General features: G+C 37.2%; 7 protein-coding genes and 2 long non-coding RNA genes across 15 annotated transcripts in view; 4 read left to right on the forward strand and 5 right to left on the reverse strand.

Annotated features, from left to right (window-relative positions):
• Nucleotides 1–22,437: 22,437 nt before the first annotated feature.
• On the reverse strand, nucleotides 22,438–24,659 carry LOC121050472. Its single transcript, XR_005803090.1, has 3 exons — nucleotides 24,516–24,659; nucleotides 24,119–24,415; nucleotides 22,438–22,762 (listed from the first exon to the last, which is right to left on the reverse strand). It is a non-coding gene; the product is annotated as an uncharacterized LOC121050472 (long non-coding RNA).
• Nucleotides 24,660–25,344: 685 nt separating this feature from the next.
• LOC112177379 (glutathione S-transferase zeta class) lies at nucleotides 25,345–66,203 on the forward strand. 2 transcript variants are annotated; one of them, XM_024315675.2, is made up of 10 exons: nucleotides 25,345–25,530; nucleotides 62,414–62,501; nucleotides 62,612–62,668; nucleotides 62,758–62,843; nucleotides 62,932–63,003; nucleotides 63,742–63,795; nucleotides 63,923–63,998; nucleotides 64,266–64,327; nucleotides 65,051–65,110; nucleotides 66,083–66,203. In XM_024315675.2, exons 1-10 carry the CDS (start codon nucleotides 25,528–25,530, stop codon nucleotides 66,179–66,181), a joined length of 657 nt encoding a protein of 218 aa, XP_024171443.1. In that variant the 5' UTR covers nucleotides 25,345–25,527; the 3' UTR covers nucleotides 66,182–66,203. The 2 variants fall into 2 exon arrangements, with proteins under 2 accessions (XP_024171443.1, XP_024171442.1); XM_024315674.2 differs by lacking the exon at nucleotides 25,345–25,530 and adding an exon at nucleotides 62,161–62,311.
• On the forward strand, nucleotides 31,509–106,506 carry LOC112177374 (leucine-rich repeat receptor protein kinase HPCA1). Of its 2 annotated transcripts, XM_024315667.2 has the most exons (19): nucleotides 99,788–100,057; nucleotides 100,636–100,756; nucleotides 100,853–100,924; nucleotides 101,209–101,283; nucleotides 101,379–101,450; nucleotides 101,622–101,783; nucleotides 101,882–101,956; nucleotides 102,196–102,267; nucleotides 102,377–102,448; nucleotides 102,556–102,624; nucleotides 102,749–102,823; nucleotides 102,918–102,989; nucleotides 103,118–103,249; nucleotides 103,517–104,001; nucleotides 104,109–104,273; nucleotides 104,371–104,510; nucleotides 104,714–104,933; nucleotides 105,370–105,605; nucleotides 105,767–106,506. In XM_024315667.2, exons 1-19 carry the CDS (start codon nucleotides 99,973–99,975, stop codon nucleotides 106,229–106,231), a joined length of 2,865 nt encoding a protein of 954 aa, XP_024171435.1. In that variant the 5' UTR covers nucleotides 99,788–99,972; the 3' UTR covers nucleotides 106,232–106,506. The 2 variants fall into 2 exon arrangements, with proteins under 2 accessions (XP_024171436.1, XP_024171435.1); XM_024315668.2 differs by lacking the exons at nucleotides 99,788–100,057; nucleotides 100,636–100,756 and adding an exon at nucleotides 31,509–31,602.
• On the forward strand, nucleotides 36,519–40,306 carry LOC121050581 (thioredoxin-like 3-1, chloroplastic). Of its 5 annotated transcripts, XR_005803550.1 has the most exons (7): nucleotides 36,519–36,894; nucleotides 37,028–37,130; nucleotides 38,054–38,128; nucleotides 38,879–38,963; nucleotides 39,419–39,458; nucleotides 39,963–40,020; nucleotides 40,187–40,219. XR_005803550.1 is itself a non-coding variant. In XM_040511231.1 (6 exons), exons 1-5 carry the CDS (start codon nucleotides 36,891–36,893, stop codon nucleotides 39,425–39,427), a joined length of 276 nt encoding a protein of 91 aa, XP_040367165.1. In that variant the 5' UTR covers nucleotides 36,519–36,890; the 3' UTR covers nucleotides 39,428–39,458; nucleotides 40,187–40,306. The 5 variants fall into 5 exon arrangements, 4 of the variants coding, with proteins under 4 accessions (XP_040367165.1, XP_040367164.1, XP_040367162.1 ...); XM_040511231.1 differs by lacking the exon at nucleotides 39,963–40,020 and having other exon boundaries at nucleotides 40,187–40,306; XM_040511230.1 differs by lacking the exon at nucleotides 39,419–39,458 and having other exon boundaries at nucleotides 40,187–40,255.
• Nucleotides 56,272–57,855, reverse strand: LOC121050582. Its single transcript, XR_005803551.1, has 2 exons — nucleotides 57,644–57,855; nucleotides 56,272–56,790 (listed from the first exon to the last, which is right to left on the reverse strand). It is a non-coding gene; the product is annotated as an uncharacterized LOC121050582 (long non-coding RNA).
• Nucleotides 84,703–88,890, forward strand: LOC112177378 (glutathione S-transferase zeta class). Its single transcript, XM_024315672.2, has 10 exons — nucleotides 84,703–84,856; nucleotides 84,963–85,062; nucleotides 85,155–85,211; nucleotides 85,322–85,407; nucleotides 85,496–85,567; nucleotides 86,334–86,387; nucleotides 86,515–86,590; nucleotides 86,869–86,930; nucleotides 87,669–87,728; nucleotides 88,770–88,890. The coding sequence occupies exons 1-10, from the start codon at nucleotides 84,854–84,856 to the stop codon at nucleotides 88,866–88,868; spliced, it is 669 nt and encodes a 222-aa protein (XP_024171440.1). The 5' UTR covers nucleotides 84,703–84,853; the 3' UTR covers nucleotides 88,869–88,890.
• A 1,583-nt stretch (nucleotides 106,507–108,089) lies between the features above and the next one.
• Nucleotides 108,090–110,507, reverse strand: LOC112177377 (START domain-containing protein 10). The gene is made up of 5 exons (XM_024315671.2): nucleotides 109,941–110,507; nucleotides 109,577–109,847; nucleotides 109,314–109,472; nucleotides 108,805–108,951; nucleotides 108,090–108,629 (listed from the first exon to the last, which is right to left on the reverse strand). Exons 1-5 carry the CDS (start codon nucleotides 109,970–109,972, stop codon nucleotides 108,510–108,512), a joined length of 729 nt encoding a protein of 242 aa, XP_024171439.1. The 5' UTR covers nucleotides 109,973–110,507; the 3' UTR covers nucleotides 108,090–108,509.
• Nucleotides 110,508–110,853: 346 nt separating this feature from the next.
• On the reverse strand, nucleotides 110,854–114,874 carry LOC112177376 (cinnamoyl-CoA reductase 1). The gene is made up of 3 exons (XM_024315669.2): nucleotides 114,253–114,874; nucleotides 113,179–113,528; nucleotides 110,854–111,211 (listed from the first exon to the last, which is right to left on the reverse strand). Exons 1-3 carry the CDS (start codon nucleotides 114,727–114,729, stop codon nucleotides 111,043–111,045), a joined length of 996 nt encoding a protein of 331 aa, XP_024171437.1. The 5' UTR covers nucleotides 114,730–114,874; the 3' UTR covers nucleotides 110,854–111,042.
• A 28,300-nt stretch (nucleotides 114,875–143,174) lies between these two features.
• Nucleotides 143,175–144,179, reverse strand: part of LOC112175325 (calcium and calcium/calmodulin-dependent serine/threonine-protein kinase) — a 4,212-nt gene continuing 3,207 nt past the window's right edge. The window contains exons 5-7 of the mRNA XM_024312998.2: nucleotides 143,961–144,168; nucleotides 143,682–143,741; nucleotides 143,175–143,587 (exon numbers count right to left, since the gene is read on the reverse strand). Of these exons, the coding sequence (XP_024168766.1) occupies nucleotides 143,411–143,587; nucleotides 143,682–143,741; nucleotides 143,961–144,168 (445 nt within the window). The 3' untranslated portion in view covers nucleotides 143,175–143,410. The remainder of the gene's footprint in view (nucleotides 143,588–143,681; nucleotides 143,742–143,960; nucleotides 144,169–144,179) is intronic.

Consider the following 144,179-nt stretch of genomic DNA (forward strand, 5'->3'; position numbering starts at 1 on the left):
GAAGTCTCATATTCAATACAATAAGCAACAAGCTTGTGTTTCAATGAGTATTGGCATGTTCATTAAGAGAGCTCCCCTTGATTGCATCTGATACATATTGTCAGTGATAAAACATGACTGGTTTGAAGTGAGCATGGTAAATTTCTGGAGAAAAATGCTGCTGTTAAGGAAGCTGAGGTGGAAACACAGCCTAGTCCCCAGTGAAGTAGCCAAAAATGTAGGGGGGCACTTTGATCGGAGTTGTACGGCAGTGGATATTCATGGGTAAGGACCCAAAACTTTGCCCCTTTGTCTGAGTTAGCGAAGGCTAGGCCCAGCAAACTTCGAAGGGCCTGAGAATCCTAGGAAGCTTGCTGTTGTGTTCTTCCCGGCAGCTCCTTGTATATGCAGGCAGTGAATTGAACATTCCAAGAGAGGCTTGGCAAGATGCATGTGGCGTGGTAGCTAGAAAAGCATGAGTTTGAGAAGAAGAGGTTCAAGCAGTGTTGAGATAAGGAGGTTTGGACAGAAGATGAGTTTGAAAGGATGGAAAACTATGGATGGATATGGGAGAGAGGAAGCATGGGAGAAGAAGAGTGCTAGAGAGCTTGCTAGCACACCCCGTTCTGCCTCTGCTTAGTTAGTAACATAGCTATTTATATGCAATTCCAGCAGCCAAAGGAATCTCGGTGGAAGGTCTTTACTGCTGGGTAAAGAGATGGTTTGGGTTAAATGCATGTACTGGAGTTTGCAATGTGTTTTGGTTTGTCAAGTTGTGTCTAGGGCTATGAGATTTTGGGCAGATTTTCTGCCATAATTTAGGCAGGATTTGCTACTAGGATTGCAATCCCAAGATTTCTGCTGTGTAGCTGGGATTATGTGCTGCTAGGATTATGAGATTATGTTATGGGGCTAGGATCAAGAATCCTATGTTTAGCATTTACTATTTTGTTTGTTTCTAAAGGATTTGGGCTCTCTCTCTTCTTCACTTACCCGTATTAAGAGTTAGGCCGTTGGGCATGAATTTTGGTCCCAAGTCCAAAATTACCAACGAGCCTAAAACTAATAACCGGCCTCATGCAATTCCGTTACCTTCCATACCACACCCATTCTTGTAAGCCCCAAGTGCGTGAATGTGGCTTGGGTCCACGTGCGTGGCGTGATGTTCGCGGGTGTAATTTGCCTCGAAATATGAATTGGGCTTAAAGCATAAATTGGGCTTGTTAGCTGGATTTTTGGGTGTCAACACCGAGTAACAAAAACCCAATGGGACAAAAATAACCTCGGTCGAAGGGGAAAAATCGCACAACACACTCTTCACATTTCGAGTCCATACATGTAGACAGCCCCCCCTAATGTCTGCATCTCCTCCTGATGACAACTGTCATGGGAGTTCGGATATCTTCCTCAAACGATGGTACCAACATGTTTCTCAAAAGTGGAATTTAGGCAATGACTTAGTAAGCAGGTCTGCCATACTGTCCTCAGATCGAACCTAGTTCGCTTTGATCTTGAGGAGAGTCTGCTGTTGTTGATTATGCTTAGTGCTGTCGCTTTTGATGTAGCTCTGCTTCATTTGTTCAAAACAAGTAGCATTATCCTAAATGCTTGTAGGCTCATCTGTAGTAGACTTCAAACCACAATTGTTCGAATATGCGTAATTATGGATCCAATCCATAAACATTTACGAAACCACCTCGTGAAGAGCAATAATCTCTGCATGGTTCGAAGATATAGCGACTAAGGTCTGTTCTATAGACCTCCAATATATCACGGTCTTTTTCTATGGTGAACACTTAACCAGTTTTGGAATGACCTTTGTATGGGTCAGAGAGATACCCAACATCAGCAAAACCTTCCAAAACACATGTCGTTTTGGGATAGGGATAGTGGATGCAGGCCAGTGTTGGCGGCGATCCTGGTGTGTGATGGGTCCGAATCCATCGTCTCTCTGTATAGATAGAACAAGCCCATATCAATCGTACATCTCAAGTACTGAAAGATATCTTTTTCCACCAATCCAATTGCGTCGCGTTGGCACACAACTATACGTAGCTAACAAGTTCATAACATATGAGATGTCCGGTATTGTGCATTGAGCTAAGTACAACAATGCGCCTATTGTACTCAAGTAAGGCACTCCTGCCTCTAGCACATCTTTGTCATCATCTTTTGGACGAAGAGGATCATTTTTAGGATCAAGACTACGAACGATCATGGGGGTGCTTGAAGGCTTGACCTTGTCAAAATGCCCAAGCATCTATCAATACGATGCTCAAGTTCCAAATTGAGATATAATCGTGTTCTCCCAAAAATCCTTCATCTCAAACTCGAATTTCAAGTGTTCAGCGGTTTCCCTTAACTCTTTAAGGGCTTCCAATCAATATCATGTCCAACATGGACCGCAATAGAATCTGAAACTTGTTATGGAAACGCGGGGGCATCCCTTCCTAATCAAGTAGTCACTTTAGTGAGCGTTTCAACCTCTTTGTAAACGCGCTCTATGGTCTAGAGCCACTTGACTTGGGTAAATGAAGTTCACCATGAACCTTCATGTATATTCCGTATCTAGATCCCTATAGAGATACGTAATGACCACATTTGTAAGCTGCATAATCAGTTATTTGGAAACTACCAAACTGACAGGGTAGTGGAGTGTAATGACATCCATTACGAGAGAATATGTCTCATCGTAGTCGATTCCAGGGCATTTTGTGAGAAGCCTTGCGCCATAAGGCGAGATTGCCATCTCTTTTTCTCACCACGCTTTTTAATGAAGAGCCATTAGTCAACAATTTTTATATTAGGAGGTGTTGGCATCACTGGCTCAAAAACCTTCCTCTTCGTTAGAGAATCCAATTTAACCTGGATAGCATCTTTCCATTTAGACCAAATTTCTCTACGTTGGCATTCATTCATCAACGGAGTGTGGTTCGATATCATTAAACTCAACAAACTCATGCGCAACGAAATGCGTGACTACATCATCAATTATGATGGAGTTTCTATCCCACGTCTCATGTACACTAGTGTAATTTTCATAGAGCTCTATATTCTCAGGAATAGGTTCTGATGTTGAGGCGTCCCCCAACGATAACCATAACCAAGAAGATACTCATGAGACGGATTTTGAGTATTGATGATTAAAGGATTGGAATGTGCCAAAGTATCATTCGAACCCACGGGCCTCCCACGCATCCTAGCTGGGGCCATGGCCTATAACACCAGAGTGCCACTCTCTTTGGCATTGGCGCCATGCCTACCTCAGTGTAGGGTGGCGCTACATCCTCTCGTAGGGACGTACTTCCTTGCAAGCATATTTGCAGCATATGTGTGATCTCGTCACTTTAGTAGGGATCGAGATGAGACATAGTTGGGATAGACCATGACAATTTCTGTCATTCCTACTGAACATCCGTGTTCTTATCTCCCCCTAAAGACTGGAAGATTGTCTCATCAAAGTGACATCCGCTAATTTAGTGGTAAGGAGATCGCCATGCAAGGGCATTAAGTGGCGGATGATTGTTGGAATCTCAAATCCAACGTAGTTGCTCATTCGTCTGTAAGGACCCATCATAGGGAGCTGTGGCAGCGCAATTGGCACATAAATGGCATACTCAAAAATGCGTAAGTATGATACTTGTACCCAGTTACTAGCTGTAACGCAAAGATTGATCGAGTGGCGGTGGGTCGTAGACGAATTAGCATAGCTGCATGTGATATTGCATCACCCCAAGAGGGTATAAGGAAATTGGTGCGCATTACCAATGTCCGGACTGCCATCGTAGTCGTTTCCGCGAGACCGTTTTGGTGTGTTTATGGGAATATAATGTCCAACATTAGTCCTAATGCAATAACCATCGAAAGTCTTCGATGTAAACTCTCTAGCATCGTTAAGTCCAATTGATGGAATAGGATGATCCAGGGAGTGAGCCCGTTGTTATATTTGCTAGGAGTGTAGCATAAGCAGCATTAAAAGTGGACAATGACACAACACGTGACCAGCGTGTTTTCCAGTCAACCAACATCATGAGATATTTAAACGTCCGCAAGTTGGTTGAATCAGTCCAGAGAATCCCCATGGATTCTTTGTGTAAGAACAGAATGAGTATTTTCATATCCTTTGCATAAGACGGTCTCAGTCCTAATTTCCCTAAGGAGCCGGCTTTGTAAAATGAGCAAGAGGCTTTAGAAGCAACCAATGAGAATTTTGGTTAGGCCTAAGCGTCTGAAACGCTATTTTGAAGCAAGTTGGTGATGACAGCATCACCTGGGGCGCCATCACCATGATGGATGCCATCCATGACTTCATGGATAGGGACTACGCCAACCCTAGGCTGGTGGTGGACGGAGGCGGTGCCCTAGGCAGCAGAGTCGGTCACACTTAGTCCAGGAATCAACTTTTGAGTCATACTTCATTTCGCTCGAGAGAAAAGATGTCCATGTGAAGTCTTTAGTAGACAGATCATCATATCATGACCAGGATGACCGATCATGTCGTGACCAAGCCAATATGTGTCTAAATCAAAGAGATCTTCTCTCATAACTTTATTGGATTTAATAGCTCGAATAATGACATAGAGTCCACTAGAGAGACATATAAACTTATCTAAGATGCGCATTTGTTCGCAATCATTAGAGGTATTGCAAGAGAACTCATTTTTGTTCTCTACATGCGTTTTCGCATGGAATCCGTTGGCTATTCATAGGTGCGATTTGCCCTAGGAGCGTAGAGAGTTTTTGCGACAGTAATCAAGGTGCCTTTTGGAAAGGGGAACTTGGGTTATTCCATGTCCTTGAATTAATATTGATGACCCAGCCATCGTAGTCACAAAGTAATATGCTCAGAATCAAAATTAAGTCATAATGAAAAGAACTCGAAATTTTATTCATAAGCCAACGGAAGACATCATCATCTCTTAACCATTAGGAGAATCTAATCCAAATGCTAGCTAATACAAAACAAAGGTAGTCGTTTGAATTCTTTCGGTAACTGCAAAATAAATATGACCAGGTGAGTAGAGAGATGTCGGTGGAGTAAAGCTCGCTTAAGTACCACTTATCTCAAAACCTTCCTAGACATCACACTCATTTTGAATGAGCCTATGTGAAGAAAAACTAAACCAATGGCATTTACTACAAAGTATATGGCAATTTTCCTATTACATCTCTTGGAAAAATAAAGACTTAAACAGAATTGGCGATTTGTTGATCCCAGCTAGATTTGTAGTCTTCAGCCCTTCACTCTAGATTATCTTCTTGTTCCACATAGTGAGCTTCTCTTGCTTCACAATATGCTTTGTAGGAGGTGACAATTTCTTCACGAGCTCTACAAATGTGTGCCCAATGACCGGATACTCCACATCGAGAACATACATCTCTTTGCTCAGACTCCATTGATTGAGGCACTTTGAAAGCGTCATTTAGATGGCTCTTAGTGTTGGTGGCACCACCAACATAGCCAGAGGCGTTGCCTCCCTCTCTCTTTCCACGTTTACCTCTTCGGTTCTGTGTTCGCCTTTTTAGGTGGTTACCTTCCCAAGTAGAGCGATTATATGGACCAAAACGTCCAGAAGTATCCCTAAGATTAGGGTTTTGCTCTTGGCGCCCTCTCTTAGGGGTCTTAGGGGCGCGACTATAATTGGATTCCGGAATATGCTTATTTCAATGGATTTAGAATTATAATTCTTCACAAGGATGTTGTCATGCTTTTCAGCGACATTCATAGCTCCAATGAGCTCATGAAACCTTGTGATCCGTCCTGCAGTAACATCGATTCGATAGTTCTTAGCAACCATTAATGCAGAGACGGGGAAGGTAGAGAGAGTCTTCTCAATCAACATCACATATATGATCTATTTACCATAGAATTCCATTAAGGATTTAATACAAAGTGCTTCCGAGTTGTAGTCAAGAACTGACTTGAAATCACAGAAGCGGAGGCTATGTCATCTCACTTATAGGTCAGGAAGCAGGGAGTCACGAACGTTTGCCAAATCTTTCTTCGAGTGAAACCCACAGCTTTCTGGGGGTCTTCTTTATTCATACACTTGTACTGGAGCGAATCATCCATATGACGAGTCATTAGGATGATGGCTTTCGCCTTATTTGCCTCTAAGGCTGCTCTATTTGATTCCAAAGCTTGAGCTTACTCAACAGTTAGCACATCCTGGCTAGGCTCGAGAATCATATCCAAAATTCCATCAGCCTTGAGATGCTGGCGGACATCACGAACCCATCTGTGATATCTAGAGCCAGTTGTTCCCAATGGAGCAAACTCCAATTTGTTCAGGTTACTCATCCTGAAAGAGAACAAGAAATTAGGGTTAGTTTCGGAGCGTAAAAGGCTACCACGAAAACATATAAAATTTTTTAGCGTAGTCGCTCCCAAGAAATTATGAATTTCTGACCATAATCGATTTCAAGAAATTAGGAATTTCCGAGCGTAGTTGCTTCTAAGAAATTCGATTCCAAGAAGGGTTGGATTAGATTGAAACAATGATGTGTTTGTGGTCGATCATAACTTCTCAACAAACTCTAAGTTTGGAGGACTCTACAAACTCCAAGCTTGGAGTGAGCACGCCCCCACAGTTTGGCTTAGTTTGGTCTCCCCTATGATGAAGAAAGGGGGGGGGGTAGAAGAAGGGAGGTTGCAAGTCTTCGAGAAAAAGAAGCGAAAAAGAATAAAAAAACTTCAAAAGCGGGAACTTTTAGTAAACCATACATCTTAGGATTGCAGAGCGTATTTGATCCTCGTTGTAGGATTGCAGACCAACTTCAGTCCTAGGTGAATCAAACTTGTTGAAATTCGGAGCAGATTTGCTTCTGAATAGTTCCCACTCTGATTGGTGTACAGGTCTCAAAATGACTCCAATATGGCTGAAATTTGGAGATCAGATAGAAGCGACAGAGACAAACAACTTTGATGAAGGAAGAATTTTTATCTGAAGTTCTAAACTAGATGTTTCGGGGCTTTCAAACTGACTGATATGCACATGAACGAGAGGAGAAACTAGGAGGAGATGGATGCAATGGGCATGCAGTGGTGCTGCAGGGGCAGCGGACGTGCGGCAGTGCTTCAGGGGTAGCAGACATGCAGCAAGGCTGCAGGAGAGCAGCAGCGGCTAGTCTCAACGGTGGTGAGGCGGCTAGCGTGGGCTAGGTGCTTGCGGTAGCGACAAAGATTTTCAGGTTTTTGGTTTTTTTTGTTAGGGCTCATGCTGATAACGTGTTTTAGAGAAACGGGAATTGAGAGAAAATTGTTGTGTATTCTCATTGATAATAGGGGTCTCTTTATATAGAGGATTATAATGCATATAATCCGAATCATACAAGGAAATGTAATCATACATTGAATAGGAATATCTAGATCCTTCTAATTTAACCCTATTACCACTAGGTCAAGTAACTTAGGGTTTGGGCCAGACACACAAATAAGGATTTACTTGAATATCAAGATAATTATAATAAATAATATGGCATTTAAATCTATGTAAACATATCATGTACCTACATGAAAGGTCAATAAATTCTTAAACAATGTAGTGTATCTAGATAAGAGTCAAAAAAGAAAAACTAAAACAAACTAAATAGCGTTATTGACACAACAACACCTAAATATATAGTAATAGACTAGTCCATGATTGAGTTCTAATATTATTCCTAGGATTAAATTCAGTTTAGTCCCTTGAACTTTAGGGCTAAAATCAGTTTGGTCCTTTTTTCTGAAAATAGATCTCGATGGTCCCTATACTCTCAAATGACATCACCCGAGTCCAAAATTTGAGTTTGACTCTAAAAGTGATGTCAGCTGCTGACTTGGAGCAGACATAGGGCCCCACTTTTCAGTATTTAACCCTTCAAGAAGGGTAAAACGAACATTCTGCCTTTGAACCTTCTTCTTCAACTTCAATTCTATCAAAACTAGGATTGAATGTGCTAGGCTCCTCCTACTTTTTCAATTCAATCCCCACACCCGATCGTTCACCTAATCTAGATCCTCCCCTACACCTTCCTCCGACCACCTCGTCGACGTTTTTCTTCTAATCACACTCCTCTCTTTTCTCTACACCTGCAATTCCAACCGACCACCCCAATACAGAGCACGACCGCCACCTCCCCACTCCAAACCCTCCTCGACCTCATCAACTTCCAACAAAACCCCATACCCATGATATCAAACTGAGCTCAACCTAGACAAAATCCAATTTTCCAAACTGCTCCCAATCACATACACAGATTTGGGATTCAATCCAAAACCCTAAAACAAGAATTGAAGAAAATAGGAATGAGGGAGGGAGGAGAACACCTATTTGCAGAGAGCGGGGGCCATCTTATTTGTGAGAGTACATAATTCATAGACATAATCACCAGTCACTCACTTACCCCCATTCTCCAATTTCTTGATCAATAGCCTTGTTCGCAGCCTTGAGAACTTCATCAAATAACATATCCCATTTCCCATCCCACTTGATAAAGAACTCAGTATCTTCATTGAATGACCCGAAATTATATCAATCGGATTCAAATTCTGATTCTTCACCAAACAGCAGATGGAACAAGAGCTCTCCTTCAAATCAAAATCAGCTCCAATTTCCGGCCAAGGTTTCAACTTCGACGCAGGACAGGGCACTTTGAAGGGAGTGTTAAGCCACGTGTCAATGATCTCGATGGCGGATTCTGGCGATGTGGACATGCAGGAGACAGGAGGACGTTGGAGTTGGGCGTTGAGGGTGTCGGACAGGGAGAGACACGTGGCCGTGAAGACTTCAGGGAACTTGTTGGCTAAGGTCGCGACGCCGGCACCGGTGCTGCAGGCGATAAGTCCTCGAGTTTTGGTGTTGGCGATGAGGAGGAGACGCAACGGCGATGAAGTAGTAAGAGGAAGTGCCGAGGTCCTCAACGTCGATGTTGAGCGATCCACTGTTGGGATTTGATTTTGATTTTTAATTTCTGGGATGTGAATTTTGGTTGAGTTCATGGTGGAGGTGAAGAGAGAGAGAGAGATGAGCTCTTAAGTTTTGGGGCTTTGATTAGGGTTTGGGATTGGGATTTGAAGATGGAAATTGGGTCGGAGAGATGGATTGAGAAGAAGAAGAAGAAGAAGAGGAAGAGAGATGAGGAAAAGAGTATAGGGTCAAAGGCTAAGTCAAAGGTAATAAGGGGTAGTTTGGACATTTTGTCCAAATTAGGGTTAAATACTGAAAAGTGGGGCCCTATGTCTGCTCCAAGTCAGCAGCTGACGTCACTTTTGGAGTCAAACTCAAATTTTGGACTCGGGTGATGTCATTTGAGAGTATAGGGACCATTGAGATCAATTTTCAGAAAGATGGACCAAACTGATTTTAGCCCTAAAGTTCAAGGGACTAAACTGAATTTAATCCTTATTCCTATTTAATAGGTAGAGAAAAAGAAACCAACACTCTACCTTTGTAATAGATATGAAAAGTGTAAATTTTTATGCACAAGGTAATGAAAAAAGACTAAGGTAGTTTAAACATATGGTTCCTAATAAAAAGGTTAAAAAAACAAAAAACAAAAAAGAAGAAGAAGAAGAAGAATCATTGCAGCTTGCCTTTCCCCTTAAGAAATTACCTTTGTACTAGGTATCAAAATTGCAAACATATCTATGCACAAGGTAATGAAAAAAGAGCAACTTAGTTTTTGATATTGTTCCTAATCTAAAGGTACGGAAAAAAAGAACCATAGCAACTTGCTTTTCCCTTAAGATATGAAAAATGTATTTCCCTTTCTAGAATCCCTTTCCTATGTACGATTTATCCTAAGGTGCAAAGGTAGAGATACAATGTAGAATATTACCTCTTTAGATGGATCAAAACCTTCTTATGAATACCCATCTAGAATATCTATTTGATTGTATAATGAAGTTGAACAACATGACAATTCTATAATACAGGTGCAGAAATAAGAAGAAAGTGATCAGAATAAAGGAGAAGAAAAGAGACAAGATATAGGGTGTAGAAGAATGATGGTAAGGTATGATCATTTTATATAAGTTATAATTTTTTTTAATGACAATGCATCAATTAAGGGTTTTGCTGTGCTGATGACATATTATAATGGGTTAATGCTTATACACCCCAAATTCCTGAAAATACTTCTCATACACCCCAGTGTCTTATTTTTATTCCTCTTTACACAATTTTTTCTCCCTTTACTTCCTACCTACCCATCTTGTCAAAACCCCTACCAGTAGTGCCCTTCTTGGTTGTCCTTGTCAGTTTTTTTTTTTCTGTCTACTTCATTATTTACGTAACAAAATTTTGTTGAAACGTAGTGGGCCCATCAGAGTTTTATTTGTTTAGATATATATGCAGATGTTAACAGTCATCCTCTACTTTTCAAAGGTAAACAGTCAAATTACTATTCATAATTTCGATCGTTGACAAACTTGAGTTGATTGCTATCTGTAAAAATACTAGCAAAGAATTGCAAAAGGAGAGAGAAAAATTGAGAAAATTGAAAGATTATAAAGAAAGTCTTAATAGAGAAACTCCCAACTACTGGGATATCATCTATAGACTTCAAACCAGAATCTATAAAATAGAACAAGATATTGATAATCTCTTATATATTCTGGAAGAGGAACAAAAACCTCTTGATTATTTGAGCATTGGTTAGATCCGCAAATCACTGGTATCAGATCTTGTAAAGAGCTCAGCAGGGGAATCCCCAATGGGGACAATATCTGATTTAATAATAGAGAGACTGAATTCTCTATTAAAATCTTCTGATGAAAAATATCAGAACCTGCAGCAAGAATTGACTAGATGTCAAAATCATCTAGAAAAAATACCTGCTATAATCCTCCAATTAGAAAAATTGGAAAACAAACTTGATTATATCAAGGAACTTCCAAAAACGGAAAAAGAAAAGCTAACAAGTGTTGGTAGAAAAATCAATGAATAGCAAAAAAAGCTGGATTCTATGAAAAATATACTAAGGGACAAGAAAGTGCCTACAGTAAAAACAAAGAAAGCTAATGGATTCAAACCATTAGAAAGACCAGAAAAGAATCATGTTCCAAACATGATTTTTCTAGATCCATCAACTAGTTCTACTAGTATTCGGTATGAAAAACCGAAAGAAACTCGAGATGTTAAAATGATGAGCATCTTCGGGAAAAAGAAAGGAGTACAACTCCTAAATGCTGAAGAATTCGAATACAAGGAAATTGAGCATGAGGTAAAAAGCACCTCAATTCCAAAGCTAGATTTCAAACAAATCTACAAAAGGGGAACATTTGACCTGATGGACAGCCATCATTTCAAATTATTGGAATTTACAACCCCTTCCACAACAGGAGAAACAGATCTCTTGATGATCACTCCTGCTGAAGTTGCCAGAGCAAGAGCAAAAAATTATCAATTTATGCATATTGGAGCAGTCCAAGTAGGCATAAAACTTCTTGCCCGAGAAGGCATAAACTATTCAGTTCTATGTGTCCTACAAGACGATAGACTAACAGATTTTCAAGCTAGTCTGCTGGGAACACTCGAAACATCTTTGTGCAACCAAGTGGCTTATTTCAAATGTTTCCCAAACTTCTCAACCAGCTTGAAGGATGCAGCCCACTATTTACGACTGAGAGTCAAGACAGATGACATATCTATGAAAAATGATATGCAAGAATTGGCAATAGTATACAGGATATACTACAAACTGATGAGCACCACAGTAGAGCCAAAGACACGGATATCAAACATCCCTGGTCTCACTACTGGATTCCTCACCAGTCAGAAGAACCATATCTTCACAACAGATTCACAAGGTTACTTGGAATGAAGTAACTTTTCCTATTGAATGGAAATTATTTGGTCCTAAGCTACCAGCAGAGAGTGTAAAAAAGCTAAAATTTATGAAAATAGAAAGATTGGAGAAATCAGTCTAAATTTTGACAATCACAGGAAAAGTGATGTCTGTCAACCTGAAAATATCAGGATAAACAAAAATCTTCTCAGAAGAAGTTACAGCACTAGAGAAGAAGCTAGTGTCAGTGATACAAAAAACTCTGTAGAACCCTCAAAGTCTATTACCGAAGAAGAATTAGAAGCTGATCTAAACATACCAGTAAACATGCTTAGAGCACAAAAGCTATATGATCTGTATGAAGAAGCTGAGAATTGTAAAAATCCTGAACGATTAGAAAAACTAATCGAAGAAATGAAAAAATTCAATCCAGGAAAGGAAAGAAAACTCCTTCCCTACCAGGATATTGAAATGGAAGAAGGAGAAAGCTCCAAAACTTCCATCATTAGAGAAAAGGGAAAGCTTAAACTCCCTGTACAGAAGGCCCCTACGGGCAAAAATGGAGAAAGAAATTCTCAAAGATTTGTCCCAGAGGACAAGATACCCAGAGTACCAATTTCCAACTATGGAATTTGGCTAGATCTGGACAAAGCTTTAGATAAGAGAAAAACTCTTGACCAATGGGTAGACAGCCTGATGATGGCTTCTGCTCTTACCCTTGGAAAATTTGAAGCTCCTGATCTTCAGATGTACTTTGAAACTACTCTCACTGGGGTAGCGAAGAAGTACTACTTCTCTTTCAAAGAGACAGCCAGAGGAAAAGAACGGCTGGAGGAGATCAAAACTTCGAAATCTCCGTATGATTTTGCAGTACCCCTGTACGATCAGTTCTGTGGAGATCTTTCAAATCTGAGTGAAAAGGCTAAAGAAACGGCCAAATCAAATATCTATGCTCTCAAAATCGGTGACATGAGATATTTTGAAGAATACTTGAATGAATTTCAAGAATATTACTGTATGATTGGTGAACTAGAGAACACTGATCTAGTCAACCTGTTGCACAGGAAACTCCCTGAACCATGGAGAACAACTGTGAGAGAAACCATAGCTGAAAAACCAATTGAAAGATTTTCAGTTGGAGGAATTGCCGACAGAATTAGGCAATTACTGAAAGAGCAATGCAAAGCCAATCTTAGAGCTAAGATGGCCAAGAAACAACTCAAAGGAGTTGAAAATTTCTGTTATGGAATACTAGATATTCCCACCAACTGGGGATGTCATGAATCCAAATTCCATAAGAAAAGAAAAGAAAAATATTACTAGAAAAAATTCAAAAAGAGTAATCAAAGGAAAAATTGGAAATTCAAGAAATGTTCCAATTACAAAGAACAACAGGATGAAAATCCTAAAAAGAAATTCTTCAAGAAAAAGAAGAATACTCATCAACATAAACAACCATGCAAGAAAGCTTGCAGATCTTGGTTATGTAAAGCTGAAGGGCACTATGCCAACGAATGCCCGGAAAAGGGTAAAAGATCTACTAAAACTCTCTTCGAAGAATATGAGCCGATAGTAGAAACAGCGAATATGAAAGGTTACGAAATAGCATATTCTGATGATGAAGAAGACGACAGGTCAGTATATTCTGCCTGGTCTGAAGAAGAAGATTCATCTGAATCTAAGTCAGATTCTGAAGTAGAGTACTTCGAATCAAGACAGATAAATGTCCTAAGAATCAAAAACTGGGAAGAAAGTAAGACAAAATCTTTAATGTCTTCTTATCAGGTGAACCCTGGTACATTTGTTTGTGACTACTGCCTATGTCACGAAAAGGATGGTCTCCCTATGTTTTGTGAAGAGTCAAAAAAGACTTACCACAAAGAATGCTTCATAGTTGAAGCAAGAAGAAAAACCAAAAATGGCCTTGTCAGCCAATTGGTAGAACAAGAATATGAAGAATATTTCTCTGAACAAAAAGAGAAAGAAGTAGAAACCTTGTTCCAAGAAATTATGGAACCATCTTCCTCAAAAATAAAGGAAGAAATCATCGATGAAGAAAAAATCGATGAAAATGAAAATTTTGAACTAGTTGAACCACCAGAAATTGTTCCAAAAGAATGTAAACCGTTCATTCCAAAGGAACAAGCTCAAGAAAATGAGCTTCAACATTCGAAAGTCGTCTGTACCAGTAGATACAGCAACTACATAGAGATTGAACTGAAATTCCCTGATCACAAAAAATATCATCTACATGCCTTTGTAGATAATGGATCAGGATTTACAGTTGCAAAGAGATTTGCAATTCCAGATGAACTCTGGAAAGAAGATAAGAAAAGAACTGCTACTGGTGTCACATTTGATGGAAGTCACCTCACCATGAATAAGGTAGCAAAAAATGTTCATATCACCATTGGTGGAAGAACATTTATCATCCACAATGTTTGGCAATCTGAAGGCCAAGAATCAGATTTCTTGTTGGGAAATGATTTTATCCTCCAACAGAGATTCATCCAGGATGAAGAAGCGATAGGCTTCAGAAAAGGAGAATGGGTGTTCTGGGCAGACCGACTTACACAAGCGAAAAGTGTAGTAGGTCTCGGTTTTACTACTCAATATCAGAGATCGCAACAGAATAGTGGTGATCTTACCCCCTACAAACCCAAATTTGAACCCATACTCCAGATCAAACAACAACAAGAATTACTTGTTGAATTATCTTCTGAAGAAGAAGAAGAAACTAATGAAGAAGAAGAAGCTAGTTTCATCCATGAGCATAACCTCAAGCACTTTCAGAACAAGCTTGAGTCTCAGAAAATTCCCACTCTTGAAAAAATCAAGAAACTACGCGAACAGAATATCGATGTAGATCCTCAGAAGTTTTGGGAAAAAGACCCAGTGGTCTGTGAATTGAGATTGCATGACATGAATGCTATCTGTCATGTCAAAGCCATTCCTCAGTACAAAGAGGAAGATCAAAAGGAATTCAGAAAAGATATTGAAGATCTCCTGAACAAGAGATTAATTCAACCTTCCACTAGCCCTCATCATGCTCCAGCATTCTACGTGAGAAATCATGCAGAAACTCTAAGAGGAAAAGCTAGAATGGTGATTGACTACCGAGATGTCAATAAAAAGACTGTCAAAGATGGTTATCAAATTGCTCAAGTATGAGTACTGATCAACCAGCTCAGAGGAGCTAAAGTTTTTTCGAAATTCGATGCAAAGTCGGGTTTCTGGCAAGTCAAGATGCATCCTGAGAGTGTGCCTCTCACTGCATTCACCACAAGGTCATTACGAATGGTTAGTAATGCCTTTTGGTCTAAAGCAAGCTCCCTCAGTATTCCAAAGAAAAATGGACAACATCTTCAAACATGTTGCGGAGTTCTGCGTTGTCTACATTGATGACATCCTTGTCTTCTCCAAAACCAGAGAAGAACACATGAAGCACCTCCACGAGATTGTAAAGCTGATAGTTCAGCATGGAATTATCCTAGGAGAAAAGAAAATCTTCTTTATCCTCGATGAAGTTGATTTCCTAGGAATAAACATCAAGAATGGAGTAATAAAACTCCAACCACATATCCTTGAGAAGATCTGGAAATTCCCAGATAAAATTCCTGATGCTAAGAGTCTAGAGAGATTCCTTGGTGTCATAAACTATGGGAGAGATTTCATACCCAAAATCTCAAGGTTAACAGCAATGTTATCTCCTAAAACGAGTTCCAAGAGGAAATGGAACTTCACAGAAGATGATGAAAAAATTGTGAAGCAGATAAAAAATCTCTGCAAAAACCTCCCTCCTCTACAACAACTAGAGGAAAATGATGAAATTATCCTCCAGACAAATGCGAGTGATAATTATTGGTCCGGTGTTGTTCTGGCAAAAACGCCTGGAACTAACATTGAAAAGATCTGTAAATTTTGTGGGGGCAAGTTTAGCCCTACAGAACTGAATTATCCCACAGGGGAAAAAGAAATTTTGGCTGTCAAAAAAACAATTTTAAATTCTCCAGCTTTTCTTGGAAAACCCTTTACTGTCCGCACCTATTGTGCTAGAGTAAAGAATTTCAAAAATTTTAAACTTGATAAAGCTGCTGACAGAGGAAGATTAGCAAACTGGCAATTATTTCTTAACCAATATGATTATGTTGTTGAATTAATTGCAGGAAACAAGAATTATCTTCCAAACGCCTTAACTAGAGAATTAGCAATGTTTAACCGAAGAGATGACGATGAAGGTCGCAATCCCAGAAGCAGAAGAACTGGGAAAGAACCTGAAGTTACTGAGGATCCCAAGAAAAAATCCTCAAAAGGTTCTTGCTAGGTCCAAAAGGACCAGCCACAACTGATCAATCCCAGGGTAAAGGATTGGCTAGCCCGTCTCAAACGGCAGACGGTAAAGACTCATCAAGACCGTTGACGGCTGTTGCTTTGCCGAAAAGCAAACCTACTCCAACTGGAGTAATAAATGCTTTTAATTATGAACTTTGAACTTTTGATACTCCTGTATTCAGAACTGGCATGAGACTAGCCTACCACCAGAAAGCAATTCTGGATAATCTCCTATTTGCTTTTCAGGAAAGAAGCAGTGGTTTAATGTTTCCATCACTCTTTGCACTTGCTGAGGAACTCTATGAAAATGGTAGACCACAGTTTGAAGAACTTCATACACAGCAAAGTGCTGTAAGAAAAGAAAAAATTAACTTCCTTGAAAGTCCAGAAAGTGCTAGAGTCCCTATCATGGCACTTAATGAATCAGACTAGCATGAATTCCACAGTCTGATAGGAAGTCATAATTCTGAAGACCGTATTCCTCCAACTCTCTTCATTATTGCAGGATCATACGTTGGAAGATACTTGGTCAATGTTCAGAGTGAACATCCTCAAGAACACAAGCTTTGGCTTGTTGAAAATGGTTTTGTCCATAATCTGTGGACTAAAACAAATGATGATCTGAAAGGTTTGCCCCCCATCATCGTCAATACAGTCAAAAATATTAGAAAAAATGACTGCATGCTTCGACTGAAGTTCAGATCCACTCCTCCAGAATGGATCCAGAAGGCAAACAGTGCGGTTGAGTATATTTCTCCATATCATTATGTGAGAATTATCCAAAGGAAATATCTTCAGCCTGCCTGTGTTGGGTACAATGGCCAGCCAAACTCAAGCATCCCATGGATGAAGACCATGGCCCTGGAATACATCAAGAAGATCATCTCTGAAGACATCAACAATACCTTCTTGGCAGCAGGAGAAAAAACTATTATCACTGCTTACGATCATCCTGACGTAGTCAGCAGTGACCTGTTCCTATCTCTTACCAAAAAAGAGATAGATTCGACACTGGCATGCTTACAGTGGGTGGAAAGACTTGAAACTAACAACCACTACAAAATGTATGTTGATACAGATGTTGAAGATAATGCAACAACTGCTCGTATGGCCCAGGCAGACAACGACTCGTTTGTCCTTGGTCACAATTCAGAAATAGACGAGAACATGTGAAGCAGCAGGTGTAGAAAGCACCGAAAAGAACTTTGGATTTTTCCCAAAAGTTGCTTTTGCTTTTCAAAAAGACAGGTGAAAAACATTTCACCTAAAGAATCTGCTTTTCCCCGTCCGACCTCCACCAGCAGGAGCACTCAGGAAAGCAGGAGATCACGGAGTCGTCGTGTACATTTTTGTGTTTTGAATTCTAGTTTGAGTTTCGCTCCCTATAGAAGGAGCTTTAAGTTCAGTTGTAAGGCATTCGAAAATTTCCATATCAGTTCTAGATTAAAAAAAACAGAATCAGAAAATTAAGCAGAAGAGTCTTCTCTCAAAGAGTAAGAAAGCCATAGTAGCAGTGTGCTTCGCTTCCTGTATAGAGTGAAGTAGTACTGTGCTTTCATTACAAGTAAGTATCTGTTCTCATTCTTATGGATAGCTAAACAGCCTTTCCTGTTTACCTGAGAATGAGGCTCTGAATGTTTAACATGTATGTATATTTGAATAAATAAATTCAGGTGGTTGCTCACCCACTTCTTCAACAAATATAGTTGTCATTACATTTCCTTAATTATAGTTGTCATTATGTTTCATTGTGTTTCGCCATTTAGATGCTTGCATCCTGTAGAAATCCAAAGTTCTAAATATACTATTCACCTGAAAAAAATCAGTTTTAAACCAAAAATTAGGACAAACAGCAGTGATTCCGCCTGTTAAAGTAACCGTTAGGTGAAAAACTTAGGCATGTTGAAGGCTAGTCTTGTTTTTGTTTTTGTCGTTCAAAGAAAAGTTTTTTTTGGTTGAATAATATTGCTAAAACCACGGGTCAACATAGGATACAAAAGGCATTATTCTAAAAAGACCTATCCCTATTAGTCTTTTCCTAAAGTAATAGTGTAATACAAGAGTGTTGGGCAGTTGGGCAAAATACAGAAGCTTTTTGGGTATACGGGAAGAGACCCTTATAATTGATATGGTTTTTATGAATACCAAATTGATTGAAAAACAACATTATCTCTCAATTTATTGATGATGCATAAATTATTGATTGTTTTGAATAATATTGTTATGGGTAAATTTCGTATGTGAAAAAGTAGAAGTTGACTCATCATGCTAATATAGAAAAGTAAGCTGATGTGGATGCTTAGTCACTGGACCGCAATTAACAAAACTTTTTGTCCAGATTACAATAAAAACAAGTCATGGTTTTTGGACGTCTAACTAATTAACTCATTTTTAAAATACCTAATACTACCCTTATGGCTTCAGAGTAATTACAACCCATTTTGAATTCAAGTACGCCAAAAGGTATAACTCGACAAGAGGATAAAGATGAGTATCCTTTTCATCGCCGAAAAACATAGAAGAACTCACTGAACCTACCAAAATTTTCAGAATTCATTTATGAATTACTGCTTGTTGTTTGGACAAAGGAAGACTAGAGGAAAGTTGGAGACATCGAGATGAAGCCTTAAACACTCATGCGATGCTGTGAAATGATCGGAATTGAGAAACTTTTCTAAAACCTAAAAAGCATTCGGGCTTCGTCCAGCCGCTATCACTGCTAGTTCAAAAAATAAAGAATCCCTCTTTGCACCATCGAGAGGAAGCCCAAGGCAGTAGTGCAATGTCGGGAGGTGGCCGAAAAGTTGAGAAAAAGTCGAGTCGCCCATTGCTACAAAATAGGTCAATGAATCGGGTCTTAATCTGATCATTCTCGAGTTGATCCACCTTATATATGACCCAATCCAATGGTTCAAATCTAGCCACCTTGAAAAAACTATTTTTAAATAATTTTGGATAATACCCACTTTCAAGAATTATTAAAAATAGCACGGGTATGAAAATTTCTACCAACTCGTAACTACCTCTAGTTTAATCCTACGGCCTCGAAAGACAAAAAGCTGACAAATTAATACTTTAAATAATTCTTGAAAGTTATAAAGACTATAAAAATAGAATAAATTCAAATTAAAATGGCTTGAAATCATTTTTCCTTTTTAAAACAAAAAACCAAAATTCTGAGATCTCACAAAAAGGGATTGAAGTTATTGTCAGTTTCACATAGCCTAATTAGGTTAAAAATATAATAATTGTGAAAAATTGTCTAATATTAATCATATGATCACTATAGCAAGAGCATTTGAACTACATTATATTACCAAACAATTAATTATATAAGGCAAAAAAAAATTTCATGTCCAAAGAGCGAAATCACACTTAGCGAAGTGATAGGAACATTATATGCGATGTTTTAAATGTTTATCTCCCTACATTTTACTTAGTTATTCTCTTAACATTATCATTTCTACCTTAATTTTGTATTTATAGGAAGAAATGAGCTTACAACACAGGAAATGAGCTCTAGAGAGCTAGAAATGAAGGCAAGAAGGAAATAAAGCACATAAATGATAAAGAAACGGAGAAATGACAGAATTGATAAATGATAGAATCATAGTTGGACAAGGAAACCTAATCTGGCCAGGAAAAGGAAACCTAATGCGACTAAGAGTCCCTATTGAACCAGGAGAGCTTCGGAAGGTTCCAAAACATCTCGGAAATAAAGAGTCTTTATTGGACTAGGAAAACCTGTTGGCATAAGGAGTCCTGATGACTCTAGGATACCTGTGAAGGTTAGGAGATCACATGGCTTCAAGATGACTCAAGAATGTGCATGAATATTCTAGAATATTGTGGAGACGTCACAAAGTTAGTTTTAATTGAATTCCTCTATTTCGTGAATATTAAAGAGATTTCTAGAAGATTTTGACATCTACATGGAGTTTGGAATGTAATCTACTTTGTGTGCAATTAGGAAAAGAAAATAAAAGAAAATATTTATCAATTGAGGTTTCCTGATTACATACAAGTTGCATGGCGACCGAATTAAGGGTAGATACATAGAGGATTTCGACAACAATATTCATTGGAAGATTCAAGGTTGATTACTACTTCCTTTGAAAAATTTCTATTGGTCAGATGATGCAGAAGAAGTAGAAGAAACCCTAAGTACCTAGCTTTTCCGTTCACTATAAATAAAGGGGAGCTATCGACGTTTTACAAATCTCTCAAAACCCTAAATCAAAATTGTAAAAACCTCCCTTCTCTCTGTCAAGTTTCAGCAATCATCCATTGTTCAACTCAAGAAGCCATGAAGCAAGCTCCATCTCCAATCAACACAACCTTGCCATGAGCCACATCAAGCATCCACCACTTTGAAGCTTCTTGTTGCATTCTTAAAGACCTTAAAAGTGTAACCATGTCCATCTCTAGTTCCTTTTTGGTTTTCTTTTCTTGTAATCTAAAACAGATTTGTGTTTAGGTTAATTGGATGTTTCAAATTCTTATTAGATTAAAGTTTGAATGGTGATTGTTAATTTTCAAATACTATGAAGCATGTGCCGTTTTAGGTTTTCAAAATATAAATTGCTATTTCATCTTGTCATGGTTTGTTTGTTGATTTGGTGCTTCAATCCCACCTTTTATATGTTTTATGTTCTTTGGTTGCAAACGTAGAATTAAAAGCATGTAATTGATTTTAGATTTTGAATGCTAGAGTTCTAGGTTTTTAATCACAAGTAGAAAACTTATAGTTCCTTAAATAAATCAATAATGAGCTTTGCATGATAAGATTAGCGTTCTAACTTATTATCCTTACTTAAATTGATTAAACTTCCTTATGTTCTTAATGTGTTGATATTGTTTTTGATAGTGATTAGCTAAAACTAGTAATTGCATGTTTAATAGAGTTAACTATGATATGTTCATCTAGTTAATTTAATTAAGGGATCATAAGTAATAAGAACTTTATATGAGTTCATCGTGTTAGTTCAAGAGTTGAATGCATATGCTTAGACTTTACCACTTTGAGTATGTGTGTTCGCTATGTCATGATATAATGTTTAGAGATTGGTAACCTTTGAATGTTAAAGCATGAAAGCACACTAGGTGTGCATGTAGGGGTTGTGAATTACAATCACTTAGAGATAAACTTGGTTGGTTTGCATGATTTCTTTATCTCCAAACTTTATGCACTCAGGGTAATGCACTAAATACCTAACCGGATTGAAATCCATGACTTAAATAGTTAAGTACTACACCCGAGAGAGGTTGCTTGATATCACAAAAGGAACATGTCCCTTGTTATACCCAAGAGGGATGCAAGTAGAGAAATTGGTTAATTAATTTAGCATCACTCATATTGAAATGCATCAATACTTGCAAAGGAGGTTAGTGGTAGACAATCTAAATCCTAATTTTTATCCATTTGATCAATAGTTTAGTTTAGAGTAATTTAGTTTACATTTGAGCATCTAGTTGTTTTCAATTCAAAACTATCTTCAAAAAAATCAAAATCAAATCACTACTCCATCTTGCACATACTCACCATGATCCTAGATTTCCTTGTGATTCTAGGTCGTGATTGTACATTTGAATATTCTAGCTCTCTTTAGGTTCACACCCTAGCTAGCGAAAGGAATCCAATCCTCGTAAGTTCGACAACATTCCTTTAAATCTTTGTACCATTACTTGTACCATTTATACTTGGGTTAATTACATATAAGTGCATTTTTGAATGTTTTTTTAGCCATAAGGCCACCAACTAATTTTTTCCCTCATAAGGCCATTAGATTAAAAATGGTGTCATATTTTGAATATAAAAACCAATATATTTACATAAGTGCCACTAGAGTAAAAAGTCAACAACCATTCTCTCTCTCCTCTCCGGCGAGGTCTTCGGTCAACTCCGGCGGGTCTTCGGCCGACCTCCGGCCAACTTCCGGTGGGACTCCGGCAAACTCGGCGACCACAAAAGCTACTGTCACTAACACCAAAAGCTACTGTGACTAGCTAGCAATAAAAACTACTCTGATGAGATTTCCGACAACCTCCGGCGAGGTCACAAAAGCTACTATCACTAGCAATAAAAGTTACTGTCGCTAGAAACAAAAGCTACATTGGTGAGATTTCCGACAACCTCCGGCGAGGTCACAAAACCTACTGCCACCAGCAACAAAAGTTACTGTCGCCAACAAAAATTACGCTCTCCAAAACTAAAAGCTACTATCCATAACAATAAAGCTACAGTCACTAATACTAAAAGCTACTCTCACTAGCAACAAATGTTACTGTCACTAATACCAGAAATGTACTCTCATGCTATGGAAATGTAAAAGATAGAACCAAAATAAAAGTGCTATTACAATCGAGAAAAGATATCATATTCAATAATACAAAACGTATGCAGGGTTCAACAATGATATAACAATGTAAAAAGCTGCTCCCATAGTTGTGAAAATCTATTACAATAGTTGTATAAAGCTATTGTCAATGTTGTAATGCTACTATCATTTTTCAATATATAGTGACGCCCTAATCCCATAGGCATAATTTTGTCACCTTCAGCACGAGACTTCATTTCCACATTTCTTGGTTAGCTGAATGATCTTTTGGTCAATGGAGGCTTCAATATCCAAATTCAAATGATTTTCAAAGTCTATTACTACAAGTGCAAAAGGGAAGAATTCTGCAAGAACAAAGATACAACAAAATATTAGTATTTGAAATAAAAACTAAAAATAACAATGTATTGCTATGCCGCAAACATGACACTTTTTATCAACTAGATAATAAAAAATAACCAATCTAAAAAGCTACTAAAATATGTACATAAAACTACTATCACACACGTACAAAGCTACTGAAGCAGTAATAAAAAGTGACTGACATCGGTACAGAAAGCACCATAAAACATTTACAAAGCTACTGGACTAGTAATAAAAAGCTACTGATATGGGTACAAAAAACTACTATAACACATGTACAAAGCTACTAGACTAGTAATAAAAAATTACTGACATAGATACTGATTGCACGAAACTAGCTGATTATACATGTCGATAGTGTAACACAAATTTCAAACAAGAAATGATAGAGATACTAAATCACAACAAGAATAAAATTGAATTTCATTCAAAATTATGCCTTTTCAATTTGATAGATTATTAGCTTCTAGTTTTGACATGAACGAAAACACATAGAGTAACTGTCAAAAATGCATAGTAGGTTTGTTCAGCATCGGTAGTAGCTTTTCAGAAATATGCTAGTAGCATTTTCAAATAGTATTAGTAGATTTTTTTTTTCTTTTACAATATATCAGTTATCTTGAAAAAACAAAAAAACAAACAATAGCAATAGGTTTGTTTGACAGTAATAGTAGCCTTTTAAAACTGTTCAAGTAGCATTTTCAGAGAGTATCAGTATCTCAAATTCAATATACAAATTAAACTCAATAACCAATCATATAATTTCCTATCAAATCATTTCCATCTGTTAGTTTTGTAACGCCACCTCTCTCGCAGCCAAAAAATAAATGTTCCAAATGAGAAAGTAGACAATTGCCTATCATTATACAATATTGACATTAATTTGGTTACTCAGAAACCGTATAACTCTTGGTAACCTAGTAGATGGTCTTATATTGGTCCCTTCAGGTCCAGGACTACAATAGCAATAATGCTCCACACAAAGCATATCAACTCTTGATAATTTAAATCATAAAATCCCAACTCAGATTTCTCTACATTTACATTTCCAGAAGCCAAAGTTCACAGACCATTTCACTAAAAACAGAAGAGACAAACTTGGATTGTAAAACCAAATCAAATCAACTAATTCAGATCTATTCAATCACCCACCAAAACAGTTTCATTTATACCGTCACATCAAAGAGATCAGAGTCAAACATAAAAGAGACTACATAATTCGCAAAATTCTCCCACATGACCCCAACATTCAAAAAAAAAAACTGCATAAATTTCAAGATTCAATTCAATTCTTATCCAAACCAAAGGGAAACGCAGAATTTCAAGGCGAGAGTTACCGGATTAGAGTAAGTGGATTCAAAATATCAATAGTCTCATTGACAAGTGCACCGGTGACAAGCCCAAGGCTAAAGTCTTGAGAGCCTGATCTAGCAGCGAGCTTGAACCACGATAACCTGTTGAATCTCTCAGAGCTCGTCGACTCGCCCACTACATGAAGATCACGATCGTCTGACTGTAACTCGAGCTTGAAGATCTCGATATTCATGGAGGAGCTGAATCACAGATCCACCGCTCCCACCATCGTCCCGACCTCCATGTACGACGTGTCCTGCAAGACCGCCATCGACGCCGATCTGTTTACACAAACCTCAACTATCAGAGAAATCGAGAAATATAGTTGGATGGATCTGGTGGAATTGGGAATCTGGCTTTTTCTAGGGTTTGGTTTTGAACCTGGTCTCCCAAAGCATATTCCACGGTGTGCCGGTGAAGACGCGCAATTGAACAATTGGAAGCCGGCGGAGACAAGATGGTGCGTCGCCAGAGACGCATGGGCTTTCCAGCAAAATGTTGAGAGAGAGAGAGAGAGAGAGATCCGTTTTTGAAAAAATCAGGTCTATCGAAGAAAATAGAGAAAGAGAGTTGAGGGTAAAATAGGTATAACATAAATAATAGCTGATGGTTTTGACTCTAAAGTGACCTTATGTGTATAAAAAAATTTAAGTGGCTTTATGACTAATATAAGTTTCAGAATGACACTTGTATGTAATTTTCTATTTATACTTGAGGGTGACTATTTGGCTAACAGATGTTCGGATTCCGACGAAGTCTCAAATTACTTTTTAATTATTTGGAGGGCAGACTTTTTTAATATATATTTAAATGAGATAAGTGGGCACACAAATCTTTTAGTGGAGTAAGTGAGCATTTGTTGGGCCCAAATTGGATAAATGGTCAAGAGCACATTTTTTTTTATTGCTTGAAAAAAGAAATCACAGGGAGAAGTTTTTGCTACAACCGATCTGTAGTCGATCAAGGTTGTAGGCAGAGAAAGCCCTAGGAGGGATCATACCGAACTCATGTCCTAAGTTAGCCAAGGCATTAGCCACAGTGCCACACTTACATGGGTTGAAGGAAACAACAGCAAAGCTTGCAACAAATGATTAAGTTTGACTTGATTCTCTAGGGAGGGGGGGATGTGTTGTTAATGCAGTCAATTGGAGTCACCTTCAATGAGAAGTTGCTTTTGGCCTTCTTGAACGGCAGCTCTTAACAAAACAAAGAAAAACTAAAAAAAAAAACAAAGAAACAAAAAACCAAAAAAACCAAAATTCTCAGGTTGCTGCCAAAACGGACCACGTCAGTGATGCTGGCGGATACTAATTTACTGTAAATACGGCAGCAACCTCTTGAGTCCCCACATTTGCGATTTTGCTGCAACCTGTGTGTCATCGGATAATCCTTCATGGTGAGTCAAGTTCAACTTTGTCATTCTTATCTTCCTAGTTTGGATTAATAATTCTGGGTTTGAGTACAAATTGAAACTGAGACTGAAAGTTTGCGTCTTTAGGCGACTGCTGGTGATCAACAACTGAAACTGTATTCCTACTACAGGAGCTCTTGCTCTTTCCGTGTCCGAATTGCCCTCAACCTCAAAGGTGTTTCCTTTCCTCCAATTTTTGAACATTCAATTCATTATTGGCATCTGAATTTGAATTTGAATTTGAACTTATGGTTTATATATATGTATAGGGCTCAAATACGAGTACAGAGCTGTAAACTTGTTGAAGAAAGAACAGTATAGTCCTGGTTAGTTCCATTCCTTTAACTCACCACTTTGAAATTATGTCTATATCTGAGATTGTTGTATCCACATTGAATTGATTCTGTACTGGTGGGTTTTTTGTCTGGCAGAGTTTAGAAAGCTCAATCCAATCGGCTATGTGCCGGTGCTAGTGGATGGGGAAATGGCTGTTTCCGATTCATTTGCCATTTTATTGGTCAGTCTGTATGTTCTTTTTTCTCCATTAGCTTAATCTACATGGGATATGCATTCAGTTTTCATTAGCTTCTTCTCATGTTCCGCAGTATTTGGAAGAAAAGTATCCACAACATCCGTTGTTGCCTAAAGACCTTCAGCGAAAGGCCCTTAACTTCCAGGTCAGTCTCGTGTCAAGGATATTGGGTCCCTTTTGTTAAGATTTTGTCAACTATTGTGGATGGATTTGCATATTTCATAATGAGAAGTCTAAGTTATGATCGTGATCATGGTGATGTCAAAGTTTTACATGCATTTATGCATGCCGCAGGATCTTTTTAGTTCTAATGCTGCTTCTTGGCTTATTTGATAACCCATGTTTTATGGGCTCTATTTTCTGAATCTTTCTGGCTTGAATCTCCTGGTAAACTAAAATGTTTCTTTTTCTTAAAATTCTTTTGCTTGTTTGCGTGGATAAGTCAATTGAACTGCTTCTTACAAAGTGACCAGATTTTCATGTCTCGTGGCTGTAACAACCCTGTTATCATACGATGAATTCAAAATAAAATTATGGTTTCTGTCTTTGTGCTATTGACTTGGCAACACTTGTATGCATAGCTTACCAAGAACTGCATCATCTTAAATCCTTAACTAACATAGTATAATATTAAACAGGGTGTAAATGACATTGGTGGTAGTTTATATTGTGTATTGGTGCTTAATGCAATATACATAATAAATGCAGCTGATTGATGCCAAATCTGTTTAGACTGCTCTACTTTTATGTACTATGAGTCTCATATGAGTTTGCTAATGCTTTGGATGATTCATTATGCTTTGCTCCAAATCCTTATTTGTATACACATAGTTTGTAACTTTTTGAAGGTATTTTCTTAATTAATGCTATTTTCACGTCCTTCTCTTGTTGTGCAGGCTGCAAATATTGTTTGCTCAAGCATACAGCCCCTTCAGAATCTGGCAGTACTGGTAACTAGCTGGATGCTTTTGCTTGTTTATACTTTATAACACTTTCATTGTTATAAGAGTTCACTTCTTGTTGCATTATCATCTAATCAATAACATTAATCTCGCTTGTTGCTTTTCCAATGTACAGAATTATATAGAAGAAAGGGTTAGTCCAGATGCGAAAATTGAATGGGCTAAAGTTCATATTGAGAAAGGTTTTGCAGGTAATCTTTGGAAAAACTATTGATCCATATGGTCCCACATTCCCCTCCCAAAGAGATAAGAAAAGAAAAAGAAAAGAGGAAATGTTCAGTAAGCCATAACTTTTGAATTTAATATTTAATATTTTATTTTCTAGCCCATGAATGAAAAAGGAATTATGGTAATATTATCTCCTCAGTCTTGCTTCTCAAGCACAAGTGTTGGGGTCTTACTATATGTTCATTCCTATTCTCATGAATAATTTAGGTCTAATTTCTACTATTTGTATTTCTTTCAGCACTTGAAGATCTACTGAGAAACTATGCAGGAAGATATGCAACTGGAGATGAAGTTTCTTTTGTATGTTTGATCAATTTTGTCTTCTTTTTTCTTCTTCTCCTTATGAAAAAAAGAGTGATCAACTTTGTCAGTGCAAAATAAAAGAACTGTTTTGACCACATTTAACCCCAAACCAGAAAATCTTTTATGTGGCAGGTGTAAGTAACTAGGTTACTGGTTCTCTAAGCCTAGTTTTCATTCATGGGCTTTGGTCTTTTGCTTTTCCGAGGTTTTGAATTCACCCAAAAAGTACACAACATTTGCATATATTTCACACAGCTGTTGCCCAGTTATTTGCATATATTTAGGCTGGAGATAAACATTAGGCCTCCTACATTTGCATAAATCATAACATCTAGTTCACATCATATCTTCCTAACCGAAGAAGAAATTCATGCAAATCCAATGTTCTCAAAGTAATTAGACTTGTGGTTTCACTACTTTTAGAAGCATGCAAACTAAATTTAACAATTAATATTACCAAGGACCCTTGCCTAGCAATATAATCACAGAATTGAAATGTCCATTTCATGCAATTTTTTTTTCTCTCAAGAAACAGAAGACTGCAGTACCAGTAGACCATCTAGAACTTTATCTATCTTTAACAACCGATGTGGTTATGAGGTTCTGGATTACAGTACTTGAGTTGCATGCTGCACTATGGAATGGTCACTTTGTAATTGGTGTGAAATTACTTTGTTTGGAGAAACATCAAATATATGTGACATTTTGATAAATATTTGCAGGCAGATTTGTTTTTGGCACCCCAGATTCATGCAGCTTTTACAAGGTTCAATCTAGACATGGTACTGCTCATTTCTTGCGCCAGTTAAAGTTATAACCATAGGAAATGTACATAAATGTATTTTATTCAACTGATAGTGTAAAATAATACTTATCTCTGTGGCATAGCATGTTTCTTTTCTTGTTCTTTTGAGTGAGAATTGAATGGGTCCATATTTACTAAAGTGATATTTCAATCACCTTATGGAATTTCTATATTCTGCATTTGCTTTCTATAGCACTCGAAAAATTGAGACGTCAAACAACCTCTTCGTGCATTTGCACTTCTTCTCGCTGTAATTCTATATTTCCTTATGATCTATAGGCAACTGCATCTTTTATACATTGAGTTGGAATCTATTCTGGCCTGTCAGTTTGGTATAATACTGTGGTAGGTTTAGCATAAGAAAAGGTATTTGTAGAGATTTGGTCCTAAAAGTTAACATAGAATGACAGTCCACACACAAAAAAAAGAAGTATTTAACTAGTTATAGAGCGCCGACCAAACAGGCATTCTTCAAGAAGTTGATTGTACGGTAGCTAATTCAATGATAAATGTATGCTTCAGGACTATACAATGATATTTTTTTACCACTTCTTTTTCTTTATTACTGAATTGTGTACTTGTATAACCATAATTTTCCTCCTATCAGACTTCAGCTAATAACATTTTGTGGAACCAAAGATTCAAAGTTACTGAAAAGATAGTGTAATTGATGCATTGAGTGGGGTGAACCTCATACCTTATTTGACTGGGCTTGTGGGAGCCAAGTGGGTCTTTTTCATCATTTTTAGTCAACAATAATGAAAGGAACGACTGAAATTGTCTTGGTCCCTTTCAGTATGACTTTAATTAATACTGCTCTTGGATGTTCCTATAGTTTTATCCACTAGCTGCTCTTTTTTTCCTTTTCTTTTTACAGCTCCTTCTATTGCTCATACTGATAGTATCAATCAACTATTTCTCTGGTTCTTTTGGACTTTATGTTATAAATGAGAAGTGCATTTGCCATCTGCATCTTAGATGAGTTTCTTTCCTCAATTGTTTGTACAGACCCAGTTCCCCCTTTTGTCCAGGCTGCATGAGGCATACAATGAAATACCAGCATTCGTAGATGCTAGGCCAGATAAGCAGCCGGATGCTCCTTCATAATAGTTACCGACAAGTTCAAGAGGTATGAAGTAATATCTCCTGTCTAATTATAAGTTTTCTGCTTACATCTGGCATTGATGAAATATTTGTGGCAGCACACGAACACACTGTATTTACTGTAGTTACTTTCTTGTTGGTTGGTGCTTCAGAGATTTTCCATCCTCCTGAAAATATCTCTTTTGTTCTAATCAACCTTTCCTATCCCCAAATGCAGAAAAATTTCCACCAAGGTTTTCGTTGAAGCATTCGGAACGTTGCAACATAGTAATACTCAGATGTATAAATAAAGGGTTGTCTGATAATGGAACAGGTTGAAACTGTAGTGCTGTAATGTATATGTAAAATGATGTAATTGTCTGGATTGTATGTCAAAACTCTTCAGCGTCTCTTGTACACATTGTGTACTTGGATCTTACAGCTTCTAGCCTTCTATGTCCAATAAACCGTATTTTAAACAGAAGAACATCTAAATTTTCTTTACTGTTTCAGATTTTCATTGATGCTTCTTCTGGTGTGTTCAACCTGTCTAGCAAATTAGGTACGTATATTTGCTGAATGGTATGCTGTGCATGCATGTGCGTGTCTCCTCCAATCCCATCATGAACTTTCTACATTAACAACAAAATCCCTAGTCAAATCAATGTCTCCTCATCTCCATGTTAAAACATTGAAGCAGTAAGAAGTGGGGGGTCTTAGAATTGGCATTTCATCTGACTAGAACTTCACCATTGGAGACGTTCTTTGAATCCCTAGTCGAATCAATGGCTCCTCGGCCTCATTTTAAACCATTGAAGCAGTAAGAAGTGGGGTCTTTGATCTGTCATCTCATCTCAATAGCACTTCACCATTAGAGACGTTCTTTGAAAATATTGTGGCTCAAATACTCCAGTAAAAAGGATAGCAACAATTCACGAACCTTGTTAATGCAGAAATTTCCCAACCAAACTCTGTCAAATGATTGAGTTTCATATTTGCTTTTAACTCCTAGTGTGGCTATATCCAAACTAAAAAAAGCGTTTGAATGGTTCTGCTTCTGCCCCATGTGACTTGATATTTTGTAGCTACTATATTGACCGGTGTGTTATTTTGAAGTATATTATAGATATTGACCTTGTGTATAGCATAAACTACTTGCTTGCTGTCATTCTCTTCAAAATTACGTGCAACCACTATGCGTCTGTGCTGCATTGATATTCAGTAAGCATCTAGGGGATACCTACCACTGAGTTAACCACTGTGTTACATGAGATCATTACTAAACGTTTGTATGAGTTCCAGCTGAAGCTTTTTTTTGAAGTATTGAAGTTTTGGATAGAACGATGGATCATAGAACTCAGGTGTTTCTGCTGCTTATATTCACGCCTTTTCTCGTTTTAGCAAACCATCAGACAAGTACTCCGGATGTTAAGCTCAATATAGTTACTATTTGCTTTGCTTACTCCATTTATTTGTTAATATCTGAATTTGCAGGATTGTTGTACCTGCTTTTTAGCTTTCCAGATATTATGTCTCTAGTATTTGTCAAAATCTTTCCCAAAGCTGAATAGCATAGAAGTACTCAACCAACAGTGCCAGTAACTGTATGTGGTAATCCGGATTTCAGAGAAAGTAGTATATGATAATTAATTTTTTTCAAATTCATTGAGGAACCATTTTAAGGAAGTATTAATTCTGATGTCAGATTTGACAGCAGAACTTCTTAACTCATCTAGTTACAAATAAAGTTTTGATTCTTTAGTCTCTGAGTAGTTTAAGATTACTTTGTACTTTATTAGGAAATACTTAGTCAGCCTTGAGAACAGGCAATTAATTCTTAAGAGCTGCTGGATTGCTATAGCTGCAGTTGGTGCAATAGTGTCCTTTAAGTTGCATTCATAAACTCGTAAATTTGTAATCCTTTCTAACTTTGCAATTTCTCCCTGTTTCAATTGATTGGAAAATTCTTCTTTGAGAATTCAGCTTTTGCAATATTGGATTGTGATAATATGTGATTGATGCAGTTACTGGTTTAAAGTCTCTAATGACACTACGGACTAACACGCCTCCAAGTTGGGGACTCTGGATCCTTGTGAAGATGGTTGGGATGGCATTGGGTGTCACAACATGCGTGTGGTCTCTTTGTATGATTTTAGCACTTATCATAATTCAAGAATAGTGCACTATTTATGCCTGTATATTCCAGTGTTTGATATTCCGAAGCGTCTTGTATATTTCAGAACATTATCGAGTATGAATTTGACTGGCGCACTCTCTGGGACAGTTATCTGAACTACAAATTTTGTAGGTCTTTGAATACCCTTTTCTCTTCTTCTATTTTTATTTCACATGAACTTGATGCATTTCAACAACCAGTCAATCTATACTATTTGTTAGTCGGCATAATCCAGATGCCATAAGATTTGCTGCACACTTTCAAGGCTTGATGAACTTGCAATGTTACTTGTATCATCATAAATAATTGATCAGAAACAATTTTCTACCAAATTTTATAACTAGATAGAGCAAAACCTTGAGTAATTTCCATTTTCCAATAAGTATTCTAATTCTTCTTTCATGAGTCTCTTCATCTAGGGATCTATCTTACAACAAGGGCCTGACAGGACTCCCAGCAGAAATTGGCAGTTTGAAGAAGCTATCTAACATGTAAGGAGAAGCTATCTAACATGTAAGGAAATACTATTTTACGTGGAGAATGGTGAATATTCTTATGGAGGTTATCTTGGATGCTGTAAATGACACGATTTGCTATATCTGCTCATCTATCTTAAATTTTCAAATACTTGGTGCTCATTGTGCTCTTTTCATTTATGAAACCACAGGTCTCTGAATTCTAACAGATTTAGTGGGAGCATCCCATCTTCCATTGGTAATCTGTCTAAACTATATTGGCTGGATCTAGCTGACAACAGCCTTGAAGGACCAATGGACACCTATTTCAAATCAGTATTAAACTAGAAAAACAATGTCTTTAAAAAGATATGATACATCATTTTCGAAACAAAAATCAATGTCTCGTTATTCAGTGGATATCGAGTTATTAAGTTAGAAACGATGGAAAAAAACCAATGGACATCGAGTTATTATATGGACAACGATGTCTCGTATCAGTATGGACATCGGTGCAAACCTAAAAAACTGATGTTTTATAAAGGAATGGACATCATTTCATAAAAGGAAACGATGTTTTATATAATAATAGACATCGTTCATGCAATACTAAAGAATGTAGATTGAATATTAAATAGTGAGATATTTGGAAAATAGCCTTGAAACTCATAAACAATAGGCAAAAGTTCAACTACACCAATGTGTAACACAGTATAAAACATGGTTTCTAGAATGAGTAACGATGTTAAAATGCATACTTGTGATGTTGAACCTATACTTTTTTTTTTTTTGAAAATTAATAAAACTTTATTAACTAGAATCAAAATTATAATTCGGGAATGACCCGGTGTAGCCTCAGTATCACCCAACACACTAGGGATACAAACACTACTCATTTCCCTCTCTAATACCTCGGTTAAAGGCCTCTCACTCTTGGTGATGGACATGAGCCAAGAAGGCCCATCCTCTAACCATAATATTCCCCCTTCCTCTCAGGCTACAAAGCTTGCAATTGCATGGGCTGCCTTATTATTGTCCTGCGACGTATGCTTAACCACAGAGATCTGGAGATCTCTTAACAGAGTCTGGATCTCTTCCACAATAATACCTTCCGCCGCAAAACATTTTTCCTGTTTGTTAATAAGCTGCACAGCTCCCAGGCAATCAGTCGCCACTTCCACATCACGTAAACCTCTTTCCTTCACCATCTCCAATCCTCCTTTAATAGCTAGCAACTCCGAAACCAAAGCTGAAACTGGATACACAATCCTTTGAACCTATACTTCATTAAGCATTAAATGCTAAAATATGAAAGTTTAATAATATCTAAACACACCGATTTGTGATCATAATAATGATTTAACATCGATTTTGGATACTTATCCGATGTCTGTTTTTGTAGGGGACATCGGTTAATAACCGATGTCTTTCTTTTTTAATAACATCAGCTAGGAACTGATGTATATGAGCATAATTCTAGTAGTGAATTTCCTGATTACATATGAGTTGAATGAAGACCAAATTGAGGGAAGATTCATTATAGGATTTCGACAAGGAGATACACATTGAAGATTCAAGATTGTTTTCTTCTTTCTTGAAATATTTTGATTGGTAAGATGATTTAGAAGAAATAGAAGGTAATCAAGATACCATGCTATGTCGTCCCCTATATATAGAGGCATTGTGAAGATGTTATAGACACCACAAAATCTAGAATCAAAATCACAATCTCTCAACTTTACTCTCTCAAAGTTTCAGCCTTCATCCTCATTCCAAGTTCAAGACACCGTGAAGAATCTCGACCTCCATTCAAGCATCAATCCTTGCCATGAGCCACCTTCAACGTCCACCACCTTTGAAGCTTCTTCTTGCATTTTGAAAGACTTTTAAAGTGTAACCATGTCCTCCTCTATATTGCTTTTGGTTTATGAACTTTGTAATACAAATCAGATTTTAGTTTTTATTAATTGGATGTTTCGAATCTTTGTGAAGTTAAAGTTTGTGTTTTGATCTTTAGTTTTCAAATACCATGAAGCATGTTTAGAATTTTAGGTTTTGTTAAACAGTGAATTGCGATTTCATCTTGTGCTTGATTGTTTGTTGATTTCGTGCTTCAATCCCATCGTTTATGTGTTAATTAATCTTAGGTTATATGCATACTTAGATTAATGAGCATGTAATTGAATTCATATTAAGATTTGATAGCGTTCTGGGTCTTAATAATTAAAGTGGAAAACCTAAAGTTCCTTAAGTATATCAACAATGAGCTTTGCATGATAAGATTAGTGTTCTAACTTGTTATCTTTACTTAAATCAATCACACTTCTATATGTGCTTAATGCATTGATTGTGCTCTTGTTAGTGATTAGCTACCACTAATAATTGCATGCTTAATAGGGTTAACTATGGTGCGTTCATCTAGTTAATTTAATTGCATGCTTAATAAGGACTTTGTAAGCGTCTATCTCTGTTCTTGATTGATTTCTTTCAAAGTACATGCTTGATTCGTAATTTCTGTTTGCTATCCTTGCTAACGTGTTAATGGTGGTCAACTAAGTCTCTACATTCTCCATTCACCTATAACTACTTGATTTTGCATTTTTGATGTGTCACTTGTATAATATTTAGTTCAATTAGATTAGAAAACAAACTAACAAGTTTAGATAAGATTGAAAAAGAGATATGAAAATACCTAGAGGGATTGCTCTGCTAGGGTTGGGAGAGCACCGTCCTCAGCATCTCCATATCTTTCTCCACCCTCGATAGAGAACTATTCTGGTATCATCTTCGGTGTCGGCTATTTCGCGCCCGACGTCTGTTGTGCCATGTATCAAGTCGGGGTTTGCATCTTGACCTATGGTAACTTCTTATCCGATCAATTCTGACCCTCCCTCTGTTCAATGGGGACATGCAGAGGCTACACTGCTTTCCAGGATGGGGTTGGCATCGAGAGTCCGACATTTTAGGCCAATCCAGGCGCCTCTGAAATCGGCAGTGTGCTGTTTTGGTTTGGTGGCGGGGTGGATGAGTGAGCTATGTTTTAACCCAGTTCCCCGGTGAGCTAGAGTAGCGGCTGTTGCTTGTCTTTGCTGTATCCCAGATCGAGGTGGTGATCTTGCAGCAAACGGTGAGCGAAGTAGTGCCTGGGGTCTGGGTGGGCTCTGCGTTCTAGTTGGTGACATTGGCGGTGGCAGGTGGTGTCGTCTTGGTGGGACCAGGATGATCATTCTTCGGCTAAGGGCTGCGGAGCAGCAGACGGGATCAACGTCAAGGATGGTCGGGATGCCCAGAGAGATTTTGGGTGCCCAAAGGAGAATCATGTGGGCCTGGGCCTATTCTTTGTTGGATTGCTCATGTAGGGTTTTTGGTTGGGCCTTCCTTATTGGGAATTTGCAATTGGTGTATGAGCCTAATGCTGTTAGGGTTCGCATTTGGGATCCAGAATATTGTTTATGGGCCCAATATTTTTTGGCATTTTGGAATGGGTTTTTTGGCTACTCATATAGAAAATTGCTCTCTATTTGACGTATTATTTTGCGTGGAGTAGGCAAGGTTGGTCACACTATCACCAGTTACCTTGATAGAAAGTTACCCTCTATTTGACATATATCTTTGTATGGAAGTATGGTCGACCTTACTATTTGGTACTGTTTTACAAAGCCCCATATTTTGTCCCGTGCAATCATCAAATGCTTAAGTGCATCCCTTAATTTTCTTACTAGGTTTTATCTTCGATGCTTTGGTGCATCTAATATTATCATTGTTATTTCATATTTCGATGTAGTTTCTACATCTATAAGTTGTAATATTTCTTATTATTATTATTATTATCAATAAAGTGGTTAACTATTACTCTAATAATAATAATAATTAGAAAGCAAATTCTTCACACTATGGCAAAAACTGCATAAGACTACACTTCTTAGACAACGATTTATTTTTTACTATTGTGTGTTGATTGAAAATGCTTCATACAACAGATTTAGTGAGATTCGGTTGTATAAGGGCATTATAAATCAGAATTCTGTTGGTGCAAGATTAATGTACAACACTTATAAGGATTTGTCTGTTTGTCTGAATGAAAAAAAAATATTCCCTCCCACCTTGCTCAAATTTGGGTTGAAATATTGGCTCACCTTGTACAAACAGTATAGTTGTATATGTTATATGAGAGTAAGTTGCAAAATATCATACAACACATTTTTTGTTTGTGTTGTGCAAGTTTGAAAGAAAATTAGATGTATACCCCAAAATTGGCACTATTTAGCCCTAAAACGCTAATTTTTGGGTGAAATGCTAGTATATGATTGTAAGCTCCTACAACAGAATGCCTATTTTTGTTGTGTGAATGTGCGATGGTAATCCTAGGCGGGAGAAATGAGTTTGTGATTTGCACTAGGCAGGAGAATAGTTAAAAGTCCTTGCGCATTTTTTTATCAAATAACAAAGAGAAAACTCTTTCAGTTCTTTTCTTCCCGACCCCTTCTCTCCTCTCTCCTCTTTCTTCTCTCGGTTCCAATCTCAGATCTCTTCATTTATCAGTGGCATCTCAGTTAGCCCTAGATGTCGATCTGGCCCTCTCCCTTCCTCAGTGTCTACATCTCTCTCTCTCTATCTCAAACCTAGGCCCACGACACAACGAACAGCCAAATCGAAAACCCACATCGCCTTTTTTACTTCTCTGACTCATCCTTAACATATGCCCAGAAACCCTAATCCCAAAACTTGCCCTATTCACTATAGCAAATTGAGAATTCATTTCAATACATAAGGAGACAAATGGGTAAGTTGCTCTCCCAAAATGGGTAAGTCGCTCTCCGAATCGATGTTTTAATTTCTTCCTTGGAGATGGCCATTTGGGTTATCTCTCCATTAATCTCTGGGCAAAAAATTATGATATTTTCTTCTTTTTTATTCTTCTTATTTTCTTTTGGGTAGCAAATTGGAAAGTGAAAAGTGAAATCAGAAACAATGAGAGTAAGAACATAGGGAAGCTTGTTACCATGTTGATTTATGTCGGGCCACTTTCATCCACTTCTAGGTATGGTCTCTATGGAACTGGTAATTCCTTCTTTTCAATTTGTTCTGTTATCATGGTGATACATTTGTAATTTTTACACTTATACATTAGTCATGAAATTCTTGTACCATTTTATTAGAGTGAGCATCTGAAAAGAAGTGAAGCATTGGAGAAGATTATGGTAACCTTGTTGATCATGTTTCTTGTTTCATTCACTTGGTTATTGTCCTAAGCTGATGTTTTTATACTTCTTTTCAATCTATCCCAACTTCCCATCTACAAAGGGTGCTGAAATTTGTTTTGTTTCTAGCTGTTTAGATAAAAGTCTGATGCAAAATCTGGAAAACGTTATTGTTATCAAAAATGCTTTGGTACTTGGGTATATTGTGAAATACTTGTTAAATTGACTATGATGTTGTAGTCTGAGCTGGTTGGAAATGTGTTTCTTTTATTTCAAATTGCAAGTGTATGATATAGTGGCGTAGCTATGTAGATTTAATGAATGGGGGTCTTGGGTTTTGTGGGCTTTACACATTAAGAGGGTCTTTGAAGTCTATATCTTATGCATGTTATTAGGCTAATGCTGTTGAAACTACCTTTGCCTAGAGAGAAGGATGTGTACCCATGATAGTAGCTTTGGGTTAAAAGGATGAGTAGCTTATGAGAGTTAATACTGGTTATCCCCAATGAGTTATTAGGAATTCATGTTGTTTATTAGCTCTAGCAGTCGTTCGTCATCGTTTGGTGTGTTTTTGGGTCTTAATGGGTTTTTCAATTTAGTTTTGGGTTTTTCATTTGTGATTAGAAATGATGTTCTTCATTGCAATTCTGTGTGGAATTAGAATGGTTAAGTGATTCTGGTAGTTTGATTTTATGGAAATTTGTAAAGAACCCGTATTTGACATGAAACTTGTGTTATTGAAATGGGTTTTATGTATGTGTAGGATGGCAAGCTGGTGCAGAAAATGCATATATTTGAAATTGAAATTGGAGAAGTTGGCAACCGAGTACTATCCAAGGTAGTTTTGACACTTGATAGTTACTGAACTTCTATTAATGTTATAACCAATGTCATATGGGAACTGCAGAACATTGATATTTCGCTCTATCGAAGTTGTTCTACTTTGTGAGTTACTATCTTTGTATGCATTAAAAGTAGGTTTTCATTAACTTAAAACTTCATTATTTTAGTTTGTAAAAACATGAAACGATTGTTGGGGAGCTTAGGATAAAGTTTGAAAAAGATGCATGTCCTAATGATATCCAGCCTTGTTGTTTCCAAAATGACCAGGGCCATCATTTTTAGTACTCTCTTGGTGATGATCTCCCGGTCTAGTTTCCATGTGCAATTTACAAAAGTGATTTGGGATTTCACTGTACTTGGTACAACTAGATATATCTCGTTAATACCAGAATAGAAAAGCACAAATGGAATAAGCTTTCCTTTCTATACTTTTCTATGTTGGATCCCCCTTCATCTTCCTTATCTTCCATAGTTTTGTGCACGTGCATGTTAGTTATTTATACATGTATAAATGTATTAATGTATGTATGCACTGTGATAATTCAAAAGCATGATATTGTAAAAGTAATAATTGGTGTTGATGGAAATACTATCGATTCATTGTTGTGTATGAAAGTTTTAATTTTTATTGCTCTCTGAATATGTTTTTATATGTTTGTATTTTCTGGTTCTGAGTAGAAGTGAAACTGTCAAAGTCCTAAGTTTAGTTTTGTTCTTCATTGTCCTGCCATATTTGTCAAGATAGATGTAGATGTGCTGATGAAAAGGAGGCAAATTGTGGGGCTTGGTTCCCATTCCCACATCGAGTTTTGGTGCTTGATGGTGTTCAGGTGATTCTTAATGACTGAAATTATGTCCTATCCACTTTGTAAAGCATTTTAATAGTACACATTTACTTTGAAGGATGGCTCCTGGATCCTTCTAACTGTATGATCACTTGCATTGCCAAAAAGTTGGTCATATGGCTAGTTTAGTGTTATGTTTGGTTAAGCTTTCCTAGTACCAACGTAACACTCAAAAAATTATGGATTTTTGTGAGATTTTTCCCTGCTTTGAAACATAATAGTTCATTATATTGAAAAGGATTTAAGAGTGGGTTTTCCCTACTTTGGTCTTGTGTCGAAGTCCTAAGTGATTTGCATCTTCAGTAATTTCTTTTATGTTATTGTATAATGAAAACCCAGCATATATCATGTTTATATTTGGCTTTGTTATGAAATCCAAGCATTTTGCAAGTCATTCTAGTCTCTGTAAATTTAATCCACATCTCTTTTCATGTCTTTAGGTACTCTAATCAGTTTTGCCAGGTTTCATACTTTCTGCAGGTTTGGTTGTTAACCTCATTCTTTTAGAAGAGCACCATGTTTGTATGCTGAATGAACTGAAATGTTTTAGATAACTCTAAAAGGCATGTTTTTGTTTTGCTATACCCTTTTACACTTTAGGAACTAGGAGTTTATTTATTGTTACGTTTGTTTGTTTTGGTAGTCATTTGCATCTGGAAAAAAAAAATTTGATCTTATCCTCTGGACACAAGTGCTTAGTTTTTAATAAATTCAAAGCATGTAAGATGAAAACTTATTTATCTCATCAAAATTAACTTGAGTTGCTTTGCTTTGGAGTACACTATGCAGTAAGTGCTATCTCAATGACCCTTTTATGCTCTATGCTTCTTAGTGTCCTACATATTGGATAAGTCGCATAGTTTTGGAGGCAAAGATTTTCCAAATCAACTTTTTGTCAAGTCATTTGTGATTTTAATTACAAGACATAACTAATTCAGAAGGATAGGGATATGAAAAGTGTTCCACCATGTTGTTATATCACAGGATGTCAAGTTAAAGTTTGAGCTTATCTAACAGCAGATATATCAAAGAGATTCTGCAAGTGAGTTTTTGTTTGGAACTCTTTTTCGTATGTTCTGAAGTAAAAGTGACATGACATTGTATTTCGATAGTGATGCGATGCAATCTTATTGGTAATGGTTGGTTTTTGTTTACTCAAGGATAAATTGATTTGTCACTAAAAACAACTCTTCCTATCTATTTTGCAGACAACATTAGAAGGCAGAATGCTTTGGAACAATATGTGTATCGGCCTTTGATGTTTAAGTAGATCGGGCATATATGTACTGGAATGCTTTTCTTGTTTTACTGTTGAATGATTGGAAAATGCTCCATTTTAACATTTTAGGAATATGGAATGGATTTGATTACTCATTTGATGACTTGCAGCGTGTTTTCTTTCCAATTGATCACTATTCATTAAAACAGTGAGCTATATCGTGTTTTATAGTGGGTAGGCACGAGCACGGCCCGTTTATTGGAAAGCCTTGGGTACGGCTTCTACCATCTTTAATAAATTGTGTGTACGTAAATCAAATTAGCATCTAGAGCATTGAATTAGGGTTATGATTCATCCCTAGCTACCAATTCCCTATTTATATTCATTTTTTACTTGTCTTTCCTTTATTTAATTTAGTTGTTAATTAAAGTCTCAATTTAAATTCTTGCACTTTAGTTATTAGAAATTCAAATTACTATTTTGCGGTGACAATTTCTATCTCATTGTAAATAGTCATCACTAGGTCTTAGTTTTAATTAGGCTTCAGTGCAAACCAAAGCCGAGCATTGCTAAGACTCGGTGCCTTAGAGTAGCATTTTTATTTATTTTCTTTTTCTTTTTCTGTTGTTTGCTAAGTGTCTTTATTTCAGATTACCCAAGGATTGTGGGTTAGCCACTAATCCCCATGGTACGATAACTTTGGGCATAATACTTCCCTATCTTGACAATGATACGTACGCTTGCGTAAATGTGCATCTAAGTCAAGTATTCATTGATGATTTGATACTAGGATTTGGTTTGGTATGATCCCTTATAGGGCTTCCTCTGCCTACAACCTTGATTGACTTCAAATCGGTTGTAGCATAAGCTATCTCCTCCTTGTGATTCTTTTTACAAGCAATAAAAAAAAATATATCTCTTTTTGGCGATCCCATGTGTTTCTCTCTAGATATGCTTCATGATTAAAGCCTCAAATAAATGACCGTGGACTAAGAAAATGGTATGGTGGTAATAGCTGCATCGTATTTTTAATAGAGGTTCGATATTGGCATTCCACAAGTCTTAACCTTTGTAAGACCTTTGTAAAACTACGGATAAATGTATTCCCTATTACCCAATTGTGAGCTCCGATCTGGGCGATTTGCGGCGCCACTGCCTATCTTTCCAGCCTTGTAGCGCTGTGCACGAGCTAATCCATGGCGTGAAACTTCCCAGACTTGGAGATGGGACTGAGGCAAAGAGAATGGAAGAAACGATTCGTCGATTGGTGGCCGGAGGAGGGAGAACGAAGCCAGTGAAGTCGGCTGGGCCAAACTAGGCTTGGGACCGAAGAGAGAGAAAAGTTTCCCATTTTGAAAACTTAATATTTTCTGATTTTTTTTCCGTATTTTTCCTATATATCCCAAAATGGAAACTTTTTCTGATAGCCATAACTTCTTTGTACTAACTCCGATTCTCGCATTCCGCATATCCACGAACTCGTATCGACGCGCTCTACGACTTTCATGAAGAAAGTTTTCACAAAATCAAAACATACAAAAAGTCAACTCTTGAGATCTTGCCAAGATCATTCTCATGTGTTCATTTCATTTTGGCAAAGACTTGTGGAATACCAATACTGAACCTCAATTAAAAAAAGGGTAAGACTTGTCGAATGTCAATACAGAACCTCTATTAAAAATACAACACAGCTATTGCCACCCTACCATTTTCTTAGTCCACGGTCATTTATTTGTGGCTTTAATCATGAAGCATATCTAAAGAGAAACACATGGGATCGCCAAAAAGAGATATATTTTTTTTTTATTGCTTGAAAAAAGAATCACAAGGAGGAGATAGCTTCTGCTACAACCGTTTTGAAGTCGATCAAGGTTGTAGGCAGAGGAAGCACTATAAGGGATCATACCAAACCAAACCCTAGTATCAAATCATCAATGAATACTTGACTTAGATACACATTTACGCAAGCGTACGTATCATTGTCAAGATAGGGAAGTATTATGCCCAAAGTTATCGTACCATGGGGATTAGTGGCTAACCCACAATCCTTGGGTAATTGGAAATAAAGACACTTAGCAAACAAAAGAAAAAGAAAAAGAAAATAAATAAAAATGCTACTCTAAGGCACCAAGCCTTAGCACTGCTTGGCTTTGGTTTGCACCGAAGCCTAATCAAAACTAATACCTAGTGATGACTATTTACAATGAGATAGAAATTGTCACCGAAAATAGTAATTTGCATTTCTAATAACTAAAGTGCAAGAATTTAAATTGAGACTTTAATTAACAACTAAATTAAATAAAGGAAAGACAAGTAAAAAATGAATATAAATAGGGGATTGGTAGCTAGGGATGAATCATAACCCTAATTCAATGCTCTAGATGCTAATTTGATTTACATACACACAATATTAAAGATGGTAGAAGCTGTATCCAAGGCTTTTCAAGGCTCAGGAGTCGAAATTCCCTTTCATGGTATTCCTACTCCGGTTCAAGGGCCGTAGGAACTCACTTGACATGAATTAGAGCCGGTTCAAGGGAAACTAATTCACATCAAGGAATTAGGCAACCAAGCTCACCATAATTGCGATCAAGCTAATCATGTAGTGAACCATGCTTGTACTTCCTACAAATATTAAATCGGGGTTCTAGCTCTAAAATCTAAGGATGTCATCCCCTAAATTTTAATCTAAACTTATTAAAAAACATACCCAAGAGTCAACAATTCCTAAACATGCCTTCTAATCGATTATCACAAAACACAAGAATCCAATAATCAAGAAATTCCATTTATAAATTAAAATTAAATTAAGCATCTATTACATCAAATTTGGGCTAGCGCACACAACCTTAACCCCCAACAAAAAAATTACTCACAACCCATAATCATAGACATCAAAATTACAAAATTCGAAGATAAAAGAGTAGAGAAGTGTAGGAGAAAACAAAGATAGTCACAATTAGCTAGGAAGCTAGTATGACTACCTTTAAATTACAACTCCCACAAATACCTAAATCTTGAATCTAGTAGAGGTTGAAGCCAATGATAAATCCTTGAAGTCTTTTGTGAGTTATCATTTAAATCTCTAAAAGAAAATATAAAGAGAAGAGAAAAAATAGTGGAGAATGGGAGGAAAGAAAGTAGCCCAATGGGCCGCCTCTGTTTTTAGTGGTGCGGCTGTGTTCAAGGGAGGAAGAGGAATGGGCCAATGGGGGTAATATGTGTGTGTGTGTGTTGTGGGGGGGTCCATCTGGTGGGAGAAAAAAGAGGAATGGGATTAATTGGTGTGTGTGGTTGTGAGAGAAAAGACGAAGATAGATAAGGGACATGTGTCAAAATTGAGAGGAAGAGAGGGAAAAGAAAAAGAAAAGGAAAAGAAAAGAAAGGAATGGCTGCACGCGGTGAAAGGAAGGAAGAAAGGATCAGCCATGCTGACGTCACTATGACGTCAGCAAACTTAATTTTTTTTTTCTTTCTTTTTCTTTCTTTTCCTCAATTTTTTTCTTTCTTCTTTCTTCTCTCTTCTCAATGCACTTCCACAACATATTATCGAAGGTGATTGAATTTCGCTCCCTTGATGGCTTTGACTATGGGTTGACCCGCATTGGCTATTTTGTCTTTTTGTCAGAAACTCCAAATTGCTCCATTTTTGCACAACTTTCTCTCGTTTCCGCAATTCCACTTATTTTCTACAAAGTAAATAAAAATTGATTAACTACATATTAATTGACATGAGAATTTGCTTATTTATAGTGTTTTAGATATAATTTCACACATATAAATGCGTATAATTACACCCCCACAGTTGAACTTTGTTAGTCCCCAAGCAAACTAAATGTAAATTAATTGCCAAAAATCTGTTAACTCAAACACAAATGCTCAAACATAGAGAAAGCGCGGTATTAGCCCTTTCCAACCATAACCCTCGGAGAACTAATTATATATATGAACATAAAGTTGATAAAGCACAACATAGGATTTATGAATTTCTAGGGCAATTAAGAAGCACATATGAAAAATGCTCAAGTATATGCATGTGTTGACCACGTGTCAAATCAATCCACCATAATCAAATAGGCATATAAAAGACCCGATATAACCCACTAAACTCACAAATGTACACTAAATATTACCACTCAAGTGTTTAGGGGTTACATGTATTTCACTCAAAAGCAATTTCACAACATGCGCCGCCATATGCTTGCTCTTCGATCTCATCTCTGCTAGGTGGCTCACAACATTCAAGATCAAGAGGTATTTTATTTGGTTGTAATGGGGCTAAGGGCAAGTTGTTAAGAGAAATGAAGGATAAGGAAATACAAAGTCCATAGAAGCACGTGAAGCGACTCTCTCTTCTAGAAATTTAAGACTTTTGTTTTCGAATGCTAAGTCACTCACTCTAATCCCAATGTACAACCCACACTATACTACGTAATACTTTTTTTTTTCTATTCTTTTTTTTTTCCTTGAACTTTCTTTTTATTTTCACAATTTCTTCTTCCCTTTTTCTTCTATTTTTTTGTCTACGTAATACTTTTTTTTTTTTTGAGAACTTTCTTTTTTCTAAACAAATCACTCACCCCCAGACTTATTCTTTTGTAACCTCACACTTTTGACTTTTCTTTTCTTTTGAAACACTCAGACATAAAGTCATTCTCTCGAATCGCTTCACCAACTACCATCGAAGGGTAGGATAAAAGTGTATAAGCTAGGTATAGGAAATTGTGGTGAAAATGAACAAAAAGGTTAAATATATAGGCTCAAAGTGCCAATCTATTGGGGTAAATATTTTAGGCACATGCTTCTTTGGCCATGGTGGTAAATTGTCATAATGCCTCAATCCTTTCCATCATGTCGTAAGCTAACAAGTAGCCTCAAGAGGTCTCAAGCAAGTTCTAGATACGCAATGTCATGAAATTGTACACACATGAAGAAAAAGTGAATGAACAATGTATACACTATGAATATTAGGCTCAAAAGCTCACAAATAAGGCATGCAAGTTAATCGAATAATCTATATGCTTCTCTAACTATGATGAACGAACCTAACATAGGCTATGTGCACACATATAATCAAGCATAGATCACATATACACTCAATCACAAAACAAATTCAAAGTCCTAGATCAGGATTAATCTATCCACAATCATAACAAGTTAAGTCCATGGCTCATCATTGGGGTTGGAAAAAGCATTAACCACTAAAATATAATTACAAAAAGCTATCTTTTAAATTTGTTTTTAATAAGGCACCCAAACCCTCACCCCCACACTTAAAACCAACATTGTCCTCAATGTTGTAAAGTGAGCTCGAAAGCTAAATCCACGTTGGATTTAGGCATGAGAGTGAAGTCCGGGTAAAGGCCCATGAAAAACCTACACAAAAATATACTGAACTAAATGCGGAGAAAAGATACGGAAAACTCCCTTTATAGAACCTCTATTGCTCACGACCTTCGGAGAAGACCAATATGAGACACCAACCTCAAGGCACAAGGCCTTGACTTCCTTTACGTATGCTCCATAATAGCTCAAGATGCTCAAGTAAAGATCAACTCCATTGAGAAAGATATAATGTCCAAAGAGCAATGCGTCACAAATAACCCATCAAAGAATAAGAACAAAGGTCCTCCATTAAGATCATAGAATTTGCCACCTCGAATACACCAAAAACTGCCCTATAATAGCCTTGACAGGAGCATTTTTATGCGACGTTTTAATAATTATTTCCTCATATTTTACTTAGTTATTTCCTTAAATAAATAAATTTTAATTTAGTTTTTATTTTCTAGGTACATTGGAATAAATGGAGAAGAAATGAGCTGAAATGAAGAAATGGATTTTTCCTGGTCCAACTAAGAATCCTAGTCAACGCAAGAATCCTGATGAGGCTAGGAAACCTGAAGGCATTAGGAAACCACATGGCTTGAAGATGACGTGGGAGATATTATGGGAGATTAAATATGATTTTTGCATGGGAAATGATGGAGATAATGTGAAAATCAAGGAGATTACGTTGAGAAAATCTTGGGAGAGTTTCAAGGGATTGTGCAACAAGAAAAAGCTCAAAACATGTCCAGATTCGTTCCTTAATTCCCTCAAGATATGTTGGCTGAAATTAGAGAATAAAATCTGCAATTTTAATGTGAAAATCAAGAGAAAATCAAGGGGAGGATGTTAAGGATAAAGCCATGGAGAGATTTAAGGGAGAAAAGGTTCAAAACAAGTCCAGATTCATTCTTATTTTCACTCAAGATTATTTTGGCCGAAAATTAAGAGAAAAATTAGATAAAATCTTGGGAAATCAGCAATAATATATTTGAAAAGATTATGGAATTATTTTGGAGCTTTTTGATTGGTTGAGTGACATGGCAGAGCTAACGTGGCATTAATTCATTGGTCGAAGCTATGTGGTGCAACTAAAAAATACTTTGGAAATTAAATTCATGAAGCCTTGCCTGCCCCTATATAAACCCCCCTATGCTACACCACAAAACAACACCACAACACACCTCTTCATTAAGAAAATAATTCCAAACATAAAAGCTCTCTCTCCCTCTCCATTCTCTAGTCTTCAGAAGCTCTGCGTCTCAACCAAGGAGAAGAAGAAGTCATGCAATACATCAAGATCTTATCCGCCATCCTCCCTTGTGTCGTCCCTAGAAGATTGCTTGCTTTCAAGGATCTTCGAGTTCTTCATCTCAAGGCCATGTCATCCATCTTTCACTGTGTATTTCATACTTTCTTTTATTTTCCTTTGTTTGATTCGTAGAGTTATGAATTCTAGTTAACATGACGTTAAGGGCAAAGTTTAAAGCCCGTTTATATGTTTTGAAATAAAATTGTGATTTTTATATGTTGATTTATATGTTGCTTATGTGAGATTGCTTGCTTGATTTTGTTTTACAGAAAACTTTTATATGTATGTGTTCTTTGGTGGCCAACTTAGGATATATGCATGTAATTGGAGTTAGATTTAAGTAGTAAAGGCTTTGGACAAAAGTCGAAATCAATTAAGAATGATTGCAAATAGGTGAACTTATTCATAACTAGGTTGTGCACTTTGGTTGACATCCTTTCTTTGTTCTTAATGCGTTGAATGTGTTCTTGATTAGCTAGCTTTCTAGACTATGATTGCATGTTCAATAGGATTGATTTAGGTGCTTTCACTTAGATTAATTATTCAAGGAAAGTAAAAAATGGGAAATCGTTTGCTTTCTAACGTTTCACATGGTCAACTTCTTTCTCATGACATAGAAGATCAACTATAGGAATTGTGATTGGATTTCATTCATATGATTGTGGATTTGATCTTTGTTCCTTGCGTTCCACCCTTGTATATGTGTTTTTATATTTTCTTTCTTTTATTTATTTTAATTTTCAAAACTCCAATTCTTAAACCCCCTTTTTATTTTGTTATTTGTATATATTCTTTTTGTAAATATTATACTTTATACTTATTTTAATTCTTTATTTGTTTTACAATGACATGTGTACCCTCAATCCTCGGTTAGGACGATCCCTATTTACCATATACTAACGATGACATTTTCAGGGTTAAATTGCGCGCTCACTTTTAGCGTATCACCATTCAAGAATTGAAGTGCAAGAAATCCAACCACCAAAGTGAACAAAAACTAGTGAGTGCAGCGAAATTCCAGCAATGACCTTTCTGTCTTCAAATGCTCATATCTCAGACACAGAAAGTGATAGATAATTGAGACTATTTGGAATGGAAAGTAGACTTGGAAAGCTTTCTATCCATATAAACTGAGGCACCTATATCTAACTGAGATGAAAAATAAAGCTGGTCGACATTGCTGATCTGTCATGAAGTCTTTTGCTGACCCTCAATCACCAAAACAGAAATATCTGAAGCTCCATTGGTGTAAAGAGAGTGAGATCAGCCGGATATGAAACTAGACTCAACGAGATACCTGATGGTAAAATTTCACTGGAAAATTAATCACTAGTCGAAAATCGTCGGCCTCCAAACTCACTGATCTGTTCTGCAGTTTCTGCTGTGCCCTGTTTTTGATCTCTGTCACTTGGAACATTAATCTGAAGTTAGGAAAGTTCAAATAAAAAAATGTTTCTCCTGTATACAGAGGGCATATGAAGACACATCTCTGAAAAATTTTAGCTCCAAATTTCTTAGGATGTAGAAGGTGTAGCTTCCCAAAGTCACTCTACAGTAACCATCTCTGTTTTGACCTTCACTAATTGACCACTAAATAACTGAAGTTCCAGAAACTCATAATGGCTCAAATTTTGGCACAAGATAGCAGACACCAATAGAATATCTTCAGAAAATTTCAGCCCAAAATAGCATGTAAAGCGGAAGATATAGTCACCCAAATTCAACTGAAATTTCTGGACAGAAACTGCTCACTGCCAAATTTGTTCTCCTTCACATTTCCAATTTCGGGCACCTCCTATCCACCCAAAAATTACTAGAAAGCTTTATTCACTACTACAAAACAAAACTACTAAAGGAAGAAATACTACCGATGATGTGCTAGGGCTGCCTCCCTAGCGAGCGCTTTGTTTAAGGACTTCATTGCCGGTCCATAAAACATGAACTTTGTCAAGGTGGATACTTCTCAAGTGCGACCACCCTATTATTAGGGCCTAAGGGACTCCTTGACATGTCATAGAGGCAAGACCAAGATCTATCCATGAAGATTCCAATGGATGACCAAAAGTGTAGCTTCTTAATCTTCCTCCTCTTCTCTATTTTGCCTCTAGAAGCCAACCTTGCATTCTCCTTCTCAAGTGAAGTAGAAATAATGCTCTTAGGAATAATAGGTGGTAGAAACTCTTGAGAGTGATGGGAAATAGTGAGTGCAAGTGCTCCACTTCCTTTCCAATCCATCACCTCATTGTAGAAACATTGACCACTTAATGGTGGATTGAGAGGTAAAAGTACTTTAATCTCAATTTTCTCATTAAGAACATAAGTGCTCAATGTTCTACTCTCTACCTTGGCAAGCTCATGATGGATCTCCTTGGATGTGGGAGGAGAGAAAACCCTTGTCTCTTCAACTTCTTTATCATTACAATGCATTAAAGGACTCTCTTCCCCCTTGGGAATATTTGCCTTAAGGATTAAGGATCATGGTGTAGCACTTCAAGCTCCGTCTCCTCCTCACTAAACAAGCTATTCTCTTCTTCGGAATCAACTTCATATACCTCCTCTTCATTGTGAAAATTAGAGTTCCAATATTGCACCGATTACTCCGAAATGTAGTCTCTCACCCTACAAAAGGAAAATAAATATTTTCCTGAAGGAAGGGAAAATATGAGACAAAGTGGTTCCTTCCAAACACAAAAGGAATCACTTTCCCTCATTCGTTTCTTGCATTTATTACTTAGAACACATTATTTTATTTAATTAATTACAAACTTTTTAATAACTTTCCTAATGTTACCATACACCGGAATATAAAGTTCTTGAGAAATTTCATTTTTCTTCCCATGGGAACGACAAAGGAATCATTTTCCCTTCCCATAGGAACGACAAAGGAATCATTTTCCAATCCGTGAACCAAGGGAGGCCTGTGAATCTAAATTTAAATGAATAAACGCCATATCCTCATAGTCATACTATGTATGGCATGCCCTTAAAAATACACTGGCTGATAGGAGAACAAAGTGTGACATTTTTAATATGTATTTTTTCTCATTTGGCTAAGTTATTATCTTAAAATTAATAATTATAATATAGTTTATGTTTTTAGCTACTTCATGGTCGAAAATGGTGAAAATAGGTAAAAAAGGGCATAAATGAGCATAAATTAAGGACAAGTCATTTTAGAAACTTTCCTCTTTCATTTTAGGAAATATTTCCTATTTTGTTTTAGGAAACTTTCTTCATTTGAACTTTTCTATTTCTTATTTTCCTATTTTAATGAGAGTCCATCCCATTAGAAACTCTTGAGTGATGAAATCAAGAAAAAATTGAAGGATTAATCAGGAAGAATTCGAGGAGTTAAATGGATTGTTGTTAATCAATATTTATTCCTAATTATCTGATTTCTTATTGATTATAAACTCTAATTAAATTCTGATTTTTCTTGATTGTAGGAGTTTATTGTGTGCACAATTTTTGGAAGAAATTAGTGCAATTCAAAGGAGAGGAATAAGGGATGTATCTGGTCACTATTCAAGGCATATACAATGAGCCATTAAGGGGAAAGGGATCAGAAAATTCATGACTTTGTCAAGAGAAAATCAAGGAAATTTGGAGGAGAAATCACCTCTTGATGAATGGCCATGATTACATCACAAGATAGGAGAATTCCACTATAAATAGCAGCCATTCTCAACACCAAGAGCATCACTTCCTGACCAAGATCACTTCCTGACCAAGATCAGTTCCTAGCTAAAAATTATTCCATAGCTCTGCCCAATTCACTTCTCAAACCTCCATCACATACAAGACCGTGACCATCATCCTTCCATCAATCTACGAGTTCTCAGGCGCTGAGTCAAGGACGCTCCACCACCATAGCAGAGACAAGTTCATCACCTTGTTGCTAAGCCGCTGAGGAAAGCTTCAAAAGTGTAACTATCACTCTACTTATAATTATTGTTTCGGTTTTGTGTGTTTGGATTTGTGAGTTGTGTAATTGGAGACATGAGATTTTCAAAATATTTTTATTAATATTTTTGAGATTTTCAGTTTATTATTGAGTTAATTTCGAGAATTCTTTGATGATGCATGTTATAATCTTGTGCCCTTTTAGGTGTTTAGGTAATTTTCAGAGTTAGGTTAATAAGTTTGCATGCTAGAATCACGCTGAGGATTCATGTGTGTTTGCTTAATTTTCCAAGACTAATTATTATTTGTTAGGACGCTGAGTTAAACAAGTAGTAATTAGTTCTAAAGAGTGGTAAAAATCATGCTTTAATGATTAAACGATTCTGGAAATTACGTGTTAATTGTTATGAGTAATGGTTAATTTGCACGTGTGAGCTGATTCAAAGAACGGATCAGATAAATGGATTGGACCGTGACAGCTTTTCATTTGGGCTCTTATCTAGCATTTAAGATGGGCACGTTTTAGTAGCATGTTGAAATGAATTTTCTGTTTTTATACTTAATAATTTTCAGAGTGGTAGTGGTCTAGGTTAGGGAAGTCGATCATTGTAAATATTTTATTTGTTTGTTTTTATTTTAAGTAGATTAGAACCAAATTTCAAAACCCCCCTTTTTTATTCTTTTATTTGTTAATTGACCTTTTAGTGTAGGTGTACCCTACAATCCCTGGACTGAACGATCCCTACTTATCCTATACTGACAACTACATTTTGCAGGGTTAAATTGTGAGGCTATTTTAGCCGCATCAATTTTTGGCGCCGTTGCCGGGGATTGTTAAAATCTCTAACGCTTAACGTGTCACTAATTTTGTTGTTTATATAGAATACATGCTAAATTTTTGTACTACACTTGTGGAATGGTGACAGATTGCGATTTATGCTAGGCCAAGGCATAATTGTGATTTAGTTTAAGTTTTATGAGTGTTGCCAAAATTAAGCATGTCTTTTGTAATTGTTGTGCAATTTGTTGAAGGTTTTTTTTAGCATGTTGTAAATTGTATTTGTTTCACTTAGATTAAGCATGTTGTAAATTGTATTTATTTCACTTAGATTAATATACTTAGGTTGTTTTAAATTTCGTAAAATACTTAATTGTTGTAAGTGTGTAAAATAAATAAATAAACTCAAAAAAAAAAAAAAAACAAAAAACAAAAAATTATTGTGTGAGCAAGGAGAAGGGTCCAGGCTGAAGGACTATAAATATTAAGTGCTGCATGGGAGGCAACCCATTTCAACCGAAGCTGTGGAGGAGCCATCAACGAGAGTTTGACATTTCTATCCCTTCACTTATTTAGGTTGAATTGTACTTGTGTCTTTTATTTTCGTTTTTGCTCTTTTGTTTTCGTATTTATTTTCATAAATTCCATTCCTATATGCTTAATTGTTCCATTGCATGCTTATGATTGATTACATTGAGGACAATGCAATATTTAAGTGTGGGGGAAGGGATTTATACTTTTTTCTTGAGTCATATATATTGAAAATAAAAAAAAATAAAAAAATGTCAAAAATTAAAAAAAAATTGTTGCTTTTATTTATTGAGTTAAAATGATTTTTGGGTGAAATATCTTCTTCATCGTAGGCGCATCTGATGGGATGTGATGTCTAAGGTCTAGTTTGGATCCGAGAAGTGCTGACAAAGGGTCTCGTCCCCTGTCAATCAAGTGAGCTGAGCTCCGCCAAAATCGGTCCCCTCTTCACCTGGTCATGTTCCAAAGGAGTTACCGAAAGGAGAAAGGAAATAACCCTAGTCCAAAACCTTTTTGGTGTTAGTTTTAGAGTCTTTTGTTTTAACTTTGAGTCTTAGGATGCCCTTAACTGTCTAGGATCATTCAATATCTTTGAAATTATGGCTAAAATAGGATCACAATATTGAGATGATTTTAAATGTTATTCTTTTGTTAATTAAGATATATGAAAAGCATATGCATGAGTAGTGGATATGGATTTCATAACCTTGGTACAGAATATGAGCATGTTAAGATGAGTTTTGATTCATAAAAGCCCATGTGAGATATTTGAGCCATGTCCCTTTTTCTTGGAGTGATAAATGAAAAATATATTCTTAATTTCTTGGCGATGTTTTGATGATCTCATTATCTTTCATTTGATTGATTGCTTGCCATAGATTAAGTTTGATGGACTAGAGAATGCTAGAATTCACTCTTGTGCTTGTTGAGACTTTTATCAATACATGTCCCTGATTCTGGAAAGGATAGAGGCACCATAGGAATCACCACCATAGCCAAATTAACCTGTGTCCATATTTGTGCCCGTCGTGGGACCCTCCTAGTTTAACCACTTTGAGTCTACATTAAGCATTTTCTTTCATCACCCTTAAAATCCTTAACCCTTAACCTTAGTATAGTTACAATCCTACCCTTTATTCTAAGAACTTAGTGGAGCTATCTTTTGAGACTTACTACATGGATTTGGTGGCAAGGATGAAGATTGAGAAGAGGTGAAAGTTCAAGTGTGGGGGTAGACTTGTCCATAAGGAAAAAAAATGTGAAAGCCATGAAAAAGAAAGAAAAAATGTGTACGGCTAGAAAAATAAAAAATAAAAAATAAAAATATGTCTATGGATTTTAGTCCCCCATACTTGGTGAATTTGAAGTTTGCTTTGAATTGAAGGCCCACTATTGAAAGGTTTGGTCTTTGTCCAATTCACGAGAGTTCAAAGGAAGTTTAGAATGACGACATTAGGCCTTTTATTTTGCCTCAATGGGTGTGACGTTTTGTATGCCCTTGTGGATTTGTAGAAGTCTCTCTACATCTACATGAGCTCTACTAGGTTTTTAGGATACTTTGACATTCCTTCACCTTTGTTTCTTAAAACCTTGAACCTTAGCCCCATTTCAACCCTTTAAAGTCCTTTTTTATCCTTAAGATGTGACAGTCTTTGATCTGTGGAGATGAGTTATAAGAGTTGAACCTATGGCTTGGGTTCATTCGTGCAAGTAGTTGATATCTTTCATGAGATCTTGAAAAATTATATTCACAAAGTGCTTTTCATTTCTTATATATGTGAGCTATTTGATTGCCTCAAAATATTTTCTCTCACATATAATTTGAGTGATTATAAGCTTTTAAGCATTGCCCTGTTCTGAGAGAAGAAAGAGTGGATATACATTGTGAGAATATGAATCATACTTGTCTGAAACATGCTGAGCTCCACCCATCACCATTGTTACAACCAAGTCCTACATATTTATATGTGGATTATATGCTTCAATTAACTCTCAAATATCTAAATATTGATTCTTGATTAAGTGCTAATTTTGATGCCATGAGAGTAAGGATTTATGAGACAAATGTTAAGGGTAATATAGTGTTTGTGTGTCATTTGTGTAGAGTCTAGCAGTGACGTGTTTGTTTTGGTTGAGTCTTTTGTTTTGATTTTGCTAAGGGACTAGCAAAAGCTAAGTGTGGGGGAATTTGATAGGAGAACAAAGTGTGACATTTTTATTATGTATTTTTCCTCATTTGGCTAAGTTATTCTCTTAAAATTAATAATTATAATATAGTTTATGTTTTTAGCTACTTCATGGTCGAAAATGGTGAAAATAGGTAAAAAAGGGCATAAATGAGCATAAATTAAGGACAAGTCATTTTAGAAACTTTCCTCTTTCATTTTAGGAAATATTTCCTATTTTGTTTTAGGAAACTTTCTTCATTTGAACTTTTCTATTTCTGATTTTCCTATTTTAATGAGAGTCCATCCCATTAGAAACTCTTGAGTGATGAAATCAAGAAAAAATTGAAGGATTAATCAGGAAGAATTTGAGGAGTTAAATGGATTGTTGTTAATCAATATTTATTCCTAATTATCTGATTTCTTATTGATTATAAACTCTAATTAAATTCTGATTTTTCTTGATTGTAGGAGTTTATTGTGTGCACAATTTTTGGAAGAAATTAGTGCAATTCAAAGGAGAGGAATAAGGGATATATCTGGTCACTATTCAAGGCATATACAATGAGCCATTAAGGGGAAAAGAGATCAGAAAATTCATGACTTTGTCAAGAGAAAATCAAGGAAATTTGGAGGAGAAATCACCTCTTGATGAATGGCCATGATTACATCACAAGATAGGAGAATTCCACTATAAATAGCAACCATTCTCAACACCAAGAGCATCACTTCCTGACCAAGATCACTTCCTGACCAAGATCAGTTCCTAGCTAAAAATTATTTCATAGCTCTGCCCAATTCACTTCTCAAACCTCCATCACATACAAGACCGTGACCATCATCCTTCCATCAATCTACGAGTTCTCAGGCGCTGAGTCAAGGATGCTCCACCACCATAGCAGAGACGAGTTCATCACCTTGTTGCTAAGCCGCTGAGGAAAGCTTCAAAAGTGTAACTATCACTCTACTTATAATTATTGTTTCGGTTTTGTGTGTTTGGATTTGTGAGTTGTGTAATTGGAGACATGAGATTTTCAGAATATTTTTATTAATATTTTTGAGATTTTCAGTTTATTATTGAGTTAATTTCGAGAATTCTTTGATGATGCATGTTATAATCTTGTGCACTTTTAGGTGTTTAGGTAATTTTCAGAGTTAGGTTAATAAGTTTGCATGCTAGAATCACGCTGAGTATTCATGTGTGTTTGCTTAATTTACCAAGAGTAATTATTATTTGTTAGGACGCTGAGTTAAACAAGTAGTAATTAGTTCTAAAGAGTGGTAAAAATCATGCTTTAATGATTAAACGATTCTGGAAATTACGTGTTAATTGTTATGAGTAATGGTTAATTTGCACGTGTGAGCTGATTCAAAGAACGGATCAGATAAATGGATTGGACCTTGACAGCTTTTCATTTGGGCTCTTATCTAGCATTTAAGATGGGCACGTTTTAGTAGCATGTTGAAATGAATTTTCTGTTTTTATACTTAATAATTTTCAGAGTGGTAGTGGTCTAGGTTAGGGAAGTCGATCATTGTAAATAGTTTTATTTGTTTGTTTTTATTTTAAGTAGATTAGAACCAAATTTCAAAACCCCCCTTTTTTATTCTTTTATTTGTTAATTGACCTTTTAGTGTAGGTGTACCCTACAATCCCCGGACTGAACGATCCCTGCTTATCCTATACTGACAACTACATTTTGCAGGGTTAAATTGTGAGGCTATTTTAGCCGCATCATTGGCTCAAGTAAAACACAAATTTAATGGTGAAAAGTACTTGAATAAGTGCAGTATCAGCATGTACAAAATTGGTTAAAAATGTCAAATAATTTTTTTTCTTTTCAACCATATTTCAAAGTGTAATCTGGAAAATGCAAATTCAATAACGATGTGAGTGAAAATACTTGAATCAACAATGTAAATGCCCACATTCGATCTATCAACGATGCCATGGAGTTCGTCAGGCATTCGCATGCCTCCCCTTTGTCGGACTTCCTCTGTTGATTACACTCTCCTTACATAAACATCTATGCATTTCATGTTTTTCAGCTTCTAGCTTCTCAACCATGAATATTTAGTATTTTCTGTTTTATTTTATTTTTAATCAAATGCAATATTTAATCTCTTTCATCAAAACGCTTGGTCCATAGGTTGCCACGTGTCATGGACCCACATTGTACATCATCGGTGCATTTTGGCCCCGTACATTCCAGCCAAGACCAACAAAGAAAAACTAATTTATTGAATAAATTAAAAAAAGGGACCTTTATCCCAAAAAAAACAAAAAGGACCATGTCAGTGATGCCGACAGATACTAAATTACTATAAATATGGCAACCTCTGTGTCCCCTCAAAGAACCAAAGAACAAAAGCCCACATTTATGATTTTGCTCCAACCTCTATGTCACCGGGACCGGTGATCGGAGTCTAGCATCTAGTTTTATTGCCTCCCAATAATATCTAATAAATTTTTATTGCCTGATACGCTAAAAGCAAGCGCGCAATTTAACCATGTAAAATGTCATCGTTAGTATATTGTAAATAGGGATCGTTCTAACCGGGGATTGAGGGTACACCTGTAATTGCATAAACAAATAAATAATTAATATAAGTATAAAATATTATTTACAAGTATAAAATATTATTTACAAAAATAAAACAAAGAATGAAGATATATACAAGTTAACATAAAGAGGGGGGATTTTAGGATTTTGTAATTAAAAATTAAAAGAAACAAAAATAAAAATGTAAAATACATATACAAGATAAAGATGGACATTAGGTACAAAGGATAAAACCAAACTCATATGATTGAAACCAATTACAATTCCTATAGTTGATTATCTAAGTCATGTGAAAGAAGTTGACCATGTGAAACGTTAGACGCAAACGGTTTCCCATTTTTTACTTTTCTTGATTAATTAATCTAAGTGAAAACACCTAAATTAATCCTATCAAACATGCCATCATAGTCTAAAACGTTAGTTAATCAAAACATGTTCAATGCATGAAGAATAAAGAAAGGATGTCAACCAAAATGCACAAATGAAAAAGTTCATCTATTTGCAATCCTCCTTAATCAGTTTCGACTTTTGTCCAAAGTTTTTACTACTTATGATTTAGGTTTACAAAACTATTAGGTAAATTGTTTACTTAAATCAAGCTCCAATTACATGCAAATCCTATAAGTATCAACCCAAATAAAATAAACATGTAAAAGTTTTCTGTAAAGCAAAACCAATCAAGCAATCTCACATAAGCAACATAGATATCACAACTATAGAAATCACAACTTTTATTCAAACATAGAGATGGGCTTTAAACTTTTCCCCTAATGTTATATGTTAACTAGAATTCATAGAATTCATAGTTCTACGAATTCAAAACAAAGAAAACCAAAAGAGGTTACAAGGAAAAAGATTGAATTACACCGTGAAGAGAGTGGATGATGAAGAGCTATTGAGAGGTTGATCTTGAATCTTGAAAGCAAGGCTTCAATATCATGACACAAGGTGGAAGGTTGGCGGCTAGGGAGGCTCATGGCTTCTTCTTCTCCTCCTCTTTGCTTGAAGACGCAGAACCTTGAAGACTAGAGAATGGAGAAAATTTTGGCGTTGAGAAAAGAATGAAAGAATCAATCCCTCAATGAGGCTTGCAGGGTGCATCTATATATAGGAGATGTCTAGGGTTTTTGGATCTTTCTTTTAATTTCTAGGAATTATCTAATTGGTCCACACAGCTCCAACCAATCAGATAAATCCACGTCAGCATTCTTGTGTCATTCAACCAATGAGAAGCCTTCACAATTACTCCTTGATTCTAGGGATATAATATTTTCTTAATTTAAATCAATATTTTCTGATTTTGTCTCCTAAAATTCGTCCAAAAAGAGATGTGAGCAACAAGCAACGTATTTGGACTTGTTTTCATCCTTTCTGCATGTTGTAATCCCTTAAAACTCTCCAAGGATGATGCCAAACTCTTTTGGAAGCCTCTAGGACGTCCCAATGTGTAATATTATTTGAAATATGAAGCATAAATTTGGTCATGGGCTTCCCGATGTCATGTGGGCCTCTAAACAGAAATTCCTGTCAAAAGTCCAATTTTCGCGCAGCTTGACTTTCCTGTACTAAATCGGCCATAACTTCTTTTAAAAAAATGATATTGATAAGCCGTAAAAATATATAGAAACTAGACATTCGAGGCTTTCTAAAAATGTAAAGATCATCATGTAGTTAGTCCTGAGCTGCTCTCAATGCTCTGTCGAAGTTGACTGACTTGCACAGGCAGATTTCCTGATTTGGACTTTCATGCGTTTTTTTCTCCGAGTGCTCTCAGGTTTCCTCGCCCTATCAGGACTCATCATGTCTTCAGAACTCCTAGTCAAATAAGGATTCTTCATATAAAATGTTCTTGATCTTTCTAGAATCTTCTTTTGCTCTCCTAGTTCAACTAGGACTCCTTGTGTCATTAGGATTCCCTTTCTTGGCAGGAATAGGCTTCCTAGTCCAACTAGGACTCTGCATTTTTCACCATTTTTGTTCATTTCTCCGATCATGTTTCCTCGTTGACCGAGGATTCCTGCTTTGACTGGGTTTCCTAGTCGGACCAGGATTTCATGGTTGGATCAGGAAAACTTCATTTCTTCGTTTCAGCTTATTTCTGTAGCCCTCGTGCCTTTCCTCTATCATTTCCAACGTTCCCTTGCTTCTCATGTGCCTTTAAGCTCATTTCTTCTCCATTTGCTCCTAGGTACCTAAAAATAGAAACTTTATTAAAATTGATTTATTTAAGGAAATAACTAAGTAAAATATGAGGAAATAAGATTTAAAACATCGCATTAAAATGCTCCTATCATTGCCCCCAAATAAAAGTCTCCGGCAACCTCCAGCCAGTAACCTGATTCTGGTGACCAAACCTTCAGCCAGTGACCAAATTCCGGCGATCAGTAATAGGATTCCAGCGACTGGTGTTGTTGGATCATATTTTATATACATATTTGTGCCCTAAAACATGAAAATTACTTGTTCTAAAGTCCAATTTAAGGTTGACTAATCCAATTCCATTATTCCCATAATCTTGTACTTTTGCTTAACCTTTGTGTTTATTTATATATATTTATTATGGTTTCTTTATCATGCTAGGAAATGATGGAGAAGCATGGAAATACACTAAAAGTCAACCTTAGCACATTTTCCTACTCCGGCTAGGAGAAAGCGAGCTAGACAAGGAAGGAGAGACGGCAGCCTAATCAAACGAACTCTAAATGAGTTGAAAATTTCCAGATCAATTCTAGACATCCTAAGAATAATTTCTTATGAAGAGTGGAAGAGCTAGTTCGAAGTTTGAGGCCTTCAAAAGATCGGTCCAAGTTTCTGACTAAAAGATGAAAAATGGCAAAAAGGGACATGTATCTATTCTGGCAGCATTTCCGGCCAAACCATGGTGAACTAAGTTATGAAATTTTACCAGGATGATCTACACTTATTGAGGAACATTTGGTATGAAGAAGTTGAAGGCCAATTATTCCGAAGTCTCGGTGGAGATTCAATTGAAGGAAGCTTCAAAGAAAGAAAACGTATCCTAATCAAAACATGACAGTTTGGCCTAGAACCTTCTTTGGGCGGATTTCTTCTGCATTTTTGGAAGGTCTATGATGCTGAAATTATCAAGGAGAGCCCTACAAGAATCCTACATGATTATGGCAAGATTAGTCCATCATATTATTCTTAATTTGGATAATAGGCATCCATAGGCACCTTCTCTCCTTTGGTTGCCATATTGACTTTGGTGACCCAAAACCACCTCAACACTCTTCATTTTCATGTTTCCCATGCATAATAAAGAAAGTAGCTGCTCCTCTCTTCTACTCTACACTCTCATAGCTCATCATTACTTCCCTTTTTTTACTCCATCTCTTCCATACCATTTTTCCCTTGTTTTTAGGATCTATATTACCACTCTCATACTCCACCTCCATGCTTCTTACAATACTTGAGCTGCTCCATTTTGCTTCCATTCATCATTTTACTCCTCTCTCTCTTCTCTATATAAGCATCCCTTCATTACACTCTTAAACCATCACCCATACCACCCCATTACATCTTCTTTCTCTATCTCCACCACAAAACCTCTATCTCCACCTCCTAAAATCCACTCTCTCTTCTCTATATAAGCATCCCTTCATTACACTCTTAAACCATCACCCATACCACCCCATTACATCTTCTTTCTCTCTATCTCCACCACAAAATCTCTATCTCCACCTCCTAAAATCCAAACCCATAATATACATACTCCTCAACCTCCATCACCACCACCACAACTACCATCTTCCACCACCACAAACTCCTTCACGACCACCACAAACTCCTTCACTGGCCACCACCACTACTCTATACCTACCACTTAAAGGTAGCCAAAGAAGCATCATATCTTCATCACCATTTTATTAATCATCTTCAAGTTCATCATCCATCCATTCCACCATCAAGGAGGATTCAAAGAGTATTAAAGGAGGAAAACAAGGGAGGAGCTAGCCATTGATTTGTCAAGTTTCAACTAGTTCATTCTTTCATTTAACTCTTTAATTTACCCTAATGTATTTTATAGATTTGATGCTAATTTGTATGATTATGAGTGAATAGTTACTTTATTGGGGATAGGGTTAAAAGCCCGAGCCAATCTTGTATGAATTGATGCTATAATTTGATTTGATACAACTTTGATTAATATGCCTACATGCTAATTCAAGAGTTGAATGCATATGCTTAGACTTTACCACTTTGAGTATGTGTGTTTGCTATGTCATAATATAATGTTTAGATATTGGTAATCTTTGAATGTTAAAGCATGAAAGCACACTAGGTGTGCATGTAGGGATTGTGAATTACAATCACTTAGAGATAAGCTTGGTTGGTTTGCATGATTTCTGCATCTCCAAACTTTATGCACTTAGGGTAATGCACTAGATACTTAACCGGATTGAAATGCATGACTTAAGTAGTTAAGTACTACACCTGAGAGGGGTTGCTTGATATCACAAAAGAAGCATGTCTCTTGTTGTACCTGAGAGGGATGTAAGGAGAGAAATTTAGCATCATTCATATTGAAATGCATCAATACTTGCAAGGGAGGTTTGTGGTAGACAATCTAAATCCTAACTTTCATCCATTTGATCAATAGTTTTGTTTAGAGTAATTTAGTTTACATTTGAGCATCTAGTTGTTCTCAATTCAAAACTATCTTCAAAAAAATCAAAATCAAATCACTGCTCCATCTTGCACATACTCACCATGAGCCTAGATTTTCTTGTGATTCTAGGTTCGTGATTATATATTTGCATATTCTAGCTCTCTTTAGGTTCACACCCTAGCTAGCGAAAGGAATCTAATCTTTGTGGGTTCGACAACCTTTCTTAAATCCGTGACTATTTGGCTAATAAATATCCGGATTCTGACGAAGTCTCCAATTACTTTTTAATTATTTGGAGGGCAGATTTGTTTTTTTATATTTAAATGAGATAAGTGGGCACACAAAAATTTTAGTGGAATAAGTGGGCATTTGTTGGATCCAAATTGAATAAATGATCAAGAGCCCACTTTTTTTTATTGCTTGAAAAAAGAAATCACAAGGAGAAGCTTCTGCTACAACCGATCTGTAGTCGTCTAGTCGATCAAGGTTGTATGCAGAAGAAGCCCTAAGAGGGATCATACCAAACCAAATCCTCGCATCCAGTTATCAATGAACTCATGTCCTAAGTCAGCTAAGGCATTAGCCACACTTACATGGTTTGAAGAAAACAACAGCAAAGCTGGCAACAAGTGATTAAGTTTGACTTGATTCTCTCGGGAGGGGGTGATGTGTTGTTAACGCAGTCAATTGAAGTCACGTTCAATGTGAAGTTGCTTTTAGCCTTCTTGAACGGCGGCTCTTAACAAAAAAAAAACAAAGAAAAACTATAAAAAAACAAAGAAACAAAAAACCAAAATTCTCCTCGAATAGGTTGCTGCCAACTTACTAATTTACTGTAAGTATGGCAACACCTCACATTTGCGATTTTGCTGCAACCTGTGTGTCATCGGATAATCCTTTATGGTGAGTCAAGTTCAACTTTGTCATTCTTATCTTCCTAGTTTGGATTAATAATTCTGGGTTTGAGTACAAATTGAAACTGAGACTGAAAGTTTGCGTCTTTAGGCGACTGCTAGTGATCAACAACTGAAATTGTATTCCTGCTACATGAGCTCTTGTGCTTACCGTGTCCGAATTGCCCTCAACCTCAAAGGTGTTTCCTTTCCTCCAGTTTTTGTACATTCAATTCATTATTGGTATCTGAATTTGAATTTGAATTTGAACTTGAACTTGAACTTGAACTTATGGTTTGTATATGTATAGGGCTCAAATACGAGTACAAAGCTGTAAACTTGTTGAAGGGAGAACAGTTTAGTCCTGGTTAGTCCCATTCCTTTAACTCACCACTTTGAAATTATGTCTATATCTGAGACTGTTGTATCCCCATTGAATTGATTCTGTACTGGCAGAGTTTAGAAAGCTCAATCCGATCGGCCATGTGCCGGTGCTTGTGGATGGGGACTTAGTTGTTTCCGATTCATTTGCCATTTTATTGGTCAGTCTGTATGTTCTTCTTTCTTCTTTAGCTTAATCTGCATAGGATATGCATTCAGTTTTCATTAGCTTCTTCTCATATTTCGCAGTATTTGGAAGAAAAGTACCCACAACATCCGTTGTTGCCTAAAGACCTTCAGCGAAAGGCCATTAACTTCCAGGTCAGTCTCGTGTCAAAGATGTTGGGTCCCTTTTGTTAAGATTTTGTCAACTATTGTGGATGGATTTGCATTTTTCATAATGGGAAGTCTAAGTTATGATCGTGATCATGGTGATGTCAAAGTTTTACATGCATTTATGCATGCCGCTGGATCTTTTTATTTCTAATGCTGCTTCTTGGCTTATTTGCTAACCCATGTTTTGTGAGCTCTATTTTCTGAGTTTTTCTGGCTTGAATCTCCTGGTAAACTAAAATGTTTCTTTTTCTTAAAATTCTTTTGCTTGTTTGCGTGGATAAGTCAATTGAACTGCTTCTTACAAAGTGACCAGATTTTCATGTCTCGTGGCTGTAACAACCCTGTTATCATATGATGAATTCAAAATAAAATTATGGTTTCTGTCTTTGTGCTATTGACTTGGCAACACTTGTATGCATAGCTTACCAAGAACTGCATCATCTTAAATCCTTAACTAACATAGTATAATGTTAAACAGGGTGTAAATGACATTGATGGTAGTTTATATTGTGTATTGGTGCTTAATGCAATATACATAATAAATGCAGCTGATTGATGCCAAATCTGTTTAGACTGCTCTACTTTTATGTACTATGAGTCTCATATGAGTTTGCTAATGCTTTGGACGATTCATTATGCTTTGCTCCAAATCCTTTTGTATACACATAGTTGAAGGTATTTTCTTAATTAATGCTATTTTCATGTCCTTCTCTTGTTGTGCAGGCTGCAAATATTGTTTGCTCAAGCATACAGCCCCTTCAGAATCTGGCAGTACTGGTAACTAGCTGGATGCTTTTGCTTGTTTATACTTTAAAACACTTTCATTGTTATAAGAGTTCACTTCTTGTTGCATTATCATCTAATCAATAACATTAATGTCGCTTGTTGCTTTTCCAATTTACAGAATTATATAGAAGAAAGGGTTAGTCCAGATGCGAAAATTGAATTGGCTAAAGTTCATATTGAGAAAGGTTTTGCAGGTAATCTTTGGAAAAACTATTGATCCATATGGTCCCTCATTCCCCTCCCAAAGAGATAAGAAAAAAAAAAAGAATAGAGAAAATGTTCAGTAAGCCATAACTTTTGAATTTAATTTTTTTTTTTTTTCTAGCGCATGAATGAAAAAGGAATTATGGTAATATTTTCTCCTCAGTCTTGCTTCTCAAGCACAAGTGTTGTTACTATATGTTTATTCCTATTCTCATGAATAATTTAGATCTAATATCTACTATTTGTGTTTCTTTCAGCACTTGAAGATCTACTGAAAAACTATGCAGGAAGATATGCAACTGGAGATGAAGTTTCTTTTGTATGTTTGATCAATTTTGTCTTCTTTCTTCTTCTTCTCCTTTTTATGAAAAAAGAGTGATCGACTTTGTCAGTGCAAAATAAAAGAACTGTTTTGACCACATTTAACCCCAAACCAGAAAATCTTTTATGTCGCAGGTCTAAGGAACTAGATTACTGGTTCTCTAAGCCTAGTTTTCATTCATGGGCTTTGGTCTTTTGCTTTTCCGGATTTTGAATTCACCCAAAAAGTACACGACATTTGCATATATTTCAGAAAGCTGTTGCCCACTTATTTGTATATATTTAGGCTGGAGATAAACATTAGTCACATTTGCATAAATCATAACATCTAGCTCACTTCATATCTTACTAACCATAGAAGAAAATCATGCAAATCCAATGTTCTCAAAGTAATTAGACTTGTGGTTTCACTACTTTTAGAAGCATGGAAACTAAATTTAACAATTAATATTACCAAGGACCCTTGCCTAGCAATATAATCACAAAATTCAAATGTCCATTTCATGCAATTTTTTTTGTTCTCTCAGGAAACAGAAGACTGCAGTACCAGTAGACCATCTAGAACTTTATCTATCTTTAACAACTGATGTGGTTATGAGGTTCTCGATTACATTACTTGAGTTGCATGCTGCACTATGGAATGGTCACTTTGCAATTGGTGTGAAATTACTTTGTTTGGAGAAACTTCCAATATATGTGACATTTGGATAAATATTTGCAGGCAGATTTGTTTTTGGCGCCCCAGATTCATGCAGCTTTTAAATGGTTCAATCTAGACATGGTACTGCTCATTTCTTGCGCCAGTTAAAGTTATAACCATAGGAAATGTACATAAAGGGATTTTATTCAACTGACAGTGTAAAATAATACTTATCTCTGTGGCATAGCACGATTCTTTTCGTGTTCTTTTGAGTGAGAATTGAATTGGTCCATATTGACTAAAGTGATATTTCAATCCCCTTATGGAATTTCTTTAATCTTCATTGGCTTTCTATAGCACTCGAAAAATTGAGGCGTCAAACAACTTCTTCATGCATTTGCACTTCTTCTCGCTATAATTCTATATTTCCTTATGATCTATAGGCAACTGCATCTTTTATACATTGAGTTGGAGTCTATTCTGGCCTGTCAGTTTGGTATAATACTGTGGTAGGTTCAGCATAAGAAAAGGTATGTGTAGACATTTGGTCCTAAAAAAGTTAGTATAGAATGACAGTCCACACACACAAAAAAAAATATATTTAACTAGTTATAGAGTGCTGACCAAACAGGCTTGCTTCAAGAAGTTGATTGTACGGTAGCTAATTCAATGATAAATGTATGCTTCAGGACTATACAATGATATTTTTTTACCATTTCTTTTTCTTTATAACTGAATTATGTACTTGTATAACCATAATTTTCCTCCTATCGGACTTCAGCTAATAACATTTTGTGGAACCAAAGATTCAAAGTTACTGAAAAGATAGTGTAATTGATGCGTTGAGTGGGGCGAACCTCATACCTTATTTGACTGGGCTAGTGGCAGCCAAGTGGGTCTTTTTATTATCCTTGCTTCTGGTCTTGGATGTTCCTATATTTTTAATCCACTAGCTGCTCTTTTTTTCCTTTTCTTCTTACAGCACCTTCTATTGCTCATGCTGATAGTATCAATCAACTATTTCTCTGGCTTTTTTGGACTTTACGTTATAAATGAGAAGTGCATTTGGCATCTGCATCTTTGATGAGTTTCTTTCCTGAATTGTTTGTACAGACCCAGTTCCCCCTTTTGTCCAGGTTGCATGAGGCATACAATGAGATACCAGCATTCGTAGATGCTAGGCCAGATAAGCAGCCGGATGCTCCTTCATAATAGTTACCGACAAGTTCAAGAGGTATGAAGTAATATCTCCTGTCTAATTATAAGTTTTCTGCTTACATCCGGCATTGATGAAATATTTGTGGCACCACATGAACACACTGTATTTAGTGTAGTTACTTTCTTGTTGGTTGGTGCTTCAGAGATTTTCCATCCGCCTGAAAGTATCTCTTTTATTCTAATCAACCTTTCCTATCCCCAAATGCAGAAAAATTGCCACCAACTAAGGTTTTCGTTGAAACATTCGGAACATTGCAACATAGTAATACTAAGATGTATAAATAAGGGTTGTCCGATAATGGAACAGATTGAAACTGCATTGCTGTAATGTATATGTAAAATGATGTAATTGTCTGGATTGTATGTCAAAACTCTTCAGCGTCTCTTGTGCACATTGTGTACTTGGATCTTACAGCTTCTAGCCTTCTATGTCCAATAAACCGTATTTTACAGAGAAGAACATCTAAATTTTCTTTACTGTTTCAGATTTTCATTGATGCTTCTTCTGGTGTGTTCCACTTGTCTAGCAAATTTTCTTTGCTGAATGGTATGCTGTGCATGCGTGTCTCGTCCAATCCCATCATGAAATTTCTACATTAACAACAAAATCCCTAGTCAAATCAATGTCTCCTCATCTCCATGTTAAAACATTGAAGCAGTAAGATGTGTGGTCTGAGAATTGGCATTTCATCTGAGTAGAACATCACCATTTTTTTTTTTTTTTGATTTGTCAATCACACGGTGTCCTCAAAGGCTTCCTAGGCCCAGAGACTAATCCGTGCTCGGGGAATCTTGTCAGAACGCTTCCTCCCCCCTGGCCAACAAGAATATATTGGGATTTAACTCCAATAAGCATCGGCGGGATTCGAACCCGGGTGTGGGGGTTCCACACCTGGAGGCTCTTACCAATTCGACCACCTGTGGTGGTTAGAACATCACCATTTGAGGCGTCCTTTGAAAATCCCACTGTGAAATTTCTACATTAAGCAGCAAAATCCCTAGTCGAATCAATGGCTCGTCGGCCTCATAAAGTTAAAAGTTAAAGTTGAAAGTGTTAAACCATTGAAGCAGTAGGAAGTCGGGTCTTGGAATTGTCATCTCATAAAGACGTTCTTTGAAAATCCCATCATGAAATTTCTGCATTAACAACAAAATCCCTGGTAGAATTAATGGCTCCTCAGCCTCATTTAAAACCATTGAAGCAGTAAGAAGTGGGGTCTTTGATCTGTCATCTCATCTCAATAGCACTTCACCATTAGAGACGTTCTTTGAAAATATTGTGGCTCAAATACTCCAGTAAAAAGGATAGCAACAATTCACGAACCTTGTTAATGCAGAAATTACAAGAAAAGTGTAGCTATGAAGAAAATCATTCCTCCGGCAATTTTGGGTTAAGGAATTTCATTCCATTTTTTTTTCTTGTCACATGGGGGAGACGGTGGTTGTTGACATGGAGAAATGGAAGGGGTACATTGACCTTGACTTGGTGGGTTAACTCCCTTCATCACTTACACTTTGACAGCTGAGCATGAAAGAGAATCCATCTAATCAACTATGAGCCCTTTTATCAAGTTGTAGATGATAAGAGAGATTTTCTCCGTCTTCCTATAATAAATTTCCCAACCAAGCTCTGTCAAATGATTTTGAGTTTCATATTTGTTTTTTTTTTTTTTTTTTTTTTTTTTTTTTTTTTTGAGGAAAAGGGATAACTTCATTCATTTAACCATGGCCAGAAGGCATGTACATCAAATGCTGTCTTACACTAAAATCATAAATGGTATAAGCTACCGAGCAAAGAACAGGTGACCCTCACTGCTAACACATTCGCTCATTTATAAGCCTAATCATATGAACACAAACCCAAACTATCTAAATCCTTGTAATAGCAACCCTAGCCGCCTAGAGACCTCAATTGGTGTACAATGGATCATAGAACTCAGGTGTTTCTGCTTCTTATATTCACGCCTTTTCTCGTTTTAGCAAACCATCAGACAAGTACTCCGGATGTTAAGCTCAATATAGCTACTATTTTATTTTCTTACTCCATTTATTTGTTAATATCTGAATTTGCAGAATTGTTGTACCTGCTTTTTAGCTTTCCAGATATTATGTCTCTAGTTTTTGTCAAAATCTTTCCCAAAGCTGAATAGCATAGAAGTACTTAGGGGTCATCAATGGGCAGCCCTGCCCAAAATTAATGGGCCCGGGCCGGGCCAAAATATATATTTTTTATTTTTTGGGCCGGGCAGGGCCGGGCTTCTCTTAAAAATCAAGGCCCAGGGCCGCCCATGGGCCCAGGGCCTTACGGGCTTTTTAGGGCCGGGCCGGGCTTTTTTGGGTGGGCAGGGCCGAGCCCATTATATTTATATGTCATATTATTTTGTTAAAAAAATACAAAAACCTATGAAAAAATAATGATATGTTAATTATTGAACACAATAAAATACAAAATTAAAAAAACATATGGCCTAATGCAATAATTAGTTCAATATAACTACATAAAAATATATTAATACAAAAATTGAATGGGCTTTCGGGGGGGCTTATAAGGCCGGGCCGGGCGGGCTTTAATGGGCATATAACGGGCCGGGCCGCGGGCCGGGCCTGGGCTTTGAACCCTCCGCCCTAGCCCTGCCTCGTGCCCAATGGGCAGGGCCGGGCGGGCGCCCATGGGCTTTTAGGCCCGCGGGCCAAATGATGACCCCTAGAAGTACTCAACCAACAGTGCCAGTAACTGTATGTGGTAATCCGGATTTCAGAGAAAGTAGTATATGATAATTAATTTTTTCAAATTCATTGAGGAACCATTTTAAGGAAGTATTAATTCTGATGTTAGATTTGACAGCAGAACTTCTTAACTCATCTTGTTACAAATAAAGTTTTGATTCTTTAGTCTCTGAGTTGTTTAAGATTACTTTGTACTTTACTAGGAAATACTTAGTCAGCCTTGAGAACAGGCAATTAATTCTTAAGAGCTGCTTGGATTGCTATAGCTACAGTTGGTGCAATAGTGTCCTTTAAGTTGCTTTCATAATCTCTTAAATTTGTAATCCTTTCTAACTCTGCAATTTCTCCCTGTTTCAATTGATTGGGAAAATTCTTCTTTGAGAATTCAACACAGACGCATAGTGGTTGCATGTCTTTCTCCACCCTCGATGGAGAACTATTCTGGTATCATCTTCGGTGTCGGCTATTTGGCGCACGACGTCGATCGTGCCCTGTATCAAGTCGGGGTTTGCATCTCGGCCTGTGGTAACTTCTTGTCGGATCCATTATGACCATGCCTTTGTTCAATGGGGACACGCAGAGGCTACACTGCTTTCCAGGATAGGCTTGGCACCGAAAATCATGCGTCTTCGGCCAATCCGGGCCCATCTGAAATCAACGGCGTGCGGTTTTGGTGGCGAGGTGGATGAGTGAGCTATGTTTTAACCCAGTTCCCCGGTGCACTGGAGAGGCGGCTGTCGCTTTTCTTTGCTGCATCCCAGATCGAGGTGGTGATCCAGCAGCAAACGATGAGTGAAGTAGTGCCTGGGGTCTAGGCGGGCTTTGCATTCTGGTCGGTGACATTGGCGGTGGCAGACGGTGTTGTCTTGGTAGGACTGGGATGATCTTTCTCCTGCCAAGGGCGGCGGAGTAGCAGACGGGATCAACGTCCGGGATGGTCGGGGTGCCCAGAGAGATTTTGGGTGCCCAAAGGAGAATCATGTGGGCCTAGGCCTCTTCTTTGTTGGATTGCTCAAGTAGGGTTTTTGGTTGGGCCTTCCTTCTTGGGAATTTGCAATTGGTGTATGAGCCAAATGCTGTTAGGGTTTGTAGGGTTCACATTTGGGATCCAGGAGATTGTTTAGGGGCCCAATATTTTTTGGCATTTTGGAATGGGTTTTTTGGCTACCTAGATTGAAAATTGCTCTCTATTCAATGTATTATTTTGTGTGGAGTAGGCAAGGTCGGTCACACTACCACCAGTTACCTTGATAGAAAGTTACACTCTATTCGACGTATATCTTTGCGTGGAAGTATGGTCAACCATACTATTGGTACCATTTTACATAGCCTGGATTTTGTCCTGTGCTTTCATCAAATGCTTAAGTGCATCCGTTAATCTTCTTACTAGGTTTTATTTCTGATGCTTTGGTGCATCTAATATTGTTATTGTTATTTCATATTTCGATGTAGTTTCTACATCTATAAGTTGTAATGTTTCTTATTATTGTTATTATTATCAATAAAGTGGTTGACTATTATTCTACAAAAAAAAAATAATTAGAAAACAAATTCTTCAATCTCCCTTATCTTTGTAATTTTTGTAAATACTATGTAAATATATTCTTTAATTTGTTTTGATCCTAACATCTTATGCATGAATATATAACTCCCCTTAATCCCCGGCTAGAATGATACCCTACTTATCTTTAGTGCATTGATGTGGTTTTAAATTGTACATCTAATTTGGTGTAGTCAAGTTGTCTTCTACTGTAACATAGATGTCATTTTGGAACAGACTTGTACCATTATCTGGTTTCTAAGTTCCAATTCAGTAGATAGAGAAAAAAAAAAAACCAAGTCCAGTACGTGAAAAGATTATATTACCATAAAGCATAAAAGGGTGCGGCTATTGTCACCCTACTAACTACTTTGTTCACCCTACATTCTTTTCTCACCCTACTTATATTTTTTTAATTTCAAGTTTACTTTGTTCACCCATTTGCAGTACCCAAAATACCCTTTTACAATATAGGGTTTAACTCGAATTCTTTTTCTATTTAGCTTCCTTTGCGTCTTTCTCAGTTCTTGAGAAGGAAATTCCTCCTTGTGTCTCTTAGTCAATCAGTCTCATGAAATTTCAATCTTTTGAGTATTAAATTTTGAGCATTATTAATACAAGAAATAACAATTTGTTTAAGAATATAAGTTGTAACCTTTGATTATCAATCTTTTACACCCTTAATTTGAGTTTTAACTACTGGAAATGAGTAACCCTTGTCTTCATATATATTGTTGGGACTTTTGGGACTACATTTACATATTCTAGTGAAGTTGGATTTTAATTGGTTAAAAAATTGAGACAAGAAAATTAGCCAATACTATTGCAACTATATATGTGAATTAATTAATTGGTAATTGCTAATCATAGTAGACATGAGTTGATCTGATGTAGTTGGGGGAGTCGTATTTAAGGCCTTATAAAATGAAGTTTAGAGTTTAACGATGAATGAAAATATTACGAACAAAATTTAGGGTCCTTGAGCCAAAGCACTAAAATTGGCCAAAATTATCTCACTTACCCTAGCAACAGATTTTTATTCACTGTTACCCAATTTAACATAGAAAGACAATTTTACCCAAAGCCAAATTAATAAACTACCCCATATGCCATCTCTCTCTCTCTCTCTCTCTCTCTCTCTCTCTCTCCACCTCCGGTCGGCGTCGATCCACTCCCCAATCTCCATTCTCCACCTCCGGCAGGCGTTGATCCACTTCCCGATCTCCAACTCCGTCACAGGTCGAGTTCTTGCCTAGATTCCGTTGCAGCTCATTGGTGAGCTTGCACAGGTTCTGCCCCGTCAACCCAATCGCCATCGCACTGACAACGACGACCAAATGACGTGTCACCAATGGCCTCCTGGACCCCTATGCCGTCTCCTTAGCCTTACCGAGCAACATCATCAACGTTACGTATCCTCTGGTGCTCGACGCAGGCTGTGGCGTAGGAGAAAGATGATTGGGTGCCCAAATCAATTTCTCTCTTCCTTTTTTTTTTTTTTCCCTTTCCTTCTAGGCCTTCTACCCCCATTTTGAATTGATGTAATAGAATTGGGGCAATAGAAGTTTGTTAAAGGTCTATTGGGGGGCAATAGACGTTTTGAATTGATGTAATCTTCTCGTTTCTTTTTTCTTTAATCAAAGTTTTATTTGTCTAAACTTAGGGAGATTAGTTTCCATTCCGGAGACTGAAAGTTCTTTTTTTTTTGGGGGGGGGCAATAGATGTCTATTGGGGGACAATAGACATTTTGAATTGAGATCGTTTTGTTTTCTTTAATCAAAGTTTTATTTGTCTACATTTAGGAAGATTAGTTCCCATTCCGGCGACTGAAAGTTCTATTGGAGAGCAATAGAAGTCTATTAGGGGGAAATAGAGGGTTATTGCCCCTCTATTGGGGGGCAATAGAGGTCTATTAGGGGGTAATAAACCTTTCCAGCGACCTATGAGATCCGATGACCTCTTTGGGGACATCCAACGAGTTTTTAGAGAAGTCCAGTGGTGGTGGCTGGTGACTGGATTCCGGCTGTCGATGTTCGGATTTCTGCGATATTTCGCCAGATTTCTGCGACCGGTGACCGAACTGCGGCGAAGTCTCATATGGTTTCTCTCTCTTCCATCCTCTCTCTCTCTCTCTCTCTCTCTCTCTCTCTCTCCTTATCTCTCTCTCTTTGTAACAAAGAGGTGATGGTAAAATAGTCTTAAAAACAAAAAAATAAAAAACAAAAAAAATATATAATTGGGTATTACGGAATACCTTATTAGAGTCTTCATGGATAAGAGGGAATTAAAAAAACTTAATGGGGTAAGTGGGAAAAAAATCCCTAGGATTAGGGTAAATGGACAAAAACCCTAAAATTTAAGTACGTATTCGGTAAGGTGTAATAAGAAAAATAATTGTAAATTTTAATAAGATATTATCTTTTATTGTAATTTTGTATTAGGGTATTTTAGTCATTTAATAAATTAGAAACTTGTAGGGTGAACAAATCAGTTAGTAGGGTGGCAATAGCCGAACCCAACATAAAACCTTGGTTTCAATAAACAAAGGGCAACCCTAACTCCAGAACCAATTGTAAATTCTTAAGTGGATTTCAATGAACAAAACCCCTAAACCCAATTTCTTTATTAAAAATCCTAAATCCAATGTCAATAATCAAACTCTAAACCCAATTTTTTAATTACGAAACCTTAAATCAAATGTCAATAACAAACCTAGATCCAATTCTTGAACCATGCACTCCTGTACTTAATCCATTAATGGTCAGAAAACTCATTATGCACAATGCCTACATACAAGGGACCCTGTTTAGATATTCTTACCATTATTTGGTTCTATCTCTCCATCGATTATGAAATAGCTCCAATAGTTCACCATCACTAACTCATACCATGTTTAGAGATTCGCAATCTAACCTCTCCCTTTCTACGATTCTAAAGCTAGTAGCTTTTGTCTTTGTCTTTTCAAAAGGATGAGATATTTTTTAAGATGTTGAAGAGACGTGAGACTTTTGGTTTGAAAATAGGTTGAAATTTTTTGAAACAATGAAGGATGAGAATAAACCTAAAAAAATGGCATTTGTGGTGTCATGTGACTTTTTTATATCGGAAAAATACATCGGCGGACTAAAGTGATAATTAGAGTTAAACTTGAGTGACTAAAATGAAATTTTATAAACATGAGTGAATAAAGTTTCGATCAAGTGAAAATTGAGTCACTAAAACTATATTCTTTACTAAATAAAAACAACTATGTTCACAAACTATGATACAAAAATATCCACAAGGAAATTTGAGAGGCCAGGGAACTAGAAATTCTTTTGCAATATGGAGTGTTAATGGAAATGAGACATCTAAATATAAAAGAGATTTTGATGGATTGTATGAAATAGAGGTTTACCTATTTTTGCAACATTTTTACCTTTTATATATATGTATATATATATATATATATATATATATATTTTTTTTTAAATAGTTTCGCAAAGATAAACAACATTTTTATAGAATAAACATCTTAAAATAAAACTTGTTTAAACAATGTATTTCGTATAGGGATCTCAAATTGATTCTAAAACAAAAACTATGTTATGTTTAATAGCTAAATTAAAGAATGGAGTCACAACTCAGGTAGTGGCCAGGGTCATCGATCGGCCAATGAGTGTTGTTGGTCGAGAGGCGGTCGTCAGGCAATTTGCTGGTCAATAATGATTATTGGTGGGATAATGACATTGCCGATGGAAAGATTCTTAAGTTGTTGTTTGGACAATAATGGAGTCCACAATTGAGAGATGGTGGAGTTCGTTGGTTTAGGTTTTAGGGTTTGTGTGGTCGATTGTCTGTCGATTGGTGAGAATTTGCAAGTCTGGTGATTGTGTAGTTGTTGGTGAGGTGGTGGTGGAATTTGTCAATGGGACGGTGAAATCGACAATTAGTTGGTGCGCAGTTGGTCGGTTAGTCAGGTAGTGGGTAAGTTGTTGAGATTTTTGGTTGGTCAGTGAGATAACTGAATGGTTGGGGAGGTTGCCGACTAGGAAGTTGTAGGGTTAATAGTGATGTGGTGTTGTGATTTTTCAAACCGGTTGACTTTTTTGTCCTCTCACTTAAATTGACTTTTTGCTTGAAATTAATTGCCATCTTTTCTACACTTTTCCTCTCTTGATCAATGCAGAAAGCAAAGTTGTACTGCGAAGTCATGCTTGAGGATTCCTTAATTTTAATGTGATTTAGATTTTTTCATCTGCAACTTTGCTTCTAAGGCTTAGAAAAGCATCATTAGATGTTTTATACATATGAGATCTTACCAAGATCATTCTCACGTGTTCATTTCATTTTGGCAAAGACTTGTGAAATACCAATATTGAACCTCAATTAAAAAAAGGGTAAGACTTGTGGAATGTCAATACCAAACCTCTATTAAAAATAGGGTGTGGCTATTGCCACACTACCATTTTCTTAGTCCACAGTCATCTATTTCAGGCTTTAATCATGAAGCATATCTAGAGAGAAATAGATGGGATCGCCAAAAAGAGATATATGTTTTTTTATTGTTTGAAAAAAGAAATCACAAGGAGGATCTAGCTTCTGCTACAATTGATTTGAAGTCGATCAAGGTTGTAGGCAAAGGAAGCCCTATAGGGGATCATACCAAACCAAATCCTCGTATCAAATCATCAATGAATACTCATGACCTAAGTTAGCCAAGGCATTAGCCACATGTACTATTGGCTTCTCTAAATACATGCTTTGAAAGAAACCAGCTTGCAACAAGTGATTAAGTTTGACTTGATTCTCTAGGAAGAGGGTGATGTGTTGTTAATGTGGTCAATTGGAGTCACCTTTGAGGTTGATTAAACACTTTACTGCAGTCAATTAGAGTCACCTTCAATGAGAAGTTACTTGTAGCCTTCTAGAATGGCAACTCTTAAGAAAAAAAAAAAAACAAAGAAAAGCTACTTGTAATCTAATTCAGTTCATTTTCCTAGATTGCTCTGATCACCTATTGGGATAATTGTTATAATTTGGGAATTATGTTTATGTCAATGGGATTATGTAAATTTCAGATTTTCAGTGAACTGTGGAAGTGTTGGATTGAGTTTTACTTGGTTTTGGAGTTGTTGTGTTTTGGGGAGCACGGTAGCTCCAGAAGATTAGGGGTGATTTTTGTTTAGAAGTGTTTGTTGTGCTTTCTACAGGTTTGAGTTGTCCACTTTTAGGAAAAGTATTGCAAATTTTCGGTAGAATGTTCTTGAAAAGTGGGCCCCATATGCCATCTCGGATTTCAGGGTGAATTTCGAGGCGGGTCTTGTCAAAATTTAATATTGAAATTATGATTAAATATTGTTTAGTCATTGAGCTTTTGCCCTAAAAACACTTTAGTCCCTGACCTTCTAATTTTACACGTTTAGTCTTTCTACTCCAAAATTTCAGACTAATAGGTCATTTCCGTTACTTTCCGTCCAAAAACGTTGTTCAATTACTGATGTGGCAATCCTTCCGCGTCAAAAAGTCTATTATACCCTCACTTTCTCTTGTTTTTTCCTAATTTATTTTTTAATTTAAAATTTTTCTCTATTTTTTAGTTTCTATTTACCCTCTCTCCAAAACCCCCAACCTCTTCTCTCTCCGAACAACCACCTCCCAGCCATCAAAACCCAGAAATTTTACATGTTCTTGAACCAAATCCAAATAAAAAAGGGACAAAAAAACTGCAACAATGGGAGATACCCAGATCGATTAGACAAAGAGAAAAGAAAACCAAAACGATTTCATCAAGAACCCATGAGCTCCATCCAAACCTTGCTCAAAACCTTCTTTAAAAACCCCAGTACCATCAAATCCCCATCCCAAGCCAAACAACTCTATTCCCTAATCCCCACCGCCAACGCCACTACACCGCCGCCCAAAACCTTAATTCCCCACTTCTCCAATGGCCATCTCTCAAATCTCATTTCCTTCATTTGAATCAAACTTTCTGCAAATCCATCCAATCCAATTCTCATACGCATTTGTCTGCTCCTCCATGAAAATACTGTCCCAAATCGACTTGATACCCTCGCTGACCTGATTGCCTTCGAATTCATCGTTATCCAAATCCGAATCGAACTCCAACCTAACAACCCAAAGCCCTTGCGGAGCTAGAAAGTCACTAAATTCATAGCCGAAGCCCTGAGAATTTGACTCGGCCCCAATCCCTAGCCCCAAATTGGAATTTGACCCGAGATCATCGCCGTCGTCACCTTCGATCTCCAGTTCGGTGACAAACGGACCCCAGATGAGGACGCAGTCACTAGGGAGATGATTGGAGGAGGCACGACGGTTGCAGAGATCGGTGATGAAGCAACTGATGTCATGGTCAGAATCGGAGGCAGCGTTGGAGAAGAAGTCGCCTTCGGAGCTGCAGGAATCGATGAGATTAGCGAAGGGGTTGAAGTAGTGATGTGATATCATTAAGTCATTTTGAGAGTCCTGTTGAGTGTTTGGAGTGAAATAGGTGGAAAAAGTAAAATTCATAAAAAAATCATAGCTGGATCAGGATTCCTCACTATCGACTGTTTTTGCGGTCTTTACATTTTAATTCCCTTTATTTTCTCTAGAAAATTCTGATATTCTCCTGCTTGTTGTAGGAAACATTGCCTGGTGGAACTCTTGGAAACAGCAATGATGGAGTCATAAAATAAAGCATTAAGACATTTGACCAAGCAATGAAGAAAGGAAATAAAGGAGAAAGACGTTTTCAGTTGGGGAATAAAAGAGAAAGATGTTTCAACTGGAAAATAAATAAGAGAAAGATGTTTCAGCTTGGAAATTAAAGGAATTGCCCCATTATGAGAGGAGTTAAGGCCTTAAAGGAGATGTTTCAGTTAGAAAATTAAAGGAATTATGATGCAATTTCATCCGTCCAATGATGAAGGGTATGATCGACAAAAGCCAACTAATTAATGCTCCCCTACAAATAGGCAACGTCCAGAATAGAATTAGCATCACTTCCTGGCCAAAAACCATTCCAAGACTGCCCAATTCACTTCTCAAACCTCCATATCCTACAAGACCGTGACACCATCCATCCATCAATCTACAAAGCTCTAAGGCGCTAAGTCAAGGACACTCCACCACCATAGCAGAGACGAGTTCATCACCGTGTTGCTAAGCTGCTGAGGAAAGCTTCAAAGTGTAACTATGACTCTACTTACAATTTTTATTTCGGTTTTGTGTGTTTCGATTTGCGACTTGTGTAATTGGAGACACGGAATTTTCAGAATATTTTTATTAATATTTTTGAGATTTTCAGTTTATTATTGAGTTAATTTCGAGAATTCTTTTATGATGCATGTTATAATCTTGTGTCCTTTTACGTGTTTAGGTAATTTTCAGAGTTAGGTTAATAAGTTTGCATGCTAGAATCACGCTGAGTGTTCTTGTGTGTTTGCTTAATTTGCCAAGAGTAATTGTTATTTGTTAAGACGCTGAGTTAAACAAGTAGTAATTAGTTCTAACGGGTGGTAAAAATCATGCTTTAATGATTAAATGATTCTGGAAATTACGTGTTAAATTCTATGTGTAATGGTTAATTTGCACGTGTGAGTTGATTCGAGGGTTAGATAATACTACTAGTTAAGAGAATTACGCTGAGTGTTTTCGAAAATTAGTAGTATTAGGCTTGGTAAGGACTTTTCCGATCCAAGCCTACATTAGAATGAATTAGATAAATGGATTGATCCGTTGAGGCTTTTCATTTGGGCTCTTATCTAGGCATTTAAGATGGGCAAGTTTTTGTAGCATGTTGAAATGAATTTTCTGTTTTTACACTTAGTAATTTCCAAGTGGTATTGGTCTAGGTTAGGGAAGTCGATCATTGTATATAGTTTTATTTGTTTCGTTTTTATTTTAAGTAGATTAGGAACCAAATTTGAAAACCCCCATTTTATTCTTTTATTTGTTAATTGACCTTTTTGTGTAGGTGTACCCTACAATCCCAGGAGTGAACGATCCCTGCTTATCCTATACTGACAACTACACTTTGCAGGGTTAAATTATGAGCTATTTAAGCCGCATCATGATGGGTGCAACATCGATTGAGTCGGGGCGGGTCGGGTTGGTTTGGTGGCTCTGGGTCGCTAGGTAAGTGAGGAGTCTCAGACATATTTTTTTTCTGAAAATATTGAAAGGTCTTAGCTCGAACGCGCCTTCGGGTCGGAGACGGAGGGGGTTGTGTTAAGGTCTATGAAGGAGAGAGAGACAGGAGAAGAGATAAAAAGAAAGGAAAAAAAAAAGAATAGGATTAAATTCAGTTTAGTCCCTCGACTGGTCCTTGACTTTTTTTTTTTAATCACGATGGTTCCTGCACTTTTAGATTGCATTAGGCTGGTCCAAAATTTGACGTCATACGCTGAGGTGGAACTGACATGGAGTCCCACTTTTCAGATTTTAAACTCCCAAGCAGGGCAAAATGGACATCTCCAATTTAATCTTTTTTTTTTTTTACCAAAATTTATTCTAATTTATAATTTTCTTTCTTTTTTCTTTGTATTTTTTTTCTCTCTTCTAACTTTACTCTCTCTCAGACATCCCAAGCTTCAGATAGGCCTCATCAAAAAGCCCGCGGATCAAGTGGGCCGATGGAGGCCCGCCGGCCCGCAGGGCTTTTGGCCCGGCCCGGCCAGTCAAAAAACCAGCAAAAGCCCGCCTTGGTGGGCCGATGGAGGCCAGCAAAAAAGCCCTCAAAAACCCGACCCGCCAAAAGCCCGCTAGGCCCGGCCCGTAAAAGCCCGCAAAATATTATATATATATATGTGTGTGTGTGTGTGTGTTTATATATATATATATATTAATATATATATATATATATATGTATGTGTGTGTTTGTGTTATATATATAGATATATCTATATGTGTGTGTGTGTTTATAAATATATATATATATATAGACACATATAGATATATTTTTGTGTGTGTGTTTATATATATATATATATATAGTCATATAGATATATATATATAGATATATATATATATATATATATATCAATATATCATATATGTGTGTGTGTTTATATATATATATATATAGAGATATATATATATATATGTGTGTGTGTGTGTGTGTTTATATATATATATATATTAATATATATGTAATATGTGTGTGTATATATATATATATAGAGAGAGAGAGAGAGAGATATATATATATATATATATATATGTGTGTGTGTGTGTGTGTGTGTGTGTGTGTGTGGAACTTCTTATATTATTATATTTCTATATAAAATATGTGCATATATATATTCTACATATCGGTTGACCAATCCGATCGGATTCGAAAATATGGTGAAATTGGCTAAATTTTTTACCACACTCATAATCTATTGTAATAAACTCATCCAACGGTCGGTTTTTCCATTTTCTTTGAATTGATAGGGGTTGCTCTTTGGAGTGTATGATATATAAATATAGGTTTAGAAGAGTAACTACGTTTGACCTAGTTGATCGAATTCGAAACGAGAACCAAATTGGCTGAATTTTCTACAACCACCATAAAACATTACAATCTCTCCATCGAGCGGTTGGTTTCTCCGAATTCATTTTCTACTTCATGGTTGCTTTAGAATGAACTTAAACAATTTAAATGCAATGTATAAGTCATACAACTATAGGAATAAAATTGGTATAGACCAATGTGTTTGTAATTAAAATTAATTTTTTTTATCTTATATCCACGTACATCCATTAATGGAATATATACAAACGTGATGTGAAAAAATAAGCACATTTCGTAGTTGTCACGGCATCGGTCAACCAATAAAACATATAAGTGACTACGGTTGACCAATCCGATCGGATTCGAAATTATGGTGAAATTGGCTAAATTTTTTACCACACTCATAATTTATTGTAATAAACTCATCCAACGGTCGGTTTTTCCATTTTCTTTGAATTGATAGGGGTTGCTCTTTGGAGTGTATGATATATAAATATAGATTTATATGAGTAACTACGTTTGATCTAGTTGATCGAATTCGAAACGATAACCAAATTGGCTGGATTTTTTACAATCACCATAAAACATTACAATCTCTCCATCGAGCGGTTGGTTTCTACGAATTCATTTTCTACTTCATGGTTGCTTTAGAATGAACCTAAACAATTTAAATGCAATGTATAAGTCATACAACTTTAGGAATAAATTTGGTATAGACCAATGTGTTTGTAATTAAAATTAATTTTTTTTATCTTATGTCCACGCACATCCATTGATGGAATATATACAAACGTGATGTGAAAAAATAAGCATGTTTCGCGGTTGTCACGGCATCGGTCAACCAATAAAACATATAAGTGACTACGGTTGACCAATCCGATCGGATTCAAAAATATGGTGAAATTGGCTAAATTTTTTACCACACTCATAATTTATTGTAATAAACTCATCCAACGGTCGGTTTTTTCATTTTCTTTGAATTGATAGGGGTTGCTCTTTGGAGTGTATGATATATAAATATAGGTTTATAAGAGTAACTACGTTTGACCTAGTTGATCGAATTCGAAACGTGAACCAAATTGGCTGGATTTTCTACAACCACCATGAAACATTACAATCTCTCCATCAAGCGGTTGGTTTCTCCGAATTCATTTTCCACTTCATGGTTGCTTTAGAATGAACTTAAACAATTTAAATGCAATGTATAAGTCATATAACTTTAGGAATAAAATTAGTATAGTCCAATGTGTTTGTAATTAAAATTAATTTTTTTTTATCTTATGTCCACGCACATCCATCGATGGAATATATACAAACGTGATGTGAAAAAATAAGCACGTTTCGCGGTTGCCACGCCATCGGTCAACCACTAAAACATATAAGTGACTACGGTTGACCAATCCGATCGGATTCAAAAATATGGTGAAATTGGCTAAATTTTTTACCACACTCATAATTTATTGTAATAAACTCATCCAACGGTCGGTTTCTCATTTTCTTTGAATTGCTATATGTAGCTCTTTGGAGTGTATGATGTATAAATATAGATTTATAAAAAATTAGTGTCTTTAAAAATTTATTTATCAACAAATTAGTATCTATATATAAATATAGATTTTTTTTGGTACAATATAGTTATATAGATTGTTATCTTTGGTTGTATTTGATCATTATCCATTGAATTTCCAAAGCTTGATTAAAAAAAAAATACTTGTGTCTTTAAATATTTATTTATAAATAAAGCCCGCAAGGCCCGGCCCAAAAAAGCCCGCAAGGCTAAGCCCGGCCCGGCCCGAAAAAGCCCGCAAGGCCCGCTTTATATGGACGGGCTTGGATCCTTTGATTTTTAATAAAGCCCGGCCCGGCCCGCAATTATTTAAAAATATAGCAAGGCCCGGCCTGGCCCGGCCCAAGCCCGCTATGAATGGGCCCGGCCCGGCCCGTTGACGACCCCTAGCTTCAGACATCCCAAGCCTAAAAGCCAAATTGATCCAACGCACGCCCTCCTCCGCCGCTTCCGAACTCCAACGTCGATACCACCATCTTCATCCCTAGAAGAGAGAAGAAGTAGGGGCTAATTTGAAATGGGGAATAGGGTTCCGTTGCAAGTCTTCCGCCGCCCAATTCCTTCATCGACAGCTCACTACACGATCTTAACGCCGTCGACGACAGCCTGGACAACGACGTCGATTCCAGCGTCGTCGTCCTTGCACTTACATAATCTCATTCTCGCATCGTCATCTTCTTCTTCGATCCAAATCAGCACAAGCCGCAAGAACCACCACTACAGTCACCTCATTTTCCCTCACACCAGCCTCCTCCATCTCCAAAAACACACGAACCACCTCCTTAGGCTTACTGCACTAACCAAACCCCGAAATCATCAGCGTCCATGACCTCACACTTCTATCTGGCATCCCCGAAATCAAATCATAAGCTTCCTCTATATCACCTCTCTTCATCAACAGAGTCATCACTATATTCCACATGACAACATCCCTCTGCAACATTTTATCAAACATCAATCGTGCATCCCTAATTTCCCAACATAATGCATACAAATTTAGAATCATGTTCATCAAAAACAGATGGGATCGAAACCTGTGCTTCTCCACAAAGCTCGGATCTTTTTTGAAACCCAGTCAGATCATCCTATGAATGCCCACAAGAATCAAGCTTCACATGGATGCTGTCTTCTCCTTCTTCTCCTCTGCCTTCCTAATGCCGCACCACTGCCTTCTCCTTCTTCTCCTCCGCCTTCTCAGATAGAGCCGGACAGCCGGTGATAGAGCCGGTCTTTTCTCCGACGCACCACCATATCGCTGTCTTGGTCCTGGAAAACTACCCCGTGGTGGCCTTCATAACCAACCTTGATCTGCTGACAAACCAACATCCCAGCCTCTTATTAGCATCGATATGCATCGAAAAATACCTCCAAACTTCCAATCTAAGCCGTGCCACTGCCTCCATCGAAACTCCAGACTTGAGCATTGTCAGCGTCGTCGGAGTTGAAATATGCTGCCATGGCTGGCCAGCATCACTCGACGGACCACCTCCTTGGAGATCCACAGGTGTTTCATCCTCCTCATTGTCCAACCCCATTGAGATGCAATTTTAATCGCCTCTCTTTTGTCTCAAGCCATTTATTGTTTCTTCGGTGCTCGGAGTAGGAAGAGAGCCGGAAGAAAGGGAAGAAGACCAAAAGGATGTGGCCTGGAATTGATGGAATCGGGGAGTTTTATCGGTATTAGTTTCTGAGGTCTGGTATCATAGTCGAGGCAGAAAGGGAATAGAAAACTGGAAGAGGAAGTAAGAAAAAGAAAAAGACAAATTTCTGAAGAAGTAGGGGTAGTTTGGACTTTTCATCCAAACTGAGGGTCAGAGTCTGGAAAATGGGCCCTTATGTCGGGTCCAACTCAGCATCTGACGTCACATTTTGAACTAGGCTGATGCAATTTAGAAGTGCAGGGACTATCGTGATTAAAAAAAAAAAGTTAGGGACCAAAGTGATTTTAGCCCTAAAGTTCAAGGGACTAAACTGAATTTAGTCCAAAAGAATAAATTAAAAAAAAAAGAAAAAAGAAAAGAATAAATTTTAAAAAAAGAAAAGGAAATGAGGGTATAATAGATATTTTGCCGCGGAATGAATGCCACGTCAGCAATTTAACAGAGTTTTTTGACAGAGAGTAACGAAAAGGATCTATTGATATGAAATTTTAGAGTACAAGGATTAAACAGTATTTAATCTTTAAAATTAAGATATAGTGTGTAATGAGCAAGTAAAAATAATAGCCGCGCCCTAAAAATAGGGTCTTTCTAAATGTACCCAGCAAAGTTCTAAGTATACCTGACAAATTTTTTTTTTCATTACCTTTAATTATGTCTAATTAAACCAACTGATTTTCCCAAAATACCCTAGAATACAATGTACCCAACAAAACAAAACCCCAGATTTTTATGCTCGTTCATTCCCATCATGCCTGGCCCAGGTCTTAGTTCATATTTCAATCCTTTTATGAAAGCCGCTGGTCAAGAATCAGAGAAAGTTAGGCAAAACACACACGTTTTCAAAACTCGTTCTCTTTCTCAATGATTCATGAAATAAAAGAATAAATAAACAAGCTAAAATATGGAAGAATTGCTCTATTTGATCTATGGCACTATATTGTACATAATAGGTAGCTAGGTTTTATTCTTCTAATAGTTCAAGTTTCGTAGCTTCCATTCAATCAACAAATTAAAGAATGGGAAAAATGGGGACCTCTCTAGTTTTGAGTCTTCTAGTGGCAGTAGTGGCTTTCTCTTCGTAAACGTCGGCAAACTACCCTTACTCCTCTCCTCCACCACCTGCTTCTCCTCATTACCACTACAAGTCACTGCCACCACCAACGTCGTAAGTGCACTACGCACCATCCCATCGAATATTGAATAGCCGAAATCGACGAGTAGAAAGACGTGTTCGATAAGAGGTTGTTCTTTGCTGGGTGTATCTTATGAGGGTAATTTAGGAACAATTGATGAGTTTATTTAGATATAAAGAAAGATAATTAAAAATAAATATTTTGTTAGGTCTTAGAAATTTGCTGGGTACATTTAGAAAGACCCTAAAAATAATACCTTTGCTACTGCAAGCTTTTAACAGATCATCAATGACTTTCTTCCAATCAATGGAGCAAGGAAGTACAGTATTAATAGTGCCCTATGAGCTAAACTACTAACTTCCAACTGATCTGAAAGCCTCAATAAAAGCAGATTACAAGTCAATTTAAGTTGAGGGAGACTCTAAATTACTAGTCGATTTCATTAATGGACCGTCAATGATGCTGGCGGATACTAATTTAGTGTAAATTAAATAAGCGAAAGAACAAAAGCCCACATTTGCGATTTTGCTACAACCTGTGTGTCATCGGATAATCCCTTATGGTGAGTCAAGTTCAACTTTGTCATTCTTATCTTCCTAGTTTGGATTAATTCTGGGTTTGAAATATATGGACAAATTGATACTGAGACTGAAAGTTTGCGTCTTTAGGCGAGTGGTAGTGACGAAAATGGCGATCAACAACTGAAATTGTATTCCTACTACATGAGCTCTTGTGCTTACCGTGTCCGAATTGCACTCAACCTCAAAGGTGTTTCCTTTCATCCAGTTTTTGTACATTCAATTCATTATTGTTATCTCAATTTGAATTTGAACTTGAACTTATGGTTTGTATATGTATAGGGCTCAAATACGAGTACAAAGCTGTAAACTTGTTGAAGGGAGAACAGTTTAGTCCTGGTTAGTCCCATTCCTTTAACTCACCACTTTGTACATTCAATTCATTATTGGTATCTGTTGTATCTGCTTTGAATTGATTCTGTACTGATGTTTTTTTTTTCGTCTGGCAGAGTTTAGAAAGCTGAATCCTATCTGCTGTGTGCCGGTACTTGTGGATGGGGACATAGCTGTTTCTGATTCATTTGCCATATTATTGGTCAGTCTGTATGTTCTTCTTTCTCCATTAGCTTAATCTGCATTGGACATGCGTTCAGTTTTCATTAGCTTCTTCTCATATTTCACAGTATTTGGAAGAAAAGTACCCACAACATCCGTTGTTGCCTGAAGACCTTCAGCGAAAGGCCATTAACTTCCAGGTCAGTCTCGTGTCAAGGATATTGGGGTCCTTTTGTTAAGATTTTCTCAACTATAGTGGATGGATTTGGCTGTTTTTCTGATGTGAAGTCAAAGTTATGATCGCGATCATGGTGAGGTCAGAGTTTTACATGCAATTGTGCATGCCACAGGATCTTATTATTTCTAATGCTGCTTGTTGGCTTATTTGATAACCCATGTTTTAGGAGCTCTATTTTCTGAATCATTCTGGCTTGAATCTCCTGGTCAACTAAAATGTTTCTTTTCCTTAAAATTCTATTGCTTGTTTGCATGGATAAGTCAATTGCACTGCTTCTTACAAAGTGACTGGATTTTCATGTTCTCATGGCTGCAACATCCCCATTGTCATGTTGAATTCAAAAGTAAAATATGGTTTCTTTCTTTGTCCTATTGACTTGGCAACACTTGTATGCATATATAGCTTACCAAGAACTGCATCATCTTAAGTCCGTAACTAACATAGTATAATCCTAAACAGGGTGTAAATGACATTGATGGTAGTTTATATTGTGTATTGGTGCTTAATGCAATATACATAATATATGCAGCTGAATGATGCCAAATCGGTTTAGACAGTAGTATCATGCTCCAGTTTTATGATATACTATGAGTCTCATATGAGTTTGCTAATGCTTTGGACGATTCATTATGCTTTGCTCCAAATCCTAATTTGAATACACAGTTTGTAACTTTTTGAAGTTATTTTCTTAATTAATGCTATTTTCATGTCCTCCTCCTGATGTGCAGGCTGCAAATATTGTTTGCTCAAGCATACAGCCCCTTCTGAATCTGGCAGTACTGGTAACTAGCTGGATGCTTTTGCTTGTTTATACTTCATAACACTTTCATTGTTATAAGAGTTCACTTCTTGTTGCATTTTCATCTAATCAATAACATTGATCTCGCTCATTGCTTTTCCAATTTACAGAATTATATAGAAGAAAGGGTTAGTCCAGATGCAAAAATTGAATGGGCTAAAGTTCATATTGGGAAAGGTTTTGCAGGTAAATCTTTGGAAAAACTATTGATCCATATGGTCCCACATTCCCCTTCCAAAGAGATAAGAAAAAAAAAAAAAAAAGAGGAAATATTCAGTAAACCACAACTTTTGAATTTAATATTTTTTTTCTAGCCCATGAAATGAAAAAGGAATTATGGTAATATTTTCTCCCCAGTCTTGCTTCTCAAGCAGACAAGCACAAGTGTTGGAGTCTTACCATATACTTATTCCTATTCTCATGAATAATTTAGGTCTAATATCTACTATTTGTATTTCTTTCAGCACTTGAAGATCTACTGAAAAACTATGCAGGAAGATATGCAATTGGAGATGAAGTTTCTTTTGTATGTTTGATCAATTTTGTCTTCTTTCTTCTTCTTCTCCATCTTATGAAAAAAGCAGTGATCGACTTTGTCAGTGCAAAATAAAAGAACCGTTTTGACCACATTTAACCCCAAACCAGAAAATATTTTATGCGGCAGGTCTAAGGAACTAGTTTACTGGTTCTCTAAGCCTAGTTTTCATTCATGGGCTTTGGTCTTTTGCTTTTCCGAGGTTTTGAATTCACCCAAAAAGTACACAACATTTACATATATTTCAGAAAGCTGTTGCCCTGTTATTTGCATATATTTAGGCTGGAGATAAACATTAGGCCACCTACATTTGCTTAAATAATAACATCTAGCTCACATCATATCTTACTAACCATAGAAAAAAATCATGCAAATCCAATGTTCTCAAAGTAATTAGACTTGTGGTTTCACTACTTTTAGAAGCATGCAAACTAAATTTTACCATTAAGATTACCAAGGACCTTTGCCTAGCTGGCTAGCAATATAATCACAGATTTGAAATGTCCATTTCATGCAATTTTTTTTGTTCTCTAAAGAAACAGAACACTGCAGTACCAGTAGACCATCTAGAACTTTATCTTTCTTTAACAGCCGATGTGGTTATGAGGTTCTGGATTACAGTACTTGAGTTGCATGCTGCACTATGGAATGGTCACTTTCTAATTGGTGTGAAATTACTTTGTTTGGAGAAACTTCAAATATATGTAACATTTTGATAAATATTTGCAGGCAGATTTATTCCTGGCGCCCCAGATTGATGCATCTTTTTCAAGGTTCAATCTAGACATGGTACTGCTCATTTCTTGCGCCAGTTAAAGTTATAACCATAGGAAATGTACATAAAGGGATTTTATTCAACTGGTAGTGTAAAATTGATACTTATCTCTGTGGCATGGCACGTTTCTTTTCCTGTTCTTTTGAGTGAGAATTGAATGGGTCCATATTGACTATTCTGATATTGCAATCACGTTATGGAATTTCTATATTCTGCGTTTGCTTTCCATACCATTCGAAAATTGAGGTGTCAAACAACCTTTTCGTGCATTTGCACTTCTTCTCGCTACAGTCCTATATTTCCTTATGATGTATAGGCAGCTGCATCTTTTATACATTGAGTTGGAGTCTATTCTGGCTTGTCAGTTGGTATAGTACTGTGGTAGGTCCAGCGTAAGAAAAAGTATTTGTAGAGATTTGGTCCTAAAAATGTTAGTATACAATGACAGTCCACACACACACACACAAAAAAAAAAAAAAGTACTTAACTTCTTATAGAGTGCTGACCAAACAGGCATGCTTCAAGAAGTTGATTGTATGGTAGCTAATTCAGTGATAAATGTATGCTTCAGGACTATAGAATGAAATTTTACCACTTCTTTTTCTTTATTACTGAATTATATTGTATAACCATAATTTCCCTCCTATTGACTTCAGCTAATAACATTTTGTGGAACCAAAGATTCAAAGTTACTGAAAAGATAGTGTAATTGATGCGTTGAGTGGGGTGAACCTCACACCTTATTTGACTGGGCTTGCGGGAGCCAAGTGGATCATTTTCATAATTTTTAGTCAACACTAATGAAATGAAAGACTGAAATTGTCTTGGTCCCTATTATCCTTGCTTCTGGTCTTGGATGTTCCTATATTTATATCCACTAGCTGCTTCCCCCCCCCCCCCCCCCCCCCTCCCTTTCTTTTTACAGCCCCTTCTATTGCTCACACTGATAGTATCAACCAACTATTTCTCTGGTTTTTTGGACTTTACGGTCTAAATGACAAGTGCCTTTGCCATCTGCATCTTTGATGAGTTTCTTTCCTCAATTGTTTGTACAGACCCAGTTCCCCCTTTTGTCCAGGTTGCATGAGGCATACGATGAGATACCAGCATTCATAGATGCTAGGCCGGATAAGCAGCCGGATGCTACTTCATAATAGTTACCCACAAGTTCAAGAGGTATGAAGTAATATCTCCTGTCTAATGAGTAGATTATACCATATATACAAGTTTTCTGCTTACATCTGGCATTGATGAAATATTTGTGGCACCACATGAACACACTGTATTTACTGTAGTTACTTTCTTGTTGGTTGGTGCTTCAGGGATTTTCCATCCTCCTGAAACTATCTCTTTTATTCTAATCAACCTTTCCTATCCCCAAATGCAGAAAAAATTCCACCAACTAAGGTTTTCGTTGAAGCATTTGGAATGTTGCAACATTGCCAACATAGTAATACTAACATGTACGTATAAATAAGGGTTGTCCAATAATGGAACAGGCTGAAACTGCAGTGCTGTAATGTATATGTAAAATGATGTAATTGTCTGGATTGTATGTCAAAACTCTTCAGCGTCTTTTGTACACATTGTGTACTTGGATCATACAGCTTCTAGCCTCCTATGTCAAATAAAGTAATAAACCGTATTTTAAAGAGAAGAAGATCTAAATTTTCTTTTGTGTTTCAGATTTTCATTGATGCTTCTTCTGGTGTGTTCCACTTGTCTAGCAAATTAGGTACCTATATTTGCTGAATGTATGCTAGCTGTGCATGTGTCTCCTCCAATCCCATCATGAAATTTCTACATTAACAACAAATTCCCTTGTCAAATCAATGGCTCCTTAGCTTCATGTTTGTTTAAGAATAAAGGATTCAGGAGAGATAGATGAGAGAATTGTGTATATTCATTGATAATAGGAGCCCTATATATAGAGATTACAAAGTGCATATTCTTATGATACAAGGAAAACTATTCTGAATAAGACTAGGAATTCTAAAACCTTCTCTCCTATTACAATCATAGAACTAATTTTAGTTTGACAAGGCACACTAAATGTCAACATTCTTCAACACTCCTCCTTGTGCCGCTCAAACTTGGTAGTGACGCTTCAATCGTTGCCTCATTAAAAACCTTGCTCGAGTAATAAACACCCTGTAGGAAAAAAACAACCTCGAGGAGTTAAAAAAAGAGTACAACACATCCTTCACTTTTCGAGATCTAACATGTAGACATCTTCCCTCTCCCTGATGTCGAAATCTCCTCCTGATTGCTACGATCATGGGAGTTCGGATAACTTTCCCAATCCGATGTTCTTCACATGTTTCTCAAAAGTGGATTTAGGTAACGACTTGGTGAATAAGTCTGATATATTGGATTTGATTCACTTCAATCTTTAGAAGTGATTGTTGTTGCTGATTATAAAAGAACTTGGGCGATATGTGCTTGGTGTTGTCGCCCTTGATGAAACCTAACTTCATTTGTTCAATACAAGCTGCATTATCCTCATAAATGCATGTAGGCTCATCCGTGGTAGACTTCAAACCACAAGTTCATCGAATATGTCTAATTACAGACCTTAGCCATATACATTCACGCACAGCTTCATGTAGAGTACTAATCTCTGCATGATTCGAGGAAGTAGCAAGAAGGGTCTGTTTTGTAGACCTCCAAGATATCGTAGTACTTCTCATGATAAAGACATAACCTGTTTAGGAGCGATCTTTGTAAGGATCAGAGAGATACCTTGCATTAGCAAAACCCATCAAAACATCATCGTCATTTTGGTGGAGGGGAGGAGGAGAATGCCGACTACCTTGAATTGTGGCGGCGGCAACTTGGCCGGTCTTGACGTCATGGACGGCGGTGTCTGGCCTTAAGGAGTCTGATCCGAAACATCCATTATTCCTTCTCTCTATCTCTCTAGGGATAAAACAAGTCCATATCGATCGTACCTTTTAAGTAATGAAAGATTGTCTTTACACCAATCCAATGATGGCGTGTTGGCGTAGGGCTATGTCTAGCTAACAAGTTCACTACTAATGAGATGTCCGGTCTTGTGCATTGAGCTAAGTATAATAATGCGCCTATTGCACTTAAATAGGGCACTTCAGCCTCTATTAACTCTTCGTCCTCATCCTTTGGACGGAATGGATCTTTTCCAGGCTCAAGACTACTGCCAATCATGGGAGTACTCACAGGCTTTGCTTTATCTTCATTAAAACGCCTTAGAATTTTTTGAGTATATGCAGACTGATAGATCAAAATCCCATCATCATGGTGCTCGAGTTCTAATCTGAGGCAAAACTGTGTTTTCCCAAGATCTTTCATCTCAAATTCGGATTTCAAATACTTAGCAATTTCCTTTAACTCATCTAGAGTTCCAATTAGGTTCATGTCATGACATAAACTGCTACAATTGCAAATTCGGAACTTGTTCATTTAATGAACACTTATGGGCATATTTCATTATTAATATATCCATTTCCAATCAAGTAGTCACTTAGACGGTTATACCACATCTGTCTGGATTGTTTTAATCCATATAGTGAGTGAAAACGCGCTCCGTGGTTTAGAGCCACTTGATTTGGGTAATTGAAGTCCATCCGGAACCTGCATATATATATATATATATATATATATATATATATATATATCTCTCTGAATCTAGATCCCCATAGAGATATGCTGTGACCACATCCATAAGCTGCATGTCAAGTTTTTCGGAAACTACAAAATTGACAAGGTAGCGGAACGTTATGATGTCCATTACGGGAGAATATGTCTCCTCGTAGTCGATTCTAGGGCATTTTGAGAAACCTTGAGCCACAAGGCGGGCTTCATATCTAACAACCTCATTTTTCTCATTACGCTTTCTAACAAAGACCCATTTATGGCCAACATGCTTTACACTTGCGGGTGTCGGCGTTATAGGCTCAAATACCCGTCTCTTTGCTAGTGAATCTACTTCAGCCTGGATCGCATTTTTCCATTTAGGCCAATCCACTCTTTGTTGATATTCTTCAATTGAGCGAGGTTCGATATCATCATACTCTATAATTCCTTTTGCAACAAAATATGCAAAGATATCATTAATAGAAATAGAGTTTCTATTCATTGTCTCATATACACTAGTGTAATTCATGGAGATCTCTTTATTCTCTGGAATTGGTTCAGACATTGGAGCGTCCCGCAATGATGTTCTTGGACATAACCATAATCTGAAATATTCTCATGAGACCGATTATTTATATTGATGATTAATGGATCGTTTTGTGCCAAACTCACTTTCTTTCTTGGGCGAGAATCCATCGAACCTTTGGGCCTTCCTCGTTTCCTTGCAGGGAGGCCGACCTTAGCCAAAATGCCATCTCCACTAGGGGGCGCCGTGCCTTACACCCCTAGGTACGGCTTCATATCCACCACTTTTGGGGATATCAATCTTTGCAGGCACGTTTGCAGCAGGTATGTGTGATCTCGTAATTTTAGCGATATCAGAAAACGCATTAGACATTGAATCTGCTATGTTATGAAGATCGAGAATTCTCCGCACTTCAATTTCGGACTGTGCGGTTCGGGGATTAAGATGAGACAAAGTGGGAACAGACCATGACGATTCTTGTCATTCATGTTGAACATTTATGTTCTTATCTCCCCCTAACGACGGGAAGACTATCTCATCAAAGTGACAATCCACAAATCTAGCGGTAAAGAGATCGCTTGTTAAGGGTTCTAAGTAGCGGATATTAGTTGGAAAGTCATGTCCAACATAAATGCCTAAACGTCGTTGAGGACCCATTTTGGTGCACTGTGGCGGCGCAATTGGCACATAAACTGCAACATCAGGCTCATACCCAGTAACCATCTGGGACCCAGAAAAGGGTTGAGTGGCAGTAGGTATCAGACAAATAAGCACAGTTGCATGCAATATTGCATAGCGCCAAGCAGAAATAGGGAGATTGGTGCGCATTACCAATGCTCTAGCAACCATTTGTAGTCGTTTAATGGCAGCTTTTGCAAGACCATTTTGGGTGTGAACCTGAGGAACTTGATGTTCAACTTCAATCCCAATGGACATGCAGTAATCATCAAACAATTTTGATGTAAACTCCACAGCATTGTCAAGTCTTATGGACTTAATAGGATGATCAGGGTGGTGAGCCCATAACTTAATAATTTGTGCTAGGAGTTTAGCAAATGCAGTGTTCCTTGTGGACAATAGTGTGACATATAACCAACGTGTCAATGCATCAACCAACACCATAAAATATTGAAATGGTTTGCAAGGTGGTTGCATAGGTCCACAAATATCACCTTGGATTCTTTGCAAGAATGGTATATTTTCTTTTGTGTCCTTTGTATAGGATGGTCAATTCCTAACTTTGCTAAAGAGCAGGCTTTGCAGAACGAATGATGGGCTTTAGAAATAACCAATGAGGATTTTGGTTGAGCCATGAAGTCGCAATTGACTTTAGAAGTAGAAATTGGAGTCAAGGGAGCACATCTGGCGTCAAAGCCACGTTGGGGCCGCAGGGGGAAGGTGGCGTCGGCCTGTAATGGTCAGATTTGCATAGGGATGGTGCCGTGAGGTGCAGGTGCTTCCACATGGTCCAAATTTTGAGTTTTACTTCTTTGTTCTGAAGAATGGATGTCCGTGTGAAGTCTTTAATATACAGATTATCATATCACGACATGGGTGTCCCAAACGGTCATGCCAAAGTCTATAAGTGACAGAATCCCATAGGTCATCTCTCATGACATGGTTGGATTCATTAATTCAAATAGTGGTTGCATACAACCCACTAGAGCAACACATAAGTTTCTCTAATACTCATTTATGTCCATAGTCATTATAAGTGGTGCAAATGAACTCTTGTCCATTCTCACAATGTGTTTCCACATGAAAACCATTGGCTCTTATATATATCTTTGAAACTCAATAGGGTTCTTCCAGCGCTAGAAGCATATAGAGCTTCGGTGACATTAATAGTTGTGTCATTTGGCAACATAAATTGGATTGGTCCTCTACCATGAATCAATTTTGATGTCTCAGCCATTGTAGTCATAGAAGAATGAGTAGGCGTCATCCATAAGAAGAGTTGCCTATTTCGAAGTATAGTATGTGTAGTTGCACTATCCACGAGGCATTCTAGCTCTCCGGGAAACATACTGAAAAATAATAAAGTTCGAAATTAAAATATGTCTAAGACATTCAATCAAAATGAATTGAGATTTTATTAATAATAGCCAATGATTACATCAAAGTTTCTTGACCAAAATCTAATCCAAAATAAAAATCAAACTTAGACAAATTGTAGTCATTCAATCTGTTCAGTAACTCCAATTTGGTTGTGACCAGGTAAGGTAAGGTGAGATTTCGGTAGAGCTATGCTTACTTGTAAAACCGTTCTCTCAATTCAAACCTTTCCTGGACATCACAATTAATTTTGGATGAGCCTAGTGAGAAAGAGTTAATACAAAATGTCATTTTATTGATTAAGGCATAATTGCCATTACATAATTCTTGGAAAATAAAAAGGACTACACTAATCAAAATCTACGGCATCCTTGTGCACTTCTTTGCTATATTTGAAGTCCACTATTGTGAGGTTGACGACATTGTCATCATCTCCTTCTTCGGCTAAATGGGCTTCTTGCTCTCTTAAGTCCCTATATGCCTTGTATTGTGCTGCTAACTTGTTGCTTGCATTGCATTGCATTGCTTGAACCAATGATCACTTGATCCACATCGATGACACATGTCATTGTGATTGCCTCCCTTTAATTGAGGTGCATTGTTTGCACTTGGTTGGCATCTACTAGGGGGATTGGCGCTATGACCACGGCCTTAGGCGGCACCACCTTGTCCTGGTGCACCACGGCCTCCTCTCCCACGTTGCCATGTGTTTCCATGTGTTCGTCCTTCATTTGGACGGTTACCTTTCTTTGTAGGGCGGTTATATGGACCTACATGTCTGTTTTGTCCCTTAACTTTAGGGTTCTGCTCCTTGCGCCTTCCTTTGAGTGCGTTATTATAATTCGCCTCGTGAACTCTCTGAGTTCCAACATGCCTTGAATTATAATTCTTCACGAGGATGTTATCATGTTTCTCAACTACAGACATGACATTAATTAGCTGATGAAACCTCGTGATCTGTCCAGCATTGTACTCACCTCTGTATTGCTTTGGATACCAAAAGTGCTGAGACGGGGAAGGTGGAGAGAGTTTTCTCAATTAGCTCTTGCTCTGTGACGGGTTCTCTACAGAAACCCAACATGGTTTTGAGGCATAGAGCTTCTGAATGATATTCAGAGATAGACTTGAAGTCTGCGAATCATAGATTGCTCCATTGAACCTTCAAGTCAGGGAGGAGGGAATCCTGGACATTACCAAAATGCTCTTCTAGTGCTACCCCTAGTTCTCTAGCATCCTTGATCTCCATGTACTCCAATCAGAGTGATTTGTCCATGTGGCGTCGCATTAAGATGAGGGCAGTGGCATTGTTCGTAGCCGTACGCTCGAATATGAGCTCAGGGTTTGGTGCTTGAATTATGGGTAGGATCCCTTTTAAAGTGAGATGGTTCTCAACATTTGTGACCCAACTGTGGGAGAAATAGATTAGTTTCAAGCACCACAGTTGGGTCACAAATGTTGAAAATCAAGCTTCAGTTTCAACATCCTGAAAATAAGAAGGAGAAATAGATTAGTTTCGGAGTCAAAGCTTCCACGACAACTAATAAATACGATTTCCGAGTTATGCTACCAAGAAATCGATTTCCAAGAATATTTGGATTTATTAGATCGAAACAAGGATGTTTATATGGTCATAAATCAATGCTTACGGACGCTCTTAGTCTGAAGTCTTACGAACGCTCTTAGTTCGTTTAGCGTGAATCCCCACAATTCGATCCGCTTTTATAGAATTAAACCCATGTTATACGAAAGGTGGGATGTAGAAGAATGGAGGTTGCAAGTCCCTGAGAAAAAGAAAAGAATTTAAAGACAGAATGCAGGAACTTTAATTTTAAATACTTGTTGATTCGGAGCTTGAAACCTTGAACTTTGGAAGTGATGTATGTCGAGTTTGTGTCGATGGGAGGTCTAGGAGGCAGGCCTGGCCCTAAGACATTCAAGGCCCATGGCGAAGAATAAAATTGGGCCCTTTATATTAAAAAAAATTAAAAATATTTCATCGGTCTAGTCAGGCCGGGCCTGCTCCTCCTGCTATTGCTTTATTCATTTCTAGGAACCCTTTTCTTTACTTTATTTGGGGCCCCTCGTTAAACTCTCTCTCTCTCTCTCTCACGTTGCCATCCATACTGTGCTCACTAATCAAGGGTGAGCATGACATATTTAGTCAACCGACCCTTTTTACAAAAAGAGAAAGAGACAAGCTTTTTGCATTTTTGATGTTCTATTAGCCTCACAAACAACTGTTTTTTTTTTGTTTTTGCTCCATCTACTACAAAATTTGGGCCCTGGGCCAGGGCTGGGCCTACCAGGAGGCTCGTGATATGCAGCAGACATATGAGTTGCAGTTTGCAGTTGTTGCAGGTAGGCGGGGGATCTAGGGCGGCTCCGAAGTGTGTGAGGTGGCTCAGGACAGAAGCTAGTAAGGCTAGCTAGGTAGCGGAGATGCTGCAGGGGCAGCACCAGCAGCAAGGTGCACGAGCGTGCGGGTAGCAGACTCTAGCAGGCGCTGCGGTGATGCTACTAGGGCAGCGAGGAGCAGGTGCGTTCGAGAGGCAGCAAGCGTAGGGGTGCGTAGCGCGTGGCAGCTGCAGCAGGTGCTTGGCAAGGCTAGCGCAGGCTAACGGTGAAGGAGTTTTTTGATTTTGGATTTTGGTTTTTGTGGTTAGGGCTCGTGCTGATAACGTGTTTAAGAATAAAGGATTCAAGAGAGATAGATAAGAGAATTGTGTATATTCATTGATAATAGGAGCCCTATATATAGGGATTACAAAGTACATATTCTTATGATACAAGGAAAACTATTCCGAATAGGACTAGGAATTCTAGAACCTTCTCTCCTATTACAATCATATAACTAATCTTAGTTTGACAAGGCACACTAAATGTCAACATTCTTCAACAATGTTAAACTATTGAAGCAGTAAGAAGTGTGGTCTTGGAATTGTCATTTCATCTCAGTAGAACTCCACCATTAGAGATGTTCTTTGAAAATCCCATCATGAAATTTCTACATTAAGCAACAAAATCCCTAGTCGCATAAATGGCTCTGTTTGAACCCAAAATTAACATTTTTTCTGACAAGGCTTGACTCGAAGAAAACCGGGCCAATATCCGTGGCCCAAGCTATATATATTTTTGACAAGTTCGTGGTATGTTATTTAGACTTTAGAAGCTAAATAAGGTCTACTTGGAGATCAAGCAATCTTAGAGCAAATCTTGATATTCATTAATTTACTATTAATGATCAAATATTTGATAATTAAAGATAATTGATTTGCTTACCAAGATTGTGCAAGGGAAGGATTTTGACGTGCGAGCGGCGGCTATTGGGAACTACGGGCTCTTATTGATTAAAGAATAATAGACGTGAGCCATGCAAGGAACAAATCAAAGGTTACTCATAATGATTGCTAGGTTTACAGTGGGTCAATTAAGGAGAGTTGCATGATTATTTTGCTTGGCGAAGATACATATGAAATTATGAATATAAGATATATGCATATGCATATGCAAGAGATCGCAATTAAGCCATAATGAACGTGGGGCCGTTTGAGGAAGTTGCAATCACCTTTAATTGCATTTAATAAGGAATATATATAATGCTAGACGTGCATGCCCAAAAGTTGTTTATCAAGAGGCAATTAACCTTGTCTAGAAGATAGTTACGTGATAGAGGCAAATAATAATCTCTTATTGCCTACGATATAGTATCAAAAACTAATAAGTGTTTTCACTCCTATTAGGAAGGTGAATATGCAGTAAGTAACATATATATATATATATATATATATATATATATATATATATATATATAGAGGCTAAAGACGAAATAAAACACACAACTAAAGAATCCCTTAGATTATCAAACCCTCTCCAGAGCAACCTACCTTCAACCTATTTGAAACTAGTGAAGCAAGAGTAACGCCCTCGCAACCCAACGAAGCTAAAGTCAGGCTTTAGCAAACCCGTGCTTTCTCCTACTTCCCGGTGATTGCTCTGCTCAACCTACAACGTTGAGTATCGACTCGGTGTCGCAAAAGATCACACCACAAGTCCTTATATCCATAAGGTAGAGAAAAGTGTCTTTGACGAGGTTGGTGCTCTCCTCGTCCACGGCATTTGAGAAGAAGTCAGGTCAACGGACGCCCCGACAAGTGCACCGCACGGTGTTGGCACGCTCGGGTATTCAAAAGAGACTGCTTGCTAGGCAGACTGGTTTTGGAGCCAAACAGGCTCCTCAGCCTCATGTTAAACCATTGAAGCAGTAAGAAGTGGGGTCTTCGAATTGTCATCTCATAGAGATTTTCTTTGAAAATCCCATGAAGAAATTTCCACATTAACAACAAAATCCCTAGTAGAATTAATGGCTCATCAGCCTCATTTTAATGTCTTTGATCTGTCATCTCATCTCAATAGCACTTCACCATTAGAGACATTCTTTGAAAATATTGGGGCTGAAATACTCCAGTAAAAAGGATAGCAACAATTCACGAACCTTGTCAATTCAGAAATTATAAGAAAAGTAGCTATGAAGAAAATCATTCCTCCGGCAATTTTGGGATAAGGATTTCCCTTCCATTTGTTTTCTTGTCACATGGGGGAGTAGGTGCATGTTGATATGGAGTAATGGAGGGGTCCATTGACTTTGATTTGGTGGGTCAACTCCCTTCCATCACTTGCACATTGACAGCTGAGCATGAAAGAGAATCCCTCTAATCAACTATGAGCCCTTTTATCAAGTTGTAGATGAATAATGCTCCTCCGATAACGACTCGAGACAAAAGAGGAGACATTTTCTCCATCTTTCTATAATAAACTTCCGAACCAACCTCTGTCAAATGATTGAGTTTCATATTTGTTTTCAACTCCTCGTGTGGATATATCCAAACTAATAGAATGGTTCTGCTTCTGCCCTCTGTGACATGATATTTTGTTGCTCTATATTGACCGGCATGTTATTTTGAAGTATATTATAGCTATTGACCTTGTGTATAGCATATGAGTGTTGCTATTGGGAGCTCCAAATCTGCTCACTTGACCTCACTCTATTATGAATTATTAAATGACATATATAACCTACTGTAAAATGACTATTAAGGACAATAATTATACCAAAAAAATATTACATTGATTTTCTATAGACTTTCCAATTCAATAATATTAGATTGCATTCTTTATTATTTTCCTTATCTATTTTAATTTTTCAATTTCACTACATTCTCATTAACGCATTCATATATATTTAATAAGAGATAAAACTATGATTATGTGACATAAAAATATATGATATACATGTTGAACACATATTGGTGAGGGAAAACAAAAGAAGTCATATTATGACCTAAATCTAAGTCTATCCATTATATTTACAAAAAAAAAAAACAAAAAATGAGCTAGCAATTTTTTAAAACAAATATTTAAATAATTAATCATGAGGTACATAAAATAAACGTTAAGAAAAAATGATTAATCTTCAAATTTTTTTGCAGAGCTAAAACAGAAATTTTTTTTTAAAAAAAAAACCACAAAATAGTTCATGTTATTTTCTTGTTGATTAGAAATTAATTTTTAAAACTCAATACCTTGTGTTTAATTTTTTTATTGAAAAAAACTTTTATGTTGTCTGATTAAGGAACTGATATGTAATTAAGATTTATAGAGTAATTTCATTGAATTAACTAAGTTTTTTATTTTAAAGATAATAGTTTGTTTGCAAATTATATGAGTGAGGTTATTTGAGGAAATTCAGTGAGGTTTAGTGAGTAAATTTAGTACTAGAAAATTTGATAGGAGGTTAAGTGTGTAAATTTGGAGGTTCCAATATAAAAACTCATAGCCTATACTACTTGCTTGCTGTCATTCTCTTCATAATTACGTGCAACAACAAGGAAAAGAAACCACTGTGCGTCTCTGCTGTATTGATATTCAGTAAGCATCAAGGGGATACCTACCAGACTAAAGACTTCGATATTTAATGGTTAACCACTGTGTTACATGAAATCATTGCTCACGTTTGTATGAGTTCCAGCTGAAGCTTTTTTTGAAGTATTGAAGTTTTGGATAGAACAATGGATCATAGAATTCAGGTGTTTCTGCTTCTTATATTCACGCCTTTTCTCGTTTTAGCAAACCATGAGACAAGTTCTCTGGATGGTAAGCTCAATATAGCTACTATTTGCTTTGCTTACTCCATTTATTTGTTAATATATATCTGAATTTGCAGGGTATTTTTAGCTTTCCAGATATTATGTCTCTAGTTTTTGTCAAAATCTTTCCCAAAGCTGAATAACGATCAGTGCCAGTAACTGTATGTGGTAATCCGGATTTCAGAGAAAGTAGTCTATGATAATTAATTCTTTCAACTTCATTGAGGAACCATTTTAAGGAAGTATTAATTAATTCTGATGTCAGATTTGACAGCAGAACTTCTTAATTCATCTAGTTACGAATAAGGCTTTGATTCTTTAGTCTCTGAGTAGTTTAAGATTACTTTGTGCTTCATTAGGAAATACTTAGTCAGCCTTGAGAACATGCAATTAATTCTCAAGAGCTGCTTGAATTGCTATAGCTACAGTTGGTGCAATAGTGTTCTTTAAGTTGCTTTCATAAACTCATAAATTTGTAATGCTTTCCAACTTTGCAATTTCTCCCTGTTTCAATTGATTGGAAAATTCTTCTTCGAGAATTCAGCTTTTGCAATGTTGGATTGTGATAATATTTGATTGATGCAGTTACTGGTTTAAAATCTCTAAGGGCACTATGGACCAACACGCCTCCAAGTTGGTGGACTCTGGATCCTTGTGAAGATGGTTGGGATGGCGTTGGGTGTCACAACATGCGTGTGGTCTCTTTGTATGATTTTAGCACTCATCATAATTCAAGAATAGTGCACTATTTATGCCTGTATATTCCAGTGTTTGATATTCCGAAGCGTCTTGTATATTTCAGAACATTACCGAGTATGAATTTGACTGGCACACTCTCTGGAGATATTGGACAGTTATCTGAACTACAGGTTTTGTAGGTCTTCGAATACCCTTTTCTCTTCTTCTATTTTTATTTCACATGAACTTGATGCATTTCAACAACCGGTCAATCTATACTATTTGTTAGTCGGCCTAATGCAGATGCCATAAGATTCGCTGCACACTTTCAAGGCTTGATGAACTTGCAATGTTACTTGTATCATCATAAATAATTGATCAGAAACAATTTTCTACCAAATTTTATAACTAGATAGAGCAAAACCTTGAGTAATTTCCAATAAGTATTCTAATTCTTCTTTCATGAGTCTCTTCATCTAGGGATCTATCTTACAACAAGGGCCTGACAGGACCACTCCCAGGAGAAATTAGCAGTTTGAAGAAGCTATCTAACATGTAAGGAAATACTGTTTTACGTGGAGACCAATTGTTAAAACTTCAATGCCATTGTAAAATATTCTCATAAAATTGCTTGCTTGGGTCCATTTCAGAATTCTGGTTGGTTGCGGCTTCTCTGGTCCCATACCTCCTACTATAGGGTCCCTACAGGAGCTAATATTTCTGTAAGAATTTTGTATCCCTTCATAAATGTTTTACTGCTCAGCTGAAAGATGAACATTCTTATGGAGGTTATTTTGGATGCTGTAAATGACACGATTTGCTATATCTGCTCATCAATCTTAAATTTTCAAATATTTGGTGGTCATTTGCTCTTTTCATTTATGAAACCACAGGTCTCTGAATTCTAACGGATTTAGTGGGAGCATCCCATCTTCCATTGGTAATCTGTCTAAACTATATTGGCTGGATCTAGCTGACAACCACCTTGATGGACCCATCCCAGTTTCTCATGGTGGTGAACCTGGTCTTGACATGCTCAGTCATTGCAAGCACTTGTATGTCAACTTATTTTTTTTTCCTATTGTCCATTGGTTGGTAGATTTTCCTGTAATGGTATCCTTGAATCATCTAAGATTGTCTCCATATTTTGCAGTCATCTCGGAATGAATAAGCTCTCAGGCCCAATTCCATCAAAGCTTTTTAGCTCAAACATGAGCCTGATACATGTGTAAGATTAAATACACGACACAACACACCCACGTTCACACAGATATATTGGAAATGAAGACACTGGGAATTGGGGATATCTGTGCATTGTATAAAGTGTGACCTTTTTCCCGTGTTTTCATATTTATTGACCATTTTGAACATCAAACTTCCTAACTCCTTAACTCTCTAATATAGTTTATCCTCAGATTGATTTTCTTTCTCATACAATTAGCATCCTCTTATACATTTCCTGCTCAGGCTCTTCGAAAGTAATAAACTCACTGGCAGCATCCCTTCCAGCCTTGGACTTGTAACGTCTTTGGAGGTTGTGTGAGTATCAATTCCACAAATTCTCTAATACATTATGTGGATTCCATTTTTTGTTCTATTTTTTTGTCGAATCAAGTTCTTTTAATGAAGTATAACTGTCTGATTACAGGCGATTTGATGGAAACATGTTAACTGGGCCTATTCCTCTGAGCCTCAACAGTCTTACAAATGTTTCTCAGCTGTGAGTAGATTAAAACCTTGCCAAATATTACTTTATACTGTTTCAGGAGAGTTGTTACTGTTTAGCATGGAAAACCTTATAGAGGCCTCTGGTGATCATTTTCATAGGTTCTTGTCTAATAACAAGCTGAGCGGCCCTGCTCCCAACCTTACTGGCATGAATCTTCTCCATTATGTGTAAGTTATAAATATTTTTTTAACTACGATTCTAGTTTAACCAGAATATAATTTGTCTTTGTTTTCTCTAATTCACTATTTACTTTGATTTTTTTTCCCTCTTCTATTTTCTTTTCTTCTGCAGAGATTTGAGCAATAATAGTTTCGACGTGTCTGATGTTCCACCATGGTTTTCAACACTAGAGTATTTGACCACATTGTAAGTCCTTTGTCAACCCTCCTGTCCCGTGTGGCGTCATCCGAACCGTAAGTCTACAATGTTTTATAATTAACCTTTTTATCTTCTAAACCAGAATGATGGAGGACACACAACTTCAAGGAGAAATACCTGCTGCTCTATTCAGCCTTTTAAACCTACAGACTGTGTGAGTATTGGCATGGCATGATTTCGTGTACCACTATAAATGTGGTAAATAAATGCTGCAGTTCGCTCCTTTTAGAGCATGAGCAATCTTCTAATATTTTTGTGAGATGATATATGATGTGGTGACAGGGTCCTGAGGAACAACCAGCTCAATGGCACCTTGGATATTGGCACTACGAGCAGTCAATTGCAACTCATTGATTTACAAAAGAATTTAATTAAGGAATACGAAGAAAATGGAGGATACCATGGTACTTTAATGTAAGCCAATCTTGATAGTAATTTTATGCAGTTTTTCCTGCAAATACAATATATTGCGAAAACAAATGAGTATGATCTCTAGTCATATGAATTCTCCAGCACGATATGTTTTCCAATTGTCATTTTGGGACCATAAAAATGTAAAATACTTAGACAGTTAGACTATCTGGTAAAAGGGAAATAACTAACGTTATTGCTTGTTGGAAGTTGTGTTACTGGTTTTTTACCTTGATAGGCTATATATCTTTTTTCTTTGTCCTGCTTCAGACTTGCTCAAAATCCAGTTTGTGACGAAACTGGAGCGTCACCGAGTTACTGCAAGAGTTCACAATCATCTGATGTTGTCCCATATAAAACATTGCCAAATATCTGTATACCCAGTCCCTGCGGTTCTGATCAGGTTTCAAGCCCCAACTGTAAATGTGCATATCCATATGTGGGTACTCTAATCTTTAGAGCTCCTACCTTCTCAGACTTGCAAACCTCAACTGGCTACAAAGAGCTTGAGAAGAATCTCACTGATTCTTTCTTGTCCCATAAACTTAGAGTCGATTCAGTCGCTTTGAGTAACCTCACCAAGGATTCGCATGCATACCTTAGTATGAGCCTAGAAGTATTCCCACAAAGCCAAGATCGTTTCAATAGAAAGGAAGTTTCTATTATTGCTTTTCTACTCAGTAACCAAACATTCAAGCCTCCAAAATCTTTTGGACCATTCTATTTCATTGGTGATGATTATCAACACTTTGCAGGTGATTGCTTTTTAAGTTTCCATACAGAAGGAAATAGATTTCCCAATTTTTATTTTTATTTTTTATGTTGATGCATCTTTCTTTCTGTTTCTCTTCTCATAATGCAGGAGAAACGGAACAATCAGAATCAAACAAATCGTCTAATGTGGGCATTATTATTGGAGCAGCAGCTGGTGGTTCTGTTCTTGTGCTAATATTACTCCTTGTAGGAATTTATGCTATTGGCCAGAAGAGAAGGGCAAAAAGGGCCACTGATCAAAACAATCCTTTTGGTAAGACAAATCCTTTATTCAGTTCAACTCATGTTATATCACATATCGATTATTGTTGTACTTATCTACCACACTAATTTTTGTCAATCAAATGCAGGCAAATGGGATGTGAATAATAAGACCAGAGGTAGCACTCCCCAGTTAAAGGGGGCTAGATCGTTCTCTTTTGAAGAGCTCATGAAATACAGCAACAACTTTTCAGAAGCAAATGATGTTGGATCTGGGGGCTATGGGAAGGTAACTCTTTTTAGTTTTTACTGTAGAATCTTGTTTAAAATCATTTCTAAATAAATGGTTTTGACTGACAGTTCAGCTTCAGCAGCTTAACATGTAGTCATTAAACTTCCTATAAAAATATGGTTTACATAGAACGTTGAGAGTTTAGTTACTAAGTATGACTACAAAGGGAGAACTTATCCAATTACTGTTTACTGTTATAGGTTTACCGTGGAACTCTTCCCACAGGGCAACTGATTGCCATCAAACGAGCTCACAAAGAATCTATCCAAGGTCGAAATGAGTTCAAAACTGAGATTGAACTTCTTTCACTGGTTCATCATAAGCACCTTGTCAGCCTTGTAGGATTTTGTTTTGACCGAGGTGAGCAGATGCTGGTGTATGAGTATGTAGCAAATGGGACTCTTAAGGATAGTCTTTCAGGTAATAATAACTAATTCTATCCTCATCAATCCTCTCTTACCTTCTAATCACCAACACATATAAGCATATTGATGTTCGAATGTGTAGTCTTCATTCATAACTTAATTAAGGAAACTATAGTGTCAGACTATTAAGCAAAAAGTTAAATGTCTGAGGGAGTTTTCTCGTTGACGGGTATGTAAGGAGATTAGATGAATCTGAGAGTCACATCATTAAGTGTAATCACCGTTGTAAATACCAACACAGTGGTATCTGAATGAAAAAAACCTTCTGAGCAGAGGAACTGAACCTCGCAACTCTCAAAAAAAAAAAAAAATGTACAATATCTACCACAGACAGGGAAGACAGTTTTTAAGAAGGCACAATTGACAATTGAGCTGCATTTCACTTTCTTATTTTGCTCATTTTGACGTTACACACAAAATTGTCTATGCAGGTAAGTCAGGAATCAGATTAGATTGGCAGAGGAGACTTAAAATAGCACTTGGTGCAGCTAGAGGCTTAGCCTATCTTCATGAACTTTGCGACCCTCCAATTATACACAGAGATATAAAATCAACTAATGTTCTTTTGGACAACCGCTTGAATGCAAAAGTTGCTGATTTTGGTCTCTCCAAGTCCATGGGTAATAGTGGAAGGGATCATGTCTCCACTCAAGTTAAAGGGACAATGGTCAGTTTTCATTAACACTTCAAATATAAATTTATCAAAATCGAAAGAGAAAGTATCATGTTTTGAAATAGGTTTAACTATCCATTGAATTAAAATTATTTTAGGTTGACTGTACTGAGAATTTTAGACATGATACAAAGCACTCCCTTCATTTCTTGTAGGGATACATGGATCCTGAATATTACATGACCCAGCGATTGACTGAGAAGAGTGATGTTTATGGTTTTGGAGTGCTAATGTTGGAGCTACTTACTGCAAGGAAACCGATAGAACAAGGAAAATATATCGTGCGAGAAGTAAGGATGGCAATGGATAAGACTAAGGATTTATACAACCTTCATGTAATCCTGGATTCAGCCATTGGTTTGGGAACGACACTCAAAGGTTTAGAGAGGTTTGTGGATCTTGCAATGACGTGTGTTGAAGAACAAGGAACCAACAGGCCTACTATGAGTGAGGTGGTAAAAGAGATTGAAAACATTATGCAGCTTGCTGGTCTGAACCCTAATGCTGAGTCGGCATCCACTTCCGCAAGCTATGAGGAGGCAAGCTCTAAGCATCCTTACAGCAATGAGGCCTTTGATTATAGTGGAGTATTTCCAGCTTCAAAGATAGAGCCGCAGTAGGGAGCATGATTGTACATTTGGAATGTTCAGTACATGGTATTAGTGTTAGAATTTATGTCTTCCTAGTTAAGTCAAATGGTCAGAGTTTTGTATTTTATAGTTCTTTGTCTCTTTGACATTATGTTAAGTGTTTTGTGGCTGTAAAACATCTAGCTTGTGTGGTTTAATTTGTTCCAGCAGCACTTCAAGTCTTGGATATAAGCCTAAGCATCTGGTGTAATCTTTTTCAGATCAGAATAGAAACTAAAAGAGCTACATGGTCTGCTCTCTGTTCATCTCTTTATCTTTCTGAAGTTTTCTCATCTACATCTTTCTTCTTTACTTCAATATAGTTCTGGAGAGTTATTGTAGGTGTGAAAGAGATAGATTCCAACAATTAGTATCTTGCTTCAGTTTTTAACAGTTTTTACTGTTATCCTAATTCTTTTTGTGCTATGAGCTGCCATGGATACAGATGATGATCTTATTTATCTTATTGTTGACATTCTCAAGTTTTAAGTTCTCCCTGCAGCCGCAAACAGCTAAACTGTATGTTAAGACAAAAGATCCAATATGAACTATTATCTCATAAGCATCAAGTGATATCTACAAGTGGATAAGCAAAAACATTGCTTCTGTTAATTTTGGGATGCTCAACAAATGGATTTTGCGTTACTCGGTTCTTTTCTATGGGTAACCTTAATTAATATGTGACTCAAACTTCTTTATTATTTAATAAAAAAAATTAAAATTCTTAGGTTGTGCATGAAAGACAGAGTTGGTAAAAAGGTATTAGCTTCTGGGTAGGAAAAGTCTTAAATATATTAGACACTTAAGTTCAGAAGAAACTTGACTAGGAGATCTCTTAACAGTTGATAATGGAGGGAAAATTCACAGGTTTAATTGGGAGAAGATGGGCCACGGCTGCATTGGTGGTGATTGGAGTTGTTTATCTCAGAACTTAGATCCTGTCAAGCAGTTCCTTTCCTCATAGTAGATTGGTGCAATTCAATCTATTCCCCTATCATCTACTGGGGTGATTGACAAATTGATAGGCCTTTTGAGAAATCAGGAGGATCTTACACTATCAGGTCAGGCTATCATACAGCTCAATCCTCTAACACTTCACAGTTCAGATGTTGTTATTCCAAAGACCAAATTGCATTTGGAGATAGCTGCCACTCCAAAAGTCAACCATTTCCAAATAATCAGCTCTATTTCTACACCTACTTTATCTTACTCTTCAAGAAAGTTGTGCCATATGCACTATGCTCTATCTGTAAAAATGTTTTCCTGAGACTGGAGCATTTATTGCAACTGTGTTCCTTGTCTGGTGCCCTACCTATCAGCTACAATGTTAAATCAGCTGCTATTTCTACCATTAGTCAATGACTCTTGGGAGTTTTCACAAAGTTGGGTGAGCATAAGGTGGACAGGCTTGAAGCTCAACGTTGGGTGGCTACACATTGTGGAGAATTTGGAAGATCAGCTCTCATAGAGCTGTGCATCAATTTCTGAGTGTTCAGATGGAAAAGGAGAGGTATTGTTGAAATCAACCCATTTTATAATGGAGATTAATGCAAAGTGGCAACGATGGAGATCGAATGGGACCATCGTGGAACAGATGCAAGAACATGCAGGAGTGATTGCCCGTGATTCAAGTTATCAGGTTGTTGCTGATGTGGAAAAGTTTATTTCTGCAGTATCAGTGTTGCAATTTGAGGCCAGAGCTCAGGCTTTGGAGGGTTTGGTTTTGGCAGAAGCCAATGATTTCAAGCATATAACACTGGAGTCTGATTATGAACAGCTTATTAAGTTTGTGAAGGAGAACATTCTTGCTAATACTAGGAAATCTATCATCTTTTACAAAAAATTAAAAGATTTGAATCAAAGCTACTTTTCAAAATTGTATCTGGACCCTTTTACACAGATCAGCTAATGCTGCAATTGATTTTCTTGCTGTGCAAGTCATCCATCTTCCTTGGTGCACATTCTGAAATTTGATGGTTTGCCTGCACTCCCTATGATCGTGAGTTTGCCGATTTTTAATTTGGTTCTCTGAGAGGAAATTGTTTTGTAAGTTTGCTGCAGCTTTTTGCGGCTTTGAGCGAATGATTAAGTTGACAAAAAAAAAAAAAGAACTCTCATTGCACTCTGCTAGTTATTTACAATATAATTACCAACAACAGAATCAAAAAGATATTATTGGTTCTGGAAGTTAGTTCTTTGAAAGTGGCAAAGAAAGATTGCATTCATAGTGTCCTTTTCATTTCTCAAGTCCTCTGCACAATCTTATTAATCATGTATCCCCATCAATTGGACAAGCTTGCGCCAGTTTCTTAAGATTTTCAATGATCATAACTAGTTTGTTGTTAAGTCGATTAACAAAGCACTTGGGCATCCAGCCTGCAGGATCCAACTGTAATAAAGAGGGAAAATTGAACCAACGAAAAGACTAATTAAAATTTAAAAAAAAAGTATGGTTGAACAGTTTTTTTTTTTTTTTTTTTTTTCTGAGGGTTGTTACTCAAAAGTGAAAACTGCAACCATATGGAATAAAAGGACGTTATGTAGTTAAAAAAGTAGAGCAGTACCTGAACAACATAGGTGACCATGCAAGAGTCACCATCAAGCCTCTCAACGACCCATCCTGATTGCAACAGCAGTCCCCTGATTGCATTATTTTGCTTTGGTTGCAATCCAGCAGCTATCTCCTTTGGAAGTGAAGCAACTGCTACCACCTGCACAGGGAAAACTCTGGCCAGTTATACATCTACAACCCGTAGATATGGTTTTGGGTTGTACGCTCAGAGCTGACAGCCCACGTCTTACGCCTATTGTGGGATCATACGTGCTTCATTGCACCCAATACAAGTATTTCACAAGTTTAGCTCAAGTCACACCACCCGTGGTGAGAGCCTTGCTTTACAAATTTACAATACTACTAATGTCTTGAGCTTCTCCAACCATTAAGAATTGGTTAGACAAATTAAATTTCATGATGAATCAAGAAGATACACAAATTCCTCACTCACACACATAATATTGTATATAACAATATATATCTTATAAACTATGAGGATATGAATTATGAAACACCTACCAGAGTGCCATCTTCCATGGTTTCCCGTCGCTCATAGACTATAAATTCTCTGTTTCTAAATAGGGGCTTGGAATTATCTCCAAACTTGAGCCGGATGATGCTGAGGTTGTCGTCAAGATCTTTTATGTACCTTGCTTCTACCAGATCAGAATCCCATTGCTGCAGGTTCAGGCTCAATAAACTTAATAAAAATCCAACAAGTTTATTATTCAAGAAGAAACAATATATACACATAATAATATTAATATATGGAACTAGTTGACCTTGGCAGCATCTATGGCATTAGCAACAGTGATAAATTGTTGGGGCGATACTGATCTGAGCAGCCAGCGGCTGCGGAAGGTGTGGAATGATCCATTTCCAGACCTTCGTTTCGATATCTCCACTCCATTTTCAAGAGTAAGAACCTTCCAGCCATCATTGCCATTATTAATCCCAATCCCCCTGTTGGAGTCTGAAGCAGACAGTAACTCTTGTATGCAGCTCTCACTTGCAAATTGCACATATCTTTTAAGCGAGTCCTCGCTTATAGACCTTGATTTCAAAACCAAAAGATCAAGTAGACACTTCAATTAATTCAATTCATCAGAGTGACAAAAAACAATGACATGAAAAGTAGGTACTCACCAGGATCGGCTGCAGGGTGCTGGACTAACCATCTCAGTATTCTGCTCCAAGTTTCAATTTCAATGGAGGCTTGCTTTTCTCATTGAGGGCTAAAAGCCTAAGGGAATTATGACTTTAGGGTGGAATGAATGATATATAAACAAGGAGGTACTAGTTTCCATAGAAGTGTAGAGAATAATAAGAAGTGGGGCGAGGAGATAGGGGCACATGCAATGCCAGAGGAACCTCCATGATTGGAACTGCACGTCTCTCTCTCTCTCTCTCTCTCTCTCTCTCTCTCTCTCTCTCTCTCACCAAAAAATAAAAGAAGAAATGGATTGATTCTTTGGTTTTCAGAAAAGGAGCCAGAGCAAAGGTAGGGAAGATGAAGCACATGGAGTGTTGGGGAAGGCTTTTAAAAACAAAAACAAGGAAAGCAGGTTTGCCAGAGCAAACGAGGACGAGGCAAAAAACTAAAGCCTTTGCCAATAGAAAGCTCAATTAGGCACACTAACCCTCCAAGCTTGCCTGATTATGAGGGACAGTGACACCTACCAGAATACCTTCAACGAGTCAATACTCAATCAATTTAAATAGGACCCCAATCACGTGCCCAGAAAAAAAAAACAAAAACAAAAAAAAAACAAAGCAAAACCAGCCACGGTGGTCCTTCTGGCCGGGCCGTTAGCTGTGGTACTAGTATATCGTCCCTTTTTATTTCTGCGAGTGTAGCATTCTTTATGACCATGAACGGAATAGTTCCAAGGTTCTGCCATTAAATAATGGCCTTGGTTTTGAGATTGATTGATGATGCTGACATGCTGTTGATCACCACATGCTTGCAGTTGCAGTTTGCAGGCAATATGCTCTGCACTATGCACTGTGCAGTAAAAAGGACACCATCTAGTGAGTGAAATTGTTTCTTGGAACTCGATCACTAAAAACAACAATAGTTACGAGAATGGTTTACTTTTATAAACGTATGATGCTCAGATCCAAGAACATATAGATGATGTTCAACTTTCCGAACGAATAAAAGTTAAAAAGGCAATGATAGAAAGGGAATAAGAAACTAATTATGAACAACACTTCATTTCCACTCATTATTACTGCTAAGTGCCAACTAGCTAGATTGCGACGTCTCTTCCTGCTTCAAAAAGCCTCTAGCTTTGAGGCTCTCCACTGTTTCCTGAACAGCATCTTCAACCGGTACGAAAACCAGACCCAGGTCGATTAATCTCTTTGCAGCATCCTTGCAATCCTTTAGGCCTGGTTGGGTTTCCCCACTAAACCTGTACACGTGTTCAAGTAAGCTCTAGTTCGTTATATCTTCAAATAAAAATAAAATAAAGTTTAGTTTAGTTCTTTTATGGAACAAGACAGGAAAATAATAACAATGACAATAATTCGACCAACAAGATGAACACGTTCTCCAAATCAGTACATGTCTCACTGTCCAAAAACTATACTGATAGAAGTTCAAAATGACTGATGATATCAATGATTAACTACAATTTTGTTTCATTGGAATTCTTTTCAATCTATGGGTTCACTTCAAAGTTCAAACTGGACCTCCACGTTGCACTGTTTTCCCTTCTCACAAGCACTGCGGCACTGCCTACTAACCCAAGTCTCACTTTCCTTGCAGCTATTTGAAATTTTTACAATCTAGAAAAAGATTGAAAGCTAGCTAAGAAGCCTTTTCCTTGGTACCAAATAAGACCACTATAGGGAAAGAGCACCACAGGAAGGAAGCAATGATAGATGTTATGTTTGACATCAAGTAATTACTAAGGAACTTAATGCATCCGAGCACATTCCAAAGGCTGATGGAAAGTAAATATACGCAATCATATAGAATTATGCATATCCATTTTGAAATTCAATTTTTTTTAAACCAATCATAACGATTTGTTGCTCATCATATACTTTAAAATATGCCTCTTTATTATAAATTTGCTTAAAAGGCATCATGACTTCATGAAGCAGGAAATAACAACACTGAGAAGATATCAATCAAAGGCCATAACTATTCTGCAAAGAAGGGTCATATACACAGAAAGTAAAATTTGATTCTCTGAAAAGTGTAAACCATCAACAATTGGTGCTGCGAAGCCCCCTATGACAGTGTTAAAAAGCTGGGGCTTCACAAAAGCAGGTACCTTTGATCACAATGAATACAACTTCTAGAAAACATTGAGAAGTAATAAGAACACAATATAATATATATATATATATATATATATATATATATATTTATATATATAAATAGATATATGTATATATATATAGAGAGAGAGAGAGGATTGGCAAGGAAGCAATCACAAAAGGAGAACTCATAAAAATTTATTTTTAGATAAATAATCAACATCGAGTGCACCTATGCACCACATTCAGTGAGGTCATTGCAGTAATACAGAGATAATAATACTATATTGAAGTGGATTTCCCACTGCTTTAAATATAATAAGTTCATAAAAGTTATGTTTCTTTTTTGTACCTTCTGCCACCTCACCGCTCCCCCTTTTCTAATCAATTTCCTAAGTGCTTTTGCTTGAAACTAAAATACTCCATTCTAGCACCATCAATAGTATTAAGAACTCATGTTTCTTGCAGCTCAGTAGCCTCTATATATCAACAAGACAAGATTCTAACTCCAAGAGTAAGGAGACTAAACTTGCTAGCAACTTTAACATTTTGGAAAGGACAGACATCCTCTGACAGATATCCAGGTTAACGCTGCGTGAGATTTCTGATTACTCTTTAGCTCCTGCATATCCACTTGCGATGCTTGCTTGAATAAAAATGCTTATTTTATTCCTCCTAATATTCTTTGATTGTTGGTTATGACTTCACTTCTACTCTACTTCACTAGGTATTAATCATTTTTAGGTGTCATCCCTACCTATTTTCAATGCAACCTTATTACTAGTATAGTTTGCAAGTACCCTACAAAGCATTAAAATGCAGTTACAGCAGTATTAATTAATTATAAACAGTTCATAGCTACACATAAAGGAAGTCTACCAATAACTGCCTCTAGATCTAAATGCAACCTTTACATAGATTCATTACACAGGATTAAACTACTCATAAGCATTCAGCAAAATCCAATTAATCCAGTTAGGCAGTGACCTCTCTTTGACCACTAAAGTATAACAGTTGCCCATATAATACACCAGAGATGATAACAATAAACCGTGCACAGTCACATATTAGATTGCATTAGCATAAAACCTGAACCAACTTTGATACTAACCTGTGGACTGGAAAGTGGGGGAAGAGTTTGGAGATTCTATCAGCAAAGTCACTGAATTGGTAGATACCATTGGTACAAAGGTACCTTCCAGAAGCCGCAGGAGTCTCAAACAGCAAAACTTGTGCCTTGGCGACATCTTTGACATGCACAGCCCCTAACCAGTGATACTCTTGTGTATCTTTGGATCCCTGCAGCAAGTTGAGCAGAACGGCACAGCTTGCATTCAAACCAGGCTGCAGAAGAGGTCCAAGACATGTGGCTGGATGGATTGCTACCACATCCAATCCATTCTTCTCTGCGAAATCCCATGCAGCTTTCTCTGCTAGTGTCTTTGACACGGGATACCATTTCTGTCAAAAAAAAATATTACTAAATTAATATCACTGTTGGTTGTGCAGATAGTCAAAATGATCACTTAAGAAGGCTTCACGTATTACTGGAGAGATTTAACAATACTCAAGGGGCTTCAGCACTATAGTTATATTTCCAAATTCTAAGAGAATGACTATAAGTAAGTCTGAAATATCTTAAAACTAGCCCGAACTTGGGCCCTCTGTTGACATTGATCCTTTTTTTAAATCTTTAAATAGCAGCCAGCCGAGTAGTGCTTGCTCCAACCGGTTCTGCTCATTATAAAGCAAGGCCGGGATCAGGCTTCACCAAAAATAGGGAAGCCAGAAAGCCTAGACACAATCTTCTGTATCTCCCTTCTCCTATATATTTTCTGGACAACCAAATGATTAGACCCACATTATACTAACACTAATGAAGTGATTAGACCCACATTATACTTAATACCAATAAAACTAAAACTAATGAAGGGGATATAGTTGGAATAGTAATGAGGAGAATAGTTGGATGAGTGACAGCAAAGGTTTTAGGTTTTAACTTCATATAAGACGGCAGAGTCAGTACATACCTCAGGTTTTCAATAATAAATACATAAAGTCATCAATTGCCCCAGATTGAAAGCTGGGCAATAATTTATGATTCTATCTATAGCAAAACCTATACTCCTACCTATAGCAAAACATGTACTGAGTAATCTTGATTAGCGAGAGAGAGAGTAGTGACCTGGCGGGATTTGCAGTAATCGAGGTCGGTCCACGACGTCTCGTCGAAGACCTTGTGGGAGGGCCAACCGGGGTTGGGGACCATGGCCGAGATGGAGGACGTGAGCACCACGCGCCTCGCGCCGAACCTCGCCGCGGCCTGCAGCACATTGAGGGTGCCCTGCACGGCGGGCAACACCAGCTCCGCCTGGGGGTCTTCGGGGTCCTCGAGGGTGCACGGCGACGCCACGTGGAACACGCCCTTGCAGTTCTCGACGGCCCTGGCGACGGCGCCGGCGTCGAGGATGTCGGCCTCGAAGACGGCGAGGGTGGCGGAGGAGGCGCCGGGGAGGGAGAAGAGGTGGGAGGCGTCGGAGCCGGGGTAGACGGAGACGTGGACGCGAGTGTAGCCGCGCTCCAGTAGGGTCTTGACGAGCCACGAGCCGATGAAGCCGTTGCCTCCGGTCACGCACACCGCCTCCGATGACGAAGAAGCCATTCCGATTGAGATTGGTTCTCTTGTTGTTGTTGCCGGCGATCTCAACTACTAACACTGTTACATTGCGAAATTACCAGATTACATACAATTCTATCTGATCACAACTTTCCTAACGCCAAGTATTGATGCTTATTCTATTCCGGGTTCAGTACTTTCGGTGGTACCTGAACTTCAATTTTTATTAACCAGTACCTGAACTTTTCGATTTCATTTTAAATAGTACCTAAGGCCACATTCGGTCACTATTCCAGCCAAAAAACCCAAATCTAACAAAATAAAAAACAAAAAAACAAGTTCAAGGCAAGTCTATTATCAAAAAATCGTCACTATATATGATCACAACCCTTGAAATCATCAAAAATCATCACTATGATAGCCTCCCATGCCGTTTTTAGTTAGAATAGTGATCGGAGGTGGCTCTAGGTACCATTTAAAATGAAATCGAAAAGTTCGGGTACTGGTTGTGATCAAAATTGCAGTTCAGGTACCATCAATAAAATTGAGGTATAGTTCATGTATCATTTGTGATAATAACCCTTTTATTTTTTATATGCGATTTACGCAGTCACTTTCGAACCTTATGCCCTTGTTGTGTGACTTGTGTCACAACTTTTTTTCGAAATTATACGACACATCGTCACATTACATTAATTTCTTAATTTTTCTTTTTCGTTTTACACCATTTGAATGGTATGTGAGCTATAGATTAAGGCTAAAATTGTAGTGGGTGGTGGATCTTAGAAGAGTGGCAAAACAGTAAAATAACATGAATATTACTGTTCATTATTGAAGGTTGAATGATATAGACATAATAAAACAAGAAAGAGGGGTAAAAGTGTAAAACAGTAAAACCAATAGGGCTGTCACTCGGTCGGTTCGAATCGGTTATAAGTATTACCAACTTCAAAACCAAAGCTTTCGATTAAAAATTGAGCTACTAATTACCAACCAAAAATTTCGGTTTTTAATCATGTCTATCAAATTCAGTATTTCGGTTTTTGGTATTACCAACTTTAAAACAACGAATTCTTCGTAATATAAATTAGAATGAACAATACTAGGTTTTTCAATTTTATAATCGTAAACTTTGTATTCATCAACTTATTATAGCTTTCTTTTGTACATATTACATTCAGTTTTAGCCATTTTCAATAAAACTAAGTTATTTAACTATTTTTGACCAGGTTAGTTAAAATACATGTACTATTAATGTAGTATATATAGTAATGCTCATACTATTATGAAATTTGTTATGATGCATGCAAAGTATGGCATTAGCTCAAATTAAAAGAGTGTAGATGAGAAGTTATCTGGAGCCGTTCATGAGTGGTAAAAATATTGTAGAAAGATTGGTGTTAATGCTTGGATCCGTTGGGATCTAATTAACGATAAGTAAGAGAGGAAGAGAGAGAGTGACACAAGATGTATAGTGGTTCGTCTCCCACCTTAGCGGGAAACTACGTTCACTTGAATGTTACACTAGTGTGCTGAGCCTTGCGGCCCAAGGGGATTACAAGAGATTTAATGGGATGGATTTAGTTGTGGGAGGAGGCATTCCTTTTATAAGTGAAGGAAGCCATCTCCTTTACATGGTTTTCGATGTGGGACAAGCAAAGATAACTATTCTAGTGTAGAAAGCCTATTTGTGAGGGCAACTTGGCAAGGCCAGAAAGGTGGCTTCCCGGCGACGGATTTGCGACTTCCGGATACCGTGGCGTAGCTTGAACATAGGGCTACAAGATGCAAGTAGTGGTTGGGCCTCACCATGGCTTGTGGGTGTCCCAAAGAGGGTGTTACTTATGCTTGGTGAGATAGCAAACTAGTCATGCTAGTAGAAGTATCTACAATTGGAGTTGTCCATATATAAGGCTCCATGTTGGCTAGCAAGTACCGATCGTGCACTTGCTTTGCTCAGATAAGAAAGGCTCCCCGTTGGAGTGATAGTGCCTTGTAAAAAATATGCAAGTGAGTAGTAGCTTATTCCAAATGTTTAATTGACCAAGTTAAACATGATATGCTCGTATAGCATTGCTGCAATGTTTGAATAAATATTGCGTGTACCAACCAAATGGGAGAGTAAGTGGTGTTACCGACAATCAATTATCAGAGAGTAATGAAGCATATCTACCGGTATCAATGTGTATGTTGGCGTTAGGGCCAATACTGATTTAGTGAATACTAGGAGTATATAGTGTGGTTATGCTCGTGTTTGAACTTTGTCCACTTCCACTCTAGAAAAGAGTAGGCAAATATATGTTTACTGCAAAGAGTATGCATGGTGGCATTATGAAGTCAACTAACGATATTGCAGATAATGGTGAGTACACAGTAGCTCATGTAATTGTGTATACATTCACACATCAATTATGGTGTAAGAAGAGGAGCAATGATTCATAGATACTAACCGCGTTTGACATGTCAGAGTTAATTAGTGTGTGTGTGTCTATATATATATATATATATATATATATATATATATATATATATATATATATATATTGAAAACTATAATATATAATGTTAATATTTAGATAATCGGTAGATTCAGTATTTACTAAAATCAAACCAATTTTTTCGGTAATTTTCGATTTCGGTTTTATCAGTCTCGATCACCAAAAAGTCGGTTTACCAAAGTTAAAACATCAATTGGTATTGGTATTCGGTTGATTTGGTAATTACCAAACCAAATGGCAGCCCTAGTTAATACCATAATTTTTTAGTTTTAAAGAGAGAGAATTATTATTATTATTTTTTATAGATAACATATGTTAAATCATACCCAATTTTAAATCTACCATTAGGGCATCTCCAACCCTTTAGTCAAAAAACCATAGTCGTTTGCAGAAATTGACACCAATAGTGTTATTACTATTCATTCAAATTTTGCATTTCCAACTCACTTTAGTCAAAAGCCAAAACCATTTTAGACAATTATTTAACTACAATATGAATTTATATATCATACATAATCATTCATTAAAATTTCTTTTTTGTTTGTTTATTTTTGAGAATCATATATATTCGTGCCACGTGTCAATACGATTAAGATACGATATTTTATCTCTATCTCGGTTGAGATTTTATTCACCACGTGTCAACTGATATTAGTTAAAATTATGGATAAGATAACATTTTCTATCATAACTTTATTACTGATTTTAGTGCCACTTGTCAGACGTTGAAAGGCTAGTTAGATTGCGTTATGATTTTTATTAGCCACGCGTCATATCCTATCTTCATATATCCTTTTCCAACCTTCCATAAATATGGAGTCATTCACTCCATCATATCTCGTCAATTCACAAATACGTCTCTGCTCATATCAAAATACTTAATTTAAGGTATTTCTACTCCAGTAAATAGTTGTGGCCATCCTATTACAACACCAAATGTAATGTTCTTGTTTAATTATCTTCAATTCTATTTTTTTTTCAAGTATATTACTTTTCGTAATTATTTTTTCTCTTTTATTGTAATAGGCAAACTCCAACTTCTATATGGACAGTAAGAATTCGTCTCTAAATTTTTCAGGACACGGATTTCAGAATGTAAGTTTATTCTATATGATGACATATAATTTTCATATATGCTTACTAGAGTAGACTTGACTAAATGCTGTAGAATGGATGTTGCTCGGTGTTTTTGGAGGATCATAGTCATGCGTGGTACCATCACATGCATTCTCATATTCTACTGTCTTATTAGAATTAGACCTATAAATGGATCGGATTTGAAGCGGATCAACCTAAATCGAAATCCATTTAAAAATTAAACTCAAACCCTCTCAGTTAACCTGGCGGATAGTTAATAGCTCGATCCAAATCTGTATCCGTCGGATTAACGGATATCTGATCCGCTAATCCGATCCATTTATAATTTTAAATAGTAATATTAAATTTATATCATGATACCTCATAAAATATTAAAATAACATGAAGAGTATCACCGAAAGTAGAATTACATTATCAAAATATCTCCTACACCTGATAAATTAAGATAGAGACGTCAGGAGATCTGTATAAGATTAATTGTGCTTCGACAACCTTCTTAGCTTTTAGGTAAACTAAACAAAGTCTTTATCAATAATGCTTCTTGGGTGATGGACTGATGGACTCTGTTTACGAAGACTGTCCCTTAAGTTTTTGCAAAAAAATTGTATTAGAAATTCTTAATATTTTATATTTTTCAAAAAAATAATAATGTATTAATAAAAAAATAATCTTTTATTGTTATAAAAACGGACCAGATCATTAATGGATTGGATCGAACTAAATCCGTATTTGATCCGTTAAATAAACGGGTTAACGGATTTGGATCATTACGGATCAAAATTTTCAATCCAAATCCGTCCAATAGCCACTGATCCGGAGAGGGTTCGGATCAAAATTCGGTCTATTTACAGGTCTAATTTGAACGCTGCAATGAAATATGGTGAAGGATTAATATGGAATTTACAAATAACTTTTCATATTCATTATACAAATTACATATACGAAAGTCGAAATACCTTGGCATTGTTGGCTGTGTGACTTTCCTCTTGTGCCATGTTTTCTTTGCTCTTTGAATTGCCTCTTAGGCTATGGATATCTTTCTCTTGAATGTTGGACGACCTACTCATTTCGCAATTTTTGGATCGAGAATTTTCTTGGTTATCATTGGTTCCTCCAATGATGGTGTTCATGTATAGGGATTCACCTTAGATTTCAGCTTGTACTGAAGAACCCTAGCTTTTAGTTCTCATATACCTTAAAAAAATAATGTCAATTAGTTCCTCACTTTCGACAAAGTTTATAAGGTCATGGAATGCTTCCAACATTTTATTCTGAAGGGTCCTCACTTCCTTAAATTTGGGGTCATCATAACAACCTTTTATGAAACTATACTTTCTCTTAATATTTTTCTTCGATCGGGTCAATACATATTTACTTGAAATCAGGGCCGGTCGTAAGATTTTGGAGGTCTGGAGCGAAAATTATTATAAGGCTTACTAATTGTGTATCCATCAAAACACTATGACAATTTCGGTACAAAGCTTACTAAAATAAGTATCATAACTTAATAAATGACTATAAAGTATTGAATATAAAGTTTATTTTTGTTGAATTTTAGTTTTTCATTTTTTTTATAAGGCCTACGTCCTCCAATTTGGTATTTAAAAAAAAAAAACAACAACAAAAGTTGAGAGAGGAAAGAGAAGAGAGAAAGAAAAACAGCAAAAGATGAGAGATGATAAAAGGGAAGAAAGAAAAGAAGAAGAAGAAAATAAATGCCCACCAAATGAGAGATGAAAAAGGAGAGAGAAAAAAAGAAGAAAAAGTAAACAAAATTGAGTGGTGAGTGGAGAGTGGTGAGGCAGTGAATCGAACCCACCACCAGAAGCCATCTCTCTCAGCTGCGTTGCCAATTCCACTGGGCATAACATTGGGCAGCAATGAACCTCTTTCAGTATACTACTAAATTAATTATAAGATTGGATGCCTCTGAGTTTAGGAGGCCTTGTGCAACTGCACCAGTTGAACCACCCCATGGCCAGCTCTGCTTGAAATTGTCGCCAACCCTCTTTGAATCAATACTCTAATTATGTGTCTATACAATATTCCTCTGAACTCAAACAAATGACATGTACACTTAATGTCATTAGAATTTTTATCAAACTCAATATAGTGACATATATATATATATATAGGACCCTTGTATTTCAGCTTCTTCTTCAATGATGCTGCAGGAGTACTTTCTATTTTCTTTCCTTTTTTTTTTTTTCTCTTTTTATAGCGAGATTCCATGACTGTATGCATACAATGTGAACCTTCTTCTTTTGTAGACCATGAATTACAATGCACATTTGTCATTAACTAATACTGAAACTCTTTGAAGAGAATCGAGGGCCTCCTTGTAGCCCCATCCATATTCCCTCTTCCGTCCGGCAACACGTCCTAGCGACGTCGTCGACGGACGGGACGTGTTTGTTGGTTCTCCTTGGCCGCTTTATTGGTCTCTATTTTGGACTATGGTTCCGAAAGCTGTGTTAAGAATGGGAAAGACAGTTTGTCCGGCGGGGTGTGAGCGTTTCCCGGACCAATGTTGGTGGGATTGTCACAACGCCGAGAATTGGGGTCTGGGTGATGGGCTCCTTGGGGGATGGAGATCGGGGATCAATCTGACTTTGTTTTTTTGCAAGCGAGATCGGAGATCGTTATGGTGGGGATTAATTGCAGGCGAAACCAGAGATCGAACTTCCCTGACTGGATCGATGGCTTGCAAGTTGGGACAGAAGATCGGTTTGGTCTGGCATGTGGCCAATCGAGGTTGTCGACTTAGTTCAGGTAGGTGGTTTGGGTGTGACGGTGGTGCTATGGCAACTTGACAACGGCTATGGTTGTATGTGGACGGTGGTGTGACGTTTGGGGGGAAACAAGAACGCTCATGGGCCTGGCATGGTCTTCTTCCAATCTTGGATAGTTCTTAGGCCTGGGTTCAGGAATTGGGCCCAATTTGGGCAGCTATGGTTTTAGTTTTCTTTTACCTTGTTTTGTTAGTCATTAATTATTTACTGTTTTCAATAAGGAGATGTGGGCATTGTCTCAATATTGGCACCTTGCTTGCCTTGATTGTCCTAGTTAGGTGGCGAGTTCCTTACTTTGTCAAAATGTCGCAACCTCCTAGTGGCAGGATGAAACAGATGTCACCGGTTTAGATTCCGTGCGGCAACATAGTAAGAAAGCTGCGCTATTTGTTATGATGCTTCTCCTTTGTAGAGTTATTTTTCAGTTATGTCACCGCTTTATCAAAGCAAATAAAGTTGTCAGACATGCACTCTTTACTAACTGGTGCAAGTTAGAATACATTACTTATTGTAATATGGGGTTAAGGCTCTAAGTCCCCCCATTGTATTCTTTGGTTTCATTAATCAAGGCTTAAGGGCAGCCACACTGGCCCTTCTTCAAAAAAATAAATAAATAAATAAATAAATAAATAATCAAATAAAATACTGAAACTCTTTGAATTTTGCTTTGTATAAGCATCTCGAAATTGTTTCTCAAATGTGAAACCACTAAACGGTTCTACACTTCTATACAAGGTATTAAATTTTTCTTCCTCTTCCTTTTCAATCTTATCTGTCATGGCTTCTCCATATTGTTCTACAAATATTTTCAAACTGGCTGTCGTCTTCACAAATTTGTCAAAGTATGAATTAATGCTTTTACTCCAATTGCGTAGTTGACATTCCAGTCCAAAATGTATCTTTCAAATACATAGGATCCCATCGATGCCTTTCTTTATGGTTTATATATATATATATATATATATATATATATATATAACCCATCTAACCAATTATCTTCACTGGAAAAATATTTTTCACATATAGATGTCCATTGTCTCTCAAAATCATCAATAGTTTTTTTTTAATATAGAAATCTATAGCATAAACTGAAATCAATCTTTAACAAAAATAAATTTGAGAAGCCTTCTCCTTTCTCTCCAAGATCACAACCACTAACAAAAATAATGGCGAAATAATGATGGCATGCTAAAAAAAATATTCACAGAATATCAACTTAGAGAAGAGATGTAACGTAAGTTTTACCAATTAAACTGCCCCAAGCATAATATTTTACACTGAAAGTACCGTCAACAAAAAAATATACCGCATCAGTCATAATACTCTTTATCTCTTTGTAATTTTTTTGTAACCCAGGAGCTTTTTTGGAATATTTTCCATAATATGCCACAAGCACTATCGGTGCTTAGCATTGGAAACACAACCTCAATAGCATTTTTCAATACTGCACATTGACTAATAATTATAGCATTTGGAGATTTTCCTTTCATGCATGTCATCCATACCTTAAATAGCCATGTGCATGACACTAAAGTCTCATCACAAAGCAAGCCACAACCCAATAACAAAGATTGACCGTAATGATTTACTCCAACAAAAGGAGCAAATGGTATATCATATTTATTTTTCAAGCATGTCAAGTCAAATGTAATAACATCTCCAAATTCTTCAGAAGTTACTCGACTCCTAGCATCAATCCAAAAGAGGTTCCTTAGTCGACCTTCTTCATCAAGTTTGGATTACTTTTTTGCATCATAATGAAATATTTGTGAAAGGTGTTTGCATCACCAATCTAAAGTTTCAATCTTCTTTGCTTGCCAATGAAGTTTTGTGCATCTTTCTCGCTATACATAAAATTTGTGTATCCACATTTTTTAGTCAATATAGCATGATAACTTTTAGATTGTCGAACACCAGCATCTTCATTAAAACAAAACCTATCTTTTGAATGTTGATCTAGCTAGGTCCCTATATTTCCTCATACGTTTGGTTGTTTTTGGACACAATAAGTGATTGTGCTGTAAACATACTATAGTCAATTTGTACTCTCCATCTTACTTAAGCATTGCTCGGATACAAACAAAACATCCAGTTATCTGTGAGGATTTCGGTGCCCAATCTAACCAAGTTGAGGGGATTTACCTTTCAATGCTCTTGAACATACAAGCTGGACGTACATCACTCCATTTTTTTTTGGGTCGGATCTTTTTATAATTGCCCAACTTGACTTCTTAGCATAATCTTCATAATAATCATACATAGCATCATAAGAATTAAATCTCATTCTTGTTTCTAAAATATCTCCATCATCTTATTCAACTTCATTGAATATAATTACGTCATCATCTTCCTTGACTTAAGGGGTGTCTTATGAAAAAACTAAGCAGTGTTAATGTTCGAACAAGTCAACAATTCAAAATAATGGAGAAATATGGCAAGTGATATACAAAATGTTGGATGTATTGCTAGAGATTTGAGAAACTTTGAAAGAGATTCGAGGGAAGAAGTGAAAGGACATGATGCAACTATATATGCTACTTGAGTACTTAGAGTCAGAAAATGAAAAGAAGCCATCATTTTATTTTGAAGTTGATCGAGATGAAGAAAATAAGATGAACCGTTGCTTTTCTGATCCTACCTAAAAAAAAGTATATTATTTCTTTAATGATGTTGTTGTGTTTGATATCACATACAACACAAAAAAACATCTCATGATCTTCACAGAAGTCACAAGTGTCAACCATCATAGCCAGACAATTGTATTGATTGTGGACTTTTAAGTAATGAGAAAACTGAATCTTTTATTTGGTTACTAGAACTGTTTGGCTCCAAAATCAATTTGGGTGCAAACTATCTCTTTTGCTGATGTGATTGAGAAGGCGTGCAAGCACCGTGGGGTGCAGTCGTCGGGGAGTCCCTTGACCTGACTTCTTAATCAAACAATATGGACGAGGAGAGCACCAACCTCGTCACAAGGTTCTTTTCTTGCCTTCTGGAAAATGACTTTTCGCCTTACTGGTAAGGACTTTGGTTGTGATCTCTTGCATTCACCGAATCGATACTTAGTGTTGTAGACTAAGCAGAGCAATCACTGGGAAGTTGGAGAAAGCACGAGTTTTGTTAAAGTTTGACTTTAGCTTCGCTAGGTTGCGAGGGCGTTACCTTTGCTTCGCTGGTCGAGATAGTCTTGGTGGCAGTGGTACTGGCAGTCGGCTCCTGGGGAAACTGGGGCTGGAAGTACGGTCGTCGGGTTGGTTTGGTGGCGCTAACAGTTTGCTCTTAAAGAGACTGGGACTGGAATGTTGTCACCGATAAGAGAGGTTGCTCCAGGGAGACTTGGGTAATCGTAGAGATTAGTTTGAGAGTTGTCCGTCTTTTGTTGTGTCGCTTTAGCCTCTATATATAGGCTGCTCGTAGATTTTCCTTCCTAATAAGAATGAAATACTATATTTTAGGCCACAGTTATTGGCCTTTGAATCAAATCAAAACTCTTAATAGTTTTGATAACTATCGTAGGTGATAAGAGATTAACTCTGTCGTAGCAATCTTCTAGGCAAGGTTAATTACCTTTTGGAGTACTGGACGTAATCTTCTTAGATGCACGTATCTTAATTGCAGTTGTATATTCGCGTGGACTCTATAGCTAGCGGCATGCAATTATATATATGTGTGTGTGTGTGTGTGTGTGTGTCTTCTTGTTGACGTTCAGCTTAAATACATGGGCAAGCATTGATTGCTTGATTGTCTGCAAATATTAGATGGCCTGGCCCATGCATGAGCCACTATACATGCATGATATATATTCCTTATTGAATTGTAATCAAGGATAATTATACCCTTCCTATCCTGCTTCACATCCAGCAATCCTTTGGTTGCAATATATGTGGGGTCCCTTGATATTTCCCTCTCATGCATGACACATTTTCCTCTCCTTAAGTGTATCACCATGCCTTAATTGCATGGGAAGTATATATATGGCCAATTTGATCTTCGTGAGCCAACCAACTCATCCGCGCTCGCGTCCTTGATTATATCTTCGCGAGCAATATTTAATTGTAATATATATCTTCAGCTGCAAGTCCACGCCATTTATTCCTTAAGAAATAAGAACCCATGCTTGCACGTTCACATCCTTCCCTCCTGCTCAATCTTGATAATCAAGCAAATCATCATATTTAATTATCAAATATTTGATAATTAATAGTAAATCGATGAATATCCAGATTCGCTTCAAAATTGCTTGGCCTCCAAGTAGGCTTTATTTAGCTTCTAATAATATATTTCGAACTTATCGCAAATAAATAGCTTGGGCCACAGATATTGGCCCGGATTTCTTCGAGTCCCCCTTATCGGGAAAAAAATGTTAATTTTGGGTTCAAACAAGAACAATGGTTGAAAGCTATGCCTATGATGTCTAAACAATTTTTATATGCTTGTTTACCTAGGTTCTTAGAAACTTTGATGAATGATTGACACTTAGGGATGACCACATGATTATATTTTTGCTGGTATATTTAGTGATAGTTATTTGCAGGCATCAAGGAGCAGTCTTCGAAAATGGTAAATTTGGTAATGGAGTTGGAATGAGGGTGTTGGTTTAATTTTGTGTTTTTCTTTTTCTCCGACCACGAGAACCTTGCAAAGGCGATTAAGCAAAGGATTAAATTCTAGTGTGAAGGTAACGATTAATTAAGGAAATGATTGAATTCTAGTTTTTGTTTGCATCAATTTAATTTATCTTTCATTCAAATCAAAAATTTTAATTCTGGAAGATAGCCTGCTTGTTTTTATTTAGTTGATTCACAAACCACAAACCTTTGGTTTGTATTGGAACTAGAACATTCTGGTTCACAGTCCCTTCGAGTTCCAAAATTTGAAGCTTGCTCTTCTTTTTTGTGTTTGATTGGGAGTGAATATATTATCTGGGCATTTGTGATTTGATTCCTTTATGCAAAAACTTCTTATGAATGTCAATAATTTAATTGGAAGATACATGAATTTGTTTTAGGGCTGCCACTTGGTTTGGTAATTAACAAACCGGTTTAATACCAACCGATATTTTAGGTTTGGTAGATTGACTTTTTGGTAACCAAGAACGATAAAATTGAAATCGAAAATTACCGAAAAAGTTGGTTTTGTTTTGGTAAATACCCAATCTCACAACTATCTAAATATTGCTTTATATACTATAGTTTTTAATACACATAAATGTATATTAAGAAATAAGCATAAAAAATTTATAGTAGTATGAACATTACTACATATACGACATTAATAATGCATGTATTTTAAGTAATCTGGTCAAAGATGGTTAAATAACTAATTTTATTAAAAGTGGCTAAAACTTGATGTCATATATACAAAAGAAAACTATAATAAGTAGATGAATACAAAGTTTACAACTATAAAATTGCAAAGCCTAGTAATGTTCATTCTAATTTATATTTCAAAGAATTAGTTGTTCTAAAGTTGGTAATGCCAAAAACTGAAATATCGAATTTGGTAGACACGATTAAAAACCGAAACTTTTGGTTGGTAATTGGTAACTCAATTTTGAAACTGAAAGCTTTGATTTTGAAGTTGACAATACCTATAACCGATTCGAACTGACAGAGTGACATGCCTAATTTATTTTTTAAGGAAACAATGTATTGCTCAGACAAATATTCGACTAAGCTTTATTTTTTCAACACTATGCCAATTGAATAGCAGTCTTTAACAAAAGATGATACCGTCAATGTGTGCCATAATATATTTTCTAGAAAGTCCATGAGATTCTTGAAAGGTTGAAATAGCAATTTTGGTTTTGGGGCTTTGTAGCTTTGTGTAATCTGCAGCAAGTTTTGAGCCTTATAAATGAGACATATTTAGCATTTACCGTGTTCTGCTTGAGCATTAAATTTGTTATCCTTTGCTCCAAATGCTATGAGAGTTTGAGTTGATATCCTAAGAGCAACTCTAACAGCTTCCCCATATTTTGATTTTTCTCTATTTTAGAGAAAAATGAGTCTCTTTTGCTCCAACAGATTCCCTAAAACTATCCCTAATTTAGAGATAAAGAGGAAAGAGAAAACCAAATTCCCTAAATTTACAGCAATTTATAAAATTTAAGGAAGAATTATTGAGATTTTAAAAATTGCTGTAAAATAGGGAATCTGTTGGGGTTGGAGAAGAAAAAAAGGCTACAGCTTTGACTTTTGCTTCCCTATAGTACAGAAATGATAGAGAAGCTGTTGGCTCTGATCCCTGATGCATCTCTCTAGAGGCCAATATCTGAGCTACAATGCATTAAAGATACTGTTAGTACTAAATGAAAGTTGAGATATATTCAATCATCTCAACTTTTACAGGCAATAATTGATGAGGCATCTCTTCTACCAGAAACTACAAAATATATCACAGATGGACTCCATTCGCTTAACATTGGAATTAAAGAACTTCTCTCAAGTTTGGGTGTTGAGGAACTCCCATATACAAGAAAAAGAAAACCTCAACAAATAATCATTGAAGAACCATCTCAAGCAATTGCTAAAGGAAGTGGGAAGAGGTTGAAGTCATCAAAAGAAATAGCATGTGTGCGAATTTTGCACCCCAATCAAAGAGGGACAACCAAATATTGAGTAATAATAAGATGGGTTTCCGATGTGGAGCATTTGATCATTGAGAAAATGTATGTAGAGCACCAAATATGGTACCTAATGCATACAGGATCGTGAAAAACTTAAGAGAACCCCATCACGTCGAACGTGATGAACAATGAAGTATCTATATGAGGGGCTAGTTGGGCTGTAGCCCAACCCAAAATCCTTACAATATTTTGCATACTAGTGCTAAGTTTTCATCAAAGCCACTGGTGTTTAGTTGACAAAGTGAGTGTGTTGTTTTCCTCCTTTCTAAAGCTCTACGTTGGCAAGTAAAGCTTTTTTTTTTTTCACCTCTCCTCCCTGGTTTTTTTCTTTAGTTACAAACTTACAACTTACAACATCTTTCATTAGTATTTTTTTTCCTTAGAAAACAAATCTAGCCTGTTCTTTTTTAGCTCTTTCCTATTTTTTCTTCAGTTACAATATTTTCTATTAGTATTTGTATTAAATATTTTTCTCAAATCTAGTCTCAAAATTTTTGCAAGTACTATCAACTAAAAAAAAATATTTCTTATATGCAAACCTTAGATTAGCCCACTCCAGTTTTACGTTCTGGATTCGCCACTGGTGATGAAGATATTGAGCTCGAGGTTGTAAACTTCAACTTTGCCAAAGTCAACGACTTGGAAGTCACTGATTTCAATTAGAACCTTTCTATTGCCAAGGATGATATGATATGATAGTAATGGCTTTTGCCATATTTTATTAATAAACATTGGTCTTAGCTTCCTTTCAAATAGATTCATCCAAAGATGTCTAGGCTAGAGTTGTAAGAGATATGTACTTAAGCGAGCATAACTCCACAGACATCTCATATCTTCTTACCTGGTTGTATTTATGTTGAAGTTAATTACTGAAAGAAGTTGAGTGACTACGTACCATTATTAGTATTAATAGGTATTTGGATTAGATTTTGTTTCGAAACTTTATTGTATTTGTGGGCTTAATAATGAATACAATTTGAGTTTTTATTCCCACGATTTTAATTTTGAGACACATTCCTCTATAACAACTATGACAGACCCATCAAATTTGATCCAAAATGTCGTATAATGGCCCAATTTGTTTTGCCCATGATGTGCTCATATTATCCTATATTTTTATGCCTCATAATCTTAGTTTTTATGTTTAATTCTCCTTATTTATGATTTATTTACATCTTTTAGTAATTTTGTAGATTTGTTTCGTAGAAAGAAGAAAGAAGCTAAAATGAGCTAACTAGGATTGAACCGTGTTTTGCAATCCCAAGTCCTAGAATCTGCCTATGTAGAACATCTAACTTCAGCAAATTACTGGGAAAGTACCAGATCAAATTAGACCATAAGCCTTACAACATTGGAAAGCTATGGATGTTTATTTTATGTAAAATTTTACAGATCTGGATTTCAATATTTCGAAAGAAAGTTATGATTGTTTTATTGAAGATAGATCAGAACAAAAAATCTTCTTGGGAATTTACAAACGTTTGTGGAGAACTCAAGTTCCATGGCACAAGATAGTCAATTTTTCAAGGAAGTTAATTCAGATGAGAATTCAATAATGAACTTATTCCTACTTCTACTGAAGATATTTTAAGTTTTTCTCATTTCAAATGAAGAAAGGAATCTAAACTCAAGTTTTACAAAGAACTTGAAGCCAAAGATGTGTAGGTATCTTCCCTATATAAAGGAGCACAAATTTCACATGAGGAGGACTCGGGAGCACAATGTTGATGCCTAGGGAGTAGAGAAGACTCATCCATCTTCCCCATCTTTTCCCTTCTATTCTTTTTATGTTTTATTTATTTATATTTTGCTAAACCTTTTTCTAGGGTTAAGATGATGCCCTATCATGATTGTTTATGTACTTTGATGTTATATTGATGGATTTATAGTTTCTTTATGATGAATTCTTAGTCACTATTTGAATTGATGCTTTATGTTTAAGTTCTTTGATTGATTACCTTACGGCTTTACATCTAGTAATTAGAAGATGAATTTGAGGCGTACCTGCAATATAATTCAAATTAGGTTTTTATGATTAGGAGTTGTGAATTACATTATTATCGTACCTGTAGTAATGGTTTGCATGATTCTCTTGTTTTCTAGAACGTAATGAGTCATGTGTGTTAAATTTATGCCGTACCTGGATAGACTGCATGCTAGGATATACGACATATACCGTACCTGGAGAGAATCATACATTTATGGAAAACTAGGGTCTAAGTGCCGTACATGGACTTAGATACTGGAATTGTCATCAAAAGAAACAAAAGAATTTGTTAATTAATTGCATCGAAACATAAATAGGATTGTTATTAGTGGTTGATTCTAAAACTAGGGCTGGGAATTCCAAACCGAGATCCCGAAACCGATCCCGTCCGATCTGAGCCGAAACCGATCAGGTCGGTATGATGATTCGTTTCGCCGGAATCCCGATCCGAACCGTACCGAAACTTCTGCAAACGGGTCGGCACCGGTATGGATGAAAAGCATACCGAATTGACGGAACCGAGCTGAAACCAGATCATGACGGCGATTCTGTCTCGGATTGAGTTGCCGGGATTCGTGGTGAGCCATGGGTATGGGTTGACAGAGACGGCGGGGTGGTGGTGTCCTGCGCGTGGTCAGATCCAACTCCAGAAGCAAAGCGAAAACAGCTCTTCATATCCATCTGCAACTGTTGAAACCGATTGAAGCCGAACTGTACCGAATCGATCGGTTTCGGGACCAATCGGTATGCCTGCGAAAATTCCGGTATCGGTCTCGGTATAGGCTCATTCCCGAGCCGAGCCAAACCGATCCCACCCCTATCTAAAACCCTAGATTTTATCATCTTTGCTTTTCAACCTATAAACTTTATTTTGTTTGTTTGTTTATTTCACATTATTTCTTTATTCGAAAACCTAAAAACAGTACTTTCTTTATCTTAATTGTTCATTGTGCTTTTGTGATTTTGTGTTTGGATTAATTGAGTTAGGGTTTAAATTAATTATCAATCCTCAGTTGGAATGGCCTCGTACTTGCCCACTATACTAACGATAATTCGTGTGCTTGCGAGTTTTAATTAAAATTGCACAACAACCATCAACACCATAATAAATTTCACATAAGCTTTCTACACTTCTAGAGTCAGAAGAACCCTCTTGAACTTTAGAGATATTCGAGCCAACGAATATCAAGCGGAAACGCATTGTAAAAATGAGAATGAATTTCTTCACAACACCTTTAATAGTTGCGGTTGTAAACGCATCTTGGAGAAACTTATGTGTGTCTCTAGTGGGTTATATATCACCACACTATTCGAGCTATTAAATTCAATAATATTATAAGAGATGATCTCTTGGATTCTGACATATATTGGCTTTGGCACGACAGATTAGGTCATCCTGGTCATGATATGCTAATCAGTATACTTAAGACTTCACATGAACATCCTTTATTTTGAGCCAACGAAGCAAGAATCATAAGTCTATTCCTCTCACCACATGGTGGTTCTGAACTTTGATCACTGTAGACACCTAGACCGCTGCCGCCGCACCTCCTACTACTGCCACAGTCCTTCACCGTCACCGCCGCCACTCTCTTAGGCCTATATCTGCTTCTGGCACCAATAATGGTGCCATGGTCATGAATTTTACCTCTTTAGCCTAACTGACATCCTCATCAGTTCTTAATAAGACCCTTAGCTCATTTTACAAAGCCTGTTCCTTAAGAAAATTAGAACCAGGACCATCCTACGCAAAGGATAAGAAAGAAATAGATCTTTCCATTTTTACAAAGAATCGATGAGATATTTGTGGACCTATTCAACCAACTTGCGGATCATTTAGAAATTTTATAGTATTGGTTAATACGTCGACACATTGGTCACATGTCGCGCTCTTCTCCACTTATGCTAAACTTCTAGCCCAAATTATTCGTCTACCGGCTCACCACACCGATTATCCAATTAAGTCCATTTGACTTGATAATGCTAGATGTTTACATTGAATTTTTTTTTTATGATTATTACATGTCTATTCGGATTGATATTGAACACCCGGTTTCCCATGTTCACACTCAAAATGGTCTAGCAGAAGTCACCATAAAAAGATTGAAAATGGTTGCTCGACCATTGGTAATGGTCTAGCAGAATCCAACGTTATTTGTCTCCTGCTGCTGCTGCCATCCTTTGCAGCATTTCACCGCCGCCGCCGCCACTCTCTTAGGCCTATATCTGCTTCTGGCACCAATAAAGGTGTCATGGTCACAAATTTCACCTCTTTAGCCTAACTGACATCCTCATCAGTTCTTAATAAGACCCGTAGCTCATTTTACAAAACTTGTTCCTTAAGAAAATTAGGACCAGGACCGTCCTACGTAAAGGATAAGAAAAAAATCGATCTTTGTTAAACTAAAATGACAATTGGAATCGGTCTACTCATTTCATTCATAAGCCCTTTTATATAGGGATAGGATTACAACGGAAATATCAATTATATTGATGATACTAAATGCTGATTGAGCTGTGATTTGTAATTGATTGATTCCCTCTTCGTCTGTTTCTTTGACGAAGGCACATAATGTGTTTTTCCTTTTACACTCCTCCTTGTGCCAAGTCAAAAACGAAATGGTGCATGAGTTGTTGCCTCACTAAAAACCTTGCCAAGTAACAATAAAAACCCTGTGGGACAAAAATAAAACTTGGTCGAAGGAAAAGAGCACAACGCACCTTCTGCATTTGGGAATGACATGTGTGTGTTAGACTCTCCCTGACGTCTACACCTCCCCCTGATCATTACATTAATCAAGTGAGCTTGGAAAGTCTTCGCATTCCTATGCTTTTCACATGTTTCTCAAATGTGGCCTTAGGCAGTGATTTGGTGAACAAATCTGCCACATTCTCCTCAGACCTTACTTGATTCACTTGAATCTTGAGGAGGGCCTGTTGTTGCTAATTGTAGAAAAACTTTTGCGATATGTGTTTTGTATTATCACCCTTGATATATCCTAGCTTCATCTGTTCGATGCAAGCTGCATTATCTTCATAAATGCAAGTAGGCTCTTCAGTGGTAGAACTCAAACCACTAGTCCCTCAAATATGTGTGATGATAGCACTTAACCATACACACTCACGAACAGCCTCATGTACAACAATGATCTCTGAGTGGTTCGAGGAGGTAGCCGCAAGGGTTTTCTTGGTTGATCTCCAAGATATCGCTGTGTTCCCAATGGTAAATACATAACCAGTTTGGGAACGACCATTATGTGGGTCAGAGAGATACCCAGTATCAGCAAAAACAACCAAAACATCATTTGGCGTTTCGGTGTAATGAGTGGCACTTTCGCCATCAATATTTCCTTCAGGGATTGCAGTTTCATCTGCGGTCCCTCTTGTTTCTCTGTAGGGAAAGAACAGTCCCAAGTCAATAGTCCCTTTTAGGTATCAAAGATGTTCTTGATACCATTCCAGTGACGCTGCGTTGGCGCTGAGCTAAATCTTAACAAGTTCACTGAGAATGCAATGTCTGGTAGAGCAAATTGGGCTAAGTACAATAATGCGCCTATTGCACTTAGATAGGGAATTTCAGCTCCCAACACCTGTTCGTCATCTTCCTTTGGACGAAATGGATATTTCCTTGCATCTAAACTTCGACCGATCATGGGAGTGCTAGCAGGATGTGCTTTGTCCATGTTATATCGCCTGACTTTTGGACATATGCAGACTGGTGGATTAATTTGTCCATGTTATATCGCCTGACTTTTGGACACATGCAGACTGGTGGATTAATATTCCACAAACTCGGTGTTCTAGTTCAAGGCCTAGATAGAATCGAGTTTTCCCAAGATCCTTCATCTCAAATTCGGATTTCAAGTAGCTCGCGGTTTCTCTTATTTCGTCAAGAGTACCTATTATGTCCATATCATCGACATATATAGCTACAATTACAAATCCGGAACTTGTTTTCTTTATGAATACGTAGGGGCATAATTCATCGTTCTTATATCCCTTCCCAATCAAGTAGTCACTTAGACGGGTATACCACATCCGCCTGGATTGTTTTAATCCATAAAGTGAGCGTTTCAACCTAGTTACAAACGCACTCCGTGGTTTAGAGTCACTTGACTTGGGTAATGTAAGGCCATCAGGCACTTTCATATATATCTCTGAATCTAGATCTCCATAGAGATATGCAGTAACCACATCTATGAGCTGCATTTCCAGTCCTTTGGAAACTACTATGCTAACTAAGTAGCGGAACGTTATAACGTCCATTACGGGAGAGTATGTCTCCTCGTAGTCAATTCCAGGGCGTTGTGAGAAACCTTGCTCCCCGAGGCGAGCCTTGTACCTCAGGACTTCATTCTTCTCATTACGCTTTCTGACAAAGACTCATTTATGTCCTACAGGCTTTACACTTGGTGGGGTTAGCACTACCTGACCAACTACCTGTCTCTTTGTCAGAGAATCTAATTCTACCTGGATTGATTCTTTCCATTTAGGCCAATCTGCTCTTTGTTGACATTTTTCAACAGAGCGTAGTTCGATATCATCGTGCTCTATGATTCCTTGAGCAACAGTATATATCATCAATGTGTATGGAAGATCTTTCTATCAACTCATACGCACTCTCGTAATCCTTTGAGATTTCTTTGTTCTCTGGAATCATTTCAATCATCGGAGCGTCCTCCAGTATTGATTCATGGACATAATTATAATAAGAGACAATCTCATGAGAGGGATTCTATACATTGATGATTGGTTTGTGCCTTACCCACCCTCTTCTTCCTTGGGTGAGTGTCAATCGAACCAAGTGACCTCCCCCTCTTCCTTGGGGAGCCACGGCCTCAACCACACCTCCACTAAGTGCAGTTGCAGTGCCTCTATCTGCGGCACCGTGCCCCTTATTGGGGACTTCTAACCTTGCAGGCACATTTGCAGCTCGTATATGTGATCTCGTCACTTTTGCGATATCAGTAAACGTATCAGGCATCGAATCTGCTACGTTCTGAAGATCGATTATTCTTTTCACTTCACTTTCACTTTGTGAAGTGCGGGGATCAAAATGAGACAGAGTGGGGACAAACCATGACAATTCCTGTCGTTCCCTTGGAAAATCCTTTTTCCTATCTCCCCCTAACGACAGGAAGACTGTCTCATCAAAGTGACAATCCGCAAATCTAGCGGTAGAGAGATCGCCTGTCAAGGGTTCCAAATAGCGGATAATTGTTGGGGATTCGTATCTAACATAAATACTTAATCGTCTCTGAAGACCCAGTGTAGTGCGCTGTGGGGGCACAATAGGCACATATACTGCGCAACCAGATATGCGTAAGTGTGAAATGTCAGGCTCATATCCAGTTACCAACTGGTACACAGAAAATGGTTGGCTAGCAGTGGGTCTGAAACGAATAAGTAAAGCTGCGTGCAATATTGCATAACCCCATGCAGATATAGGCAGGTTGGTGCGCATAACCAATGCCCTAGCCACCATCTGTAGCCTTTTGATGGTGGCTTATGCGGGACCATTTTGTGTATGCACATGGGGTACAGGATGCTCTATATTGATCCAAATAGATATGCAATAATCATCAAATGCTTTTGATGTAAACTCTCTAGCATTATCGAGCCTTATAGACTTGATAGGGTGATCAGGGTGGTGAGCCCTTAAACGTATAATCTGTGCTAGGAGTATTGCAGCATTTCTTGTGGACAATAAAACGACATGTGACCAGATTGTCGAAGCATCCACCAGAACCATAAAGTACTTGAATGGTCCGCATTCTGGATGGATAGGTCCACAGACATCTCTTTGTATCCTTTGTAAGAATGGAATGTTTTGTTTTGTATCTTTAGCAAAGGAAGGTCTCGATCCTGTTTTTGCTAAAGAGTAGGCTTTGCAAAACGAGTGATGTGCCTTTGAAATAGTCAATCAGACATAATGGGAGGGAGGTAGTGCTTCTGGTACTTTAGAAGGCAATGACTGCATTTGAGCAATACTATAACCGACACCTTGCAGTGTGGCAGATTTTTCTCCCATTTTTCACTCGAAAGAAGGGATATCCGTGTGAGTTCTTTAAAAATACGGATCATCATGTCACGACCTCGGTGCCATAGGCGGTTATGAAAAAGCCTGTATGAGTCAGTGTCCCACATTTCATTGTTGGTGACAGTATAGGATTCAATGATCCGAATCGTAGAATTTTCTCTAATATGTGTTTCCTTCCACAGTCATTAGATGTAATATCAAGGTATTCAGTTCCATTCTCACGGTGTGTTTTTACTGGATAATCGTTGGCACAAAGTGCTTTGAAACATTAACAAGGTTCGATTAGCTCTTGGCGCATATAGAGCGTCTTTGACTTTAAATATATCTCAGATTCTTTAGAGTAATTCTATTTTAGTAGAATGATAATCTTTTCATTCTAATAATAATTTTTTTCTCTAGATGTATTGCTTTACATCTTTATATTGCAATTTCGAACCATGTAAATATGTGTAATAAATAAATTTGAATAAATTCAGTGCTTGAGAATAAAATTCAAAATTTGTTAATGAGCCAATGATAATCAAATCAAGGTCTTGTTCTAATTCATCAAACCATTATTGAAATAAACTTTAAGACCAAAACAATAGTCTAAGTAAAAGTGAGGCATTATGCCTTCACAACTGTCTTTGGAAAATAAATAGATAAAGCAGATCAGTCAAAATCTAGTGCATCCATTGACTGATCAGCAAGTTCCTTGTTGCCATTGAGGTCTGCAATTGTGAGGTTGACATCTGGGTCATGGCCTCCTTCTTCCATATAGTGAGTTTCTTGTTCTTTAGACTCCCTATATCTCTTGTAATTGGCTGCTACTCTGTTGCTTGCTTGGCAGTTCTTGTACCAATGCCCAATGATTCCACACCTATAGCATGGTTCATTGCCAACTCTGTTCTGTTTGACTGAAGGGTTCTTAGGTGCCCTTTGCACCTTGTTTCCATGACCACTAGGACCAACACCACCATCTTTGCGCCATACATTGGGAGGGCCTCCACGGCCCATATCATGACCCCATGTCCCTTGCCACGTGGTGCATTGTTGTCACATGGGTGGGGATCATCACGTCTAATCCCCTTCGCATTGGGGTTCTTTCCATCGTTCACTTTGCCATAATTAACCTCAGGAATTTTCTTTGTTCCAACAGGCCTGGCATTGTTGTTTAACAGAACCTCATTATGCCTCTCAGCCACTTGCAATAGGTTGATCAGCTTGTTGAAGGTTGTGATTCTTTTGTTATCATACTTCAGCCTATACTGGTATACTGGTTCGCTAGTATGATTGCTGAAGTAGGAAAAGTGGAAAGAGTCTTCTGGATCATATCATCTTCTGTGATTTCCTTTCCACAGAAATTTAGACGTGCCTTTATGCGCAACATGTCCTTGTTGAAGTCATTTACCCTTTTATAGTCAAGCAAGCGGATTTCATTCCACTGAACAGTCAGTTCTGGGAGCAATGTGTCATGAATGTTCCCAAAACGTCCCTTAAGGGCATCCCACAGTTCTTTGGGCGTCTTCAACTGAAGGTATTCCCAGCGGAGGCTAGGATCAATATGTCGCCTCAGAAACATTAAGGCATTTGCTTTCACTTTATTAGACGGTCCATCGTCTTTGGGGTCAGTGGGAGTTTTGATGGTGGCAGTGTAGTCTCTTGCCACAAAGGCAGTTTCTACATCGGAAACCCAACGGTGGTACTCAAGTCCGTCTGAGTCCAAAATGTCAAACTCAGATCGAGTTGGATCAGCCATCTACATAAACAAGAGAGAAGAAATAAATTACGCAGTCATAAAGACATCCACGTGAATTATTTTCCAAACGTATGAATTAGATTTCAAAACCAAGATTCGTAATGGTCACATTTTTTTCGATGCTATGTGAAAATACTTTATCACAGTAAGTGTGTGTATAATGCGCATGAATTTTCATTATCATGGCCGAACGATATTGATATGTTGCATTAAAAAAAAAATCATAGCACATTTAAATATAGCATATAAAAAATAAACTACATGGCATGCTCATATTTCACAAATATACAACAAATTATATACTACACATAATAATAGCAATAATATAGCATGCGTAAAATAAAATATAAACAATAGCATAATTAAAGGCACGCTTAGGAATAACTATATAAGCGTAAATAAAATTCACAAAACATGCTCAGAATTGCATAAATAATATATAACAAAATATATATGGCATGTTCAAAATAAAGTATAAATTATAGCATAATTAAAACATGCTTAAACATAATTATGTAAAACATAAATAACAAGACATGCTTAAAATGATTAAAATTACCTAACTAAACATGCTCAAAAATGTCTAATTATAATAATATATCAGAGTATGAAATAAATAAATAAAGGAGAACATACTTGTTGTCGAGAAAATAAAACAATCCTAGTACACGCGCGTGTTGATGCAGGCTTGTGTAGTGATATTTTTGGACTTGAGAAAAACTTGGCTGCTTCCTTTGTTTTTTTTTCAGCAGTTGGCCTTCTTTTTTTTTCTTTTGCTTTTTTTTTTCTTGTCTGGGCCGCAGGGCCTCTCTTTTTCTTCTCTGGGCCGCAAGGCCTGTTTTTTTTTCTTTTTCTGGCTGGGCTGCAAAGCCCCTTTTTTTTTTTTTTTTTTTTTCAATTACCACTTTTTTTCTTGGGCCGGGTTTTTTTTTTTGCTTCTTCTTCTTTGTTTTTTTTTTCCACGTCTTCCTCTTTGTTGTTTTTTTTTTTTTTTTTCTGTTCCTTTCGTGTACCAGTGGAAGCAGCGCCGGCGACTCCGATCTGGGACACCCTGAAGGCAGGGCTGCAAGGTTGAAGGCGAGCTGCAGTGTATGGGCACAGGGATGGGCGAGGGGCCTCGCGGGGATGGGCAGCGATTGGTGAAGGGCTACTGCAGGCGCGGTTGCTGGGCGCTGTGGCAGATGCTGGGCTGCGCAGGTCTTAGTGGTGTGCGCAGGCGGTGGCTAATGCTTTGCAGGTGGGTTGTGCTTGCTTTGCAGCGGGGGCTGTGCAGATGGATTGCTGCTGATATGGACGGAGCCGGTGTGGGCTTGCGGTCCCCGATCTGGACAGAGCCGGTTTGGACGAGCTGGTGGCCGAACTGGACGTTGCTAGGCTTGCTGCTCTTGGGGGACTGCTGGGGAATGCCGGTGGGATTGGTGTGGAGGGGAGCAGGCGTGTAAAGCTAGCCTATCTAGGCCGGGTCGAGCTGGCCGGAAAATTTTTTTCTTCTGAATTGGGTGGCGGCAGAGAAAGAAGAAAACCATATTTTCTTCTAGGGTTTTTTTTCTTTTCAATAGAAAGAAAACTAGAAAATTAGGATTTTTTTTTATCTTGGTCTATTGGCTCTGAGCGTGCTGATAACGTGTTAAACTAAAATGACAATTGGAATCGGTCTAGTCATTTCATTCATAAGCCCTTTTATATAGGGATAGGATTACAACAGAAATATCAATTACATTGATGATACTAAATGCTGATTGAGCTGTGATTTGTAATTGCTTGATTCCCTCTTCGTTTGTTTCTTTGACGAAGGCACATAATGTGCTTTTCCTTTTACAATCTTTCGATTTTTACAAAGAATCGATGGGATATTTATGGACCTATTCAACTAATTGCGAACCAATTAGATATTTTATAGTATTAGTTGATGTGTCGACAGACTGGTCACATGTTGTGCTCTTCTCTACGTATGCTAAACTTCTAGCCCAAATTATTCATCTACGGGCTGACCACACGGATTATTCGATTAAGTCCATTTGACTTGATAATGCTAGAGAGCTTACATTGAAATTTTTGATGATTATTGCTTGTCTATTCGGATTAATATTGAACATCTGGTTTCCCATGCTCACACCCAAAATGGTCTAGCAAAAGCCACCATAAAAAGATTGCAAATGGTTGCTCGTACGTTGGTAATGCGCACCAACCTTCCAATTTCCGCATGAAACTATGCAATTTTACACGTAGTTGTACTTATTTGTCTACAACCCATCGCCACTCAACCATTTTTTGCGTCACTGTTGGTAACTGGGTACGAGCCAGATGTATCGCACTTACGCATATTTGTTTGCGCATTTTATGTGCTAATTGCACCACCCCAACGTACCAAAATGGGTCCCTAATGATGAATGGGTATATATGTTGCATATGATTCTCCATCCATTATTTGGAACCCATGACAGACGATCTCTTTACCGCTATATTTGATGATTATCACTTTGATGAGACAGTTTTTCCATCGTTAAGGAGAGAAAAAAATGCCAGCATTCAACAGAAACGATATGAATGGTCGTGGTCTGTCTCTACTTTGTCTAATCCTGATTCCCGATCCGCACAGTCTGAAACTAAAGTGCGACGAATTATCAATCTTTAGAATGTAGCATATATATCATTGCTTGATGCATTTTCTGACATCGCTGAAGTGATGAGATCGTATATACCTGCTGCAAACGTGCTTGCAAGGATAGATGTCCCCACAACAAGACATAGCGTTGCCCCATAAGAAGTTGAGCATCGCACCACCGCTAGTGATGGTCATGTGGCAACAATTGAGGTCGTGGCTCTAACAAGAAAGCGCAAGAGGCCTTTAGATTCGATGAATTCTCGTACAAGGAAAAAGACGAATTTGGCACAATCCAATTCGCTAATCATCAATGCTCAATATCCATCCTATGATGACATTTCAGATTATGGTTATGTCGAAGAGACATCTTTGGGGGACTCTTTAACGTTAGAACCGACTCCTGAGAATAGAGAGATCTCTGTTAATTACACTAGTGTACATGTGACATGGGATCAAAACACGATCATCATTGATGACATATTCGCATACTTAGTTGCGTATGAAATTATTAATTCCTATAATATCGAACCCCGCTCTGTTGATTAATGTCAACGTAGAGCAGATTGGCCCAAATGGAAACATGTGATCCAATCTGAACTTGATTTGCTAATGAAGAGGAATGTTTTCTGGCTAGTGATGTCGACACCTCCTAACATAAAACCTGTTGGATATATATATATATATATATATATTTATGGATCTTTGTTTGAAAGTGTAATGAGAAAAATAAGATTGTGAGGTACAAACCTCGCCTCGTGGCGCAAGACTTTTCTCAACACCTTGGTGTTGACTACGAGAAGGCATATTGTCTCGTAATAGATGTTAACATTCCGCTACCTTATCAGTTTGGTAGTTTGAGAAACTGAAGATGCAGCTTATGGATGTGACCATAGCATAACTGTATAGGAATCTAAATATAGAGATATACATGAAGGTCCTTGATAGACTTTAATTACCCAAATCAAGTAGCTCTCGACCACGAAGCGGGTTTTCAATTAGATTGAGACGCCCATTGTACTAATTGAAGCAATTCAGACAGATTTGGTATAACCATCTAAGTAATTACTTGATTGGGAAATTATATGTCAATAATGAATTATGCCCATGCATTTTCATTAAGAAGGCAAGTTCCGGGTTTTGCTATTGGTGCGGCATATGTTGATGACATGAACCTGATTGGAACTCTAGATGAGTTAAAGGAAATCGCAAAGCACCTAATGAATTCGAGATGAAAGATCTTGGAAAAACACAGTTTTATCTATCTCTGTTTAGAATTTGAGCACCATGCCGATGGAATATCGATTCATCAATCAGCATACACACAAAAGATGCTTAGGCGCTTTAATGAAAATAAAGTGAAGCCTGTTAGCACTCCCATGGTCGTCCGAAGTCTTGATCATAAAAAGAATCAAATTCGACCCAAGGATGATGATGAAGATATGCTAGAGGTCGAAGCGCCCTATCTAAGCGCATTATTGTACTTAGCATAATGCACAAGACCAGATAACTCATTCACGGTGAACTTGTTAGCTAGAAATAGTTCTGCGCCAACGCGATGCCAGTGGACTTTTGTAAAGAATATATTTCTTTTGATATCTAAAGGGTATTATAGATATGGGCTTATTCTATCCCTACTGAGGGAAAACAAACTCTGATCGATATGATGGAATCAGACTCCACATATCAAGGCGCCGCCGCCGCCGCGGACCGGTGTGCCGCTTCTTTCCTCCATCATAACTCAAGTGAAGTTTTGATGGGTTTTGCTGATGCCGGTATCTATCTGACCCGCACAAAGGTCGTTCCTAAATTGGTTATGTTTTTACCATGGAAAACACTGGTGATTTCTTAGAGATCTACTAAACAGACCATTGTTGGCACTTCTTCAAATCATACAGAGATTATTGTTCTTCACGAAACAGTTCGCAAATGTATATGGCTTCGGTCCATAATTACTAGGGTTGCCACTTGGTTTGGTAATTACCAAACTTAACGAATAGCAACCGATGTTTTAAGTTTGGTAAACTGACTTTTTGGTAACCGAGACCGATAAAACCGAAATCGAAAATTACCGAAAAAGTTGGTTTGGTTTTGGTAAATACTGAATCTACCGATTATCTAAATGTTAGCTTTATATACTATGGTTTTCAATACACATACATGTATATTAAGAAATAAACATAAAATTTTTCATAATAGTATGAACATATACTATATTAATAATACATGTATTTTAAGTAACCTAGTCAAAGATGGTTAAATAACCTAGTTTTATTGAAAATGACTCAAACTTGATGTCATATATACAAAAGAAAGCTATAATTAGGAGATGAGTACAAAGTTTACGACTATAAAATTGAAGAACCTAGTTTTGTTATTTCTAATTTTAAGTACAAAGAATTAGTTGTTCTAAAGTTGGTTATACCGAAAACCGAAATACCGAATTTGGTAGTTATGATTAAAAACCGAAAATTTTGGTTGGTAATTGGTAGCTCAATTTTGAAACCGAAAGCTTTGGTTTTGAAGTTGGTAATATCTATAACTGATTCGAACCGACTGAGTGATAGTCCTAATAATTACGCATATTCGAAATACGTACATGTGGTTGAAGTCGACCACAGATGGACCTACGTGCATTTATGAGGATAATGTCACTTGCATTGAAAAAATGAAGCAAGGTTTCATCAAGGGCGACAACACGAAACATATATCGCTTAAGTTCTTATACAATCAGCAACAACATGCAATCTCTACTCAATATCGAAGTGAACCAAGTCTATCTAAGGACAATGTGGGAGATTTATTTACTAAATCGTTGCCTAAGTCCACATTCGAAAAACATGCGAGTAGAATTGGTCTACGAAAATTATCCGAACTCTCATGATTGTTGCAATCAAGAGGAAATGTTAGCCTTAGGGGGAGGTTTGGTGCCTACATGATTGTCTCGAAATGTGAAGGGCGTGTTGTACTCTTTTTTCTCTTATACCAATGTTTTTTTGTCCCACTAGATTTTTGTTACTCAACAAGGTTTTTAATGAGGCAACATGAGGAGCGCCATTGACGTTACATGGAGTTTTGTTTGGATGGCATAAGGAGGAGTGTTGCAAGAAATCTAATATTTATGTGCCTATCTCAAATATATTGTATTGATCTCCTATTTATGTATAGGATTTCTTACTAAGAAAGATGATTGTACATGTAATCCTCTATATATAGAGACCCTATATATTATCAATGAAATACATCTCAGTTTTTTGGTCATTGTTCTTCACCACCTTGCCTCTTAACATAAGAAAGATTTAAAACTATTAGAAGTGTGGAAGTTTGATGATAGGAAGACTAGCTATAGTGGCCGAAGAGAGGAGAGGACTACATCTTGGAGAGAGCTGTCTCTCTGCATGGCAGCTTTGAACTCATCAAAGGTAACTTTTCCGTCGCTGTTGGCATCCATTCGATCAAAAATTTCATCCAATTTCCCAGGTTCTGTAATATCAGCTGGAAGGCAGTCATCTGGCAAAGCCTGCCCAATATAATTTACTTACGTTATACAATCTTATTCTCAGGTGAAACCAACTAATGTAGATAAATTCCATAAGAGGAAGGAAGAGGATTACCCTGAGCATAGATGCCACTTCTTCTTTACTGATGCATCCTGATCGATCTGTATCATACATCTGCTTGCAAGAAAAAAGAGAGGGACGATTGATATCAACTTCAACGAACTATAACAGTGAAAAGGTAGAGCAAGAGAGAAAACATTTTGCTAGTAAAAACTATATGGGGTTGAAATAATACTAGAAATTCCAAAATGAACCAGAAATAGTTCAGCTGAGTGAACTTTTGCTTAAGTGACTGTACTAATAACAATGGAGACACAGAAAAGGAGAATGCACCTGGAAGCACAGGCGGAGAGCATCATCTCCTCGTGAATTCTTGAGACTAGAGAAACCACAGAGTATCTCTCGCATGTCTACTGTTCCATCTCGGTTGTTGTCAAATAGGTAAAAAATACGGGGTGCTAGAGGGACCAGTGATGACATTTTCATTGCTTTCAGCACCTCCACAAATTCAGACAGAGTTGCATTATCACCCTTTACACATCTGTATTTTTC

This window comes from Rosa chinensis, chromosome 7 (genome assembly GCF_002994745.2).
Source record: "Rosa chinensis cultivar Old Blush chromosome 7, RchiOBHm-V2, whole genome shotgun sequence".
NCBI lineage: Eukaryota > Viridiplantae > Streptophyta > Magnoliopsida > Rosales > Rosaceae > Rosa > Rosa chinensis.

Coding starts and splice junctions, on each gene's coding strand:
- LOC112177377 (XM_024315671.2), bottom strand. CDS start 109,972: ATGGTTAGTCCAGCACCCTGCAGCCGATCCTG. Junction 109,848..109,940: donor GCACCCTGCAGCCGATCCTG/GTGAGTACCTAC, acceptor TTTGAAATCAAG/GTCTATAAGCGAGGACTCGC. Junction 108,952..109,313: donor CCATGGAAGATGGCACTCTG/GTAGGTGTTTCA, acceptor TTCCCTGTGCAG/GTGGTAGCAGTTGCTTCACT.
- LOC112177376 (XM_024315669.2), bottom strand. CDS start 114,729: ATGGCTTCTTCGTCATCGGAGGCGGTGTGCGTGACCGGAGGCAACGGC. Junction 113,529..114,252: donor ATTACTGCAAATCCCGCCAG/GTCACTACTCTC, acceptor TTTTTTTGACAG/AAATGGTATCCCGTGTCAAA. Junction 111,212..113,178: donor CCCCACTTTCCAGTCCACAG/GTTAGTATCAAA, acceptor ACACGTGTACAG/GTTTAGTGGGGAAACCCAAC.
- LOC112177378 (XM_024315672.2), top strand. Junction 85,063..85,154: donor AATTGCACTCAACCTCAAAG/GTGTTTCCTTTC, acceptor GTATATGTATAG/GGCTCAAATACGAGTACAAA. Junction 86,591..86,868: donor TATTGGGAAAGGTTTTGCAG/GTAAATCTTTGG, acceptor TATTTCTTTCAG/CACTTGAAGATCTACTGAAA.
- LOC112177379 (XM_024315675.2), top strand. Junction 62,669..62,757: donor GGGAGAACAGTTTAGTCCTG/GTTAGTCCCATT, acceptor CTGTACTGGCAG/AGTTTAGAAAGCTCAATCCG. Junction 63,999..64,265: donor TATTGAGAAAGGTTTTGCAG/GTAATCTTTGGA, acceptor TGTTTCTTTCAG/CACTTGAAGATCTACTGAAA.
- LOC121050581 (XM_040511228.1), top strand. Junction 38,129..38,878: donor GCAACCGAGTACTATCCAAG/GTAGTTTTGACA, acceptor TTGTCAAGATAG/ATGTAGATGTGCTGATGAAA. Junction 38,964..40,186: donor TGGTGCTTGATGGTGTTCAG/GTGATTCTTAAT, acceptor TCTATTTTGCAG/ACAACATTAGAAGGCAGAAT.
- LOC112177374 (XM_024315667.2), top strand. CDS start 99,973: ATGGATCATAGAATTCAGGTGTTTCTGCTTCTTATATTCACGCCTTTT. Junction 102,449..102,555: donor CTTACAAATGTTTCTCAGCT/GTGAGTAGATTA, acceptor TCATTTTCATAG/GTTCTTGTCTAATAACAAGC. Junction 105,606..105,766: donor CTCAAGTTAAAGGGACAATG/GTCAGTTTTCAT, acceptor CATTTCTTGTAG/GGATACATGGATCCTGAATA.